Raw genomic sequence first — 144,179 nt, forward strand, 5'->3', positions numbered from 1 at the left:
CACACACACACACACACACACACACACACACATATATATATATATATATATATATATATATATATATATATATATATATATATATATATATATATATATATATATATATATATATATATATATATATATATATATATATATATATATACGCAATGCTTTTTTTCTGGAAGCCGGTGTGCAGGCTTTTCGTTGGACGGCCCGCCACGGTAGTTTAGCATTAGCGCTGAGGTGTAGCACTGCTAAGCTTGAATTCACGAGATCGATTCCCGCCCACTTCGGATGCAGTTCTATTGTGTTGAAACCAGATGATCATAATTAATCTGGTACCCCTCACTGCAGGTATTCCCTCAAAGTCACGTCGAGGTTTCGGCACTTAATACCCCTAAATTTACTTTCACTGTTGGTTGGATGCAACACCGACAAGCTGGGCTCGCGACACGTGGTGAAACGTGTACGTCATTGCGTCACGAGTTGAAGCTTTCTGCAGTATAGACCGCAGCGCCAGAGCCCACCCTGGTGACACAGGGTTCGCCATTGAGGGGGGCTGCAAGATTTACTGCACAGCCCCCACACTGTTTCTCCCGTACAAAACAAGCTTTGCAAGGGATGCAAAAATAAAATTAGAGCAATGACGTGCTTAGTACAATGTCCTGTCATTGGTAACAAGCTTTTTGAGACTAAAGGTGGCAAGGAAGCAATGTTTGGAATGCAGCATGAGCAGGCTCATCGACCACGACATCGTCAAAAACATGCTTGGCCATCACCCTACACTCTAAGCGTCTGAGTGAAGGTATCGAGTAGACTCGCCGCACCCTTTTTTGTGCGCGCGCCTTTGCGCGCTTGCACGTGGAACGTGAGCAGCCAAGTCGACGTGGCACGTGGAACTGGCACGTGCTGCGGGTCCAAGAGACGTAATGATGTGATCGAACGTGGTGTGTTTGACGAGCACAGCGTCTGCTTACCACACTCTCAGAGCCCATTGTGAGGCCACTAACATCGTGTCTGCTTCATCTGCGCGCTTGTTGTGTCGGCGGCCTCGAACGCACGTCGCCACCTCGTTCTACCTCGGTGGAACGAGGGCGATCGTTCGCCCTCTTTCGCCCAGCGGCTGCAATCTCCTTATGCGAAACGCGGCGGTGGCCTTGTCTCGAGGGTCCCTCTGTCACGAAACCCGACGACTGTGGTGTATCGCCGCACTGATAAGCGGCAGTCCTCGAACATACCAAGCGCGGATAAACACGCCACTTTTGCTTTCGATTTGCGAAATGCGAGAGCGTTCAGGTTCCGAAGCTGTCTGCGCATTTCGATAGAGGCGTCGAAGTGTGTGAAGTCACCCAAAATCTGGCGACTGTGTATGTGCCGCAATAGGCCCATGTGCTCAGATTTGGGTGCACGTTAAAGAACCCCAGGTGGTCTAAATTTCCGGAGCCCTCCACTATGGCGTCTCTCATAATCAAATGGTGGTTTTGGGACGATAAACCCCACATATCAATCAATCAATCAATCAATCAATCAATCAATCAATCAATCAATCAATCAATGTGTCGCGAGTGCCTCTGAAAATGTTTACACGGCGTGTGCACAGGTCAATTAGTTGAGTTATTCTTCCTTTGTGAAAAAAAAAAGGGGGCGGGGGCTGAGGGTGGCAAGATATATAAGCCATCCCGCTGTAACACTTCTTTAAAAGTCTGGTGAGCAGCTCACACCCTCATATAGCAATGAATTTCCCGCGGCAAACTCAGAAGTTATATATTACTGAGGCAAGAAAGCGTACTTTACAGAAAAATATAAAGCTATGTATCTTCAACAGATATTATATTGGTACTTTAATCATTGAGACGTGATTGTTTGATGATAGAAACGCAGAATTTCATACCTGCAACTGATCGCATTGGTTTCGTAGTGTTACATCGACTCTTCTAGTTTCGCGGGAATTATTTTTATTAATATGTCATAACAGTGGCGTAATTAAGACGGTTCAACAGTGATGTAGTTAGTCTTCTTCCGAGGTTGAATAAAACTCACCGTTTCTACTATATGACGGTTTTGTTCCATTCTATCTGTTTTGCTGCGGAGAAGTTGAGCTCCATATTACCTCCACAACTCCATAGCGATAAGTTATGCAGCGAAAAAAATAATAATGAATGGTACCGTAAATGAACAATCAGCAAGAAGGAAAAAAAACACAAAAAACACACAATAGTACACTAAAACCAGTTGAAACAACATGCCAATGGACAGTTTGCTTGCAGCAATTCACACTGTCATAAAGCGTTCACATGCACACTTTTTTTATTTCTACACTCAGTATATGCACTAACACGTAATTTCATATATCTCAACCCCTAGCTGCACATCACACGCGCTTATCCAGTCCGGTCTCCACTAAGAAGTCTGTCAGGAAAATGTTTGCCTTTTTCTGAAGATGGATCTCAGGCCACGGTCCGAGTAATTTCTTCAATGTGAGGGGCCGTCTGTGCAAACTTGTTAGTTTCTTCTCTTACTTTTTCTCTTTAATTTGACACTTTACGCATTCGAAAATAGTATGGCAAACATTTTTATCTGCATTACCATATAGTGGCATTTCAGTTGAACTGATGTATTTTGTGCAGGAAGCTGTTTGTGCATGCTACTTTCAGTAGAAGTGGGCGGATTAACGTGTCCAAGTGTCGTGAGAAATCTGTCGCTAAAATTTTCTGTCTTGGTGAAGTTTACACCCTCCCGGCGACCCCTACTTCCCCACTCCAGTGCACTGTAGCAAACCGGATGCTACTATCTGGTTTACATCACGGTCTCCCTCTTCCTCTCTCGCTGTTTATAGTGAAAAAAAAAAATCTAGTTTTTGGAGATAGTGCTTGTGCAAACATGTGAATTAGTAGCATAAACTGATAGTTTGCATAAAGAAATACAGAGCAATTGAAAAGCGCTTTTTGGAGGCATCACAAGCTGTACATTGCGTGCATTCAGTTTCTTTTTTTCTTTTTGCAGTGCAGCGAATTTCCGCGCACTTGACGCACACGTGCGGCACCAGGATAGAAAACAATATATACAGCATTATACAAAACAATGGAAATACAGCGCGACGCATGGCGAGTATACAAAACAGTACACTATAAGTTCAGTTCTGTCTGCATAGTAGAGAGGGCATATTTATTTATTTATTTATTTATTTATTCATTTATTTATTTATTTATAATGTAAGTTTTAACAGGTTCTTACAGGAGTGGGTACAAAAGGATACAGATTGGTTACTACGTGTGGGCACATCTACCGAAGAACAAAATGATTAATAGTAACAAAAGGTAACAAAATCAAAACAAGAAAGGATAACTACACAGACGACTAGATTAGACTACATATTGCTAAATAAAAAAAACGAAAAACACAGCAGAGACTAACAGGGGAGAGCACACATTAGAAAACTCTACGAATGAAAACTGCGGATGGCATAGAATCAAAGATGTACATTCCACAAGGCGCCGTTATGTACGACGTCGCTACTTACTGATCGAAATATATTTCAAGATCAGTAACCCATGAGTAAACAGATTCTGAGGACACTATACCACGTGGCAGGTTATTGCATAGTTCAATGACCTATGGAAAGTAGGAATACATAAATGTATTGTAGCGGGAGATAAAAGGCCTGATACTCTTGTCGTGGTTTGCTCTTGCTGAGTGCTGATATGGTGGTTTTAAGTACCCGTGCTTGTTTATATTAATGTCGTCGTGATAAAACAGATAAAGAAAATTTAAGGTAGCAATGCGACGCCGGATTACCAAAGTCTGAATGTTTGTGCGGTTATGCTAGCACCACGTGAATATTTAGAATACACAAATCGATGTGCTTCATTTTGAATTACTTCCAGTTGGTTGATTGATTTGTGGGGTTTAACGTCCCAAAACCACCATATGATTATGAGAGACGCCGTAGTGGAGGGCACCGGAAATTTCAACCACATGGGGTTCTTTAACGTGCACACAAATCTGAGCACACGGGCCTACATTTCCGCATCCATCGGAAATGCAGCCGCCGCAGCCGGGATTCGATCCCGCGACCTGCGGGTCAGCAGCCGAGTACCTTAGCCACTAGACCAACGCGGCGGGGCCACAAATCAATAATAGTAAAGGGAAAGTGGAATCCAGAACTGTAATATATAATCCAGTTACTGTCCGTAATATCCACGATGGGGTCGCTGACTATATATAGTACAAATGATTTGTGCTTGTACTTAGTTTTGAAATCGTAGTTGCAACCTACACGCATATGTTTCTATGTATATACCGTGACAGACAGAGAGAGTCGATGGAAAAGCTGTATGTCCGAAGGTGTTGCGCCTAATAATAACCCAGGATTGCATGCATAGAAGAATTTTACTGTCATATATTAATTTCATAAATATCACAAAAAGTCAGGACCCCTCAAATGATTGTCTTTTTCGAAAACTTTGGAGCCGAGAACGCTTGTAACAAGTGCAACTGCAGTAGAAAAATAGTTTTCTTAATGCAGGTAGCCCACATGTCACCACTGAATTGAAAAAAAAAAAGATAGATAATCTGTATACTGACACAAACCCGCACTTGTTCAAGGCATTTCAGTAAACGTGGGCCGCGAAGCCTAAAGAAATCCCAAGAAAACAATGAAAGGCGCTAGCCTGAACTCGACTTGTGCAGCGTATTGACTGTAATCTAACTTGATCAGATCAAAGTGTGTGTGTTTGTTTATACAAAGTACGAGTTAATGTTATCAGTTATAACAAATATTTGAATAACTAAAATATTCATTCAAAAGCCAACACTTTTTGCGGCGTATAGTTTCAGAAATATCCAAGTGAGTTATTTCCGTTGACTGTGATTAGTCAACGAAAATAGCTCCCCTGAATATTTCTGTGCGATTGCACTAAACTATATTGTGTATTTGCCAGCTAGAAAGCCTAGTCACACCAGGAAAATGGTGGCGTGCATGATGTTCGGCTCACAGGTAGCCGCGTTTGAATATCTATAGAGCTCCACCCACAGCCGTCCCTGTTCTTCCCAAATAGAGTTGCATAGATGTCTTATCCAAGCACGCTCCTTTATTTTCTTGACGTCAAGCACGTTTTACACGATTCAAGTGAGTGATTTTATTATGAAAATGTTTGGGCCACTGGTTTTTGATCCAAAGCGTTAAATTCCAAATCTCAACAAATATTTTGAGATCACTGCTTAGCCAGACGTAGTGCTTTGAGAAAAGATGCGTTCGTAATATGCATAGCATCTACATTAACAGAGAAAAAGTACTTACGGTTACAACAAGAATCACCTATAGCATCACCCTATATAGACTGCATAGATGAGTGGCAGGCACGCTGCAGTTATGGGGGTGGAAGAGATAGAGAGATGAAGAGCAAGGCCGGGAGGTTTACCAGATATTACCGTCCAGTTTGGTATACCCAGCACTGGGGTGAGGAAATAGGGACAAGAAAGAGGGTTTAGAGCTTGTAATTATTCTTAGGTTGTAACTGACTACGGTTTTCCCCACATTGTGCACCCCACGTGATCCACCAAGTGTCGAGAGAGAGAGAGAATGCGGTGGTTTCAACCAGAATTTTCTTCTTTACACTTGAAGCGAACCTTTTTTCTGTGCTGCCTTTCTGTATTCGCTTCAGATAGATCGCAATATGGCGTTCGTCGTGATTATCGGGTTGCACTGCTACGTTCGAGCACGCGGGTTCGACTCCTGGCTGAAACGACTGCATTTTAATGTGGGCGAAATGCAAGAACATCTGTGTACCGCATTTATTCAAATATTGGTCAACCTTGTTATCTTTTTTCTGTTAGCAAATGTCATACATAATTGGATATCGATCCATATTCGTCATCAAATATAGCAAAAGTACCCAGATAACAGAGTTGCGCTATCGCGCCCTCCCGTTCTTGAAGCATGCGACAACTACAAGGGTGCGTTAAATATTCATAATTGCTGTAAATTTAGACAACACAAATTCAAAATGAAAGTTGTATTACGAAATATAATAAACACGAAGATCCCCGTGAATGCTGCCGAGTATATACACTTCCACAGTGACCCACTCCGCCGAAATAGCTTGTCGACAGCTACATCATTGGAAATGAGAACGGTGCCATCCATAGAACAGCGATCACTGTGTGTCAGTTGTTTGTTACCAACACTTAATAAAATACAAATCTCAAAGGCCATTCTTTTGCTCACGGGAATCTGACGCGTCATGGGCTTTGCGCGTAAATAAAGGTTCAATTTTTTTCGCTTCTCAGAAAATATAGGTAGACCTGTACTCGAATAATCTTTTTTTTTTCTCTCCAGGCACATATTAAGGCAACCTATATTCGTTCTTGACCTTGTATTCAAGTAAATAAGACACTTAATGGTGCACTTTAAAGAACACCAGGAGTCCAAATTCTTCATGGCATACCACACATTGCGGCAAGATCATATTGGGGGACTTTAGCACGCAAAGTTAAATTCCAAGATGGACGTTGGATCTCCATTCTTTTTATCACCACAAGTACTTGAATAGTGGGCCATTGTCCTTGGTTTTGTTTTTCGGCGCGATTTTCAAGAAGTACCATTTGTCGGACTCACGTACGATGCAAAAAGACGGTATCCTTGAATTTTAACTGTGTTGTCCATGAATTCTGCCCGCGACTGTCCTCTCGGGGGCGGCATCAAAATGAAGTGTCGATGTCGCTGTCTTCGAAATTTTTGTCGCTATGCGTTTCGAGGTCGCCGACACAGGCCACGCTTTTCTAACACTTCAATTCTTATTCATGCCTGCACGAAGTCATTCGACGCGCGAAGCCCCAATAGTAACATCTGTCGCATCGCACAATCCCGCTTTGTAAAACAGTTCCTTGACTATGAGGTTGCTGCTTGCTAAGTGAAGCTACTTCACTCACTGTGTGCGCCCTTGCGTACCAGAAGCATTCTCCGCTCTTTAGCAAGTGGTTCAAGTTATAAGGAATTAGCGCAGCGTGCAAGAGCGATACGATGTTTCATCAACCCAGCCGTCACAATGCTCGCTTGAGCTAACTTCATAATGAATAACTCTCCATATTTTAGTTACGAGAATAACTCACATATACCTAACGTGTAACTTAATGGTTGATACGCAAAACCTTCAATTTCGAAGTTGTACAATTAATTCAGAATCATGCAAATGAATTCTTTCTGTGGAAGTGTACTTGCGACTGAGCTTACCTGCTCTGGTAGCTGACTAGGCGAGTTGCTGCGCTGCACACTGAGCTCGAGGGTCAGATTATCGCCCACGTCGGCCGCATTTCGATGAAGGCGAAGGTGGCTTGGCTCGGCTGCATTTTCTGTTAGAGTGAGGTTAAAGGACCCCTGACAGCGAAAGTTTTGTTTGCGAGTTTTTTTGTTTTGCAATAATTTGTAGCTTTCCGTCTGGTGATGCCAAAATTATATCGTATATGCTTTAACACATCGCATGCGTCAGTTTGAAACACCCGCCTAAATGGACTGATGGATAGGTGTATCCGACTGTGTCCTTTAGATCGGGCGGTGGCTAATGCCACCTAGCCATATTTAAGTACTACCACTATGCGTGTAAAAATTAAATTTCACTCGCGTCTTAATTGTAGCCACCAACCCGGTAGCCACATCCTGGTTATTTCTACCCGTTTAAAGTATATATTGCCTTCACTGTCCCTAAACCCCAATGCTTTGAAAACTTGCTCGCCATCATTTTGGATTATAAAGGGGAGTCATTTACAGAGCATTATCAAATATCCAGCCGTTTCCTCCTCTTCTCCAAACGCACTGCATAACGTGCCTGTGCCTTCGTATTTGACTTGGTACGTCTTGGTCCCCAATACTCTTGTTCTGGCCTCGAACAGCGAAGAACTACCCCGAGAATTATCGTAGATCTTTTCTTTTCCGATGTTTCCTTTTGGTTTGGCATTAGGTTGTTGTCTAAATACTTGCTTGACAATTTTCGAGTTCGCTTCCTCCATTTAGTATCAACATTCTTGATGTACAAGTAGCTGAAAACATTCCTAGCCCAACGCTTCTCTCCCACTTTCCAAACTCGCTCCTCAAATTCTATCTTGCATGCTAGCTTCCCTGCACTCGAACGATGTCCATCCCATGTCACCTTGTATCCCTCATTTGGGGTATTCTCGTGTGCTCCCAAAGCACGTCTACCTATGCCACGTTGTTTGATTTACAATCTCGCTTGAACCTCTGATTTCATTCACAAGACCGCATTGCCGAACGTCAAACTCGGGACCATGACACCTTTCCAAATCCCTCTCGCAACGTCATATCTGTTGTAGTTCAACAGTGCCGTATTTTTCATTACAGCTGCATTCCTGTTACCCTTAGTCATTGTACGTATATTACGTGCTCCCTTAGGTTTATAGCCTCGTTATTTATCCATGTGCCCACATATTTGTATTTTTTCACTATTTCTAGCGTGACTTCCAATATCTTATGCTAACTGCCTTTGTTATCATTAAAAATAATGATTGCCGATTTTTTCATACTGAACTTCAAATTCAACTTATGTCCCTCATTACCGCAGATGTCTATCAATCCCTGCAGGTTTTCCTCGTTGTTGGCTATTAATACCATGTCATCTGCATACATCAATGCTGGTAATGACTGTTCAACGTACCCGTTTTCCTTGCTTAGCAAAAGAGAGGCTGAAGCCGAGTCGACTCCGCTCAAATTTGGCTTCTAGTCCCTGTAGGTACAGCATAAATAACAAAGGTGACAAGAGACATCCCTGTCGAAGCTCGCGTTATATATATATAGGTTCGGGCACCTGTTCTTACTATTTTATAACTACCTTGTTACTTTTATAGATATCCTTTAGAAGAATAGTTGTTCCATCTTCCACATCTAGTGTGTCCAGTATTCCCCACAAGTCTTCTTGAATCACACTATCGTAAGCTCCCTTGATATCTAGAAATGCCAGCCACGGGGGCCTGTGTTCTTTCTCCGCTATTTCAATACACTGCATCAATGAAAACAGATTGTCCTCCAACCTCCTTCGTTTACGGAACCCATATTGTAGTTCTCCCATCACCCCCTCATTCTCCACCCATGTCTGTAGTCTTTACTTCCCTATCTGCATCACCAGCCTGTACACTACTGATGTCACTGTTATAGGACGGTAGTTGTTTACATCAGCTTTGTCCCCCTTTCCTTTATAGATCATGCTCATCCTGTTTAGTTTCCACCTATTGGGGGCTTCACTATCCATTATTGCTTTGCTCGCTGCTTCCCAACGTTCGCTTAGAGTTTGGTTCTAGTTCCTTTATTAGCATAATTGGGATGCCGTCGGCACCTGTTGATGTGCTATTAGGAACCCTTTTCTCTGCCCTTTCAAACTCTCATTGTCCCAGTGGAGCCACTGAACTAATTGGTCCATCTTTATCTGGTATGGTGCATGCAGCACTTTCCTGGTGTTAAAATTTTTCCCCTTCTAGTCTAACCCCCTTCTAGTCATCCCCTTCTAGTCTAACCCCTTGAACTGTAGTTATAAACCTGTGTTCCATGCTTATCTTATTACAAAGAGAATCGAGATGGTTCCAAAACTTTGCAGCTGCCCTTCTTTTTGTTTACTTCCACCATCCACTGGGTCCCCTTTCTTCTAATTTTTTCACTTTAGCATATCTGTGTTCCCTGGAGGCTTCCCGACATCTTACTATGGCTCTCTTAACTTTCTCATTCCACCAGCTTTTGGGTTTTTGTCTCCTTTTCACGGTTGATTTGACTCGTACCTAAGCAAGCTCTCAACTCCAACACTTTGAGTTAGATTTGTGTACGTCCACTCTGTTTTAGTATCCTCGGTGATTATTTTCTCAGTCTCTGTTGCTATTTCTATTTACCTTTCTGAATAAATAATACCATTTAGTCACTCATAAAGCCTTCTTCCCATTATCATTTCTCTTCCAAAGCTCAACTTGACACGTTTGTGATCACTACATACTGTAACAAACTAACACGCCACAGTGGAGCAGCACCTGGGACCGTTTTCAAATAGGACCCGCGAGCTAGAATGAAACAATGTGGGTGCTTTGAGTGCGTCTACCTCGAAGAAAAAAATAAAAGTATTCCTGGCGTAAGCAGCCGAAACCACGGTGTGCAAAACCACATTGCGAGCAGCCCGACAACAGAGCAGGAAGGGTCAAAGAACACCTACCACTTGAAGGGTGACGGACAATAGTCCTCACCGGGTGCCTGTGCGCGCCTCGCAAATGTTGACCCTGCAGCGTCACAGGGGAAGTCCCTGTCTACGTGAAACCACAGAAAATGTCGATTGCACCTGAATACTCGGAAGAGCACGCACCCTTACTTCAAAACTAAACTAACAGATCGTCTAGGCTATGCTCACCACTAATAATCGGTCAGATGTGGCCCCCCATGCTGGGCTATCAAACGACAAAAGCATCTCGAGTTGCCAAATTTGGTGTCAGGGGTCCTTTAACTAGTTGCTAAAATCCTCCCCATCCCGCTTTTCAGTTCTCTTCACCTCACCGGCTTAGCTTTATGGCGCCATGGTCTGTTTCCTTTCTTCGTCCCGTCATGTTAGTGCTGTTTTCCAGTGGAGCCATTATGCTTTTCATAGTGCCCTAACATGTTAAAAAAAAACTACCATCACGATGAATAGCCTCTTTAGTACCTTTAAAGCATGTGCAGAGAAAGAAGGCCAGTGCTCTTTTTCTCTTCGTCTTCTTTTTCATGGTGTAATGAGCTACCAGTATGAAAGGGGCAGAGAAAAAAAAAAAAACTAACGCTGCAGTCTTATCAGCTCTTCATCGTCTGCTGCCCCGGCGCGGTGGTGTAGTGGCTAAGGTACTCAGCTGCTGGCCCACAGGTCGGGGGATCGAATCCCAGTTGCTTTTTCAATGGAGGCGAAAATACTGCAGGCTGGTGTGCTCAGATTTGGGTTTAAGAACCCCAGGTGATCGAAATTTCCGGAGCCCTCCACTAACAGCGTCTCTCATAGCAGTCTTATCAGCTCTTCATCGTCTGCTGCCCCGGCGCGGTGGTGTAGTGGCTAAGGTACTCAGCTGCTGGCCCACAGGTTGGGGGATCGAATCCCAGCTGCTTTTTCAATGGAGGCGAAAATACTGCAGGCTGGTGTGCTCAGATTTGGGTTAAAGAACCCCAGGTGATCGAAATTTCCGGAGCCCTCCACTAACGGCGTCTCTCATAGCAGTCTTATCAGCTCTTCATCGTCTGCTACCCCGGCGCTGTGGTGTAGTGGCTAAGGTACTCAGCTGCTGGCCCACAGGTCGGGGGATCGAATCTCAGCTGCTTTTTCAATGGAGGCGAAAATACTGCAGGCTGGTGTGCTCAGATTTGGGTTAAAGAACCCCAGGTGATCGAAATTTCTGGAGCCCTCCACTAACGGCGTCTCTCATAGTTATATGGTGGTTTTGGGTCGTTAAACCCCACATACTTCGATGTCAATCGTCTTCGCTAAGTGTTCTAGACGGTTATGTACTAGACGGTTATAGACGGTTATATACTAAACAGTGTTTTTGATGGTTATATACTAGTCCACTGTAGCATTGGTCTGCTTCGCTCAAGCTCCCCAAACACCTGCAAGCGGCACGCGCTCTCATGGTATGCATGCAGTAACTTGCATGGCAAACATAACAAGTACAGATAAAAAACAAAAAAGGAGAAATAGAAAGAAAGAAAGGGAACAAAGAGAAAACCAGTGGACAGAACTAAATGAGCAGAGAGAAAAAAAAGTTTGAAATAAACAGACAAAAATGAGATAGAAGCAAAAAAAAGTGCACGACAGAATGAGAAAGAGAAGAAATAAGTAAGTCAAGGAGACAAAAAGAAGTGCAGACATTTGTGGGCTACTGCATACGTGTGGCTTCATTAGTTCCTCTTGATTGCACCCGTTTTCACTTAGAGAAGCCGGGCCGGTGTGTTAATCATGAAGATAAAAAATCCTTCAAAGCCATTTTCGTGCTGTCGCTATTATAAATGCACAAACACAAGCCAAAGTTTGACGATTCCTGTTATCCAACAGCATGAACGAAGACACTAATAGTTGAGGCTTGGCATACGATTAGTAGTGATGCTGGAGCGAGCCGTTGATTAACCTGCATAAATAAATGAATTGTCTACGCAGTTATCTCTCACGCAACATATGCATGCCCTAAGAGGTGCGCTGCATGCCTAAGCATACCTAAGCTTTGTGTCTACCTTCGTTTCCGACACTGCGTGCACTTTCATTTGATAGAAGACGTTTGTTTCGTCATGTTCTCTGCCACTGTATCCATGTTTGCACTCTAATCACACATCCTCCACTCTGATCACACGCTCTTCAGGTTTTGGAATGCTGTTTAGCTCGAGTGCAAGATAGGACTGGAATTCCATGGCACCGTGCCGTTACCTTTTACACTCGCGTGTTTCGTTCTGCTTAATAACATTCTTTCTAGCTGCACCTGACATCCTGTCAGTGTAAGTAGTCGTCATGCGAGTGGCGTGTGACATGCGATCGCGAGGCTCTTGGCTTCACGCATGAATACGCCAGAGTAACGAAGCGTCGAACGTTTCTACCAAGGCTAATCATCCTCGTGTAATAGAATCTTTACTGAATTTACAGCACTCGACAAGAGCATTTGTTCACTATTTTATCAATCGGTTAACCTCGGCCATTGGTCTACCTTGGTATCCTTCAGCAACTGAATTCACTTAATAGCCGTTGCTTTGGTCTTGTCGCCAGCCATATTTTTGAAGGGTGTTTTTAATATTTGTTACCTAAGATAAAATGCATGCAATGAGTAAATTTGCGATATTTAAGCAGAAAACTGTGCAAAATGAGTAATAATGGTCACTTATAAATTGTATTCTTCAAAATCACTCAGTAATGAATTGACCAAAATTCCGTTCGAAAACTTATGAAAAAATTACATGATTAAAGTGCGGTAAACATGATGACTTAGCATTGCGGCACCATGGAATAAAGTTGCAGACCTCAGTCATTTCTTCGTCAAGTCGATATAGATTTCCCACTTTCATCATTGTGATGACACTGAATAACATTATACAAACGTGATTTGTTTTACGCGATATTGCCAGAATTTCCAGAAGTGTGCATCTTTCATGGAAATTGTTGGTAGTCTGTTCCTAGTCGAAAACAGTAGAAAATAGTGACAATTGTTTTACAATGCAGCAGCACTTGAGCGATATTATAGGTCAAGCTGTTGCCTGGCCACAGCAGCCATACTTCAATGTAAAATGCTTGGCCACTGAAGATCCGGTAGCAGAGGCCAACGTTTCTAGATAGGCAGAGGCACATGTGCACCCCCACTCTTCCCCGCACCAGTGCACAACTCTTGCAACACAAAAAAAAGCTATGCGATATTCAGAGGTCACTACCTGATTGGCTCAATATATATTTTTTGTTTACTTTTATGACGCTTCCCGATTCCATATATAAAAAACTGTACCGCAAATACACGGTCAAGTGCTTTATAACAGTTCAATATTTAATTGTTGCAAAAGAATCTTGTATTGCACAGGAGCATCACGAGTTTTGTCATTTTCAAGTATTACTTTTATATAGGAGCAATGATACATAGCACTTGCAACTAAACAAGCCTAAGCACAAATGACATTCGTACATTAGCAAGGAACTTCAGCACCGTGATGGCCTTTTGGTCTTGGCCTTGTCATCTACCACCTCTGGCAGCTCAAACCTTCTGTATGCCAGTGTTGTGCTGCTTCTATACTTTTATGAAATGGTATAATAACAGTTATGGCCAGAAAACACACAATTTAGCTATTAACAACAGAACGGTGGCAGGCTAAGGGTCGATTTCAATCACCCTGGGGTTCTCATGGAAATGTAGTGTAAAACTACTATTTTTTCATACTTTAGGCTTATTAAAATGTAGCTACTAAGGGCAATTATTCCAGCTCTTGACTTTGCATTACAAAGTTTGATTTACATTACACCCGAGTCTTTCGAAGAAGTGTTGAAAGATTGATGCGTTTGTGAAAAATAGACACTGCAATTACATATGTACACTTTATTTATATATGCATTTCCATATAGCAATATGAGAAACATGTCTGGATATCATGCCAGTACACATTCCAAAAGAAGGAAATACACTGTTCCCTTTTGAATGATGATCCCCGTGTGTACAAAATGGTCACTGTATTCAATTCTGTACTTTAAGCATATAAGAAATAACTGTAAACCGCATTTGTAGAAATCAGGCTCTCATACCTCCTTGCCAGCTTTTCGAATACCCAAGGCTGGAAAATGGTGGGAATACTTGGGCAAGTTTTGGCATTGTTCAGCCAACTTATATTGTAAAAATTACACGAGAAAACATACAAAGTTTTTCCAGTGCAGCAAAATGTGCTTTCACAGCATTCAGGCACATGACCTTTAGTTAAAAGGCAGTGAGTCCAGTAGGGTACGATAAACAGCTGGTCAGGTCGCATTGATCCTGATTGTTCATCTTCCAAGGACGGGAAAGACGTGTCAAACAGCAGTGGCGAAGAGATGGGGCTGCCAAGCTACCAGATGCGAAAAAGTATCGCTTTCGACAAAGGCAAGGAGAACAGGAGACACATAAATGCAGAGTTTACAGGAAAAATAATGTGGTCCGTGACAATATCTATTTCAATCTTGTTGGAAAACTGACCCAAAACATATATTTGTCCCAACACCAGTTTCTGACTCGCAGTTCTCACAGTTTGCTTCAACAGCATGCATGCTTGTAACCTTAACAGAACAATGGTTGTCATTACTGTTTCTTTTGTTAGAGTAGCCAACACATTGGATCATCAAGCAACAACACTATAAGATTATCTGACAACTGAACAGTAACGGTCTATGTACATCTAACAGGCCTGCTTTCAGCTAGGTATAGCATATCTGATCACAAGAAATTCACAGCTAGACATATGTTGCAGCTTGAGTATATGAACAGAAATGCAGCAGTATTGAGCAATTCATACAGACAGACTACACAATAATTTAGATATTGTCTACAGTACTCTAGTACTCAACAATGATAGTAATTAACAGTCAAACAAATTTGTTTTCATGACAAACATCCAACTACACATACCTCTATAGCCTGTGCTCTGTCTTGCGTCCGTGGTAAGCAAAAAAAGCGACTTGCCACATTCTTGTAAAACATGCCGCATATGAAATAGAATTACTGTAACAACCAGAGTAAAATATTTGACAATAGTAATGAAACTTATTTTTGTACATGCTATACCAAGTTTGCTTGCTATTTAGCATAAAATATCAGACCAGCTAATCAAATTTGATAGCTTCAGTTCAAGGACATGCAAAGAAAAAACATAACATCTTCAGGTAAGAAGACTAAACAACTAATAAACACATTCCATCCGTGGATTAGTGTCAACAAAATACCTATACTTTGTTCTGAAGTTCAGCAAAGTATATGTCTTGTATGATCATGACTAACTCAATGTAGTGTGAGCAGATTTTTTTGTCAGTTGCATGAAAATACAGTTGTTCCCACGTTTTTTATTCCAGGCCACTGATATAAGTACAGAACTTCACAGAAACTTATGACGCTTACTTCCATTACTGAGAACTTCGTCAATCACTAAATCAAACCTATGTTGCTGTCCATAGCAGCCGTGCTTCTATAAAACAAAAACGGGCTGTCAATTAAGTGGCATTTATTGGTTCTAAGTCACAGCCAATTATTTTGGAAGAAAACGGGGGAATAGGTTTTTTTGGTACACAGCATGCCTCCCATTGTTGTAAAAACATTGGAAATGGAATGGTGTGTATCAGGTGGCACACAGTTTCATGCAGATATAACACAGATTGATTAATAAAACAAAAAGATCTGAGAGCAGTGCCCACAACAAATGTACAGGGGACAGGCGACTGTTAGCTAACGGCACTCCTCAGCCGAGCCCTCACGTGAAGAGTCCCTGTCATCCTCTGCAATGCAGGGTACTGGTGGCTGGGCCTCTGATTTGGCCACAAATGTGGTCCACTCATTGGTACGAGCATCGAGAAACTCGACAGTATTGAGGAAGGCCTTGCCATTGAAGCCACCCACAGCAAAAAGCCGGCTGCCAACAACAGCAACGCCCACATTGGCACGGCAGCTGGTCAATGAGGGGCCAGGGCTCCAACTGTTGGTCTGCGCATCATATACTTCAACACTGCAGAGGGAGCGTACACCGTCATGGCCTCCAACTGCGTAAAGCTTCCCTGCAGGAACAAGGAAGAATATGCATAATCCTGCCATATCATAATAACGAGAAATGCAATAAAACTTTAATAAAAAATAAAGGCTGACTGGTACAGTAAAAACGAGAAAAGTGGCTACTGTACCACCCACACAGACCCACACCACCCACGTTTTTTTAATTCATTAAAAAATGAATTCAAAAAATTACTATGCATTGCATAAAAAAATCAGTTAAATAGTGCATGAAATGCCACATTGGAAGAGCGTTTGAGCAAACAACAATACAGTACTCTGAAAAAGTATCCTGTTCCACTGAATATACTCCCAAGACACGTTTTCCTTTGAAATATAAAAAAAGCAAGTTCATATGATGAAGGCAGCAAAAGAGAGGGCGTGGGTGAGATGATCAAGTCAGACAGGAGACTGCTATGGCACTGACTTTTTTTAACTTCACCTGGACATTTGAAAGCAGCACAAAATTTCTACAGTTTGGTGCTATATAAGAGAAGCATGTCGTACACACCAACTTGATTCAGCAGTGCCTATTTCATCTGATACCAATGAGATGCTTAAAGGGATGAGTGTTCCATGAAAGTTGAATAGTGTGCTTTTAAGAAGATCACGCGATATCGCTTTGATTTGGTGCGACCTGCTTATGAGTGCTCTAGCGCACTGGAATAGGGCAGTGTGTCATCAAACACTGAAAATGTGTCTCTTTTTGTGATGATGGCCAACTGTACTTTCTTTGAGAGCAAAGAGACTAGATTTTTTTGCCAAGTATTTGAAATACTCATACTAAGATACTTTGAAATGTACTTACATTCAAGCAAAAATAGTAGGGGTGTGCAAATACTTGAAATTTTGAATATTTTAGCTATTCGATTCAATTTGCACAGAATTTTTACCATTAGAACTTCAAACACTGTCAAGAAAGCGACCCCTTAAGATTTTTATTATGCTTCACCTCATCACTCTCGCATTGCGGCAAAGCTGTTTTTCAAAATCCCCTATGGTGACGCAGTCAATGCCCGATTGAAAGTGGCGCCTTCAGATTTTCAATATGCTTCACTTTATTACACTCTCATAGTGCAGCAATGCAGCCTTTCAGACTCGTTTATGGTCGCATATGTATTGACTTGCAAGAACACTGGTTCCAACATGGAGATGATATAGTATATGGCAGAAGTGAGGGCTCAATTAATGCTGCTTCTGTTATGAAATTTGGACAGGAAGTCCGGAAAATCAGATGCCAAAGGTTTTTAGCATCCATAATTTCATATGTTCTTATATACTAACGTCTACAAGACAAATTTGCAATTCTGGACACGAAGGGATAACTCCCTTGTCCACCACATCAGTTGGGCTTCCATATAAGTTGAAAGAGGAGAGGCTGAGCAAATAGCGTCTTTGCCTTTCACATGTAAAGTGTTGTCGGCAACACTTTGGTCCCACCAAATCATGTGCATAAATAACATTCGGCCCCTGCGTTACCCAATTCTTGATAAGACAACTATGACACACCACCCTGCTAACGTTTCATCAACCTAGCCAAAGGAAACACTTTCATGTTGCTATCTCATAAGAATATGCTTAGGAATGCTTTCCCACTTTTGTTTTCTGCAATTTCACTTCGAAGTATGAAAAAAAAAAACATTATAGAAGCATTCTAAATACATTCAATTCGATTCACACTCAAACATCAATATTAAAATTTGCTTTTCACCTCAAATGTTTCTATTCGCACAGCTGTAGAAATTAGTCTTCAAGTATTTTTGAAATACTCGAGCTAAACAGCATTTAAGGGACACTAAAGAGAAAAACTCTTTCATGACACCCACAAGTACCGCACTTGCGGCAAAAAGATGCTTCGTAAGTGTGAAAATGTGCAAAAAGAAAATGCAGGTGGTGACGCTACCATGAAGACTCTGCATCAGTCCCAGTGACAAATTTCGATGGTGTCGACTAGAGCTTACATAGTTACGTACACACAAAAAAATGAAATGTTATGCTCAGTATGAGCTACAACACTACAACATAGCCAAGTGCACTTCAAGGTCAGTCATGGCATATTTTTGAGTTATTGGTAGAGAGTTTGGCTGTTCCGGCGAATGCGCATCGCTCCCTCATGTTCGCTTTCACCCCCAGAGCTATCATTTTTGAAGTTGATATCACTAAAGGGTGAAACGAGGCCCAGCATGAAAGCAAGTGGAGGCGATGTTCGCTTGCAGGAACAGAAAAACCCTCCCCGATGATTTAAAAACATGTCACAATCTCTGTCACCATACAGTGCTTTTCACCACACACTCCCATGGTGTCGCTCATATTGAGTGCGATAGTACTACATTGTCTTCTGAGAGAGCCTGAGACTTAACATACCAAACTTCAAAAAATTTTGTTGAGCCACTGTGGCCAAAATACGAAAAATGCATTTTGAAATCTGCAACATCTCGCGCAGATATTCGCACAGACCAAACCTGCAACATCTTGCGTAGATATCTCGCGCAGACCAAACCTGCGACCTTCAAACAACACGTCCGATGCATCACAAACTTAGCTACAGCAGTGGTTATCCCCCGTCCACTTTATGCAGTATATACTTCAAACATCGAAATTGCTAAATTTTCTTCACATTCAAATCAAAATTACTACATAATTTAACTTCCAGTAAAATGCAAGCGATAACCTATAAAATATGTCAACTTTTAAAACTTTCTATACTTAGAGCATATAAGCCAGGATAATATGCTTTCAAACTTGAAAAATTATGAATCGGTGCAAGTGTAATATGTTCATTTATTTTTATAGTGAAGCAGAGCAAATTTTCCCTGAAAAGGTGTTCTCACGGCTTAGCACCCCTACACAGCAGTGAAACACCTTTTACAGAAGGTTACATGCAGATCATTAACATTAATTCGTTCATTTCGAACACTTCGAAATTTTCAACGATTCAAAATCGAAGTTAATTCGCTGATGGTAATATTCATTTCAAAATTCACACAAGCCTAAGAAACTTCAATGCTGGGCTGTTCCAGAAGATTTCAATTTATCTCCCTACAGCTGTTTTTTTTTTTTCTAAGGCTTTACTAGCCCAACAAATTTTTGCAACAGCAATGAGTGACTATTACCAATACCTGAGAGCCCTATACACCTCTACCTACTAGAAAACCCACAAATATATCTAAAAGTATAAATGCACAGAAGGCTTCATACCATTGTACTCCACCACACCACAGCCTCTCCTGGCACTCTGCAGAGATGCCACCTCTGTCCAAGTGTTGGTTATTGGGTTATACTTTTCCACCGACGCCACACATGTCCAGGAGTCACAGCCACCAACAGCATAAACCTCTCGATTCAAGCAAGCCACCCCTGCTTGGTAGCGTCCTGAAAAATGCAAGTATGCATACACCATTTGAATAGTGTTTTTATGCATGAAATACACACATATACGCTCACACATAGACACACCTGGTAAAGAAACTTGTGCATGATACAAGGTAATATTTAGCAACAGTGAAAAGCAAAAAAAAAAAATTCATTGCAGTACCATAAACACAAGGCAAACAAAGCAAGATCAAGTATTTAATATGAGTCTGCACTTTAATCATTGCCGTTTTTGGTAGTGCTGCCTTGTAACAGCTCCTTGTCCGAGAACATTTCCCAGAGTGATTTTCTGTGCTGAACTGCCTTGTATATTCGAAATACGTACTTCGTTTTTTAAAGTGTGACACACATAATGTTCTCATCCATGCATTCACAATTATTTTCCACAACATGGCTTGCATGCACACTGGCATCCTTTACAAAAAAAAAAAAAAAAACATGCAATCCCATGGCCTGCACTTTGCGGTGGCTGCCAACAGCTCCATCAACTGAGAGCTGAAATAAGCATGTGGGTGATTCCACTTAAGATCAAACATAGTAGGGCTTGTCGACCTCTTAAATTTCTTTCAACATTTTATATATTGTTGTATATTGTTGCCCGATGAGTGCAAACAAGAGATATGCAATTGTTTTTGCTGTAAAAAATTGTTTTCAAGCACAGTAAATCAATAAGGATGGAGAGGTGGAGTGCCATGCTTACCTACTCTGCTGTTTGTTTTTTTTTCGAATTTGGCGATGAATTACACAAAATATTTTAAAGCTAGATACCTCACATTTGTTTAGCTAAATACCGTATTCACTCGCGTAATCCTCGCACTCGCATAATTCTCGCACCCCCCACATCGCCCAACAAAAATATGATTTTTTTTTCATCGAGTAATTATCGCACCCCTGAAAATTGCCACAATAATGTCGTCTGCTCGTTCCAGCCGTTGATGATGATATTGCACACCATCTGGCACCATCTCAAACATCAAGCGTACTATTATTGTACGGAGATTCAATCCAAGCCAAACCAAGCCAAGCCAAAGCAGCAAGTGCGCGTTTTGTATGTTGTGTCGGTAATCTTGTGACGTTATGGGGCGATACTAAAGTTACACGGCTGCTTTCAAGTTGAAAGTGATAGATCATGCACTAAACAACGGCAACAGGGCCGCCGGTAGGCTTTTTGGAGTCGACGAGTTTTGTGTACGCTACTGGTGACGGCAGCTGAAAGCCGCCAAGACACATTGGGCCTGCCGTGTGCTTAAGACTGGGATTGATGGGAAACTTTATTTATTCAGAAGGAAACTGCGGACGATTCTGTTAAACAGCCATCAGCCCAATACTGTCATCCCACGCTCACCTTTTGAGAGCTGCTGTTGAGCGACGAGCGCTACCGCTACGCCCGCAACGCCCACAAGCTTTGCGTATGGCATTTTAATTCTCGACTATTTGATTTGCACTTTTTGTGTCTCAAATAAATTCTGCCTTGTGTTCAACCTCTGCTTTTATTGCTTAGGTAAATTTTAATTAGTACTTCTCAAAGCTTGCTGTTAGTTGCTGGTGCGAGAATACCAATTCGCGGCCACGTTTCCTTTTTCGCTCGGTACGTTTTCGTGGAAAGTTTTCCCCGCGTATTCCTCGCACCCCCCAACTTTGCATTCATTTTCTGCCACAAAAAGTGCGAGGATTATGCGAGTAAATACGGTATAGGCATACTTGCACTTATGTTCAGTTATATTTCGTTTCTCAGCATAGTGTACGTTTTTAATAAAAATTCTCGAATTTGACCTAAAAGACATTTCTTTTTGCCAAGTTTGCACATGCCTTTATTTCAAAACGGACAACGACAGAGTGGTAAAAATTCTACATTACTTTCTCAGCATGCTTATATATGAAACTGCCAAAGCTTATTATTAATCCTTTTCAATGAAAAAGATATAATCACGCTAACTGCAAAAAAAGAGCATGCCAGAAAAACTGACGATAAAAAAAAAAAACATTTTTGATATTTTTTTTATACTTTTCCACTTATTCTCCTCCACATCAGCTTTCACAATCAATAAAAACAAGTTGCATAATATGATATCACTTGCAGTTATGGGTTGTCGAAAAATGCCCTCGCGCAAGGATAGACGATTGTAGATGAGACTTCCTCCCTGCTAAGTATGAAATGCAGGCCTATATTTCAGTTTCTTAAGAGGCAAGCAGCACTGAAATAGCTGTCGACTGCACTGAAAACGTTAATTTCGAAATGATTTGGTAACGGGTAGCCGCCCTCAGTGCAGTCGAGAGCTATTTCAGTGTACTTGGTCAATCATCTATCCCCCCCCCCCCCCCCTTTATGGTTTCATAACTCATCATTCTACATATACACTTTGAAAAATATTTATACATACAAAAAAAATACTGTCAAAATATTTGGCCCTAACAAACTGTGTCAAGACAAATTGCTAGTTTTATGCTCTAACATATACAAACTACAAGTGGGTGACGTGCTCATTTGTATAGATATTTTTAAAGTACAGTACACTCAGTAAATGGAACCTGAAGGAACCGGGAAATTATGTTCTATTTAACAGGAGTTCCGTTTATTGAAAGGTGAACATGAGTGCAGAATACAAGCCAGAAACCAAGCATTGCAGAGGCAATAGTTCCGTTTAAGCAGAAGTTCCATTTAACCGATTCCGTTTACTGAGAGTCTACTGTAACTTTAAAGACTATCATAACTTCCAGAACTTTTGAACTACCTTACAAAAAGTTTTTTTTAATAACAGTGTCATTATCAAGATGAAGCACTTGAAATGTTAATAAGGCCACTTGAGGCCTCAACAAAGGAACATGACTGTCCTGCAAAATGACAATAGTGTACATCTAAAGGCCCCCACAAGAAAAATAAAATAAAAATGTGGCTCACCTAGCAGCATAGGAGCAGCACTGCTCCAAGTTTTGGTGAGAGGATCAAAGATATCACAGCATGACAGGCCACGCTTGCCATTCCAGCCACCGACCACAAAGACCTTGTTGTCCAGGTTACAGACGCCTGCAGAAAGCAGGGAGTGCAGCTAAGCCACTCTGCCACAACGCTACCCCAACAACCAGCGAGAGTGAGTGCTGAAGGGATGAGTCAGACCGCCATCACGCTCGCTGAAGACAGCCATGGCCCCCTTTTTTTTCTTCACTCACACACTCATTCACACCAGGAAATGTTGCTTCGTAGTCGGCAACGTCCTAGGATAAGAATAAGGAACGATGTCGGCGAACCTGGACAAACAGGCCTCAGAACTACCAGACAAAGAAAAGTCACTAGTGAACAGCCAGAATTGATATTACAAAACACACACACACACACACATACGCACACAAAATGAAACATGTGCAGTACTATATTTAAAATGATAAAAGAATTTGTGGCTGGACGCATGTGCTGATTACCTATTGGGAAGAGCTTGACGAAAGAAAACAGTGACAGACGGCTGCAACAATATTAACACTTTAAGAAGCATGCATAAACTACCTTGTTTAACTGATAAAGAAAATGTTTGAGTGAAGCCCACAAGACGAAGCAGTCAAATGTGACAGAGGAAAGAAGACACTGAACTTGTCCAGTAGTATGATAATACATGTAACAGGAATAAAAAAAGGGATACTGAATTTGCAAGCATCCCTGCAATTTGAGCAGTTGCACCATGCAAGTGTGCAGAGAATATAAGCACTAACTGGAGGCACTGTTAGGACACCACTTGTTTTTTGCGGAACAAAAGCAGCAAGCAAAACCTTCAGAAGTGCTGGAATTCTTCGTACTCCAGTGCAAGGAACAGAACAAAAAGTGGGAGCAGGTAACGAAGAAAAGATGGAGGGGAGAGGACAAGTTTGGAGGGGGAAGAGGAAGGCGAGAACGAGAAAAGTTTTCTCAGTACAAACATGCTAAAATATAGAAAATAATAAGGCCATAGAAAAGATGAGTAGAAGCAAAGAAAAAAAAGCTGCAGGTTGTGTTGCAGTTGTCTCGTAGGGTAGTAGTGTGGATCTTGTTTGCAGCTGAGGGGGCAGAAGAGCTGGCTCAGCAGAGAAGCCTGCAACTGCAATCCAACGATCTATGGAAGGTAAACGATGCTCGCCACTTGCTGGTCATCTCTACGTGCTTCTTTTTTGCTTGGTACCCTGGATTCCCACACTGTTGGCTTCACAAGTCCTCACCTGCACTGCCTCTATTTTGTATGCACTGCTTTGTTGTGCAGAATGTTTGCACTGCTGTGTTTTTTTAGACAGTTTCATGATCTCTTGCTGTGGCGGGAGGCAGAACTAGGAGTGTGGAGGATGCTGGCTGATTCGACCTGAAAGCACAGCAAAAATGGAAACGGAGCATTACGTGCTTTTACTGCACTGAGCCACAGGGCCCAAAAGTTCTCTTGGCTGGCATTCTTCTGCCCTCCAACTGAGATGCACAGACATGCGCACAAACACACACATACTTAAAGACAAAGCACACAACACTCCTCAACAGCCACCCACACAGACTTCACTAGCAACGAAACAGCATAGAGAGAGAATGAGAGAGGAGATGAAGATAAAGCCAAGAAGAACAATGCCCGTTGTAGTCCTGCAAAAAGAGACCCCCATGAATATACGCGAAGAACAACGCCACAACTCCAATTAATTTAAATATCAAATGAGACGCACTCCACCCAAGTTTTTACCATTTCTCACAATCTGACAACCTTAAAAATGTCAAATGTGCTTTCTACAACAGTGAATATCAATCAAAGCAAGTAACAAAAAATACAGATTGTACATATAAATTCATCAAACCAGAAAATGCTTTTGTTTAACACTGTTTGTCTACAGATAGTCCAAGAAAATACACCTTGTAAGGTTTGCTTTATGCATTCACTTGCACACTTGCAGTCCAACGGAAAGTTAACCAGAATCCCTAGTTCGAATAACATTTACTCAAGTAATCTGTTGCCCTGAACAGCCAGATAGCAAGACAAGAAAGCTAACCAGAATCCCTAGTTCCAATATCATTTACTTAAGTAATCTGTTGCCCTGAACAGCCAGCCAGCCAGACAAACACCCAGCAACTCTCTTCAGAGGCATGCAAGCCTCCTCTACCCATGTGCACCAGCACTGTGCATGTGCAGAGAAAGTGTGCAAATCATATACACGAGGCAGAGCCCTACAACGTTATCCTCACAGATTTACTTGAAATTAATATTGGAATTTTTCAAAGAAACTCTTACGCTGCCTTCCAATCATCTTTGTTGCTGGAATATAATCCCACCATGGTGAGTTCTCAAACTTAAACCAAGCATTTTCCTAAGCTTCAACATTAAGAAAATAGCCAACTAATCTGATGATATACACTCTTAAACAAAAAAAGGGCACCTATAAAAAAAGCGGTCTTTGTGCCATGCAACAATAATAGTCATCTGTCCAGCATGCTTTCCTTGTGTTATTGCTGCCTGCTCAATACTTGTCTGTCACAAACAGAGTGTAGCTGTCAGTGTGACATGGGACTTTTGAAAAAAAAGTAGTGGGCACAGTTTCAGAGGAAGGAAACAAAGCAAATGCAAGTATAAGCCAGGTGATTAAAGCCGGGTGATTATCACAGTGGCAGGAATTGATTGATTTGTTGGGTTTAACGTCCCAAAACCACCATATGATTATGAGAGACGCACACACACAGTGGCAGAAAGATGCCCAATGTAGTACTCCTGGTTGGCTAAGAGTGTAGTACCAGAAATTTGCTAGGGCTGATTTTCAAATAATATAACAAGATAGCATTAAATGCTAGACAAGCACACTATAGTTCATTTTTACTGCTAATTGAAGTTGAAAACATTGCTCAACATCAATACAATGCCACATTTTTTTTATTTGACTACTAAATTTAGAGAATGTAGCTTCACACATTTCATTTCACACAATACATAAGGCTCACATTTAGAATATTTAAGAAAAACAGAAGCTCAGGGGAAAATAGATGCTTCTGCCAATCCAATGTCATTCACTGTTCGAAGACTTCTCATCACTTTGTTCTTGAAATTATATGTAGATTTTGCAGGCTAAAAAAATGTTCTTGGAACAGCTCGACTCTTACACTACAAAATGAAAATGTTTTCACAATCTGAAGAAATATGACATCTGGTTATGCGAATATGAAATCCGGCTTTGGATTGGCCGCCTAGTTCGATGACTCACTCAGCAGGTGCGGACGGACGGACAGACCGATAAAACCCTCCGAAGCTTCGCCCCACTCATCATCATTCACTCTGTGGATATGCTACGATTTTTTTCCCAAAGCAGTTGCAAATACTGGCATGGCTCTGCAGCAGAATGCTCGACTGGCATGCCGAATGTCTAGGTTCAATTTCCGCTCAAATCCCAATTTTTATTATCTTTTTTTTTTTGCATCCAGAGATATTGTTCATCCACAGACACAGCCACCTATGCTGACGCTAAATATTCTACATGAGCTATGCCATAGTCTTAATATGCCAAAGCAGAGAGGCGATATTGGAGATGCCAACTGCGACAATGTCACACAGTGTGATCACTTGACCATGTGTTCGTGTTTGGCAAATCTAATTTTGAGGACATGCCACGCAAATCTTATTACGTGGACAAAATAAAATTTGGGAATTGCCCAGGTTAATTTTGAACATGGGTACACGCATTTCTGTATCGGACAAAGTTGCGTTTTTTGGTCTGGGCAGGTCAGTTTTGAATGACACTGAAATGTGACGTCATCACTTGATCACACCAGTGAAACTGCATTTCCACTTCATGGGTCACAGAATGCTTTTGGATCAATACTAGAGACTTTGTACTATGCTTAGGTGCCATGAAAAGCAGTCTTGTCATCCCCCAGCAAGCAGATATGATAATCACTTGCTGCAATTGTTGTGTGTGCATGTCAGACCTCCAAATGTGTGGCGATGTGGAGCATCCCAAACAACCTGAATGTTTATGGACAGCTTCACGCATACCTAACCCAGACGTTACAACCAACAAAAATAAAAAAGGCCCAAGGCCAGGACACGCTGTGAAATAACTTTCAAGCATGACAGTGCCCTTTCTGCACCTCACAATGCCACTTCCAGTGTGCTTATGGCAATGAAAGGAGAGAGAAAGCTATTGGAGCATGCAACAAGCACCTGCAAATCCATTTATATTTAAAGGATCCTGAAACCTTCCCAGTAAAAGATTAATACAGCAGTTTAGTATAATGGTTATGTCACTATTGTGAGTGGCGTATGTGTTTCAAAGTATCAATTACATGTACTGGAAGAATTTTCGTAGCACATTCTAATCAATTATTTATTTTAAGAACAGTCATGACAAAGAGGCCAGGTAATACAATGAAGCATGTTAGCAGTGAAAACTATGCAGTGAAGCATACCACTCATGGTTCTTTATAGGAGAGTGGGAGACAATGACGCTTCAAGAATGCAAAGTTTGGTCTGACATTTAGACTCTACAAGGAGGCATCAATGGAAAATAAATAAACACTCTGCATTGTACGCAGCCTTGAGGGAACAAAATTCTTAAATTACTGTTATTCATGACATTTGTACAGGATACTTCTTACGAGATGCAAATTTTTCACATCACATGAGTTAAGATTTTCGCCATATTTGTACCTCAAATTGTCAATATAATGAACTATTTTATGAGCAACTTTGAATAGACTTTTTTTTTTTCTTTAGGTTATTCTTATTTCTTACATTTACAACATAAAAAAAACCATACGACAGGAGGGATCTGCAAATAAATATACAATAAGTTTCGAGTTGGAAAATTTATTGATATATCAAAGGAAACCTTCCTATTTAATAACACAGTGCACAGCCATCAGCACACTTGAAACAAATGCTCCGCTGCATGGCACGGACCAGCTTGGAACATATGTAATGACAGCTGTGCAAAGTGCTCATCACTGTCTTTCAAATAACTTGGTATGTTCGTAATGGCTGACAATAGCTGGAATGAAATGATGTACGACAGCTCACACGCCTTTTGAGTCTGGCCTTAAACCTCAAAGAAAACCACATGAAACTACGGCCATGAGTGGAACGTGACAAAAAGGACCAGTCAAGTGAGCACACTCTCCACGTCAGTCAGACACAAGCGAAAGGCAAGTTGACCATGAGGTGCGCTCCATCTACTGGAAACATATTGAGATGTATTAACTTGGCAACAGTTCCCAACAAACTGTGGCACTGGCATCAGAGCAAGCTCGTCCAGGCCATGCTGTTGAGTCCTCGTGTTACGTGGGCTGACAGCTACAAAATACAGTACAGAGAAACACCACACCATCTTAGGGGACTTCATTACACAATTTATCAATGACAAAACTGAAATACTGGAAGCTTTCATGTGACTACCCTCATAGCTGCCACGAAAAAAAAAAATCTGGCTTTGGAAATAAGGAGCATCTTCAGATTTATTTCATATATAGTAGTGATCCTCATTTTGACCCTAACCTGGGCATATAAAATCGATAAAATCGTGAATGTAGACACATGTACAAGCCGCAATGTTGTGGCACCAACATGAGCCTTTTTGATCATGAAGGTACAAGATTAGTTATCGTTGCCTCGAAAAAAAGTGGTTAAAAAACAAACAAATATGCCATGCACGCTTGCCAACCAAGATGTACATGGGAAGTGCACAGAGCACTGCTTACAAAAAAAAAAAGAACCACAAATGTGAAATCAAACTATACTAAACTCGGAACTATAAAACACCATGGTTAGTTATGATTCGCACTGAAATTTTGACTAAAGTATTCAAAGTTCGTGACAACAAATACAGTTAATGTCCAATTGGCAGTGGCCCCTTCATATTTCTTTTTTTATTTATATGCTTCACCCTATCCCACTCTCGCATTTCCACAAAGCTGCCTTCAGACTGCTGCAGTAGCAAATGTATCGACTTGAGAAAACACCGATTCCAACATGGAGATGCACTGTGCTGTTACAGTGGCCCCTTCATATTTTTAATATGCTTTATCGCATCACACTGCTATTTCGACAAAACTGCCTTTAGGGGTCTGCTACGGCCGCAAACTGATTGACTCACAAAAGCAATCGTTCAAACCTACACGGCAGCAGTGGGGGCTTAAATTAATGCTGTTTTGGACCAAATAAGTTGGAAAAAATCTGCAGATTTTCAGCATTCGAAATTCCAGATGTTCTTATACATTGACATCTACAGGGTAGATTAGCAACTCCGCATTCGAAGGGAGCACGCCCTTCTCCACCAAATCAGTTGGGCCTACACAGAAATTAAAGGGAGGAGAGGTGGAGGAAACAGTCTTTTCCTGTCACATATAAAGTGTTGTCAACACCACATTGGTTGCACCAAATGATGTAAATAAATAACATTTGGTCTTTGCATTTCCTCATTCATGAAAAAAAAAACATCGAGACAACACAACCCCTAGAGCACATCACCTCCCAAGCCAAAAGAAACACTTCAATGATCCTATCTCATGAGAAAGTGCTTAAGGATACTCTGTGAACTTTATTCTGCAATTTCACTTTGAAGTATTCGAAAAATAATAAACAAGTACAGGGCAGACTATTTAAAACTTACACATGTCATGTTTGCTTGCAGTCCGGTCGGTGTACAATCTGCAAGATACCGTGAAGCTAAGGACACTACGATGAGCTCCAGACGAGAGTCCGCAGTCTCGAGGCATTGGGTATGGCTTAACCGCTTATATAGTGCAGAACCAGTTACAATGCGTTCTTTTTGGACTCCCGTTTTCTATTCCATAGAACTCATATACAGTCGACTCTCGTTAATTCAAACTCGAAGGGACCTCTAAGTTTTGTTTGAATTATCAGAAGTTCTTAGATTACTTTCGGTGAGGTGACACCACACATTATGATTACGCATTGATTTTATGACATTTAAATATTTTAAAGTGATTTAAAACCCTAATTGCATGCAAAAAATTGAAAGCAGAGGGGTAAAGTCCACAAGTTTATTGGCCAATTACTGCTGATCAGACCTTTTAAATAAATCGTGTACTGCCAACTGCTTCTTTGTTAGAGATATGTCCCTTCAGCACAAAGCTCTCTATACCAGTTGAGAAGCATCACGGTTTACCATGCGTGTGCTTCGTTTCGAACATTTGTTTACTGGCAAGGCCGTTTTCCGTGAACGGCTGAGGTGCAAATTTTTCTTTTTTTTAAGACTTATGGTTATATAAGCACGCGAATTTTTAAAGAGTAGTAGAAAAGCAGCAGATATTTTCTGGTATGGAACCACAAAAAGTATGAATTAACTGAATGATGGAATTTGAATTAAGAGGTTTTTAATTTTAAATACATTGAAAAAATAGAGGGCCAACCAAAATATTGAATTGGGTTTGAATTAACTGAAAGTATGAATTATCAGAGTTTGAACTATCGAGAGTCTACTGCACACCCATGCTGCTTATCATACAGTCCCCCAAAATAAAAGAGCGGTTTTAATGGGGTTACCGGAAAATCTTTGTGACAGATGCGGTAGCGAGTACGCGTCTGAAAGGAGGCGTGCTTGATTGATATGTGGGGTTTAACGTCCCAAAACGACCGTTTGATTATGAGAGACGCAAAGGAGGCCTGCTGGTTGCGCCGCTGGGAAGCGAGCGACGAGCTCGTTAGGGAGGAAGAGAGCACGCGGAGTGAACGAACAAAAGACAGCAGGAAGAAAAAGAAAAGGAAAAAAAGAGCCCGGCACTCTTCGCGGGCTCGCCGACTAAAGGAGGAGGGCAGTGGCTTCAGTGACGGATAAGCCTTTGCTTTGGCGCCGATGCTGCTACATTGTACGCGTTACTAGCGTGGTTCTGGCACGTGGTTCAACAGCTAAGACACGTGCGATTCCGCCCTCATCAAATGCGCTTAAAAGTTTCCTGTCGGCAAAAGCGCTGTCATTATCGAGCTTGCTACAGCCTACAAATACCGCGTTAGCTACCTTGTCCATAAACTTAAAATCTTTTACGACTCTGTAATGCGAACTTTTGCCTTTGTCGCCAGTGTGCGGTCTTACGCAAGCTTGGGGAGTTTTCGTCGTCCTCGATCTCTCGGCCGCTAATGCAAACGCAGGCTGTTCTTGGCTCAGTGCCTGACTGCGATCTTTTCGACGCCGAGTCTTCGTGTCTAACACAAACTTACCACAACAACCCTGAACAGCAGACTAGGCTTAATCGGCGTTGGTTGCGTCTCGGTAGCGATCACGTGCTAAGTTGCGGTTTGGCACAGAGTCAACGCAACTCTTTGCGGTCGCTCCACATGATGGGAAGGGATACATAACATTAATGAAAATGAGGGTAGTGCTTGTAGCGCTCCAATGGTGGTTCGCGATTCAATTGCCACGTCTTTGAAATCGGTAGCGCGTCCGTGAAATCGAATGGTTGACGTCTTTGAGCACTTAAAATTCCGGACGCGATGGAAAATAGTTTCTGTATAACGCGCATAATTGAAGTGGTCTGAGAAGTAGTCGACGAATTTTCACGACGGTGCTTTCTTTTGTAAGGCCCCCCTCTTTTTCGCGTTCATTTCGTTGGCAATGCGTGTCTTTGGAGGTTAAATTTTTTTTTTTAACATTCGAGAATTTAAATGGATTTAAGCACCATGCATCACATGCTTCGATTCTCGGACACGTGTAGTTGCATGCTAAACACATTTTGCGCAAGTGCGGCTCTTGAAAAATGTTTTGGTTATAGTAGTTGTTTTGGTTATAGTAGTGTTCCCGCGACTTACGTTATAAGCAATCTGTACTGTATTCTACAACTATTCAAAAAATATTCGAATCGCTTCACACCCAAAATTTTGCTATTCGTGCAGCTGTAATATTATGTAATATATATGTTGTATTAAACAACTGCTAAATAATTAACATAAAGGTTGTCACACATAAGGAACTAAGACGAAAATATGCTCCATACTAGTAAGCCCTCGTTTTAACATCACTAGTGTGACGAGTAGATGCAGAGGTGAGCAAATGCTGCATTGCTTCCTGCTTCATTATCTTCAATACTTCAGGTTATGCAATCCCGAAAACTAGGTGTATAGGCAGGCTGTCCAGTTGAAACCACCAACCATCTCTGCTTGCCCTCTGCTTGACTTAACACACACTGGCATTTTTCCATTATACATGGTCGCCTTGCATCTACACACATCTTTTTTTGTTGCTTTGTTCCAGGGTGGAAAGTAACAAGCAATCGATAGCCACAAAGCTGCTAAAGGCAAAGCTTTGCTCCTCGTCATGCAAGTAACCTTGATATGGTCATAATAAATGTGGGTTTTTAGGTCCCAAGACCAAGATATGATTATAAAAGGTGCCAGCCATAGTGGAGGGCTCCATAAATTTTGACCTTCTGGAGTTTTTTAATGTTCACTGTTGATCTGGTCATGAACAAGGTTAGATATGTTGCAAATGATATCGATCAGCCAGAAAAGGGACGATGTGAGGACTTGTTCTTGGAAAACCATGTGGTGAACTGTAAGTGTGCCACAGTGGAGCAGGTGGCGTTGCCAGCGTGTCACAGACTGACATTCCTTTCTCTCCCTCTGCATCGCCAACAAAGGCATGGAGAGGGAGAAGAAAGATGAACCGGTTCCAGAGTCTACTGCCTTGAACGAACAATAACATTATTTGATATCGAGACTCTCAGCAACACGCTTCGTCTCTACGTCACTTGCGCATACCAACAACCACGATCTAACTTTCCATGTACTCTCACTTTCCAAACATAGCCTTAGGCATTATGCATTGTTGTTCCTCCTGGTGCTGACTGCAATGATGTGCTACAAAGCTGTTGCACTTGCTCATAATTGCACCACTTAATAAAACAACAATGTTCCATCATTGGAAGAACTTTCATTAGCCAAAAGCTGGCAAGCTTTCGGTGATTTGTGATCAAAGAATAACAACTTGAGACAGATATGCAATGAAAAATAGAGGCCTGCCAATAGAAAATGAGAAGTGCAACAAAATCTATAGAAAATAGCAGTTTCTGCATTGTTGGTTGGAAGGCACCAAATGCAAGCACGCATGGCAAGCGAGGCAAGATTTTTCGGTGGTAGCAGAGTAATAGTGCTGAAGATGGATTTTCATGTTTTTGCACATAAATACATATAAAAAAGTTCAGAAACTCATTAAACTTTCAGATCAAGGTGTATGCAACATCCACATAGGGTGAGAGGGGCACATTATGCATCGCAATTTCAAGAAAGGTTCATGATGTATTACAACTTGCAAACATTGGTTACTATGTTTGCTCAATGCAAAAAAAAAAAGACTAAATGCAAGAAAACTTATTATAAGAAAATGTCCTGCAGAATTAGTTTGAAGAACCACAAGGTTAAAGAAAGTCCTGCATTTTGCTTCTTACCTACATATTATATTCCAGTATATACTGTAAACAAAACATGGCCTAAATGCAAGTTCAAGCAGTGTCATTAATTGGGGTCAATAAGTAGTGTACACACTGCTTATTCTTTCACTCGATTTTATTAGCCCCTGGTCCCCTTTTCCAGTTTAACAGAAAACAAAATGCATGCACCATTTGCACCTTAACCATTTTCTTCCTTTTTATGTTCCATTCTGTGCACCACCTCATCTCCTTTTTTTTATAAAACTGATTACACAAAGCCCCCATTATACCTGCCAAATTTAAGAATTCTGAACCGGGAGATTTTTGCAAGGGGGGGGGGGGGAGGGGCTGCATTGACTTATTTCCTCCACCCCCCCCTTTTTTTGCACCAAAAAAAGAACACTGAAAAAAAAAATAAAAAAAAAAAAAACCAGGAGAGCGGACGTCCACAAACATAGCTGTTGCCATCTCATAACTTGGAGAGGCCGAACCCATGAGGGTAGGGTTTCCCAACTACAGTCGAAACCTGCAATAACGAAACCTCGCGAGTACGAAATCCCCGCGGCAACGAAATATTTCCGGATCCCCGGCGAACGTTCATAGAAGCCCATGTATTACGTATCTCGCAGCAACGAAACGTTGCTGCGAGATACATTCGTCCTTTTGAAGCTTCGAGCATGCTGATCTCTGCCTTCGTTCAACAGTTTCGGTACTAAAGTTTATGCGACTCGCTGCGACGAGGAGATGTGTTTGGAACATCAAAATTTTGTCTCGTTAGACATACTTGAATTTGGCTGGGAATTTTCATGAACGCTGATCTGCCATTTTCGCATCGCTGAGATTCTACTGTACGATTAGATGAACGATTCCTAAATTTGTTTACAATAAAATGCAATGATGTTCGCAGAAAGAGTGGATCTGATTGGGCTGCATCTTATCAAAGCGGACAGATCACGCACAGAAATTTCTATTTTGGGAGATTTTCCTGACAACCGTACAAACGTACCGTATTTACACGATTGTAAGACGACCCTTTTTTTCAAATTTGACAATCCTATGTTGGGGGGTCGTCTTAGAATCGAAACCCATGTATTGTCATCTCGTATAGTTTCCCGCTCAACCCAAAGCGCATAGTTTTCCGCGTGCTTATACAAAAGCTTTTCTTTTTTTAGCATCTACTGCGCGCATTACGAGTGCCTTTATGATGAGCGCACAGCTCTTGAGGGAGAACCGGTAATTGATGGAAGAGCCGCCGTAGGGGGGTATTGGTAGTTGACGGAAGAGCTCCTCTTTGTGATACAATTTTCTAAGCGGGCGCGTCGCCGCGTGCTCCTGTCGCTTGTGTCCACGACCGGCTCTCTCGAGTCACTTCTGTCTGACATGAGTGCCGTGACATGAGGACGAAAGTTCGGAATCGGTGAATGTGTGGTGCGGAAGTGGCGGCTACAGCGCGAGAAAATTTTCTCGTGCGACTCCAAGCGCCGTGGCTTTCGCGGGCCAAAGTCTGGCCGCTTTCCGGAACTAGAGGCGAAGCTTGCGGCCTACGTGAGTTTTTTTTTTTTTTTTTTTTTGAGATGCGATTTTGGGGGGGTCGTCTTACATTCGAGTCATCTTACAATCGTGTAACTACGGTAAGAGCTAGAAGTAATCCCGGAAAATCCGGGAGACTTAGCAGGTATGCAACATGAACATTTTCTACATCAGTGAAAGTGGCATTCTCAAATTGTCTATTAAAAAGGCACTGACACAAAATTTCGCGGCCGAGATAGCCTGTGGGATCCATTCCCAAGAACATTCGTGGGGTTTCATTGTAGTGGGGTACGAGTATACACTCTAACCCCACTACAATGAAACTGAAGGGGCACGGAAAAAATTTCGTTGAAGCGAAAATTTTGTTGTAGTTTTTTGTGGTGCCAATGCGTGTTTTAGACTTTGTCAACATATTTTCAGGTTCTGAAATTGCATCGAAATGTTAAAGATTAGGTTTACTGTATAGCAATAAATGTATGAGCCTGGAATCGCATCGTGAAATTTCGTTGAAGCAGGAGGGGCAGAAGAAGTGTTCGTTGTGGCGATAATATTTATGCATTGACTACTATGGACTGCTGACGGGGAACTGTGAATTTTTCGTTGTAGCGAGAATTTCGTTGAAGCGACGTTCGTTGTAGCGAAGTTCGACTGAATCATCTGCAAAATATCAACAGCGAATATAGCTTGGAAGGTGGGAAGGTATTTTAAAAGAGTTTTGAAGTTTGCGTGAGCCCTTGACTCCATCGTGCCATTGACACAATCGAAGGGGACCCTTTGGGGACCCCCTAATACTTCCCTCGCGTCACCAGGCTGGATCCAACAAAACAAGTTATAATTACGTCATAGCCGCCATTTTTCTTTTGCCAAGTTTGTTCCAGCAGTATATATTTCTCGGCCGCTGGTTGTCGGTGTGTGGGCGTGGCGCATGCTTAGAAAATTTTGTGTTTGGTGACATTGTAGTCCAGTTTCCTATTCGAAAGTAATTTTTGATGCGGACTGAGCGAAAGCATGTCACAGTTCTGTGTTCTAACATAGTCAAGAGCTGCACATGCTGAATGGCGACAATGTCACCCAATTTTTGGAGCTCTCTCAAACCGAAACTGAAACAGACCGATAATGATTGGCCTGTAATAATCTGTGCTGCAGCAAACAATGTGTCGTGTCAAGCCCCAAGCAACACATTGCAGCAGAAAAACGCGAGGCCAAAGTTTTTGTGTCAGTACCCCTTTAATGTTTATTCTGTGGTTAAGACATTAATTGCTATGAACAACAGCACAAAGCACAACAGATGCTATAAAACTGGCATATGTTAACAAAACTAAAAGCAAAGGTAAGAAGAAGACTGCTTTTAAAACTTAAAATACCTGTGTAAGCTGCTGTACCCAATGAGACTCTGCACTGACATATATAGGCAGGGGCCATGTGGCCCGGTGAAAATGCCCTCAAACCTACCAGTATTGGAACGTGCAACAGGCATGGGAGGCAGTGCACTCCAGGTTGAACCATTGAACACCTCAGCGGATGCCAACTCCTTGGAGCCATCGCTGCCTCCTATCAGATAGACGAGGCCATGTAAAACGGTGGCGTCAACACGACCCCGTGGGGTCTGCATGGGGGCCAAGGTGCTCCAGCGATTTGTGGCAAGGTTGTAGGCCTCCACAGTGCGCAAGCACTCTCCACGATCATATCCACCTGAACATAATCAAACAGCAGAAAAGATGGTTACAGGTTTGTCTATAAGTATTCCATGATGGCAGATGAAAAAAGGATAAGCAGAGCTGCTCACATAACATGAGTGATGCTCAAACAGCAAACTACAAACAAGCTGAACAGTGAGCAATAAATATACCTGCAAATCTATTGCCAGGAAACAGCCTTTCAGCTCTTCACTATTCATGATGCACTCGATTCAGTTGGATTATAAAACAGACAATAGAGCTGGTCTCTTCCATAGACAAGTGTAATACCCGTGCCACACGGGCATAAAAAAATGACATTCGGTAGTGAAGGCATTCAGTTCCCGAATGACATTTTTTCGGCGGCACTGCTACACGTCCAAAGCGAATGACATTTGACTTGATGTCGATTGGAGCACTTTCTTCGTGAGCATTGGGTGAGTGGCAAAAAAATAAACAAGCGTTTACAAGCTTCATACACATCAGATAATAATTAAATGTATAAATAAGCATATTACGCTGCCGTTATATTTTGTTCGTTACTTTGTTTCACGACGTTGCAACCGACCGTGAAGCAAATTAAGCCAAAGCTAGTCAGATCCGTAGCGTAAAAAGAAAATGGTGCCTGTCGCATTTATTTTACAGCGTCTATCTACCAGCTGAAGATAAGTTTTTAAGCACTTGTTTAAGTGATTAGTGTAAACAAAACACGTGCGAAGCTTCCTTCCAATAGAATCAAATGTCATTTTTACAATTACTTCACCAGCTGTGCCGTCGAGAGTACACATTTCTCGGTCGAATGAGTTCTGGCGATGGCATTAGGTGACTGAGTTCTGGCGATGGCATTTGGGCGAATGCCATTTCATTCATCTGTGTGGCACCGCGCGAACGACATTCAATCTAAAGACATTAGGAGGTAAATGCCATTTTCTCTACCCATGTGGCCCGGATATAACATGGTCCTGCAGTGTCCATGCCATGAAGGCAACGTAAGAGCTTGCATTGTTCTCAGCACCCAACACTTAAGAGCACTGCACTCAAATGCAAAAAATGTTCATGCATTTAGATCTTTGGTTTTTGTCAAGCTCAAAAACTTGCCTTTCTTTTACTATATTTTATGTAATACTCAATTTGAGAGCTACTAAAGTTGGCTTTCAGCAATCAGACTTCGTAGCTTATTGCGGCTTGCAGTGCAGCTCTACATCTATCTATTCAATTGAATGGTTTAAGTACGTGGATCTGTTTGTGAGAATTATTACATATATAGAAAACACTACCATACTCTGCATCTGTGTTATTACAAAACAGGCCAGTTGTTTCATGCTCAGTGACGGAAGAGACATTTTGCTTTTTGGAGCAGGTTTTGAAGCAGGTTCTGGAGCAGAAAAAATTTTGCTTTGGGGCAGCCTTAAGTGCCTCGGAGCAGAAAAAAATGCTATAGCTTAGGGTTGCTATTGGTGTTTTCGGAGCAGATGCATGTTCCCAACGACTCCTGAAGTCTAAAACCTCACTTAAGCATCCAATTAATATCTATATTTATTATTAAACATGCTGTATGCTAGTATGCAGCGAGTATACAAGCAGTATAGTTGGCATAAACCATGTGGGGGGGGGGGGGGGGGGTCAAAAGAGTCCGGACTTTTCTTGTGTTCAGGTTGGGGAGGACACCCCTTGCAAGCGTCCCACTTGAGATTTTGCTTTAGCCCATGATATCATTGAGTTAACACTTGAAAATAGTGCAACCAAATTTTTAAAAGGCTTTTTATCTTTTACTGCATACCTGTGTTAAATGCCCCTCACCAGTGTGAACTATACAAATAGAAAAAAAGGTGAACAAAAGAGACTGAATGGAACAATGCTATTGCTCGAGCTCAGACCCCATGCTTGTTTTTTTTATAATTGTATTTGAAAGCACGATTTAATCCTTATATAAATAAAAATACAACCCATATTAAAACTTCAAATTGGACACCATGACTTGATATGTGTCACCCCTTGAGACTTTTCTGGATTTATGCCACTGAGTAGCATACTATGGTGATTGTGCGTACAGCTTGATTGATTGATATGTGGGGTTTAACGTCCCAAAACCACTATATGATTATGAGAGACGCCGTAGTGGAGGGCTCCGGAAATTTAGACCACCTGGGGTTCTTTAACATGCACCCAAATCTGAGTACACGGGCCTACAACATTTCCGCCTCCATCGGAAATGCAGCCGCCGCAGCCGGGATTCGAACCCGCGCCCTGAGTGTCAGCAGCCGAGTTGTGCGTACAGCTTACCTTTGGTTTTGCTTAGGCTCACGGGATGGTCTAATTGTTCAACTTGATTCAATCTTTTGAGTTTGCCAACACCATTTTGGAGCAGGTTTGGAGCAGTTACTAGCAAATATTGTACTTCGGAGCAGCATGGAGCAGCACTTCCATCACTACATGCTTAATGAACATGCCAAAGCCTCCTTCATAATTGTTCGTGGGTTTTGAAAGGTTCCCCCATGCTCAGAGATATACCTTCTTTAGTTGCGTATTGAACCCACTCACATAATAAACACATCCCCCACTTTGGCCCTCGAAAAAAAAAAAAAAAAAAAAACTTTTCAAGGTATCTATTCATTTCATACGAGAGCCAGTGTCATTGATGCTCGCAACATTAAATCAAGCCATTATATGACAACATAACAACGCAACAAAAGTCAAAACATAGTTAAGCAACCATGCTAAACAGTTGCGAGCAGCACTAGCGCGGACGACATTAATCAAAATTTGAAAGTCACGCCCTTTGCGGCAAAACACCATCTGCCAAATGCAGGAGAAACCTCTTTGCTGATAGTGCCACGCAAGCACAGCGGCACAAAAACAAAGCATGCGACCCAGAAACACGTCGCGTGCCCGCTATCTCTGAGGCCATGCAAAGCGCAACCACGGCGATGGCGCGTCGTGCACCCGCAACGTTTACCGCAACGTTCGTGTGCCACCATCCGACGCTGCGTTTTTGTTCTTGGGTTTGCCGTGAACTTTTTTAGGACATCTGCTGCGCAGGGGGCATTCGGCCGGTATGCTAGGTACGAACAGCATGGGCTGTAGCACGGGAACCAAGCGGCTGGACGACACTTCGGCGTCGATTCATGCGCTTTTGTTATGGGAGGAAACAAAAAGAGCTTCTGGCTACAAAAAAGATTTGCCACGCATTTCTCGAGCCAAAACAAGCAAAGCCATCCTGTGAAATTTTCACTGTTATAACTCCCGTGACTTCTTCTTCCGCGTAATGATGATGATGATTTGTGGTGTTTAACATCCCGCCGCGTAATGAACCCTTCTCTCAAACCTGCATTAACTTTCCCGAAAAAAAAAAAAAATGGTAGGTTCATTACACGAGTAAATACGGTAATATTGAAACACACTGGTCACAGTTGTGGGAACTTACCGCAAACAAGTAGCCTGCCCTGAAACTCTGCTGTTCCCATGCCGCATCGAGAACTCATCATGGGAGGCAGCGTGGTGTATCCAACCGTAGTGGTGCACACCTCAGGCGAGCTGTCGCCATTGTTGGCTGGACCGTTGAGTCTTTGCACCACTGACAGCACGATCATTGTGCCCGACACAACAGCCAGTCCCATTGTACTGTGGGCTGCACACACAAGGACAGACACCTTAAGCTGGAGAAAATGTACAAGTGTGCGCTTGCTGACACAATGCTAATGGCCTGTAGACAGGACTTGGACATGAGAAGATCCACACCGATGTAACAAATTTTCAATTTCCTAATCTGAATGCCACTGAACACCTGGGACAAGAAATTTTTGTCACGCAGCATTTATTAAAAGAGAGCCCTTGTTGAAAACAAGAAAGCATCACGGGACAGTTAATTTGAGTTAATCCTTTAATGTGCAATAGTACTACTGAGTAACGAAAAACAATCTTTAAACAATCTTTTGAGAAGAGGATAAAGCTCACTTCTAGACATCTCTTGCAAAGTTATAGAAATAACACTGTCTGTGCTGTGCTCATTGTGTCTCAGATATGGCCCAAAGTGCGACAGTGGCCAAATAGAACAGGAGAGTACTATAATAGAAAAAAGCTCATGAGTCACTGCAAGCAATGCTACAGTAACTAGATGTTTCAAACTACTGAACAGCATCTTAGCATTTCCAGGCCATAATGTAGCACACATGTATTTATGCCTCTATCAAACAGTGAGCCCAAGCACACTGCAGTTATTGTGATTACTCGGGTCACAAAAGGAAGTAATCTGCATTTGAAGCCTTGATAAAAATTATTGGTGCTAAAAGGCTTTCTGTAGAGATCACTTTCCCTAAAATTTACGGAAAGCTCTGCCCAACTTTGCATTCAACATTCACGATTTTCTTGAAGGTACAATCCATAGTAAAACAGCAATAATGAATCAGTGTCAGCATGACAGATGTGCTTGCAGTTATTCCGGGCCAGACCTGTAAATACTGACAGGGTTGCAAACTGCTCCAAACACGTAGGCAATGTTGGTAATATGAAACACTAACATTGGATTGTAGTAGAGATTAGTACATCATTGTCATGAAAAATTGAAACAGTGCAAATTATATCGCTAATGCTGCACAATGACGCAGGTGTCTTATAATACACATAGCCATTCCTCATTTACCTAGCTGGCTTACCTCCAGTGGATGTAGTTGCAATGATCTTCCAATCCCGATCTTCCTCGTCTGAAGAAGATCCACTAGAATCTGAGCGGGTGTAAAGGAACTGGCGCGGTTTTGCTGGTGTTGTGATGCCCGAGCGACCCTTAGTCTTGCTGCCCTTGGGCTGTGACAACCGACGAGAGAGGCGCTTGTAGTCTTGAACTAGCTCAGTGTCCTTTGCATCCCCAGCTTCAATGTCATTGCAGTCATGTAAGGTGCGGTCAAGGTTCAGGTAGAGCATGTGCACCTGGAAATAAATTGAGGTATATTATTAAAGAATGAAATCAGAAGCACATATTTATGCATTAATTATTGTGTTCAATTGAAAGAAGCAAAACTTGAGTTGACTAAGCACCCTTTGTACAATTATTGGTATGAGAAGCAGTTCTCATAGCAAGTTGTATATATGTTGTAAATACAGTGTGTAGGAAGCAAGGAAGATGTAGGACGACTTGAAGACTGCCTATGTGGCCGTTCTATTGTCTCACGCTTATTGAAAGTTTAAGCAGAGCGGTAGCAGCTGCAGGTGTCCAGACGACCAGTAGCATGAGCATGTTCTCTACTAGCTTGCCCCTCAAGCTTTCGGCATGAGCTGCGTGAGAGGCACGGCACGATGGCAGGAACATGATAACGTTGGTGATGGGCTATGATGATGACACTACAAGCGTACACAGGGTTTGTTCGTAAAGTATAAACACTGGGTCCCGTGAAAAGAATTTATTGATCCGATTAGTGTGTACGGTAAATGTTCTTTAATATAGTTTCCATACATTCAGCCAAACCGACTTTCATGCTGAAAAGACCCTCTGAAAGTCGGATGCATTAATCTCCTTCAAAGAGCCTGTGACAGCCCTTGATGGCAAGAGCACTGCTGACATGGTGACCTTTCAGGCTTCTCTTGAGCTTTTGGATACAGCCCTGATGAGAGCCTGGCACACTTCTTGAGGCTGTTTCTCAAGAGAAGCCTCAAAGATGTGCCAGACAGCTTCACGCTGACAGGTTATTACTATTAGCACCATTTGCTACAGCAAAAGAATCTGCAAAGGGTTCAACCATTTCAGAGCATCTGGCAGACTAACATTTATATGCCTTGGCTTTTCCAGGTTTTTCTGGCCTATTCCAGAGTATAGGCATAAATAAAGCAATTTTCCCTCATCTTGTCAAAATTTTTATAGAATATTCCAAAAGTCCAGTTTCAATTTTCTTTTTTGAGGTCCTCTAATTTTTTTTTATTGTGCTTCAAAATTTCTTGATCATTCCCAGTTGTCAGATATCATGTTTATACCAAGTCATGTTCACTGCTTTGTGTCTCTTCTTACTTCCCTCATGTCACGACACTGCAGTCAGTACAACAAGTTATGATGATGCCATAGCCGCCATTTTTCTCTTGCCGCGTTTGTTCCAGTAGTCTATACTTCTTGGCGGCTGGTCATGAATGTGTGGCTGCGGCGCATATGTTAAAAGTTTTGTGTTTGGTGACGCTGCAGTCCCATTCCCTATTCGAAAGGACTTCTTTATACGGACTGTGCAGAAGAACGTCACAGTTCCATGTCTTGACATGGCCAAGAGCTGGACACACTACAGGTGGTGATACGTACCGTATTTTTGCGTGTATAACCCGCACCAAAAAACCAAAAATTTCAGTGGCAAAGTGGAGGTGCGAATAATACGTGGGGTTTTTTCCATAGTGCTGCTTTACAGCAATGCGTGTTGTGCTGAGAAGCCCCTTAACAGTGTAGTGAAGGCTACGGAGGCGGTTTCCGCAAATTTGTGTTGCTCCGCAAGTAGCACGGCAGCTTGCGGCTGATTTTGGTTTCGCTTTCTTGCATCGTTGAAGCGTTTAGAAAAACATTTGGGGAGAGGCAATTCGATTTTTCAGTGTAAAATCTCACTGTCACACCACAAGTATATTTTTTGGACGTTCGCGGCCGCTCAGTGACCCTCCACATGTCCCTATGTCACGGACGCCATGTTTACTTTTGGAAAGGGCTTGCCGAAAAGGTAATGCTGTCTAAGAAAGTTCCATAATAAATAAAGTAAGTTCCATAATAAATAAAACAGTATTTATTTCAGCAAGGCAAATGAGATGTTATAGTGCCTATAGAGATATCGGTAAATTAATGTACTACTTTTTGACGCGGTTGCAGGCATGCATTTCGGTTCTGTTGTTTCCAGGGTGCTGTTACAGTGTACTAGAAGGGGTAGTGCTGTCAAGTTGTCACCGAGTGTGAGCGCTCTTTACCTCGCTGATACCGCTAGTTCTCCACATATCGACCCGTTCGCCAAGCCTAAGTCGATCTGTTCTGTCACCATGAGTAGCGTACGGCGGCAGGCCTTCACGGCACAGCAAAAGCTTAAGATAATCGTCGTCGCCGAGGAATTTAGAAATCGCGAAGCGGGAAGACGGCACGATGTGGACGAGCCCTGCGTGCGACTGTGGAAAAAGAAGAAAGACAGCCTACAAGCCGCGCACCGCGACCGTAGGTCATTTCGTGGCCCCAAGACCGGTGCCTACCCTGAGCTGGAGGCGGAGCTAGTAAAGTTCATCGAAGATGTGACAAGCAGGGATCATGCCGTATTGACCGAGATGGCCCAAGTGGAAGCGCGGCGACTTTCGAGGGAGCTAGGCCTACCTCACGAGTTCCGTGCGAGCCGCGGATGGCTGCACCGCTTTATGAAGCGGCAAGGGCTCTCAATCAGACGGCGGACTACAATATGTCAACGCTTGCCGGCTTCTTATAAGAAGCTGCTCAAGTACCAGAGATATGTAATTGGCCTGCAAAAGCAGCACAATTACATTTTCTCGCAAATCGGCAAGGCGGATGAAACTCCTGTTAATTTTGAAATGCCGTTGGACACAACGATTGAGAAGACGGGCAGCAGTTCGGTGAGCGTGCTGACCGGCGGGAACACGAAACTGCGCATCACAGTCTTGCTTTGTGCCCTCGCTGACGGCACGCAACTGCGACCGTACGTCATCTTGAAAAGGAAAACTCTACCAAAGGTTTATTTGCCTGCCGGTGTGGTGGTGCGCGCACACGAGAACGCGTGGATGAACAATGACTTGTTCGTAGACTGGATCAAGACGGTATGGAAGAAGAAACCCGGTGCGATGCTCACAAAGATGTCCATGCTCGTTCTTGACTCGTTCCGCGGCCACACAACTGAATAAGTGAAGGACCGCCTTTCACGCAACGGCACCGACTTAGTTGTTATACCCGGTGGAATGACGTCAATGTTGCAGCCTCTAGATGTGTTGCTTAACAAGCCCTTCAAAGCGCATGTCAAGCGCTATTAGGCCGAGTGGATGGCCGAAGCCTGCTACGACTTGACGCCGACAGGACGAGTCCGAAGGCCTGATATTGCCCTATTCTGTAAGTGGATTGTCGAGGCATGGAAGGCCATTCCAGGCGAGATGGTGCGAAAAAGTTTCAAGAAATGCTGCATCACAAACAACATGGATGGAACCGAAGATGACCTTGTGCATAATAGTGAGGACTGCGGCTCAAGTGATAGCTCTAGCGAGAGCAGCGACAGTGCGTGAATTGTGACTGGCCTTGCAGACAGCATATTCTGCTTGCTAAATAAAGCTTTTTCTGTCTACATATGTGCTATGTTGCTTGAGCAGTAGCTTTTGTACAGTCTTTCCTGTATATGAAATGTACAGGCAATACGCGAGGATCTTTTTTTCTTTCTCGGTGAGCTGAAAGGGGGGGTGCGGATTATATGCAGGGGCGGGTTATACAAGCAAAAATACGGTAGTTGCACCCAGCGGCTTGTCGTTTTTGAAGCTCCCTCAAACAGACACTGAAACTGGTTGACAATGAGGAGCCTGTAATTATTTACCTGCCGTGTGCTGCTGCAAATGGTGTACCGTATTATGACTGACAAACCCTCAGCAACACATTGCAGTAAAAAAAAAAGGGGGGGGGGGGGGGGAAGGCCAAAGTTTTTGTGTCAGTACCCTTTTAAGCTTTTTCTTTAATTTCAACGACCTGAAAGTTTTGATGCTGAATGTACATTCTCCTGGAGTATATTGGTGCCTCATACAAGATGTTGATCATGCATTTTACAAACTGTTTGTATGCTTGATGCTTGGTGGTGCATAAAAGCTTCTGGGCCTTCACAATTGATGTGCCTGTAAAATCTTCCCAGCTTGCTGGAGGCACCGTAAAGGAATTCAACTACAGATTTCTGGGCAATTTTGTTGATTCTGTGAAAAAGCAGTGTATGTGTGAACTAATGCTCTTCCTAGAACTTCCGTGTGATGCTTGTTTCTGGTGTGCCAGTGAAGCTGTAAGTGCAGCTTGTATGCCAGGCCATGAAGTGAATTCTAAGGACAACCGGCATTACATCTTCTTGCAATTTAATCACCGATACTCAACTCCACCTTGTGCTGGCATGACCGGGTGAAAAGATTCTTCAGTGAAGCGGTGCCTAAAGCGCTCTTGGCAAGTTCTACCCCTGTCAGACGGGGCCCCCCCGAAGACCGTTTAACTCCCTCGTCCTTACGACAACGACGATGCGGTCCGTGTCACATGGCCACCCTTACGCAAACGAAGGTAAACGGAGCATTTCGCAAAGGACGTTCAATGATCTGCCTTCACAGCGAAACGAAGTACTCTCGTCCCCAGCAGTCCAGAGGTCAGAGAAAAATTTCGAGCACTAAGTGGCCGCAGTGAAAGAATAATACATTTTGGCAATATTAAAAATTCCTTCGTTGTAGTGCCGTTTTCAGACTCATTCACAACACGTGTTTGTTTACATATATTTACGCCCGCAAGAGTTCACTTACCCTCAACAACGATGCCCTACACACTGTGCCTCCCGAGTCGGGCCGGCCGATGCCAGCCGATCAACGTCATTACCAGCGCAATATCGTACTACTTCCTCACGTCTTCCGATGTGTCACTCATGGCTGAAGAATACAAATTGTGCGCTCACGAGGCAAGGAAGCATAAGAACTTTCGTACTGGGCATGTACACGGGCAACAAAACAACTAAAAGCACAATGTGGCTAGCGTCACTTGCAGCATCGCTTCACTTAGCAACTGCGTTTTTCTTTGAAATTATTTTTAATGGTTTGTTAGTCGCATACTTACTTAATAGTGCTTTTTTGTAAAAACCGCATAACGAGAATTCACAAAAAAATCCGAGATGAAATTAGAATACTGTTCCGAAAATCAAACAGCGCCAGCTGAGCCCCCTCGCGGCAACTGTTACAACCTTGTCATTGCCGTTAGACACTGCCATAACTCCTTCTCCGTCAAACCCCCTAGGGGAGATTTACGTTGACGGTGTTCAACCGAGTTTGGTGGTGGCCGTGTGAAAGGGGTATTAGTGTCCTAATGAGAAATGGAAACGACCCTTTACTTGTGAATTGTCTTCTTGGATATGTTTTTCTCATTCACAAAATGTGTAACCAACCAGACCAAAGATGCACAATTATGCTCGCTGTGCTGATAACAAAAGGTACCCACTTACCTTCTCTGTGAGGGTCTCCATGAGAACACCCTCTTGGTCAAATGAAGAGCGCATCCAGTCAAGTACCATATGGCACAGGTGCTTATTGTTTGTAGCATCCATCTCGATGCTGCTATGCTGCACAAGTTCTACTTGGATATGAGGCAGGCTTTGCAGCTCCTTGCTCTTCACTACCTCGGCTATGTTCTCCCGCAGGTATGCATCCACTTCTGCGACTAGCTCCTGGTTCATTGACTCCACCAGGATGGCCCGCACTCCTGTGCATGATGCAACAAAAGTTCTACTATCCTATGAAGAAATGCATATGTGCGTACAGTGGGAAGAGGGGGGGGAAAGCACCTATGAGGTGTATTGGGCAACTACTTACTTGGTTAGCTTTCTTTAAAAGTGCTGCAAACAGCAGCACCAACCGCCATAACACTTACATAAAGATAGGAAAATGAGCTAACCTGCAGTGTTAGCTTAGCAGCTGAGGTGTCTACCTACTAATTTCGACGATGTGAGCTTGGTTCCTGGCCACAGTGACATTTTTATGGGGGTTAAATGCAAGAAAACCTGTCTACTACTTGTTAATTAGAACTAACAGACAATCAGGCCAAAGAAAGTATAGGAGATATTATAAGTAATTGTAAAGTAAATGTGAACCTTAAGAGACAAGAAAAGAGCAGAGTGGATTAGGGAACAAACAGGGGTTAAGGATATCACAGTTAAAATCAAGAAGAGGAAATGGACATGGGCCGGGCATGTAGCGCGTAGACAGGATAACCGCTGGTCATTAAGAGTAACTGACTGGATTCCCAGAGAAGGCAAGCGGGTTAGGGGGAGACAGAAGATTAGGTGGGCAGATGAGATTAAGAAGTTTGTGGGTATAAATTGGCAGCAGCAAGCACAGGACAGAGTGTCCTGCATTGGACGTAGTCAGGCTGATGATGATGATGAAATGTGAAAAAGAAACATGGACGAAAAGATAACTTGCCACCGGAAGGATCTGAACCTGTGACCTTTCAATAACGTGTCCGGTGCTCTACCACTGAGCTACGATACAGTCATCCCTCCCGTCCACTTTATAGGAGTATGTATGTGTATTTGAACGTAGGAGCATTTATCAGCGCCGCCTTTTGCCATTTCGGCGAGTGTGGAACACTCATTTTTGCCTGTTGGCGTTATGTTGAAGCACGTGATCTTATACGAGCTGGCAGCTGACCAACAATCCCTCGCATACTACCTGAGCGCACCAAGTCTGCCAGGATGAGACCCTCACTATGAATGAAGAAAAAAAGTGTAAATTGAAGGGCTCATTTTTTTTAACACAATATGAATTAGAACTAGCAGACAATGATGCCATGGAAAGTATAGGGCATGTTATTATAAGTAATGTTAAAGTAAATGTGAAGAGAGAAAAGTGGACAAAAACATAAGTTGCCCCCAGCAGGATCTGAAAAATAACTTGCACTTGCCAGTGGCAAGTCACCTTTTCGTCCAGTTTTATTTTTTCACATTTACTTTACAATTACTTTTAATAACATTCCCTAAACTTTCCTTGGTATCATTATCATTGTCTGTTACTCCTAACTAATATTGTGTCTAACAAAAAAGATGAACCCTTCAATTTACACTTCTACCCTTCTTTCCTTCGTGTGCTACTTATGAGCCGCACGTCACAGTACCCTAGGAGGTAAAAGTTAATCTGGAGCTGCCCACTATGGCATGCTTCAATCATATGAAGTTCTAGCATGTAAAACCATGGAAATTAGTAGCCGAAAATGGGCTAATCAACACCAATCTTGGAGTGTGCCACGTATCCCTGCAAATAAGTTGCCCCCAGCAGGATCTGAAAAATAACTTGCACTTGCCAGTGGCAAGTCACCTTTTCGTCCAGTTTTATTTTTTCACATTTACTTTACTATTACTTTTAATAACATTCCCTAAACTTTCCTTGGTATCATTATCATTGTCTGTTACTCCTAACTAATATTGTGTCTAACAAAAAAGATGAACCCTTCAATTTACACTTCTACCCTTCTTTCCTTCGTGCGCTACTTATGAGCCGCACGCCACAGTACCCTAGGAGGTAAAAGTTAATCTGGAGCTGCCCACTATGGCATGCTTCAATCATATGAAGTTCTAGCATGTAAAACCATGGAAATTAGTAGCAGAAAATGGGCTAATCAACGCCAATCTTGGAGTGTGCCACTTATCCCTGCAAAGGTTAGCAAACACATAGCTGTCTAAAGCATCTTACAAAGGGGTAACAGCAGGTTCCGACACATGCAAGCAGTGAATGTGCACAGATATGTGAAAAGAAGATAGTGGAAAGAATGTTGTTCCTCGAACTGAAGCGGACACAAAAATATAAAGCTTATATGCATGATTAAATTGCTTGCCCTGAAGTCCTTTTCCACCATTCTTTGGTGACTGTGACAAGGCCCTTAAGCGTCAACCAAGCTAACTGAATTCCACCCTAAAATACATTGAATAGTGTTAACTTACCTGTGCAGTTGTCAGGAGTCAGGTGTTCCACAAGATACTTCCCACAATATTTGGTCACTGGATGTACTTTCAGCTTTGCAGCTGCCAGGTACATGGCTTTCATTTTTGATTTGGGTACTTCCAGCCTGCATATCAAAACTATCTCTAAGGAAAAGCTGGCTCTAAAAGCGCAAACACCATACTTCAGCCAATCGCCCTGCAGGTATTATGAGTGCAGAGCACTGCTCGTATTAAACTGCAGTTTTCTTGTGCAATTATGACTTCAACCGTTCAAAGAACTGTAAAAGACATTCCCTTTATATATGAGACAATACCCAGTTCAATTAACCAGAAAATTAAAACTCTGAGTAGCTTTTTTTTTTTACTGATGCTTGAGTTATCTGTGATATGTACTAGAACAGAAAGTAACTAGCACAAGATATTTACCCTGGCTTGCTAGTAAGTTCTTTTTTACATTGCCTATGCTCTTGAGCTTTACCTTCACACACCGCATTGGCATTACAGTGAAATCTCATTAATTCGACCCCTCTTAATTTGAAATTTCAGTTAATTCGGCCACAGCGTCTGGTCCCGTCCAAAATGTAGATTGTTCTACGACTGAAAACTTCTATTATTTCAAACAAATTCGGCCACGCTTCAGTTAATTCAAATGCCCCGACCACGGTCTAGTCACGCCGGGGAAGCAGCAGCGGATTGTACCGGCCAAATTGACGGCGCACCTAAACAACTTTGGGATCGAATTGCGGCCTCTGAGATTAAAAACTTCGTCCATGGGTAGTACATCCTTTTGCACCCAGTAAAAAATTCTGCTGCTTCAGTTGCTAACATTGATGCATTGCTGTTATCAACCTCTGAGGAAGTCTTGTACGCCGTCGTAAGCACATTGACCTTCTGCGCAGTCTCTATAGCATTATGTGCTTAGAACAAACTTAAACAGTGATCGCGTAGCACCGAAACAGATGCACAGAACATTTTGGTGCTTCTGGCCATCATTCAAAGCAACCAAAAGCCAAAATTATTCTGACCAGACACGGAATGATTTACATTTATGGCAACCAGACACCGGACGCTGCGATTACTGCTGGACTGCAGAGACTTCTGAAAGAAACTAATAATGATGATAATGATGAGTTGCACTTTCGCTTTTGCAAATGCTGGATTGTTGGCACCACAATGTTACAAAGATTCTGGTGCTATTTTCCTATTTATTACATCACTTCCATGAGTTTAAAGCTCTGCTTATGAACAAGCAATTAAGAGTAGCAAAATAGTACGTTATGATGGTGGCCTTTATTATGGCCATGACTTCCATGGTCACTGCACAATAACAAGTAGCAGAACCTGAGACAACAATCACTCCTCTGTAATACAAACATAGTGTTTTAAGGACAGTAGTCTTTCTTGGGATACTTCAACACAAAAATTTTGGTCTTATTGTCATTCTGTTTGTAAATCAATTCAGCGACCTGGAGAAAATTTGACCCCTTGCTCAACACCCATCATTCTTGATCTGGTGTCTGTGTTCATACTTGTAAAAATTGTCAATCAAAAAAAGCAACTATTGCACTTATTTGAGGTGCATCATAACGTTAGGCAGTGTATCTTTTTATTTAGAAAATGCATAGATACGCAAACAAAAACTGCAGTGTTTATTACACTGCACTGACAATGCGACACTATGAATGAAAAAGCAGGCGTTTCCTGCACTTCGCTAAAAGGACACGGTGCTGCCACTTACAGTAAAAATTCCTACCAGATGGCCCCGTATCTCATGCAGCGTAGAATGCCTTAATGCACTAGTTCACTACCACTCGAGCGTTGAGGGACTCTAATGCAGCAGTTCCAGACTATCATCTTTTGACATCCTTTGCAGTGAAGCACGCATTTACGGGGCCTTTGTTTTTTCTTAGGAATTCTGTCGCACACAGTTTATCACACTCAAGAATCAAATATAGACCGAATGGTTCTAGAAGTGCATGTGAATTTTCGCACGATCTTGTTGGCAAAAATTCAAGAAAAAAAAAGAAGGTATATGCTTTCTACACAATAATACAGTACGATGCAAACTTGGTTATTTTTAGTTTTTGTGACTTCAAGCGTAAGAGCCAGGAAATTGCATTAAGCGGGAACGTATCGATGAGGTTCTACCGTACTTTGCTTTTGTGAGAAAGAATCCAATACTGTGTCATAAACATACTTTACAAAAAAATTAAGAACGGCACGCATCCATCCTTCAGTGAGAAATCATGTTCTTGAAAAAAAAAAAAGAAGCAGTGGCAGTATTTCCTTCACACAAAAAAGAAACAGTACATTACACTCTATACAAGCAAATTGCACTTCTACCATAGCAAAGCTGGCATTTTTTTCTCAACTACATGACACTACCAGAGGAAGACATTACACAGCATAACAAAAAATGAACTTGTGTTTATCTTTTTCAGTTGCAAGCTTACTTCAATGGCTGTAATTTATAGTGGTTTTTGATTGCACAAACATGATCATTAGTCACATGTTTAAAGGGACATAAATGTGAAACAATAAATCGAATCTATAAATTGAACTCCGAGATTTGTGAAGTCATTAATTTCACCACAGCAGGTTTATTAACACGGGAGAAAACGAAAGTGAAATTTCATTTTTTAATGTAATGCCGAAATCTCCGAGCATGACGTCACGAATTTCATAATGCATATTTCGTATTTTGGTGAAATCGGTTAAACAAAATTTTCCTAAACTTCATATGACCAAGCAAACGCAATCAAAATCTATGATGCAGGTGTCTGGTGTGGGAATTTCAAGGTGGTGTCACCACAGACATTATTTTTGCGAGTTTTCACACTTACGTTCTAACAGCAAGTGAGGTGATATTGGAATTTAAAAAGAGTAATTTACAAATACGAGAAAGATCATTTGTCGCTAGCAAATAAATGGCCTTCTGGTACAACTCTACACTCGCACTGCCCTGTCCATGGCAGTTGATTAAACGAATTGCTTGAAAAAATAAACAAGAACAAAATGAGTGTTTCAATGCCTCCTCAGCGAATACTTCTCCTTAACTGACATGCTTGATTGAACGCACCTGGATGTGTAGGCATAGTCCACGAGGCGTTCAAAAGCACTGATGTCAAAGTTTCCATTAATCTTGCATTGGTTCTGCAGTGTACCCTTGGTTTTCTGAGCCAGCAGCTCAAACAGGTAAGGGCTCACACTGGCTACTACAGCCCGATGAGCATAAATCTCGTGCATGTCCTGGCCCGAACCGACCTGCAGTGAAATTGGACCACATTTTTAAATTAGGTGGATCTAAATACTTCTGGTTACTTTTGCAACATTTATTCCATTATTACCTGATCATTTAATCCTATGTACTACACTATATGCAATGGCAATGAGTTAAGCCACTTGCATGGCTATGCAAGATAGACCTTGAATCTTTTGTACTATACTATATGTAATGGCAATGAGTTAAGCCACTTGCATGGCTATGCAAGATAAAGACCTTGAAGCTTTAGGAACCAATTCAGGGCTCTCACTCTCCCTCCCTCAACTTAAGAAGAATATTTAAATGCTGGAAATCAAAAATAAAATGCACGTGGCTTACTTAAAAAGTAAAATTTGCCACTTTTACCGTAAATAGCAACATAAAAATAAGCAAACGGCATCTATTCAGACCAATATTATACAAACAAGCTTTTTAAGGAAGATAAAAAAAATTTGGAGACAAATGTAGAAGTCAGAGTATCTGTATATCATGTACGACAAAAGACACTATTGTTAAAGATGTATATTAGAATGGCTAAAAAATACTTAAAAATACATTTCATTTGCATAAAACCTGAAGTACAACAGAACTGCTGTAAGCTAAGTACTGGAGGTGGAACAGTTTCTCAGATGAATGCCCAAACATGCTCCATTTCAACATGAACCTTTCATTTATCGTACTATAACAAGTGCTCACATCAATAACTCTCTCTCTCTATTTTAGATACACACACACACACACACACACACACACACACACACACACACACACACACACACACACACACACACACACACACACACACACACACACACATCAAGATAAACGAAAACGTATGTCTAATGTCAGACTGATAAACAGGCCTGAGTAAACATCATATGTTCATTAGTGCTACGAAACTACATACGATTGCAGGCGCTGTACCATGTACAATACAGCAATAAACTGTTTCCTCAAAGTCAACAGTGACTAGAGTAATAAGACACTCAACTCACACAAAGTAGTACATGCACCCTGCTAGTGCAAGTTGATAATTATCCACTTCAAAAATAATACCATATACACCAGTAGAATTATGCCCATGCAAATGAGTTGGAAACAAGTGATTCCTGAGTGGGGTGGGGTGAGAAAAAGCAATTCATTTTTTTATACTTGGGTTCTAAATCATTCACCATGTAGTGAGTACCATTAAACCTTTAAAAATTTGCTATGCTGTAACTCATTTGCAATACTCAAAATATGTGTGCCTAATGAGAGCTATTTGATGTTCCAACCAATATATAAGAATGCCTCATTGATTACAAGCAATTGAGATTTGTTCATTTGTCAATGCTTTTTGTAAAACGAAGCTATTGACATACATCATTGGAAAAAAAAGTTAGGTGCCATACAAAGACCGCAATGTCTGCACTTTTAACTTTCCATCATGAATCCCTACCAACTACTGAACATTTCAATCAGTCTGAGATACACAAACGAAAATAATTAATTGATTTGATTGACATGTGGAGCTTTAACGTCCCAAAACCCCCATATGAATATGGGAGATGCCGTAGTGGAGGGCTCTGGAAATTTCGACAACCTGAAGTTCTTTAACGTGCACCCAAATCTGAGCACACAAGCCTACAGCCATTTCGCCTCCATCGAAAATGCAGCCGCCACAGCCGGGATTCAATCCCCCGACCTGCGGGTCAGCAGCAGAGTACCTTAGCCACTAGATCACCGTGGCGGGGCAAACAAAAATTATTAGCTAATTAATAAACTTACATGCAAAACAACATCACAAAACTGCTTGTTCTTGCGCAGCTTGTTCAGATTCATAAGAACTTTGTTGAGGTGGGCCGAATCGTCGAAGACAAGCAGCTCTGCAGGCTTTGCAGGCTTCTGCTCATCCTCATCAAGAGTGTTGATCACGACAGTTGGATCCATTGTTCCCAAATTAGTTCCACTGAAGGCAAAGCCGCTACTAAGAGATTCCACGACTGGAGGCTGATGACCAGAGTCCTGGGTCAGAGGGCAAACAAAATGTCACCAAAAAGGGTACACCTTCTAGGTCAACAACACACAAATGATGCTTCACATTAATCACATAAATGCGAAACTGCATAAATTTCATAATATAACAATGTTTCTGGGCACGTGCCTGTACACAAGCATGAATAATTAAAAGGCAGACTGCAGCTACACTGCAGCTTTGGCAATAAACATTCACTTCTGCAGAAAAATGAGCTCAAAATCAAGCCCAGCCTATTATTTAAAGTATTTTGTTACGGTGCCATTTCTTATCGCGCTTTGTCAGCCCCCGCAGCGCTCTGCCTATCATTGATATTGGCTGGAGTAAGTGGTGAACGATAAGAAAAGGATCATAATCAAGTGAAGTGAATTCTTAAGCCCAATTGGCCAAGGTGATTATATAACGTAATTATCTGTACTAATTCCTTATTTCCAACGTTTACAGCGGCATTACCGCGTTAACGTAGCCACAAGGTTTGCCGGCGCAAATTTCCAGAATCGACTCTATTGGGCATCGTAAAGAACCTCCGAACAGCAGGCAGTATTTTTCTTGGCATGAGCAGACCCTGGTATGACGCGATGTCGCGCCGTATAAGTTGTCTCCCTCTGGCCTGGCTCGCTTAAGTGCACCCCTGGAGACGACGCAGACAAGCGCTTATCGCAGCAAGTGGACCCAACAAGAACCACGTTATCTGGTCGTCTGCCGCGGTCTACGCCTGAAAACACGTGATGTCCGCTACAGTAGCCTGAGCGATTAGATAGGCGCGGCACTCAGGCGCGCCAGCGCCGAGTCAACATCGAAACATGTGTCCCCGTCTCTCAAAACAATACTAGTTGAGTTTCACCTCGCGATTTCTCCACGAAGGGAAAACACTACTTCCACCACTATCGCCGCCATGCGAGAACCCGTAGCAACCGCCGCGCAGACTCTGGACAGGTGTTATGCAACGAAGCAGGCGCAAAATGTTCTTTATCGAGCACTAACACCGATCACACAGGGCACGGGAGACCGCGCGACCAAGCACTAACCTCGTCGCTCCGGGAAAGCAACGAACAGCCCTCGGGACCAAAGATAGCAGTGGCAATCCACGTAGACGCGCACGGGCTTTTGTCGCAGTTCGGACACCTGACCCTCGAGGAAGACGGCGGCAGCCGCTTACGCGGAGATCGCCACTCGAGCAGATTGTTACAGTTAAGATGCAATACACCGCTCTCGGTAGAGAGTCCAGGGAACGGGAGACGCATCTGGTGTAGTAGCTACATTCCCTACCACGCGCTCCCTTTTCGCAGCAGCAGAGCACACGTCTCGTGGAAACTTCCAGTGCGCCCCTAATTGTCTTTTATCGCGTTTGTTCGAGATGTGAAACCAGGGTCTTGCGAAGCGTCGATATACAAGTCGAGAGCCGCGCGATGGCAAAACAAACACTAGAAAGTAGGTCAAACATCTCAATATTGCACGCAACGCACGCGCGCCATCACGATCGACAAATTTACATCGACTGCCGAGTAAACCGCGTGCTGGCACAGCGACGAAGGGCGCTTCGTCACACTCCTGCCAGCTGCAGAAGGGCTGCAGAAGCGCACGACTACACAGCGCTGCTGTTTGTCCCTTCTCCTGTGTCCGCGCACTTGCGCGCTCTGTTGAAATGTGTTCAAGGGCCTTGTGTCCCCGACAGACCAGTGACACAAACGCGGGTCTCTCCCGCGTCTTTCGCAACATATCTCGTCTTGTCTCTTACCATAATTGCGGGAACATCCCCCCCCCCTTCTTCCTACGAGGGGACAACGCAAAGAAGATTCTCATTCCCGCCTTTCCAGAGAATCCGCCGTTGTGGCGGTGTTGCGCGCGCTGAACACGTGACAATTACAACTACGTAGGCCCCTATGAAGGTCGCCATAGCCGCCGCAAGGACAGGAACACCTGTTTACCGCCGCGAGCAGAGCGCGTCAGCGGCGCGGCAAGCGACCAGACACCTTCTCGCCGAGGACGCGGATTGATATGCATAGCGCTCGGATGAGTCGTCACAGGCGCGCTCTCGCTAACTGCGCAGCTGAACGGGTCTCTGCTGTACATATAGGCGACACGTGCCGCATATCGACCGCCGGGGCGACTTCCTAGTTCTCTTTTATTGCATTCGTCCAAAGCACGCCGCGCCACGCATGGAAACGCGCAATTACTCAAACGTACGCGAATCGTGCCCCTGACGCTGGTTACATGCTACGGTACTCGAATGAGCGCGCAAAGCGTTCGCTCAATCGGAATAAAACGCCAGCTTGATGATGCGCAAAACAGGTACGCGGAAGCACGCAACTAAACAATAAGTCTTGACGCGTAAAAGCTGACGGCAACGAGTTTACGATGGCACACTGAACTATCTCAGAAAATAAATTTTAGAGGCTGCAAGAGGTTGTACGGTTCAAATTAAGGGTAAGGTCACACGCTTTGCAGCAAAAGAGACGAGATAAAATCATCGCTAAAAGTTGAGAAAACACGAGACACACGAAAAGACCGAATATTTCCGCTGTTTTAGCAGGCACCGTTAACTTTCTCAAATGCGCTAACAACACGTACACTATGCAGTTGTACCGAATACAGTCACAGGTTGCTGGGAAATTCGAAGTTTTCTCAGACCGAGTAGTCTCCCAACTTCTGACGCCGAATGTACACTTTAGTACATGCTATATGGTAGGTACATAGTTGTAATTCTGACACTCTTATGTTTAATAGTATGCACTATCGGTGCAAAAGTGCCCTGGACACGAGATCTGCGAATAAGCCGAATTCTCGCTTGGCTTGACAACATAGCATTCAATTGCGATCGAGTTCGTGTATAGCTTTAGCAATCGACACAATTCTTCCGAAACTAGAATGGCCGTGCATTATACAGCATAAACTCACAACGGTCATCAAGCTCGTGTCCAGGATACTTTTGGTCTCAGGAGCATACGGTACCGCAAAGAATACACGCCAAAAAAATTGCAGTCGTAATTGAGACCACACAAATTACACAAACCTACCTCGGCACGCATAATTACCGAGTAAATATGCCACCGGTGCGTTTAACGATGGCCGGACCAATGCTCAGCGTAACGCACGCGCTCAGGATAAAAAGCAGATGAAAATTTTAAATGATCGTGGCCCATTCAGGAAACTTAAAACAAGAGTAGAGGTGCCACGAATGTAATTCTTTCAGCTCGTCTGCCAACACACTAGAAATAAAATTTGCTATGCGCATTAGCGAGACGCTTACGAAGGAGGCTCACACAACCGAAACTGTTGAATCTCGTGATTTGCGGTCACGTCACGGTAGCTCAGCCGCCGCAGATGGAAATGGCAAACATGCCACTTTGAACTGAGTTATTCTGCTTACAAGCTGAGAAACAATTAACCACGCTAAAAGCAAAGTGTATGTGCGTGCGTGTGGTGGGAGCATATGCAGTGGTCATCGGTTCGAGAGTATAAAAAAAAGTACCCACGTTTGCATACAATTAAGAGCTTGCTAGCTGAAAGCGGCGAGCAGGCGACCGATTTCAGCAAGCAAAAATTGGTCACCTGTTGCCAGTCGATGGCGCGTATGACTTGTTGCAGCTAATCCCTGCCCTTTCAGAACAAAGCTTTCGGTACCATTTATGCTACGAGAAAAAAACAAAACAAAAACAAGCAAGTCCGAATAAGGCCCGAAACAAGAGAGAGGCTAAGAGAAGCCGGCCGGCATGCACACTTGCCCAGGCTGTGACGCGAGGACGGACACTGCACTCGTCAGCTCGGCAGAGACGGACTCCCCTGCGGTGCCAGATAGAGGCAAGACGGGTCTCCTCTGGGCGGCCTTCCCGATGGCCCCTGCCACTACGTCGACAGTCGAGCGCAGATAAGCGCTGCTCCGCAATCGGAGACAAGCGGCCGGAGGCTCTCCGCCCGGCCTCTACCACCCTTCCCGGTTACGCAAGAGCGGCCCTCGCTGCGCGGCCCCACCAACAAGGTCGGAGAAGTAACCGCGCACCTGCTGCACCAGCAGTTCAAATCAATATACGTTTCACGCCTGACGATAAGCAACGCTCCCGAAGAACAAACGCACAACTCACGCTACGAACTCTGCCAACTAAACCGCAACCTGGGACACTCACTGCACATGCGCATGCCAGCTCAGACTAACTCAAGTTCGACTCAATACGGGGAAAAGCGACGGAAAGTGTTCATGCACCAAGGAAGGGCGCAAGATATGGATATCATGTGTGCGAATAACGAGCCTGCAGCACCTTTCAGTCCTGACGATGCTTTCGGCTGTTCCCTTTGTCACGGGCCATCGAAGTATCTGACCCAGAAAACTAAAGACCAACAATACAAATTAAAGAAAAGTTCGCTTGGTTTTTTTTACACCGCTATCGCATGCTTAAATGTTCTAGAACTCCACGTCACATGTCATTTCGCAATATTACATAAATGGTAACACCATGCGTGTGCAACAGGGCCCAGCAAAGTGAACTTTGCAAATTAAGCGATTAACACAGTTCACTGTCCCCAGGGACTGGACGACACGGGGCGCTCCCACCGAAAGCTTTATCCACAATGAGGCGCAAGATCGGACCAAACGATGACACACACACTGTTGTGCGCGATCAAAACCACAAAGCGCGCACTTTGCCTCCGCTCTGACCGTGGTGAAACTTGAACGGGGAAGCTGCAGGTATATAGACGGCGGCATGATCAATCCGCGAAGCGTCCGCCTGGCGATGCCACTCTCGCCTCAAGTCCAGGCGGGCCGCCACGAAGGGGGCAAAGACGCGCCGCCATGGGGGCCAGCACCCTCCGACGCAGGGGAGAGCGATCGATGCGCAACCAGCGGGCCCAGCGCGAAAACTTCGATCGGAAAAGTTTCGCCACCGGTGCTCATGAGCCTGCGTTTACGACCGTCGGGCGACGAGGAAGTGCGGAGCAGCAATCCCTTCTTCTGACTCCATTTCGCACGACGTCGGATCGCCTAATTATGACTCAAGTAGACTGCACCATGGTGTACTTCCCTTCCCTCACGATGATTCTCGACGGCCTACTTTATACCCCGCGTGGCCTGTTCACCTTTACTTCTTCATTAGAAGATTTGGCTATTCAAACCACTTCGCATAACATTTCATGCGTCATCGCTGGTTGCACGGTTCTTCGCTTTATTGAACAAACAATTCTTAGCTGCAATTAACAACCAATAACGAACTGTCATGATAATGCCGTACTATATTGAAATGTTCTTCGATAACATTTAATCGACTAACGTTCTCTTCAAATTGTTAAATAAATTTTTCCGTCGTTTGTTGGAAGCCCTTGGAATCCATTTAGCACTGCTGTGCCGGACATCATTCCCAAATGAAAGATAGCGAATTTTCGGTGTTGTGTTTTAAATGATTCCCAATGCAAGTGTGGCAAATGTATATTGGAAGTATACAGTGAAAAAAAAAAAAACAACTATATCTTGTTTTTGGGCACGTAATCGCGCATATGCTTAAAACCACGATACCACCCTCTTTTGGGATAAAATATTGCAGTTTCCATGCAGGCTTCCTTGATTGATATGTGGGGTTTAACGTCCCAAAACCACTATATGATTATGAGAGACGCCGTAGTGGAGGGCTCCGGAAATTTAGACCACCTGGGGTTCTTTAACGTGCACCCAAATCTGAGCACACGGGCCTACAACATTTCCGCCTCCATCGGAAATGCAGCCGCCGCAGCCGGGATTCGAACCCGCGCCCTGCGGGTCAGCAGCCGAGTACCTTAGCCACTAGACCACCGCGGCGGGGCTGCAGGCTTCCTTCATACAATACCTGCACAACCACTTATCTTCCATAACCTAATCAATAATAGCCCAATTAGTGGACTATGTAATGCATTTCTGAATACTGTTGTGAAAGCACTTCCTTGCTAGACGCCGATTCTCATTCGATATTTTTTTTTTTGGGGGGGGGGGGGATATTCTACACAATACGTTAATGGTCTCACGTTCTTATCAATCCTATGTAACTAGACGTTACGCAGTTACTTGGTGCACGGGGTTTATTACAAATTTCGTGTTCATGGGGTTGACAAGGGCGTTCTTTCTGACGCTCCAGGGAAGGCACGATGACCGACTATACATCTTCGAGCCGAAAATGTACAGAATACCCCAACGTTCCACGCAGTAGATTATTGATCTTCGCCTTGCAGCGCATTCGGCCAAAAAAGATACGCTGAAACATCCCATATTTTGCTGTACATCACACATAAAGAGAGGCGTTGCTCGCGAGGGGAGATCGAGGAATGTGATTATTACATACATGACTAAGGGCGTATGCTATTACATACGTTGTCTTTAGGCATAACTCTTTCCACAAGGCGCGCTAAACATCCGCAACAGCACAAGCGAGCCCAAATGAACATGACACTTGGCTGGTTTGTTGCTGGGTTTAACACCCAAAAGTGACTCGGGCTTTGAAAGACAACGCAGCGGAAGGTTCTGGATTACTTTGCCCACCTAAGAGCTGTTTAACGCGCACTGATGTCGCACAGTGCACGGAGCCTTGATTGATTGATTGATATGTGGGGTTTAACGTCCCAAAACCACTATTTGATTATGAGAGACGCCGTAGTGGAGGGCTCCGGAAATTTAGACCACCTGGAGTTATTTAACGTGCACCAAAATCTGAGTACACGGGCCTACAACATTTCCGCCTCCATCGGAAATGCAGCAGCACGGAGCCTTCATCGAAACGCTACGGCCGGGATGGAACCCACGGTTTTGGGGTCAGCAGCTGAGCGCTGTAACCCCACTACGCCACCGCTCCGAGCCTACGCATAGTAGGGAGGTTCATGCAGTGCGCAATGGCGCATCGCGCTAATAATCAGTACTCATATCCACCGTAGACACGAGCAATTAACACACACACACACACACACACACACACACACACACACACACACACACACACACACACACACACACACACACACACACACACACACACACACACACACACACACACCACTTATTAAAAATGCCAAGTGGGTCATTCCCGCCAAACGTCCCAGCCATTTTCGCGACCATCTCAAATGTATTCGAAAAAAAAAAAAAATCGTGCCGATTTACTGCAGTGACAACAGTGAACTGCTAGAATATTTCCGAGAGAAAAAAAAAATTGGTCATGTGGCCGCTTTCTGTACTTCCCGGAATGTCGTTTGGGTGTTGTTTGCGGAAAAAAAATTATTTTAAAAGTAGCGCTTCTTTTTTCTATACCGAATTCGATCCACATGTTAAGGAAAGGTGCTTGTGTAAGGTGTTTGAGTATATATTAGCGCAATTTTCTGGTACATAGACCTCCAAAAATTTAGTCACAATGTGTTATGTTTGCGTTTTTTTTTCTACTGCAATACTGCACTATGTATGAATATCTGAGTAGTGAATACTTACTTCACAAAAATTTTATTTTGAGGAAAAAATATTTTCAGACCTCTCCACATGGTAAACTTTCAAGAAAAATAACTATTTCGCAAAATAGTCATTTTTGTGCATATTGAGACACAATTTGCACCGTGTAGTGGTTCAATTAAAAATCACCTTTATACCTAAATCTAAAGCAAATTTCAAGGCGACAGCTGTTGTATGACCAAATCGGAAGATAGGCGCCAATGGGAAAGTTCAAAAATTTTGTCCTAAAAAAAATGTAACGATAAGATTTGCAATACGAAAAGAACTGTTTATTTGTTTTCGATTTAAGTATAATGGTTATTTTTAATTGGACCACCACATGGTGCAAATTGCGTGTCAATATGCACAAAAACGACAATTTTGCAAAATTTGTGATTTTTTTCTCGTAAAGTTTAGAAGATTGAGAGGTTTAAAAATATTTTTTCCTCAAAATATACCTTCTGTGGAGTAAGTATTCACTACTCAGATATACATACAAAGTGTTAATTGCAGTCGGAAAAATGCAAACATAACACAATTTGGCTAAATTCTTGGAGGCGTATGTACCAGAAAATTGCACTTGTATTACAGCCCTTCAAACACCTTACACAAGCACCTTCATTTAACATTTTAGCCAAATTTGGAATAGAAAAAACGAGCGGTACTTCTAAAATAAATTTTTCACAATGAACACCCAAACGACATTCCGGGAAGTTCAGAAGGCAGCCACGTAACCAAATTTTTTTTTTCTCTCGGAAATATTCTACCGGTTCTCCGTTTTCGATGCAGTAAATCAGCACAGTTTTTTTTTTTTCGAATACATTTGAGATGGTCGCCACAATGGCTAGGACGTTTGGCATGGAATGACCCCAGCGCAGAATATAAAGCGAGCTGAAGGTGGATGCATATTGAAGCAGATACTGAATTTCATTGGCAACTCGTGCCAAATTCGAAATACTTTATGACTGACTTTCGTCACTTGGCCAAGGAAGCTGCCGGGAGACAATGTCTCTCCGTTGGCCCCTCCTAGGTCTGCCGGAAATTAATAAAGTCTACATCTCTCTCTCTCGTCACTTGTGAGAACACAACGGTACAAATCATCAAGTCCCTTCCACATTGATCAAATTATCCACGTCCATTTCACTAAGTCCCGCACTTTTGTGTCACATGACTTTCGCTTGAAAGTAAACTAAAAAAAATCCGAAGCACCGTAATATAAGCGTAAGAGGTTTAATTCGGATATGATGGATGCCATGCGGCCCCAACAGGTTACCGAGCTAGGAGAAACACCCCCTGCAAACGGAACCAAGCACCTCCTTCCTTCCCTCGGCTACCGTCATACTTGCCTCCGAGGCCAGATGGCCGCCGACGGTGGCCTTGACCGTGCCCCGGCCGTCAGCCGTCGCGACGCATTCCGGGTGCGGCAGACGGGGATGCCCGCAAGCAGACTGCTCGGCCCGGAGAGCCTTCCGACAGCGGGTTGCCGCCGTCTGCCCTCATTTCGCAAGCGACGGCTTCCCTGGCTCAGGTCCCTGGACACCCAGGAGCTCGAACCTAGCGGCGCTAAACTGCAGCCACACTCAGAGCAACCTCTCTAAGCTGCGCAGCACACTAGGTGGTGGCGTGAGCACAGGAAGCCACGGCTGTCTTACGTCCGACTCGTGCGTGGTAAATCCCCACTGCCAGACAATGAGCAGCGCTAAGCACGGAGAGCCACTATTCGTCGGGGCCCCGGCTCTGCCTTATACAACGAAGCGTTCAGAATTGCGAAGCAGCCTGCGTGCCGGCACTCAGCCAACGCGAAAAATGTGGTAATCATTCCTCAATCATGTTCACGCGACGGACCAGTCAGGGGGCACGAAAGTTGACATTTCTCCTTGCCCCTGCTTCTTAGACCCGTATTCACAAACCAACCTAATCGTTACCTCAAGTTTTCCTTATCGGTTTTATGCCTTTATTGCGCTTAATGGGCAAAGTTGGCTAGTATTAATGAAGTAATCTTGGTATTACCTTCTACCCTGTTGCTATTTTTATGCCTTTATACCGCATGGAGAGAGTACACGAACTTGAGAAAAACCAGAGGTAAGGGCACAGTTGGTTTGTGAATACGGGTCTTACACTCGTACCTGGCAAAGCAGCAATTACAGTTCAAACACCTGAATGAGTCGGCTCATGAGGCGGCGCGCGACCTAACCTACCGGCGACCGCGCATTCCCAGGACAGCTTAGAGACTATACCAAAAATAAGGACACACTTTCGACATACAACGAGGCAACAAGTATTTTATCTCGCACGCAGAATTCACTCCCTTCCACATCCGCGGCTTAACAGCGCTCAGGCCCTAACAATCCGGCTTTTGCAAATACATGTCCCAACCAGTTACCGACACGTATACCGACAGCTCTTGTCCCTGATGCGAAGAAATATCCACGTTGGAGGAGATGCTCTGGCGAAGTGCCTGGTCATATTCTACAGTCAACAACAACTCGACCAGGTAGTATGCGGCCCTCCGTAGCCCCCTTCTGGCCGATCGACTCTGGGCTGTCCAGCAGGCCCACAACGCGGCCGAGAGGCCTGACCTTGCGGTCTCTGCGTAGGAACGGTCCGCTGAATGTTGAGACACGCTCTACGGGACATAAATAGTTTTCTATAACCGCGGAAAACCATCAATAGCTCATCATTCCTTCAACATCTCCGTGCTAAAAGCTCCATCCGTGTCATATTCATTAGTGAAGTCGAAAAATAGGTCCCAATTCACTACTTGACGCGCAAACTCAGTCACCTGTCTTCTACGATTAGCGTTAGACCACGCCCGCCCGTCAGCTTCAACCGGATACAGACGAAGAGATTCAGACAGCTGAAGTTGGCGTTCCTGCTAAAGCACATGACACAGGTTTACCGTAACACCATAACATATATGACCCATGCCCCTTTGCTGCCATTAATTCAAACCACGCTTCATTGTACAACGCTTTCGTGGCAGCGCATAAGCCTGGTGAACGTGTACTGAATACTGCATAGGCCGAGCCAAGAGTCTGTTGGCTGTCCCGCGTATACCGTGAGGCAACCATGCAAACGAACGGCTACGTTTCCGTCCTTGCAACGTGGCATCGAAGAGAGAGCAGCGCTAAGCACAATGACTGGATTCTAGCTTCAAGGAAGTTCCACCCACGGTGGGGTCCGTGCGCTGAAACAGGATGACAGCGACTTGCGATGAAATAGCTTAAAGAGGCTTTTCTTTTCTTTTTCGAAGTATGACCCAGGTAGAAATCGCCATGTTGTCACTCTTCATGGTTCTCGACAACACCATGCCTAAAGTTGCGCCACAACCCCAGCTAGTTCTGCCAGAACCGGAATCATGACGTCAATGAAGTCATTTACTTGCAAAGCGCGGCTCCCGAATGTCTCATGATCTTGTTGATAAATTTTGCAGTGATGACGAGCGATTCGCTGCAGGGCAAGACCCACGTATACGACCAAAGGAGGGTCATACCACTGTTACTGTGCGACTATGTATACAGCGATGAATTATGAGCATACTGATACGTCGTGGACGCAAAGAGACATCCGCCAAGGCCGCACACCTTGACAGCACATCCAGGTTGTGTCACTTAGCCTGATAAAGTTAAGATCCTTCAGAAAATTAAGTGGTTTCTTCTTGCAAAAAGATTCTGCGGGGGAGATTCGCTATTCGTAAGCTAAAGCGAAACGATTTTTTTTTGCCTGTTTAATTTGTGCATGCCGAGATCCACAATTCCGTGCGAGCACTTCACCGCGTCTAACACAGACTGCATACGCTCGCCCCTAAAGAGCAAGTAAATTTGGGCGCCATACGTACGCCCTATTCAGACTCGACTGTATATGAAAGTTTTTTTTTTTTTCGTGATGTAATTGTTGGTGAAGAAGTACCTATAGTTGATGCTTAATCAGTATTTTTAACCGCGTGCTTATGGTTTAGGCATTGCGCGTGCGCTAGAATTGTCGTTTAGTATTTTTACCAGCGAAAAATAAGGGCTCAAATAAATAGTAGAAACTGCGGCAGAGTTGCTTGTTTTCTTGCTACGAATGTGGCCGTTCTTTGCCTCTAAGTATACGCTTCTTTCTAAACAGCATGTCAAGACACGTTGATCATATTGGTATGTTCTCATGTACAGAAGCGAATGAACATGAATAATTAGAGGATTTTTAGGCTTCCGCAGCTGAAGCTTAGGGCGTAGGTCTGAAAGACGTGGCCCGCCCCGCACATGACAGACTATCCTCGTCTCACATATATTTACTTTTCTTAATATTTTCACGAGTTACACAAACGTATCTGGACTAAAGCATTTCCCCCTTGAGGTAACCCCTGCTGTAATCCTGTCTTAACGTGAAACAACTGCATATTCCAGTATAGGCGTCAAGATGAAAGTCATTTTGGATGACAATATCGATGTGCTGCTGCTGGAATATTGACACCGAATCCCCTTCAGAAATGACCAATGTACTATCAACAAGCTTGCGGGACGTTGGATCCACAACAAATGCGAATTTTTGCTATATCAGAACTTAATGCTTGTAATCAAGCTGGTGACTATAAGTCGTAATGCCAAGTGCAGTATGAAAGATTATTTCAAGATTACATTCCCAGACAAAGCGGGAATTTAACTTTATCGAACATATTGCGTCCTGCAAACTTAAGATGTTGGGAGTATGTAGTATGAAATGGTCTCTCAAATGGCAACGTTTGCCGACCTTTTGTACAACTACCCTCCCCATTTTTCCCTGCTGTCCAGGCCCTAGCGGGACTAAATTTCGTTACCGCGGCCCGCTAGATGAGGAGAGTCGGAGAGCCACAGCTCTTACGACTTTTAGCCGTTTAAGCGCATCATTCATTGAGCGACAATGAAAATGATGACCACAGTGACAAAGTTTCTCATACATATGGTCAACTAACATCGACTACCGTGTACTCAGATTTGGGTGCTAGTTAAAGAACCCCAGGTGGTCGAAATTTCCGGAGCCCTCCACTACGGCGTCTCTCATAATCATATGGTGGTTTTGGGACGTTAAACCCCACAAATCAATCAATCAATCAACTAACATCGACTACTCAATGTGAAGGTAGAGCACTATCTTCAATGCGCACATTCACGTGCTTGTCGACATGCCATATTGTGGTTGATTTCGAGGCCCGTTGTGCCTTAATTAGTGTGTGTGCGCGCGGTTGAGACAGAGAGAGAGAGAGATGAGGCCGTAATAACAGCAAGTAATAACGCTTTTAAGGATGTTATACGCGAGCACGTTCAGTCAGGCTCGTTCGCATGATGCGCAGAGCCGCGCCAAGATACGAAAACAAAAGGAGAGAGCGGTGCCGCTCCTTATATTGCCTGATGCCCTTCGATGTTTCCTTCTGCCGGTGACGTAATTGCATGCGAAACGAGGGGGATGAATCAATCTGACCGCGCAATCAAGGGGAGATGATGGTAGGCTATCCTTTTTAATTGTAATTGTTTCCAAAGCTGAGTTAGAGAGCCATCTCAAATTAGGTGGTGGTAGTGGTTAGAAGAGGAAGAAGGCACCTAATTTCTGCAGCCCGGTTGGGAGCACGGCGCAGTGCCTCAAATTAGATGGCAGAACGATGCTCACCTTTCACTTTGATTTCACCCTCTCGCCGCGCAACATCTGTACGACAAGGCTACTTTCCTTCTCCCCCCCTTCACACACAGATATCCACACTGCCTGCACTCGCCCTTCCATAAGATAGTACGGTACTGTTTCTGAAGCAGCGCAGCACAGCAGGTCACTTGTGACGCGAAGGTCGTTTACTCAAATGCACCTTAATCCATCTTCAACTTTGAAAATCAACAAGGTTATCACCGCTTTTGTTGTCTAGACAGCGACAGTACCACGCAGTTAGAAACATAAGGTATCAAAGTTTAGCTGTTGGGGCGACATGCGAAGCCAGTGGACGAAACGAGCCGAGTGGTTTTGCAGACTTCAAATCGAGAAAGTGTCCAACGTGAGTGCAGACCATGTGCCGCAGTCCCTTGGCACAGGCCCCAACCAACCTTTCAGGAAACAGGGCCACCTCTTCGAAGAAGCGGCAAAAAGGTTGCGCCAGAAACCGACGTGGAAACGACCCATCATGTCTTCCTTGTCCGCGCGCGTTTAACGTGTGACGCGCGCAAAAAAAAAAAAGAAAGACATGAGAATGGGGTTAAAAAGCACTTCTGGAATGCAAGGATTTCAAAATTGCATTTATGCGGAACGGCAAGCCCAAAGGTAATTGCCTATGTGTATCAGCACACACGGTCGGTGAGAACACAACTCGCGTTTCATTACTTAAGCATACGAAGCTGCAGCGCAACGTGCTATGTCGCGAAACGTGCCATCTGCCATAATACCCACATTGCGGAATCGAAGTGCGGTCTAAAGGCAGCGAATTCCAACAAGATACATTGCACAGCTTAGAATAGCACAGACGTCGGGAGACGCAGCAAGGCAGCGCGGTGAGAGTATAACGACCCATAGCAACAGGGTATAGGAAAAATTCTCGATCAAACCCGACAAACGTCCGACAAGGAAGGGCACTCGAGCTTTACTGCATGCGTCTCCCCATCCGCCTCTGGCGGAAATCAACTCGCCACGTTGTGCTTGCTGAAAAAAGCGCCACAGCCACGAAGCCGCCGCTGGTAGATCCGCATCAAGGAATAACGGTATACGCAATGACATCATATTACCTACACGTTCGCTGACGAACACAGAGGCACGAGAAAACGCGTTATACAGCGCATTCACTTGTCCTCGAGTCAATTTAAGCCTATAGAGCGAGTTAAAGCTCCCACATTTCAACAATGCAATCACCGCGCGAAGAGCGACAGGAAACACCGTCCCGTAAGAGACACGGTGTAAAGCAGCAGACGCCACGTATTGCACAGTGAAAAGACAGATGAACGGCTATACTTCCAGCAGCCAACCTCGGAGACGACGCTGCTCTGGAGGCACAAAACGGCTGGCCGCAAGGCTGTCAGGCCGAGAATAGTCCACCAAAAGTAAATGCGGAACGAGTGCACCCCAAAAGCAGCGACGAGCGTTGTCTTTTTCTCCGACTATGCACCGCCACCGTTATAACGAAGCCCCCCCCCCCTCCCCCATTTAAACATATATCACTGAGTAGTACTAAAAACTGGGCCGGTTGGTCCTGTTTACCTCAACCAGTTAAAAAAAAATTGCATGTGTATATACATATGGTTTGTACACGGGCGCACACACGAACTAGCGCACGAACATGCATAAAGTGACGGCTGTCGTATCAGTTTCCGGACTCACTATCAGTTTCCGGAAATGACAACCCTGTCGAAACACGGTACATCTCCAAACATTTGCCCAATGAAAGCCCACCGAAATAAAAAGAAAATCGCGTCTTTGTCGAGATCCCGACCTTTCGAACCGTCGGGACCGTTGTCTCCAATCACAAATGGTGCTAAACCGCATGAACGTCTAGAGTTACTGCACCGTTTTCCTTCATATATGCCGTAACTACACGAACTACCTACGTAATGCACGCACATCTCAGATTCACAACTACCGGGAATGCAGTATTAACCTTGTGGCCAAATATCGCTGCAACTGCGCCAGACGCGGAGCTGGATGGTTGCGTTTGCTCAATGCAAGCCCGGGACAAGCAATCAATGGACGTTGCTCCATCCTTTCAAGGAAACAACACGGCTTCAATCATCGTAGGTCGGACGACAACGCTCCAGCAGGAGACCAACCACCTGTGCCTCGAGGCAGACAGCTGCTAGCCGGTCGACACTGGTTCTTGCCGACCTATTTGTCGCGTCACTTAGAGCCGGTTCAACCACTGGGAAACACGCACAAATGAGGCACTGCTAAACACAGCGAAGCAGAGCAGCCACCGAACGTACAGAGAAAAACAAGTAATGAAGAAACAATACAGCGCATGGAGTAGCGCCTTGCGCCCCAGGGCATGCCCATCCGCCGACTTTCCTCTTGCTTCTGCGGCGAAAGAAGCGAGACAGATCGGTTGTTCCTGTGTCTAGCGAAGTCGTCGCCGAAGAAACTGAACGCTGATCGCCTTTCAACATTTCAAAGAGAACGCCTCAATGCGGTGGTTGTATGTGGTACCAAAAAAATAACATTGAAGACGCAGCGAGCAGAGCACAGCAAAAAAAAAAATTTTCATCAAGCGCCTTTACTATGAACGGAGTAACAATGGAAGAAATCAAAGCACGGCCACCACTTATCGCCACTACGGGTGTGGAGGTACGTGTATATCCTCTGTGACATGATCACTCGCAGAAAAAAAAGCGAAAAAAAAGTGTCTGCTTCACAAATCCGTATTACATCCGTATTACAAATAGTGGACCAGATTACAATGCACGACACAAGCGCAAACGAAGCGCTTCTGCCGTGTCGCTTATACTGTGTAACCCTGTATAAATGTGCACTGTTTCACTCCCCTTATGTACCAACAAGCCCAAGCTTATTTTATCGATATGTTTCATTGCGTTTCTTCCGAGTTTTTTTTTTTTCTCTTCTATGCTACTTGGCACGGGATAAAATTTTCTCGCTGCTAGTTCAATACATGCAGCCCCCCCCCCCCCCCCCCCCGCTCCCACACGTCTGAATGTTGCCGCCATAGCTCCCCGTTAGAATCTTCCTCCTCAGATGCATATATAGTGCTTACTATTGCCTACACACTCGAGCTTGAAGTGCAGTGCAAGCAGTTTGCCAGTATCCAGAGAGACAACTGAACTCTTGGCTCCATGTGTCTAATAAGTGAGCCGTACCATGCAAGCTAGCCCAAACATACTTGCAACATGTAATCCTTTATGCCGCTCGGAAAACTTTGCGAACACAAAATGGAAAAAGAGAAGAACGCTAGCGTTGCACTGAACGGTGACAGTGTTTTCAACTATCGAATCCATTTGATATCTTTGAGCTGCCCAGCCGTTTTGAGCTATCGAACCAATTTACGGCGATCGGCTAGGGCTAAATCTTCCCAGATCGATTAACTCACGATTTGCGGATTCCCAGTGAAGGCATGGAGAGAACGGTGAAAAAGGTTACAATGAGAAGACAGTGTACCTGACTTGATGCTCCCTACACTTCACTTTTTTCCCTCGTGACTGCAACGCATGGGGCCGTATCGGCAAAATTTAGCGGCCTCGTGGATGTAAATATACAGTTGAAACTCGACCTAACGAAGTGATAAGGACACTCGAATCGTTTCGTTAAATCGGGAAGTTCATTGAACCAAGTGAGGGATTTTTGGGTTCTTTGAAATATAATAAAATTGTAACGTCGCGAGAACGAAAAGCCACCCGGAAATCATTGTGGCCACCAACGTACACTCGTTCGCGTGTGAAAAGCCCACGAGGGCGGCCTAGATATGCATCTCCCCCCCCCCCCCCCCCCCCCAATGTCACGCGGACATACACCATGTCCGGCCAATGCAAGCCAGAACGGTTACGCAAGGCAATGACGGGCGAATGATATGCGCAGACCGAGACGAAAAAAGTTTCGAAGCGACGATTAGTGCTACGAAATCACGAAACCAACCACCGCAGCGCGCAGCACCATGGCATACGTATAACACCCCCGAACTGCTCGCTTGCTGGATTCCGTGCCGACCGGTTGTGCGCTCGCGATCTCCGGCGTCAGCGTAGCTCTGGCCGACTGGGCTCGCCCTACGTCACCCCCTGACGCCGACGACCTTCGACGACAGTGTAGCTCTGACCGACTGGACTTGCTCTACGCCATCTACCGACGCCGACAAGAGCTCTCGCAAGTGTGCCCCGTCCTCGGACTCCAGTGATCGTGCTTCCATCTTTCCTATCTCTTCTATTCCCTCAGTTTGTTGTCGCTCGCTCTGGCTTACCACCTCACGTCTCTTCCTCTTTTCTACACGTTTACTCCTACCCTTTTATCCCTCCTCACCCCCATCCCTTGTGAGCTACTGTTGAGGTGTCGCTCACTGAAGCAGACAGTTACGGGGCTCACTTTTCTCTTCCTTTCTCTCTTAAGAATCACTTCTCTCTCTATGCATGAACGCGGCGTGTAGCCTCGCGAAACTAAGTATATTTGGAGCCGTGAGCAGCTGGGGCGTAACTAGGGGGATGTTGAAGGCGTTCGGACACACCCCGACAACTTTTTGATGTTTTAACTTTTCGGGTGATGCTAAAGCATTTAGACGCCTTCACATCGACCACCAATTGCCAAAGTTAGCCCTTCTACACATGAACACCTATCGAACAAGGTTCCTATAGGTGCGACCCTGCCACCTCGACGTTTTTGATGCGGTAGCACTAGAACGCACACTCGAGGGAAAACGCTGCAAAAGTGGAAAAAAATCACACCGTTTTTTTACTCACTCATTTCAGGAAAAACTTTGTTTATATCATGTTTGGTTCCTAAGCTAGTTCTTTACTGTTAGTTGATAACACCAAGCCTTATCGGTATTTGCCAAGAAATCAAAATTTCTTCGTCAGATTGGGAACTTCGCAAAATCGGGTTTCTTTAGAGATCCGAGTTACAACTATGCTCGCTGAGATGCAAACATTGCGTCCCTAACTAGTCAATCTTGCACCAGGTTCAACAGAAGGCAAGCACCGACTAAAAACGACAAAATAACTCGCCACAAACGGCTGGCGCTTGTAATTACAGGCATTTACAACTTTCGACAGCAAGCCCCGCCGCGGTGGTCTAGTGGCTAAGGTACTCGGCTGCTGACCCGCAGGCCGCGGGTTCGATTCCCAGCTGCGGCGGCTGCATTTCCGATGGAGGCGGAAATGTTGGAGGCCCGTGTGCTCAGATTTGGGTGCACGTTAAAGAACCCCAGGTGGTCTAAATTTCCGGAGCCCTCCACTACGGCGTCTCTCATAATAAAATGGTGGTTTTGGGACGTTAAACCCCACAAATCAATCAACTTTCGACAGCAAATAAATAAATAAAAAATAAATAAATCGCAGCATGCTAGAAAATAGAATTTTGACCCTCGACCGCATAATGACCAGCAACATACAGACGCGCGGGCTAGGAGCTTTTTGTCGGCAAAACCGATCCGAGCTCGCGTTGTTTGTCATGCGTAGGGACACCGCTGCAACCTAGACGGGATTCCTGGAAGAGTGCAGAAGAAAGATTACGCGGCGGTAAGGCTGCAGAGTGGGGCAGCAGAGCCTGGGAAGCCGCGGGAGGCCCCGGCCAAACGAGGACGCCGGACTGACCACATACCGGTTTCGGCTGCTCTCCACCCAGCTCCCTAACGAGACTAGGGCCCCGAGCACACGGCTTCTCCGAATCTAGCTACGACGAGAGCTTGCCCACCCTCCTCCAGCGGCCTTGAGTGCGTTCCGAGAACAACGGGCGCGGATAACTATACGAGCGCCCAACAGGGCACCGCGGGACGTTCGAACCTGGGCCAAGACGCCAACCAAGCTGAAAATCAGAGCGACGCGACAGCCCGACCCAGAACTAAATATAGCCTCCAGGCGGGCAGACACTGCCGCCGCCTCGCTCATTCATGTCTGCTTGCATTTTTTTGTCGCTTTCTTTTTGGCCACTTCTAAGTGATGCACGCTGCTGGCCGTCTCACCGCGGACTCGGTGACGTCACCAACGCAGCCTGGCATGAACAGAGAAACGCAACACCAAAGACGCCCGCCCACTCGTATCGGGCACGTGCCGGTGATGGGTGGCTAGGTGCGACACCTTAGCCGAATCGACCGCAGTCGATAACATAGTCTTCCAGTGAAAAAAAAAAAAAAAACAGCGAAAACGGCAGTCACCGTTCACTTCAAACATTGACAGGCATTGCATTGGGGCGCTGTTTCGCGCAATCTTTTCACCATAACGCACAACCTACGTTACCGACTGGGGAACAAGCTTTTACGACCCGACAAGCCGGTACAGCGTGATCGAAAGCCGTCGTAGTGAGAGGAGACCCTTCAGGGCGATCATGCAGCCGTGTATTGTGCACGTCTTGGTCCCTTTTGCTGTATGTAAGCGCTACTCGACCAAATAGCTCAAGTCCAAATTTCAATTCATTGCGACTCACTTAACCCGCAATATACCGTTTGACAGAAAAGTAATGTCAATCATAACATTGGGAAACAAATGTAGGAGGGAGAAGTAAGCTTGAGGAGCCACGGTCGCTAGTTGTCTGCGACAACTTGGAGAGTAAGAACTATCTTATTAATGAAATTCATGACGATTGCCAATGCAAGTCGCAATGCAGCACTCGTTCGACAAATCCGATCTAGAAACATTTCCTACCAACACGGCCTTTCCTGACAAATGCTTCAAATCTCCCATGAAACGACATGAGAATTACAACAAAGTTGGAAAGACTATAGAGGCAGCCAACTAAATCTTAGATGGCAGGAAATGTCGAAATGACGCAATGAAAAAGCATAGTTAGCAGTGAGCTAAAACTCGCGGTACATGCAAATGAAGATAAGAGCCCGAGGCCGTTCGCACCTTGTTTTTATGTCTATATATACACATAGATGCGGGGAGAGGCTATCGATTGGGAAGTGTGTGTGCGTGTGTGTGTGTGTGTGCGTGTGTGTGTGTGTGTGTGTGTGTGCGTGTGTGCGTGCGTGTGTGTGTGCGTGTCAAGAGAGAGCGAGAGAGAAAACGAGAGGAGAGAGAGACCCGACTCAGCGACGAAACTTCTCATACTACGCAAAAGTTATCAGAACTCATCGCGAAACGCCTCAACATGGAGAAGAACAGTCTAAGGTGGTGCAGACAACGTATTTTCAGTTATGCGTCACCTTCCTAGCAGAGCGTGTGAACTATTTTAACGCTTGCTTCAACATTTTGGCATGTCCGAACGCATGCCATGGCCGATACCGTATCAACTGCGAAATGCCGCTGCGCAGTTTTTAGACTGCGGGATTCTTCCAAGCGCACCGAAAAAGAAAAAAAAAAAGAAAATAAACAACGTTAGGTTGATGTTATAGCGAGAACGCCAGCGATAAATACGATCGCTCCCCGCAGTCAACAAACGTGGGTTCAGTCTGCAAGTGGCCACCAACACGGTTTGTTTTGCCGACGGGCCAAGGCACAGAAGATGTGCGCCCGTCTTGGCATTCAACGCCGGCCAGCTGCTAGCACTCGGGCGGGAGTTTACCGCCTGCGTTGGCTGCCTCTCGGACCCTGAATTTAGGCAGCAGCATACAACTACGGCGTAGATATGGACAAACAAGAGGTCGGCCGAGACGTGTGCAACCTCAGTTGGTGCGTGCACACGCCCAAAAAACTACAATCGGAGGGTGCGCCAGTTCCGTGGTCACCATCGGTGGGCGGCCAACAGTCACAGCTTTGTTTAGGCAAAAAAGAGACGTACGCCAGGTATTCCTACTTTTGGTGATGAAGGTTGGGTGACCTCCTAAATCCGATCCAAGTTGACACACTGCTACGGAGGCCTACGTCGATGCAAGGTGATCTCAACCGGCGCCCGGAAAACCAGAAGAGCAGACTAATGCGGATTCACTTAAAAGACTTAGGAAAGGTCACGAGGGCGCTCTTGACGTTTTCGGACATCCGGCAGTTCTGCCGGCGGCACAAACGAACGCAATTGACTTGCTACTTTTCTAAGTACATCTGCATCATATCCTAACAAAAATGGATTTAGACAGTATACACGCCGAGCTGCGAATAAAACGACTTCAATGGGAGGAACGGCTGACGCGTAGTTCGTGGTGACGCCAATAAGACTCCTGCGTAATCCCAGGCCTCGGTTAAGCACGAGAATGAGTTTAACATTTGCAACAGATTTTTAGAGATAACCTAAATAGACACTTCTGTTTCCATCAACCACATTTGCTTAGTAAACAGTCAAACGATGGGCGCAGCCGATAACGCAAAGCACATACCTTGCATGCCTGCTCTGTCATCTAAGAAAAAGTGTCACAATAACTCTAAGAAAAAAAAACGGTACGATTTACATACTTTCTAAATTTGGGAGCTTGTGCTCACGTATACATTACTTGCAACCGAGAAATCACGTCACTGCGCGCAATAAATTAAGTCAATTCATATTAAGTGACAAGCAATTCAAGTTTCAGCTAGCGACATTCAGAAGAAAACATTAACACTTCAGTATGCACCTGCAAAATTGATGAATATTTCACTTTTTAAACGTGAAATTGAGCAACAACTTAACAGCTCCAATTCTAAAAATAAGTAATAAAATACATCCAAATTTCGTAAAATGAATCTGTTGGAACATGTAGCAACTCACTTAAACTACATAACTATACATCGGTTTTTCTGTAAAAGCTAATAGTGTGAAAAAATGTGATACGAATCCAGTGCATCGCAGAAGTTTTTCCTTCGGTTTCAACTTGATTTCTGTTTTCATTGATATGGGAGGTTTAACGTCCCAAAACCATCATATGATTATGAGAGACGCCGTAGTGGGGGGCTCCGGAAATTTCGACCACCTGGGGTTCTTTAACGTGCACCCAAACCCGAGCACACGGGCCTACAACATTTCCGCCTCCATCGGAAATGTAGCCACCGCAGCCGGGATTGGATCCCGCGACCTGCGGGTCAGCAGCCGAGTACCTTATCCAATAGACCACCGCGGCGGGGCTTGATTTGCTGTTTAAGTTCACAGTAATAAAAGTGCATCAATGGGCGGGATACGGCGCATAACGAGGAACTTTTCCTCAAGGCCAGCTCAAAGTTTTCTTTTCAAACATTTGCGTAACTCAGAAAGGCTGTAACTTTAATAGTGGACTATTATCAACGGCTCAGTGCAGAGCTCGAGTTTAACTTAGTCCCTCTGGGATGCTCTACGCGCACCTCAATCACCACGCACGAACATTCATTTACTTGTTTTCCGCCACAAAAAAATAAAGCGGCAACCACAGTACGAAACCGAACTCACGGCCAGCAAAACAACGTCATAATCACTGAAGACACTGCGACTAGTTGTGACCTCAGCATTTATTGATATGCGGGGTTTGACGTCCCAAAACCACCATATGATTATGAGATACGCCGTAGTGGAGGGCTCCGGAAATTTAGACCACCTGGGGTTCTTTAACGCGCACCCAATTCTGAGCACACACCCACAGGGCCTACAGCATTTTCGCCTCCATCGAAAATGCAGCCGCCGCAGCAGGGATTCGATCTCACGATTCGCGGGTGAGCAGCCGAGTACCTTGGCCACTAGACCAGCACGGCGGGGCGTGACCTCAACATTGGCCGGACTTACAACACGCGCGCCCGTTACGTGAAACACAAGCGACAGTTATAGTTATTCGGCTGCATATTTGTCTAAACCGCGCTGCTGTGCGTTCTACCGATATACGCGACTGATATTCCCTGCAGACGGGCACACCAGGCGAAACGACCACTACGTTTCGTGGCTGCGTACGTCCCATTCCATTCCACACGCAGACATAGTGAGAGCGCACTTCTCGGGCGTCTTCAAAAGTCTGTACCGCTAATGCAACGCATCGCAACCAACAGCGGGAAGGTCAAAGCTGACACGCGCTGCGTTCAAACTGCCGCTGGTTCGGCGGAAGATGTCTGAGATACAAACGTGCATGGCGTGACCCAGACTGCACACCTCGATAACGTCAGGTAGGTGCGCGAACAAGCAGCTCTCAAGGCCGTCTAGGTGCACAACACTTGGAGTGCGTAAAAACGTCGCCGAAGGCTCGTGCAATCAAACTCGGATCCCAACGACGGAGATAACCGACGAGAAGCCCCGCGAGGGAGCCGCTCATCGCACGGAAGTGAAAAAAAAAAAAATGCGTCTGATTTCGAAGTTAGCAACAGTAGGCGAGTGCGGAATTAGGCAAATAAACAGGCCAGCTTCAGAGCACGTGCGTACGTTAAGAGTACAGCAGATGAAATGCTTATCAGTGGAAACGTCACAGATATTGCCACCACGCTGCTAAGGTCTATAGTGACAAAACAAACAATTGCTCTTTTCTTATTTTAAATTGAAGTTATGCGCGGCCTCGTTTCCCAACGCCTTAGCAACAAAAACAGATCGAATCGGGAATTTGAATGGAGTCCGAGCATATTCAGCTCTTTACGCACCGTATGACACCCTGGCAAGTGACAAAGTTTGCTCGGTACAAGCCGCGAAAGAACTTCGCTCGTTCAGTTGCAATCGAGACTCGAGAAACATTTTTTAGCCGCGCTTCCTACACAGCCCGAACGCCACCACATCCGAATAATGAGGTCGTAAACGGTGCTACAGAAAGGAACCGGATAAACTTGCAACGTCTACATTATCCAGATCCAGGCTTCACTTCTGCCCTTACTGCATATTCACGCCCACTTGGCATGCCAGTTTTCTACTTGACTGATTCTTCCTTTCTTCAGCTCCTCACACGTCCTAGTTGACGACGCCTTCTACACTGAATGAACAATGACCAAGTAACCGGAATGCTATAGGATAGGTGTGCTTACCTTACAGCACTGCCCTCTTCCCCCCCCCCCCCCCGTCTGCACACTGCATGAATGTTTATTGTGACTGTTTGTTTCCGAAATAAGCTTGAAAAAAAAAACATTTTCAATAAGCGATTGTCTGTGAATATAAATGCGTGAAGGGCTCCAGAGGACACTGAAATAACAGAACAGCCCTTTCCGATTAAAGGGACCCTGCGACACAAATTATATGTTTTCATCGCTTCTTGAACTGTGGAACCCACCGATATCGTTGCACGAGTAGCAATGCCAAAAAACAAAGGTGTAATAATTTCATTTCTACCGAGAAATCGGTGTTTTCGGACTGCAAGGCGACACATGGCAGCTTCCCCTGCGGGAGTGACGACATAGGCCGCATGTAATATTCATACGGTTCCAGATAAGCCACACTACTGGGCACTAAAAATTATGAAAGCACCCTTTATACTTCCCGAGATACAAAAATATTTCCGTTTTGAAATATGGAAGTATGAAAACATTTGTAAAACGATGCACAACATTGAAAAACGAGGCTAGTCGTCTGGTATGTCTTTGTAAGAGGAGCACCACGATTTGAAACTGCCTTTGACGTGAGTGGGAGAGTGAAATGTTAAAGGCGTTTTTTTTTTTCCTCGTCTGTTGGGGTTTTGAAGTTTGGAGGTTAATAATTTCCGTAACAGTGTACCAATTTCGATAGTTGTTTTTGCATTAATCTCGCAATTTGGCACTGCACAAACTCCAGTGTCGCAGAATACAGTTGAAAAAGCATCTGCAGGGCCACCTTAATAGATTCGTGTCAGGGCTGGGCATATATCCCGATACCATCTTAAAGATACTTTTTAATATCTCGTTTTGTGTATCACATTTCAGAAGTGTATTTGTATCACAGTAGTGAAATACTTTTAAGATGTAACGATTACATCACCATACTGTGCAAGATAGTGTATCTCGTTGCTTTTTGTTGGTTTGTTTGTGGGAATAGGCTGCCCTGTTTCCTAAAGAGCAAAGGAAGACTTTTGTGCTCTAGCAAAGGATCTCTTGCAAAGCAATACAGATCTCTTGTCTAGAATAAGTGCATGCCTTTTGCTAATCACTGTTGTTCACGATATGCTTGACTTGAAAGCTTCAATGGCCTAAAACATTAATCACAATAGTATACTGCACCTATTAAACATCTTTGCCAAGATTCAACATTCTAAATATAAATAAGTTTTCAGTACTTCTATTTTTCTACTTGTATTCCTGTATCTGTATTCTGGAATACTTCTTCGTATGTTAGCTAAAGTACTTCCGCAATATCTCGTTACGTCAGAGAAATGTATCTCAGTATCTGCATTTTGGGCTTCCAGTGCATGTATTTCGATATCTGTATTTCTGAATACGTTTCCAAATATTTTTGCCCAGCCCTAAGTGTGAAGTTAGTAAAAGTTACAAGGTAAGCAGCTTAATAGTAACCTGTTACTGTTAATAAGTAATTTGAGTAGATAGTGAAGTCTAAAAACATTTAGGTGCATGAGGAAGTACTTTGGCTGTTTTATTGATCTCAAGATGTTCAATTCAGATTACACTAATCAGACTGTGGTCTTGACAAGTAGAACCAAGAACGTCTGTTCAATTTTGAGGCAGTGAGAAACTACTTTACAGGTACGGCAAATGGTAATTGTAATTATGCTGGTCTCGCTGCTCACATTAGACGGGTCAAAGCGTCGCTATCCAGCCAGTTAACGGTCGAACACGGTCGAACATGCACCCAAATCTGAGTACACGGGCCTACAACATTTCCGCCTCCATCGGAAATGCAGCCGCCACAGCCGGGATTTGAACCCGCGACCTGCGGGTCAGCAGCCGAGTACCTTAGCCACTAGACCACCGTGGCGGGGCGTATGTGCATGTAGCTGTGTTCCATCCAGCACTACAAGTAATCCGAAGGTGCAAGCTGGGAGATGGAAACACCAACATGGCTCACATATTCCTGGTACTTTTCAACGTCTTCAACGGCCACAAACAAGCATAAGAAACAATCAATAAATAAAAAACTACAAATCATAAACTATACTCGGTTATAGCTTATGAAAAAATGTAAGCTCCACACACAGCTGTCACTGTCCCACCCAGGCAGAGTTTGCGTAAATGTCTTACTGAATAGGAGTTCATCATCAAGACAGGAGTGCAACAGCCGAAATACAATTTGGAGCAGGTTACGGGGAAAAAAAACGTGCATTTTTATCATGAAATACGAAATTGTGAGGTTTTTAGAGGCCTAGAGTTGGGGAAGAGTTAGGAATAAGAGTTAATGGAGAGTACCTTAGTAACCTGCACTTTGCCGATGACATTGCATTGCCAAGTACCTCAGGGGACGAATTGAAACTTATGAATACAGAGTTAGACAAGGAGAGCAGAAAGGTAGATCTTAAAATTAATCTGCAGAAAACGAAAGTAATGTACAACCTCTGAAGAGAACAGCGCTTTGAGATACTAGGTAACAGTGCACTTGAAGTTGTAAAAGACTACGTCTACTTAGGACTGGTAATAACCGCAGAGCCAAACCACGAGATTGAAGCAACTAGATGAATAAGAATGGGGTGGAGCGCATTCGGAAAGCACTCTCAAATCATGACTGGTAGATTGCCACTATCCCTCAAGGGAAAGGTATAAAATGGCTGCATATTGCTGGTACTTATGGAGCAGAAACATGGAGACTTACAAAGAGGGTTCAGCTTAAATCGAGGACGATGCAGCGAGCGGTGGAAAGGAAAATGATAGGTATAACCTTGAGAGACAAGAAGAGGAAATAGACATGGGCCAGGCATGTAGCGCGTAGGCAGGATAACCGCTGGGCATTAAGGGTAAATGATTGGATTCCCAGAGAAGGCAAGCGGGTTAGGGGGAGACAGAAAGTTGGGCAGATGAAATTAGGAAGTTTAGGGGTATAAGGTGGCAGCAGCAAGCACAGGACCGAGTTGACTGGCGGAACATGGGAGAGGCCTTTGTCCTGCAGTGGACGTAGCCAGGCTGACGATGATGATGAAAAAGTAAGGTTTACAATTGTAAAATATATGTATACACCATTCACTATCACCTAAATTGCGCAGTGTGAAATCAGCACTGCCATTTCAATGAAAGTAGTATTTTGAACCACCCTGCTGAGAAAAGCAGAAATCTCATACAATGCTTCAAATGATTGCCAGAAGCTTATTTAGACATCAGTATTATACTGGTTAATTGACGTATGCATGTGGGAGATAGTGGTGAGATACTGCACCAGGGTGGCCAATCCTTCTCTGGTGAGGGAGTGCGTTACCGGCGGTGGTTACCGGTGAGGCCGCATCCCAGGCCTTTTAATGCAGTTCCATCACCACGCCGATTTTTGTTTTTTAGTCCAGTCGGGAACTGTGCGGCACCGGTCTTGCCCATACTTAGCTACGGAGCGGAAACCTGGAGAGTTACAAAGAGGGTTCAGCTTAAATTGAGGACGACGCAGTGAGCGATGGAAAGAAAAATGGTAGGTGTAACCTTAAGATACAAGAAGAGAGCAGAGTGGATTAGAGAACAAACGGGGGTTAAGGATATCATTGTTGAAATCAAGAAGAGAAAATGGACATGGGCCGGGCATGTAGCACGTAGACAGGATAACCGCTGGTCATTAAGAGTAACAAACTGGATTCCCAGAGAAGGCAAGCGAGTTAAGGGGAGACGGAAGGTTAGGTGGGCAGATGAGATTAAGAAGTTTGCGGGTATAAATTGGCAGCAGCAAGCACAGGACCGGGTTAACTGGCGGAACATGGGAGAGGCCTTTGTCCTGCAGTGGACGTAGTCAGGCTGATGATAATTATTATACTGGTACTCGGGATTGTGCGGTGTACCAATGCATGTGTAAGTGAGCAAAATATGCAGTGTCCCACTAGCGCTTACAGCCCCTTATAAATCTCAATACGCTTTTCCAGAGGGCACCAGTGTACTGCAGATAAGGTGGCTCAAGCAGCATTAGATCAAAGCCAAGAAATTTTATGACCGCTACACCACCACCCTACTTCCCACCCCCCCCTTTTTTTTACCGTAGGGTTAGGTGCCACTTCGCTTCCTTACAAGGTGCGCACCTTTGGCCCAGCAACGGTTTTGGATATCTATCCCCAAGACCGTGATGAGCAACTTCAAGACAAAAATGTTTTATGTGCCACTGCTAAGGCAATGAACGTGATCGCTGGCAACACCAGCGTTCGCAGCACGTCAAGAGTGTTCGCACGAGAAAAACGTGGCATTCCCTACCAGCTTTAGTCCTTAACAAGCCATTGCCACATTCTCAGGCTAGAAAATTTACATTTCCCGCGAAGCGTTGGTGGCAACAGCAACATATTTTTCTTTTGAAGTGTCGTCGTCTCGCCAATAGGTATCTGCTGCGGTCAGCAGACCAATGGGCACGCAGCGTTGTTACTTTATCATCGATCGCGTCTCAGGAGCATAGGGCGGGTGGCTAGAATATTTTAAGTATATTCTAGGCACTATAGTTCGGGTCTGCACGCTTTGACTGATGGCCCAAGCTGCAGGTGGCCGCCATGGCCTGCATTTCTTGCCGAAATTGGCACACCTGAAAAAAAAATTGAGGCTTGCTGGGCATTTCGGCACAGCTCGGCACAACAATCGGGAATTGTATTAAATTGGCGCAGCTGTTGTACCCCTGTATTTACTGGACATCAGGCAGTTTTCACGGATTTCAAGCGTATCACTTGTCCATACATGCTTGTATTTATTTCGCTAGTTTTCAATAAAAAATGTTACTTCTTGGCAAATTTTATCAAAAATCGCACCTTCACGGCTCTGCGTAATGTAGTGCTTTAACAAGAAACAACAAACTTTTAATTTATAATATACGTAGTACTTGCAGTACCAGAGAAAATATGCTTATTGTTGGAACAGAAACAGGGTGTCTGCCAATTTTCCCGATTCCCCGACTTTTCCCGGTTTTCCATGATGGTTAAAAGCAAATTCCAGGACAGTCACATCTGCTTGGAAAACTGTGCACTGGAAACAAACCTTGGAGTGGTAAAAAAAAATAAGGTGCCGATATAAAATAAGTAAACATGTTTACCATATGTGCTCAGAATGTTCTCAGCATGTGCAGTAAATAGGTAAAAAAAATTATATCAGGCCAAAAGAAAACCTCTGACACAGGAAGTGAGCAAGTTGGCTGTTTAATGTTTCGAAGAACCAGTAAGCAAACACGCAAGTTCAAATTAACTACTGCAGACGCAAGTTTAAGGGAGCCCGTGATGGAGCAACAACAAAGCCAAGTCTGCTAGGAAACTTGAAGCCTGATTACACATGATCGCTGCGTCTCAGCGCATGGCTTTTTGATGCTGTGCTATGCCCTCTCTTTTTATATAAATAGAGGGCATGTGTCTAAGCAGCACTGCTCCCCTGAGGAAGCAGTGCTGCTTCAATTGATAAGACGAGTTTAATGTCCCAAAACCTCCATATGAATATGAGAGACGCCGTAGTGCAGAACGCTGAAAATTTTGACCACCTGGGGTTCTTTAACGTGCACCCAAATCTGAGTACACGGGCCTACAGCATTTTTGCCTCTCTCAAAAATGCAGCCACAGCAGCCAAAATTTGATCCCGCAACCTACAGGTAAGCAGCTGAGTATCTTAACCACTAGACCACTGCGGCGAGGCAGCAGTGCCGCATCAATAAGCTGAACAGGCTGTAAGTCGCACATGAGGTCAGACTTTTTAGAAGGGCTGCCATCTCATGCCATCAGTTTAAACGAAGGACGTGGGAGCCCGCGACCGATTCTGCCACTGGAGTAAATGCCCAGACCGCTGAGGATGTGGATTGAATGAGATCAACCTGGACTACTGTATTTACTGAAGTGATTTGACTATTCAGAATGTGGATTAGATTTTATCTGATGCACCCTGGATTGCTGCACTTACTACCCAAACTGCGTATTGCATATTTTGACAACAACTAATGACAATGCCACAAATACGAAGCCGTACTGCAATTTTTTTTTACAAGTAGATGCATGTTGGCATTTTATTTTGCTGGGCTCTTATGCTTGGAGAGTGAAAAAAGTCTTCGGATGCCTGCAATAAAAGCTGGGGGTAGCGTATAAAGCGCTGACGTTTGAATATGTGGTGGCAAGAAGGAATCTGCCAGGTTGCAACAGCTTCCTCGATTCTATAGATCAATCACAAATGCCAGCATGTTATCTTCGTATACGTACTTTTATATGGACGTGACACTAAAAAATAATCATAAATTTAATACCACCATCTCAAGAAACACAAATGAGAACTTTACCTGAAGTTACCCAATGCTACCTTTGAAACGAGAGCTACCAACAATGATTGTTTATCTAAGGATGTTTGCCGTTGCTTCGCCAATAATAAAAATAGCAGTACTACTAACATTAAAAGGCATGACATAGCTCAGCAAGCCTCTGCTGATAGTTCTGGCCTAACCCGAGCCAGGCCAAAATCGTGGCCAAGACAAACATGCTGTTACGACCGGCCCTAGAGAACCAAGCAAGAAGAGTTTGGGGGAGAACCGGTTCTTGACCGACGGGGTCGTCCACCCCCACCTCCCCATTCAGGCTCCTCCTCTCACCGGGAGAACTCCGGAATCTGCTGTGCGTTCGTGACCATGTTTGGTAACATTTTAGGGCGCCGTGACCATATATGGACATCGTGTTAGGTTGTGCCACTCCATGTGTTGTGAGAGGTGTTTCCCCCTCCCTCGTGGCCGAGGTGCCGGGGACACCGTATTGGCCGACGATGCGGACAAGGCGCCCAGTGTCAACAACGTGGCGCTATAAAATGCTGAAGACGTTTTGTATCACGCTCACTCTTCTCTCTTTGGGTCAGTTGACCACTTCTCCACATGTAAATAAATCTCTGTTGTTCGTTCGGGCGCTTCTTCTCGCTGAGTTGTTGGGACTTCAGGTCCTGCTAGTCTCGTTTTCGGTAGCTGGCCCCGTCGCAGGATCCATCGTCCAACAATTCAGCGAGAAGAAGCGCCCGAACGAACAACAGAGATTTATTTGCATGTGGAGAAGTGGTCAACTGACCCAAAGAGAGAAGAGTGAGCGTGATACAAAACGTCTTCGGCATTTTATAGCGCCACGTTGTTGACACTGGGCGCCTTGTCCGCATCGTCAGCCAATACGGTGTCCCCGAACCGACTGCCGGCGCTGATCTCTCCGGACAGTGGCTGCAAACCTCAGCCCATCGAGATCTTCACCCCCCCGCGCGAGAGACTGTTACGACCGGCCCTAGGGAACCAAGCAAGAAGAGTTTGGGGGAGAACCAGTTCTTGACCGACGGGGTTGTCCACCCCCACCTCCCCATTCAGGCTCCTCCTCTCACCGGGAGAACTCCGGAATCTGCTGTGCGTTCGTGACCATGTTTGGTAACATTTTAGGGCGCCGTGACCATATATGGACATCGTGTTAGGTTGTGCCACTCCATGTGTTGTGAGAGGTGTTTCCCCCTCTCTCGTGGCTGAGGTGCCGGGGACACCGTATTGGCTGACGATGCGGACAAGGCGCCCAGTGTCAACAACGTGGCGCTATGAAATGCCGAAGACGTTTTGTATCACGCTCACTCTTCTCTCTTTGGGTCAGTTGACCACTTCTCCACATGTAAATAAATCTCTGTTGTTCGTTCGGGCGCTTCTTCTCGCTGAATTGTTGGACGATGGATCCTGCGACGGGGCCAGCTACCGAAAACGAGACCGGCAGGACCCGGAGTCCCAACAATGCACAAATTTACCAACCAGTGAGTAATGTTGTGGTTCGAAAGTCAGATATGCTGTGTGATATGTCAAAATAGTGTATGTACCAACACGGAAGCTGAGGAATACTTTAGTCAACATGAAAGACAAGTTGCTGAGCAGAAATATTACCAGTCTTGTGTATGCTATAGGCTGCCACAATAGGGACAACCAGTACATTGGTGAGACCGGCGATTTCAAGAAAAGGGTTAAACGACACGAATATGACATCGCAAAATGATGCATAGACTTGAATGCCCTCGCTAAACATGTGAAATCTACAAGCAACCAAATGGACTGGTCAAGTGCATGTGTCTAAGCCAAAGAAAAGGTTGCGCCATGCCTGCACTGCAAGTCCCTGCACATACAGATTACTGAACATACGCTAAACAGGAGGGATAAGACACTTTTGACAATGTACTCTCAGTGCTTACGTCACATACCTAGGCTTACCTAGTTACGCTGTGCCTTTCCTAAGGCTTTTATTACAGCGAAAGCTGTTATGAGATTACAGCTCGGGTCTCGCGCAGCGCCGTAATTGTACACCACCGCCACCTCTACTGTTATGTTTAGACGCAACTGAAGGCACCACTTGTTACGCCCACACTTACTTTGACCTTCACTATAGTTACATCCAGCCATAAGTATAGCCAACACTAGCGCTACGTTTAGGCGAAACTACAACCACCGCTAGCGTTTAGAGTAGAGTTACATCCACCACGGTGCAATTCTTCATTCGTTGCTATGTCCTATTCACAGAGGAAAATAACCAATTCCTGCTTGCCTCTATAATTTCTTTAAGTGCTTCATTCGACGTAATTTAAGAATGGTATCGCATACATTGGTGAAGTCGCACCCAGCCACGGTACTGTAATGTTCAGCGCTGCTGCTTTCTGAATTAACCCATTAAATCCCGACAGAGTCTTTCAATTTATGAAGGTTCTTAAAACTGTGCCAGAATGACGCAAATATGCTTTGAGATAGCTTAGGGTACCCCTTACAGACACCATGTGACAGGAGTTTTCAATGTTTATTAGAAAGCTGCTAAAACAGTTGTCAAATAGCAGTTTATGTTTTGACGGGTCGGCGTAAAACGCTCCTTTGTGTGAACCGATTTCTTTCTTGTATTACTTTCTGCAATAGGGTGATGCAGATGTCCTAGTTTTGTACCTGTACTATGCAATCTCCGGTGAAAATTTCAAATAGATTAACCGATGTTTTGCTTGCGAACTAGCGTATTAGTTCATGTGTTTGCATATGATCACGCCAGGCCTCTGGGCTTCATAATTTGGTTAAGTTCGTTACTTCATTTTATGCCCCTTGTAGGGCGATTCCACTACGTTCAAGTGCCAATTTATTGTATACACAACGTAAATAAAATAGGCAAAAAACATAAAGAGGGTAATGGATATGTGTCGGCCATCTACAGTGAGCTCAGAGGCTAACACCTACTTACACGAAGATTTCACATTTGAGAATTCCGGCAGTCTCATAGACAACCTAAGTACGGCATATTATAACTGCTGGTGTTTAACGTCCCAAAACTACAATATGATTATGAAGGCCAAAGTAGTTCTGCTGTTCTGTTCACGTAAATAGCAGTCAACTTAAGTAGTAGGCAGCTTAGAGCAGGTGCTAAGACAGTGCTTGCTGACGGCCATCGCATTGGTGGATACGACTGTCATGAAGATGAAGCAGAGAACGAAAGACGAGGTGATTGATCATCAAGTATCTGACTGGGTGTTGGAAATATAACGCTTGAGGTGAAGCTGTCCTCAATTGCGAAGAAGATCCTAATGACTCACCCTGATGCTGTTACCCAATGTAAGTGCTTTACTGGAGGCACTGACAAAATGGATGCAAATGTAAGTGCCTACCAGGCTGCAGCTTCTTACAAGAAATGATTGCAAGCGATATTCACTTATCAGCATAGTCATAAGGAACGTGTGGTGCCAATTCACTGCACATGATTCGCAGAGAGTCAACTCCCTCAAAGCTGCCTGCATGAAAAAATTGGATAAGAAGCCAAAAGGAATAGGGCATCGAGGAATGTTGATGCTCTATTATGATTGAAAAAGCAGATCACTTTGTTGGAACTCTGCCTAACAGCAAAAGGCACAGGTTCCCTGGGGACCATTGCAACAGCACGGTGCCCACATAGTGTAGTACATGTGCATTGATTGCTTGCTTTATAACATTTCAAAATTAGTCCCCAATAAATTCAGAATCATATTTCCCATGATGCGTCAAGGCCTGAAATAAAATTTGCCACTGTCATTTTTGCTGTAGCCTTGGGCCCAGCATGGCCATATCGTCAATATTTTGTGAACAATGAGCTTCTTCACGATATAATTTTCATTGTGATCTATACAGACGACATGATAAAAAGTCGCATCCCTTTTCACAAGACTCAAAAAAAAAAAATGAATCTGGGCCAAAATGGGTCAAGCGATCATACGTATCAGTTTCACCCAGTTAACCAGTATTGCTTGTGTGTTCAAACATGCATAATTTGTATTGCCGGACTCTTTGTGTATCAGCAGCTCTGTTGAGACAGAGCAGCGGACCCACTTTTAGATGTTAATTTTAGCCTCTGCTGGAGCCACTCTGTCAGCAGCCACCATTTTCGGTGCTGCCTTTTCATTAGCTTCCTTGAAGACTAAAGGCAAATCGCATGCGTCAACTGAAAGCGAAAAATTCTCTCGCAACTTTCGATAAGGGCCAAACCTCATAAGCGCGAAAATGCACGCGACAGCGACGAGCGACGAAACAGGGCGTTCGCGCGAGTGTCGCGTGCTCGTTTTCGCGCGATCGCTCGGTTCTCCAGATTTGGAAACCGTCGCTCATCGCCCGGAAGTGCTGGGCTCAAGCAGCCAATAGCGAAATACCGGAAAAGACAAAGACTACATAGGTGCACGTGACCCTGCCCGAGTCACGTATGCGCAACAAGAAATAACGCAATGTTTATTACGCATGTGCATATAAAAAGAGCTGCAAGGCAATAATAAACACTTTCCGTTTCATTACACAACAATATATCTTATTTTTAAATTGCATACCGCTCGCTACGCGGTTTTCTTGGTGCGAGTAGACGGCCTCATGCCAGCAACAGTGGAATTCGCTCGCCGAAGCCGTCGCGTGAATGAGGTTTGCCTGCGCTAGCGACTGATCGCGCGAGGCCGATCTACGTCGCGTCGCTCGTCGCTGTCGCGTGCATTTTCGCGCTTATGAGGTTTGGCCCTAATTGTCGGGGGTTTAACGTTCCAAAACCACTCAATGATTATGAGAGACGCAGTAGTGGAGGCTCCGAAATTTCGACCATTTGTGGTTATTTAACATGCACCTAAATGCTAAGCAAACGGGCCGCCAACATTTTCGCCTCAATCGAAAAAGCCGCCGCCGGGATTCGATCCCGCGACCTGCGGGTCAGCAGCAGAGTGCCTAAGCCACTAGACCACCGTGACGGGTCGCGATTTTCGGTAGTGCCTTTTACTCATGTTATCAGTTCCAACAGTACAATCAGGTGTACTTAAAATTAATTCACTCACGGAAAGCTTACGCTGCGAATAAATTCGACGCACTAACGAAAAAAGGAAAGCCTGACGTGGCCGACGAAGTTACATGCGGATTCGTCGCCGCGGTAACAAAAAAGGTTGTATGCAGCAAGAGTATATGCGACAATTAATTATAGAAAGCCCAGAGCCCCAGGAGGGAAAATTGATCTTGATACATAATGGCGCTTTCGACCGCGAGAAAACGAAAGGAAGATGGGCGTCCCATCTTCGTAGTCGTGTACATCACCAAAACAGCAAAACAACAGAGTCGAGTGGGCAGCACTGCTATGACATTTCAGCGAGAAACGACACGCATGAGCAATCGTTACACAAGGAGCACAACAGACCTTGATGGGGGATGGCTTGTCGGACAGCAGCCGTCATAAGAACACGTGCATGCCTTGCAGCGAAGTGACTCGGCAGGAGGTGTTCGGAAATGGTGGCAGCCTAGCCTGATGACCGCGAACAGATTCTCGCCTCTTAACTGCACAGATGAAAATTAAACACTATAAAATCAGTTCAAAGCGACGTAGATGTCATAAGCGGCTTTTTCCGACTTAATGTTCACGCAAAAAAAAAAAATATCAAATGCACTGCTAAACCTAACCCGGCACGCGCCACAGGCGGCTTCCACCCTCACGAGCGAGAACAGGACGTGCGGGAGCGCGAGGCAAATCATGCTACTAGCCCTATGCTGATATTCATCGGCAACGCGAAGCGTTACAAATAGTCCACCCCAATCTACTGAAAACAATTCAAGATGGTACCACCTAGTTCACGAATGCGAACATGTCCGTTTCGGTGCAAAAATCGCGTAACACGCCGGTAGCTTACCTGCGAGGATGACTTTACAGCCACACGATGGCACAGGCTCCGGGCAAAGGCTGTCTACAAAAGAGATGTTATATTCACTCGATTCCTACGCTTGGACGAAACGCAGTTGTTTCACCAGCACCACCAGCCGCAGTGAGAATTCGCGAAGCGCATGGAGACGAAGGGACATTAGAAAGCGCGAGCCACGGGAGCGTGAGCAAAGGAGCTGGCCGCGCTGGCTTATCCTAACAACACAGTGACGTCACATAGCAACCAATCAGGAAGCATTGTAGGTACGAGCTCTTCCGCGCGAATATAGCGCCTTGGGATATTCTAGGCGAATCTGGCTGGCCAGAGAACACCCAGGAGAACACCCATGTCTGACTTATTCGATGTCGCCGTGGCCTAAATGCAATTGCTGTATTAACGACAATAAATGATCTACGCCATTTTCACACGTGTTGAGCGTTTTCAGGAATGCATTAGTTGATATTATCCGGTTATTCTTGTCATATGAAACCGAATTCTCATGGAATGAGTAGCGACATCTCCCGTAGCCATATCGACGCTCTAGTTCACAGCAATACCGTACACAAGAGACTGTACAGAAGACCAACTACCCCGGTTAGCATTTCACTTTCAGCGCTTCTCATAAAACTGGTAGCGTTAATACAGAATACAAAATGTGTTATGATCTTGAAAACGAATGTAAAAAAAACTGGCATTTAAAATCCATAATAAAGAAGTGCCGCCACCTATGAGTTGCTGTGATAAACGCCTTTTAGTTCGTCCGTCAAGTTGTTGGTAGATGGCACTACCAACGCAACAACCTTGGACATGACTTTGGAGCGATGGATATTTAGTTTACGCCTACGCACATGCAAATTGCCTATTTCTGACACCAAGCTAAGTGACCGGGCACTGCACTCACTTTTACAGCGGGCAGCACTAACACAAAAATGACTTAGCGGCGACGCGACGTAGCTTGAAAAGAGAAGAAAATTCGTGCAATAGCGAATCTCAAAAAACTTTTTACTGAATGACACAATTTTGTACATCGCGGACAGAAACACATTCACTTAACATGGCTTACGTAATGCCACAGTAACATTATATTTTTACGTTCTTCAGGTCCAAGGAAACACTGAATTGCGCATCGTCCAACAGAGCAGAAGATTCAGAGCACGCTGCTCATGAAGTCGCAGTAGTTACAAAGGCACAGTAAGGCAGGTTCAGATGCTGCGATCATTGAAAAAGTTGGAGACGATGGGCAACGTGACGAATGAGACTCAATAACGCGCTCGACACACAGCCGGACTTCTGTCAAAGACAGTGCAGTATGGATCATTAGTCCGCAAGCACAAGTTATGCGGCCTTCTTTCTTGTCCAAATCGTTTCTGAGGCAGACGGGACATACCACAACATCACTGCTCCACATGTGTACAGCAGCATCCACTTCCTGACTTTGCAATGCCAGCACGCTTTCGTACTGCTTCCAAATGTTGTATTCCTCCTCCAGCAACGCAGCAAAAGTCTCTTCCATTAGCAGTTCGTTCAATTCAGTTTCGTCCCAGGGTACTTCAGCAGTCGCACTTTCTTGACTCCTGGCTATAGAGTTCGCAGACGACGCACCTCGAAATATGTCCAGCTCCTGCCGAACAACTTCTGTAACCGAGCGACGGAGCTGTTGCTCGCTGTGACATGCATCCCCGGTACTTCTGAAGGAGTCGAACAAGGCTTGCCTTCCTTTTCGAAGCCTCTCCCTGCACTGGTTTCGATACGTTTCTTTCCAAGGCGGTGTTTTGGACTTGTAAAGAATCTGGTGCCGCGACAACACCGACGCACAAGGAGACGCCATAATGCCTTATTGATTCGTAAATACCACGCAGGAATGTGGTAAATACGCACACGCTTGGCCACGGAGGCGTTGGCTTGGCGCGCTTGACTAGACTGCTCGACTGCAATTGGATCGCATGCAGGCCACTAAAATTAATTCATGTATTTGTGACAACGTTCTGATTGTATTTTAATTTAAAAATAAGTTGAAAATTATTGTTTATTTTATTATAAATAACTTTATATAAATATACGTGAAAGTTTTCTGGAAGAATTTAGGCAGGTTTTGGGCTAGCAGACGCCGAAAAGGTAAGATACGCGCTCGGCGCCACCTTTGTGAGGACACTAGGTGTTCTGTGAGGACACGACAGATTGCAATGTGGGCGCTTGAGGACGGCGCCTTCGCTTGTCATTACGCATTGCGTTATGTTCTAAAACCTGTTCCGCCTTGCGAGATGAAGTGTTTACGAGTGGCGGCGAGTGTTTGAAGCTACTGTTCATCGCTTTTGTTATGTTTCCCGCGAAGCTTATTCCTCATGTGAACAACGCGGTGAACTGCAGACTGCGTCGTGCACATGCCTCAAAAGTTATGTACTACACGTTTGCACACACGCATAGAGATAACTTTGGAGTTATTATTATTATTTTTTTTTCGTAGTAGTCGAGACCTTGGTAGTCGTTTGTGGAGCCGTTCCTGCTTTCTGTGCACTTAGCGAAGACGATTGGGGTCGAACTAGCTCGCTTCGTCGTATGTTTGGCGTATGTTTGTGTGCGTGAACCTCTTAAAACCTCTGTCCTGACTTCTCGATTGATCTTCGAAGGTGATAGAAGGCCCTAGATCGCGACTGTTGGTGATGCTCGCTGGTCGCGAGCGGCGTAACGGACCCACTTCAATTTATTCGCAACTTTGTAGTTGTTTTGTGCTTTCACCGCCTAGAGGAAGCGCTAGTGCAAGTCCAACATGGCTGTGGTTTGGGGGATCGCGCAGCCGGCAGCCGCCGCCGGTGTGCCCGTCACTTCGAACTGCGTAGTATTTTCAGCTGCAGCCACCGTGTTGTCAAGGCTTTGCTGAGAAGGTCACTGACTCTAGCATGTGTTATATTCGACACGGCGTGTTGAGAAACGCGTATGCGGCGTATATTGAAGGAAAAGAAGTTTTGAGTGCTGGGCACGTCGTCTGCTGCGGTGTGAAGGAATGCACGTACGTAGAGCTTTGTGAACGCTGCTCGTTCACATGCAAGCTGTTACTGTACACATACCGAACGCGAAACTACGTATGTACACATGACGTCCTCATGCGTCCTGCGGGACACAAATGTTTCGTCCGTCGTCACAAGCAAGAACACTGCACAACCTTCAATGATTTGCAAGGCGTTCGTCATGGCTCTGCTTTGTTTTTGTACCCAAACGCAATTTCGCTGAACACTTCAAATACATAAGCCGCGTCACCCACTACACGACACATCCTAATTTAGGTACTCGTTCTACGCACTGTTGAGGCCCCTTGGCTAACAGAAGGTGTTGCAAACGTTGAACACTGTGTAACTAACAACGGGGCACAGAGAACGGATATTGTCCACCACGGTTCAGTACGAGACTTACCGAGGCGCACCAGCTACACTGCACAACACGTAACCATAGCAACGCCGCCATTAGGTTCAGCTTAAACTTTCCTAATTTAGAAAACTTTATGGCAGGCATAAAGTTGTTTCTTTCCTTCATGCTCTATGGCTTCCAGCGGCAGTGAATAAGGCCGCCCTGACATCATTCCCTGCACACTTTCACGTAGCGCAGCGGCTAGGCAAGCCCTCTCCTCTCATTCTTCCCTCAATGCAGGGCTCACTTTTCTCTTCCTTTCTGCTCTCAAAAACTACCCCCTCCCTCCCCCCGAGCACAGCCCTCCTGCCTGCCGCATCAGTAGCCACACAGTCGTTTGCTCCACCAGGCAGCTTTGGTGTCGGAGTAGTCGCTCAACTGAAACCCGCTCAATGGGACTAAAAGAAATTTCATCTTTACAGGCAAGTAAGAAAAGTCGCAGTACCAAATGGCAGTTTTCCTGATAAAAGATCAGGTTACATATCCAAAGCGGCTAATAATCAACAAATTTTTAATTAAAGAAGCCATTACGTTTTGAAAAAAGTGCGTGCAAGTTAGGTGTGTAACGGGTGCATGCTTGACGGCCGCATTTTTGTAGGTTGGCCGGCGACGTGTACACTCCACAAGCATTTAACGATTAGGTTTAGTTGCCATTGCTACGGCCTCATCAAGTGTGATGCCCAAGGGACGGCTTTCAGCTCTCCCATAGTAGAGTACCGAGTACTCTAAATCATTATTCACTATTTCTAAACATGAGCATCGGGACGACACACTGCGGTCCCGTAAACGAGTACGAAGTACTCGAAATCATAGAGAAATAAAACAAAAGGTTAAGAGTGGACACTCCCGTAGACGCCAGCGGCCCAATCGACCCTAGCACACCTGGTGGTTGGTGAGAGCAAGTGGCGTGCGCTTCCTGTTTCGGTTTAACTGGCGCAAATTCTGAATTACTTTGCGTAACCGACGTTTGGCTATGACGAAAGTTCATGATTTCAGACCACTTTTCATCGCCCAAATGGATAGTTTTTGTAGGTCGTTTTGATTTATCGATTCCCTGTTTTGTTTAGTGGTTCGTGCGAATTGGTCGTGACGCAATTTTTATTTCGATTAGGTGATAATAAAAAGAGATGCAGGTAATAATTCACTACGGTTTTATTCATCGCGCTTGTGTTTTTCTTTTGGAACAAGTGATCAATGTATATATCAGTCAAAGAGACAGAGTATCCACAATGTTATATTCAAAGGCAAGGTAGAGTCTGAGAATATAAAAAGCACAATATGACAAAGGTAGACAACAAATGCATCTCGCCTTACAAATAAATTGTAACAAATACAGAGAGAACACAGACAATGCACACATCGCTAGAGTTGGCAGAAGCCGAGAAGCTGGTGAAGTATGACACACCGGGCCAGTGGGTAAGTAAGGATCTATGGCAAAAACACAGCACACAATGCTGATGAAGAAGGAAGAAGTGACATATACAGAGTCAATTGGCAGAGGTCTAGAAATTAGATTTTCTTCGATTATGGCTTTCAACTGGCAAAAGTCTAGCATAAGCACTGACTTCGAAAACGTAACGCTGTCTGAAGCACCAAAAGTCATTTGAGATCTACCATCGTCAGCTCCTGGTCCAGATGGAATCACAGTTCCTATGATTAAAATTTTATTCAAGCTATCCCCCGGCGACGTCCTCAATCTTATAAACTACTCTTTAAAGAATGCCTGGATACCATATGACTGGAAAATATCTAAGGTAATCCCATTAATAAAAAAGCAAGGATTAGGTTTTACCATAGAAAATATCAGACCCATCTCGCTAACTTCGAACATGGTGAAACTCATAGAGAGGGTTCTAAAGGGCCGAATAAACTCTTGAATGACGAATAAGGTCATATTAAAGCCAAATCAAATTGGTTTTCGTTGTGAATGCTCAATTTGGTGCGCCCATGCGGATTTAGAGAGTCGAATACAGCTTGCTCGTAAAAGGAAACAGTACGCCGCATTAGTAACTCTCGACATAGCTAAAGCGTACGACAGTGTCGAGCACTCTATTCTACTGACCACCTTGCAGAGTCTAAAGTTTCCACAGTATATTACTGAGTGGATAGCAGAATTCCTAAAATCAAGGGAATTGTATTGCGTGAAGGATGGCTGTTGTTCGCATAAACTCAAACAGAAACGTGGTGTTCCCCAAGGGTCCGTCCTATCTCCAGCATTATTCAATATACTGATGAGCTCTATTCCAATTGTTCAGGATGTCAGTGTCTACATTTATGCAGATGATATCGCGTTCTTCGCTGCAGAGAGCGACATTCACTCACTACATAAAAAACTGCAAAGATATATTAATACACTAGAAATTTGGTTGCAATCCATTTCATTGTCATTGAACATCAGTAAAAGTGCGCTCTTGGTGTTTCCAATAGCAGATACAGTTTCAATTTCTGTATTGTATAATCGGGAACCTATTCCACAAGTTGATTCAGTCAAGTACTTAGGAATGATTTATAATGAAAAGCTAAATTGGAGCCCACACATTGAATATATAACTGTAAAGGCACGACGGGCGTTAGGTTTATTACGCAGGTTAAGCAACAGAAAATACGGGCTGCGCAGACACACGATGTTAATGATATATAAAATGTATGTGCGACCAATATTGGAATTTGGGTGTGTATTATTCTCGGGGGCCACTGGTTATAAAATTAAACCGCTAGTAATGTTAGAGCGAGAAGCCCTGCGAATATACCTGGGACTTCCCAGGTTCGTGGCGAATAATGTATTGTATCAAGAAGCACGATTGCTAACACTCCTCTGTCGATTCCGCATTCTAAAGGTTCAAACCTTCTTAAACTTCTACAAAGTACCGGCGCGAAGATCAGAGTACGCATTTATCAGCGACCCTGACTCTTTCTTGCACATTGGCCTCGATTTTATACCCCTCAGATAATTTTCGTTAAAAAAAAAACTAGATTGCATAAATGTAGACATTAGAACAGTAATTGAAACCTAATTCCTCAACCATCAACATTAGAATAGAGTAAAGCCAAGTTGCAATCTCTTAGATTTTTGACCACTACATTAAACGATTACTTGGTACATGCAGAAACAAAAAATGTAATAGCTACAGATGCTTCTGTCAACAATGAAAAGGCAGGCGTAGGAATTGCGTCCGATTTCCTCGGCTGGTCTTTTTCAGTAAGGCTTCCAGATTTCACTCCTATAATTGAAGCCGAGCTAGTAGCTATTATTTTAGCTCTTCGTAAAATTCCTACGACCGAGACCAGTGCAATCATCCTAACAGACTCACTTTCGGTGTGTGCAGCTCTGACAACCTCTGAACAATCTCGTGCCCTAGCAGCGTTCCACACATTAGCACCGCCGCATTTAAAACTCCTCAAATTAGTGTGGGTCCCAGGTCACTGCGGATTACAATTAAATGAATTGGCAGATGCTTTGGCACGAGCATCACTCGATGGACCAGTAATTTCAGTACTTCCCGAGTTAGAATACTTATCAGGGGTTAGATATAGGAAATTCGCTATTTTTACAGATAGTTTAGAAAATATCACACAATGGACAGATTATCAGCACCTCAAATTTCCATGGAAAGCCCAGTGGAGTCCGTCAAAAAAACTTGAAATTATAATCTCCAGATTCCGGTGCCGTGTCCCCCCATTAAATTTTTATTTACACAGAGCTGGTCTGACACTTTCCCCCCTTTGTCCGTTCTGCGAACGATCAGAAACTATTGAACATTATTTTGGCTCATGTCGTAACTAAGCATTAATTAGGAAAAGACTTTTAGATATTCCATTTGCGAAGCTAGGTTTAAATTTAACCACAAAAAATGTTCTATCTTTTGGTGGCTCTGTTTTGGGAAATTTCCACAGAGATGCATTCGATGCGGTGTGTAATTTCATTCAAGACTCTAAACGTTTGTCAACATAAAGCCCACGTTAACAGATACCCCCCCTCCCCCCCCCCCCCAAAAAAAAAACTGGTCGAAAAGTAATTTTCAATTCTGGATAAATCCGTGACATACCAAATTAATCGTGTTCGGCAAAACCAGCTGTCTGGTCGGCTCCTAAAATCAAGTTGTAGCTATTAGTGTACACTTTGCTGTTGATTCTTTTTTCTCACTATCTAAATCTTTGGTTTCTTTTTTTTTAACTTACTGTCGTCACTATACAACTCCCTCAACCCCCCCCCCTTTTTTTTTTCGTTGTAAGCAATACTGCAGTTATCGTCCATATGAGACTATATGTTCTCTTGGCCAATCCTCCAGAGTGGGTAAGAGCCATGGATTAGAGGATACAAACAAACAAACAAACAGCAATGAAGTCGCGAATCACGCCTGGGGTTAACCGAAATAATGCATAGAAAAAAAGAGCGCACAGAAACCACGCGACACAATATAGCAGAAAGGCAAAGGTGCAGTGTGCTGGCTGTGCTTAAGAACAGCTAGCCCAAAATGAAAAAAAGCAGACTTGATGCCTGCTTGTCCTCAGAAAGGTAGGGCTTTGCAGCTTGCTCACTACGTGAAAGACAAACTTTATGCTACAACACTGACAGGTCTTGTGGCTCTTCTTATGCGTCGCCTCCATCAAAAACTTAAGATCCCAAGTGATTTGCGTCTGGGTGTTGCTGTGACGCTTGCGAGCTAAAATAGATTGTAGTCATCACTTATCCAGAATTGTGGACCTTAATTGGTGCTACGAGAGCGGTATTACAGGGCTAATAAATAGCAGAAGGAAACCACTCTGGCTCATTATTTTTCACAAAGGCTCTACACCGTACGTTATCACTCACAAGCTATATAAAAATAAAATGGCAGCGTCCGCAGCCCCATCAAATGCTACAAGTTTGGGTATTCTTTTGAAAATTTTGATGGGCGAGATGAGGAGGTTGATGAGAAGCTAAAATACGAAAAGCGTGATAACGTGAACCGTGCCCACTTCATACTGTGTTCCTTACCCGCTCGAAGACATTTCAACAAGCGGTTTTGTTATCGATATATTACTTGAGCTGGAGAGATAAAGCATACACAGTGACCAAGCGACCCACATTAAGTGTACAGTTCACCCGCATTTGCTACAAAAATACAGACAGGATACCCAACATTCTTTTTAAGGTTATGCAAATCACTTCGAGCGAATACACAGTGTCCCTACTCCTCATAGCGGGTAACCAAAACAATGTATGCAACGAAGGAGTGGTTAGTCCAGTTGAACTGAATATAAGCATATAAGACTATAATGAAGTCTGCTGTAACGAAGTAATAACATAACAAAGCTATTGCAGGATTCAGCTCAACTCGAATACTTTAGTGTAAACTCGCCGCTAATTGCTAACCTTTGAACTTGTCAAGCTGTATGCCTGAGACTGAAGACTGGAACCTAACCCTATCTAAGTTTCAGTTCACAAAACGCACATGCCAACATAAACGAACCCGGCAAAACATTTTCAGAAACTTCGCGTGACACCCAGCAGAGCAGAAATGAAAATCGCCAACACTTGACAGATGGTGATACAAAACATCGCACACTTTCAGGTGATGTGCAGTGGCCTCAATCATGGCAAGAAAGTGAGATTCAAGTTGTTGTACGTATGCAAAAGCTGCTTCTGATGGCACAGTGAGATTCCCAAAAAGTTTGCTGGGGACGTGGTATGCTTTGAGCATTGTGAAATACTGGTGGGTCCGCTGTGCTGCTACTTTGGCTTGCAGATGTTTAATGGTTTGCTTGTACTTCATTGATGGAGACATTGTCGCTGGCACACAGGAACGCACTGCAATAAACAAAAAATGGATGTAAAAGCGAAGATCAACTAATCCCATACGAGCACTTTCCTCGCTCTTTCAGACCTAAGGTGCACAACTTTCTGTGGTGCAAAGTTTTCGATTCCACTACCTAAAAACAAACCATTCACAATGTTGACATTGCGCAGAAAAAAAAAATAAAAATCACTGAGAGCCCACCCTAAGTGCACACGTAGTGTCCTTTTGAGGATAGTTTCCTCAGAATGTCCTAAACATAAAATAGCACATTAAAAACAGCTGCAATAAAAGCATAGTCACCATTTTCTCTAGGGCACTCAGGCGTGGAGCTGTTGGCGGAGACGTCTTCTGGAGGGTCTTGTGAAGCTTGTTCAGTGCCTCGGACAGTGCTGTCGGAACAATCTTGCGAGTGGCCTGCGGAAGTCTCTATATCAATCCACTCTGGTTTTGAAGTGAACATACAACTTACCGGTCACACAAGTTCCTTTTGTGAGAGCTGAACGACTGGTTAAGGTTTTCTCCGGCAAGACGAAGTCAGCAGAAATTCTTTCACCAGCTACATGGGAGCTGCCACCTGCAGAGGTTTGGTCAACAGTCAATTTGGGCAAAAAAAGAAATTGCGACACTGAACGCACCCTGCTCATCAGGGCACCTCAATGTGTGGGAGCCGCTTTTTGAAGCCTCTACCGCAGGTCCTGAAGAAATGAAATTATGACAATGTGTCAGTAAGAGGCTTAAAATACACAAACTGAAGCTCATACACACCTTGCAGTGCAGCTTTTTCAGTCATGTCACAGTCACTATTTGAAGCGACGCTCAGAGAACGTGCATATATGTGCAGTTGGTACAAGTTACAAAGCTTGTAGCATGGGGAACTTAAACAGCTCTTTCAAATGCATAAATTGGTCGAACGTGGAAGAAAAAGAAGGCACCAACTAGGAAACAAGTAATTTGTGATTTTTGGAATTATCAACAGTGCCAGCTTTTACCGATGAAAGGTATATGTACATGTGCGCTCAGGCTTGAAGATAACGTGAAATAGCCCTTTAAAGTCTTTCAAAACAAGTTGCGCAGGTCAAGAGCATCAAAAAACGACAGAAATGTAAAGCTGCTATTAGGAAGGTAATAGCCCACAATTCACAAAATTTAAGACTTTCCAAGTGTTACTTCTATAGTGAGGCTTCTCCATCGGCTACAAAGATCTTCGTGGTTAACTGTCGCCCCTGATTCAATACAAGTGGCTGCTATTGCACATATTTGAGTTTCAGTCAATCACTTACATGGTGCAGCTGGTTGCACACTGGGAACAGCCATTCTTGTAAGCCTTGTGTGCCCAGGGTCCGTGAAACTTTGAGCAGTAAAATGGTCGCTACAAACCCTGTACGTTGCGTACAATAGGCTGGCCGGCTTACTCAGGAGATCATCGCGTCCAGCATACTGCATCCATGCTTTCATCCTGCATTGGCAATGAACTATCAGATGAAAGGGGAAGTGCTTGAATAGCGATTTTTTATTGTTACCCTCACTGAGCAAGTACGAACAGTAAGCCTAAAGACATGCAAACCATACAAAAGCTTTAACACACCTGCCGTCCCGTGGTATGCGGAAGAAACTCGTCCCAGGCTTTTTGTGGGTTCTGCCATTGTTGAAGCACCACGATACACAGCAGTAGCTGCCGTAGCTTGGACCGCCGGACGGCATGGCATCGGCGTGGTCTGAAAATGTTAGTAAGTGGATGCTTCGCTGTCAAATTACGAAAAAGATATGTGCACGTCATAAGTGTACCAACAAACCCCTTTGAATGATTAGCTAATCGATGCACAATACAAAACCAGTGATACATCTCTGACCCATAAAACTCTGACTTAAAAAGATATACGTCAAGACCAAGTACAAAGATCTTCAGAAGTTTCCAGGCCGCTATCTCTTGTAATGCAATGGTATCGCGGCCTGAGAACTTTAGAACACCTTCCTACGTACGCAGTATTGGGAAGAAAAATCGTAGTTGAAATTTGTGCGGTAAAATTATATTGGAAACGTCAAAAAATTTGTGAGCAGCTTGCACTAGTGGCACAAGGCTAGCGAAGAAACGAAGATGATGGCCACTTGGCTAGTCCAGATTTGCCTCCGGCACACCAAGAATTATTCGTGTTCCGAGCCTTCGGGAAACGCATCGTGAAGCATGCGAGGCCCAGCGAACGCTTTTCAATATTTTGCACCGAGCCACCGAGCCTATGACCTAGCTGCCCAGCTATGCTCAGCGCACAGACGCTCGCGCCCGTGGCAGACGCAGCACGCGTCGCCTCGGCTTGACGCCGTGCCGCCTTTGCTATACTGCATACGTTGCACAATGTTCCCGTCTAGCCGCCGCATAGAGCCACAAACTTTCTTTTTAGCGAACCTCCCAGTCCTTACAAGCTTCAGAAAAAGGTTACAACTGCGTGAATGAGACGCCACGTAAGAAACGAACTCGCACACACGAAGCGCAACGTGTGTGCATCTTTCTATGTTTGTTGCATGGTGTCTTATTCGCCTGTGCGAAACCGTTTTCTGAAAAAAAATGACCCAACAAGCCCAACAACATGTCATTCAACAAGCTTCGCTTGAAAACGTGCCTCACCTGTTATCTCACGCATGAAAACGCCGACGCAGCCGACGTTGACGAAAGCGACGAAAGCTTCTCGCTGTCAGTCATGCATGGGCATGGAGGAAGGAAAAAGGTAAGGAGAGGGCATGCCCAGCCGGCGCAGGGCGTAAAAAGTGTGGCGGAAATGACATCATGGCGGCCATATTCAGACGGCGCAATGGCGGCGTTGTTATGGTTACGTGTTGCGCAGTGGAGCTGGTCTAGCAGTGAGCGGCCGCGGCTGGCGGCGGAATGTGTGCCTCCCCAGGTCTCGTGCTGAGCTGTGGCGGACAATATCTGTGCTCTGCGCCGCGTTATTGGTTACGCAGTGTTCTCCTGGCTGTTACATTACTCTTAGCAACGTTTACAAATCCCTTTGTCCATCACGGGGTTTCAACAGTGCGTAGAACAAGTGCATATCCATGTGTCGTGCGGCGAATGACGCGGATGAAGCAGTTAATGTTCAGCGAAATGGCGTTGGGCACCATGACGAAGCTGAATGACGACGAACGCCTTGCAGGTCAGTGACGGTTGAGCAGTGCTCCTGCTTGTGACAACGGACAACGCTGTTGAGCCCAGCAAGACGCCGTGAGGACCATGTGCACATACGTAGTTTCGTGTTGTGTGTGTACAGTAACAACTTGCATGTGCGTATTAAAACACCTTTTCTGTTCCGCTTGGTACACTCTCCACCAGCACTGCATGTAATCTCAACGTAACAGCAACCACGTTCAACTGTCACTAGCACCGTGCTCAGTCACCACGGTCGCAGTATGCTGACGCCGGTGATTTTCACGCGGAACACGGACACAGTGGCAGGACGCTGCGTCGGCCGCGTGGCGGAATGCAACCGTAGAAGGCGCACGACCGATCATGTTGTCTGTACAGTTGCTGAATTAATGACGTGAAAGCACTCGCCGTTGTCAGTGCATCTAGCGCGCGTTCTCTCGTAGTTGCTTCGTTGTCGGCGAGCTGTTACTCCCTGTTATTACTCGGACGAAGCGATTTCGTTGAAGCTGTCCCGCTGGCTCTGAGTGATGAGCTCAGTTCCATTAGTTTCGGATCGTCACGACACACGCGCTGCGCAGCCCACGTGCTTTCCGAGCCGGAGAGGGAGTCGCGCCTTCTGCTTCGCATTCATATGTAAACAAGAGAGGAGAATTTGCCTACTCAATATGGCCGACTTCCGGCTTCATCGCGGCTTCACAACGAGTGACGTCAGGGCCTCTCCTTACCTTTTCTAGAGTGCCTAGAATATTTCTCCTAGTGTCGTGAACGGGCCGGCCGAGGGGAAATGGTATGCAATACAGCCGCCAGGTGGCAGTACCGCTCTCTGGCGCGCTGCTTTTTCGGCAAGCTGGGGAGGCAGCAAGCCGGAGACGCTTTGTGTTGAAATTGCAGTGGTGGTTTCATGGCTTAGCACGCGATCGCCTTGTTATCCTGCGTTTTCCATGCAGACTGTAAATAAAGCGTGGGAATTTGAACGAAATGTATGCGAGCTCTCTGCCTTGTTGAGATTTTGTGTCCTGCCGTGCCGCCTCTTCATAGATTGGCCGCTCGCGCGTTACCAATGCTACTTTTTAAATTGCGGTAATTAAGGGGTGGCCAACCGGGGGCTCCCAGCGGTACGACTGTTCAACACAAAAAATCACATATTTCTCTCCTCATCCGCGACCACCATTCCCTCCCGTAGGCTGCTGTCGCGACTTTGTTGTCATGTGCAGAATCGCAGGCACTGTACAAACCCTCTCCTCGCAACTTTTTATATATACAATGTATTATGGACACTTACTTTCCCTGCACTCGGTGGCAGGCCTGGACGCACCCACGTTCAAGGGTCATTATCTCTTCGATTGGCCCTTCACGCCTCGAAGTAATCAGAAAAATAAATAATGCCAAAGCAATGACAGTGCGCCAGACGAAACCACTGGCGAACAGGACCCCCTGCGAATGAGTTACCAGCAGTAAGGAAAAACAAACCAATACAAAATGTCAATTTACAATATCAACATTTATTGCAGAAGTCAGTGCCAAGAATTTCTTTACATTTTTCACTTTGGCAGCTCCGAACTCGTAACAGATTCACAATGCCAGATTTCTTAATTACAAAAGCCCCTGTACCAGGAACTTATTTACATTTTTTTACATGAACAGCACTGAACACCTTACTGACACCGCCGCATTTTCAAGAGCTTTTGCTTCTCTCGCTTAGAGGACAGGCTCTTATTTGTTGCTTTCGTGAAGAAGTACAGTCTGGTGAGTGCGTAAAACTTAATAATCGCTGTAGTGAGCTTAGGACCGTGCTCAATGCAGCCAACTTTTTCAAGTTCATGACCCTGAAGAAAAAGCAAGAAGCTAACCAAGCTTTCGGCATGAAGCTTGTTCCGGCTGAAAAACACAGTGAAAGCATTTTCAAGCTTTGTGATGAGCTTTTCAAGAGCGTCTGATGGGTAGAGCAGGCCCCCATGGTTGAACTGATTCGTCAGCGTGGCATTGCAGTTCGATTCTGCTTGCAGAGGCATAATGCAGAGACAAGATGCACAATCGGGGCATGGAAAATTTTTTCAGAGATTTGCGCACAACATAGCCAGCTATATAGAAAATTAGCTGGCTATCGCTCTTTTCTTCTACCATGCCATCATGGTCAAGCAGGGAGGCATGCCTTTCCAGCACTTCTTCAGTGCCTGCGGACATGCTCGTAAAGCTGTGGACTTTTCATTCGCATAAGAATGCACTCCAATATCCACAGTTTGTCATACGACATGTCTCTGGTCGACTTCCGAGTGGCTGCCTGAAAGCAGGTTTTGACAGCAATACGCTGCTTCACTGGCAGACCACTCAACTTTTTTTCTAAAGCAGCCCTGGCAATTTCCATTGTTGACTGCCCGTAGCTCTTCAATGCTCCTTTGCGCCTTAGCCAGCTTCTTCCCGGCCCGGAACAACTGCTCAGACTTCCTAAAAATGCGCTGCTTGAATGTGCCTCTGCGTTTCTTCTTCAGTGTGTTCCGCTGATTTTGAATCAGTCTCCTCAGGTACTTGCACCTCAAGCAAGCTTTCCCATCCTGCATAGTAACCAAGCACTTGGGCGAAAAACATCCGCTTCCGAAACGGACGCACTTAGTGCCAGCGGCAGGCTCAATTTCGCAGCCGCAACAAAGAAGCAGATTGTCGGCCCTTTTCAGCGAAGCGAGTGCGTCAGTTTCGGTGCTGACATAGTGCTCTTCCACATTTATGCCGCGGCAGTAAGTACTGCAAAGGTACCCATCTGCAGCACCTACTTCCTTGCTTGACGAAAACACTACGTGTTTCAACACGCACACGTCACCCGGCACTGTATTGTAGTGCCATGCGAAGCACAATGCTTCTGGGTTACTGGGCAAGCAAATTTTGCTGCAAAATGCCGACGGCGGTGTTATGCTGTGAAACGGGTGCGGCGCCTGTGCTGTTTCCTCGCCAGCGGCAGCATCGTCACAGGCCTGGGAAGTCGTGTGTTCATTCGGCTCTTTACGCTTAGCAGGCGGAGCTGTGCAGTCAGCAATATTCCTCTCTTTTCTTTTTCGAGGCACTGGTTTAGTCAGGTAAGCGGGGCCATCCGGGAAAATGGTAGGAACGGCATCCGGCGTTAGCGATGGTCGTTCATGGTCGAATTCGACGTCCTCACCGTTGATGACATGCTTGAAAGTTCTTTGGATGTAGCGATCATCAAAATGACGAGAACACACTACACAAGTTTCGTCTAGAACTTTGTCACCTCTTTTGATGTTTCGCGCCCATTCTTGAAGACGAACAGGATCTGCCAGGGCCCTGAACAGAGACACCTTCTCCTTGAAAGACTTGTACCCGCCTTTGCACAAAGGCCCAAAGCACGTTCTTCCTTTTTTTTTCAGGCATAGTCACACACAATCGCTGCACGAGAATTCACGGCACATATTCGAAACGTAGCGAGAACAGGCTTCACCACACAGACAAGTCGCCACCCGACACAACGTTGAAAGGCCCGGCCGGCACGCAAACTGACGCGCCAGTTGCAAGTAGCGCCCCCTAACGCTGAATCCAAATCAATTTCCCAGTCGCCGATGGGGAAGGCGCCTGTTCATGACACTAGGAGAATATTCTAGGCACTCTACCTTTTCCTTCCTCCGTGTGCATGGGCTTGTCGCTGGGTGGATGGTGTTTATGACAGTACGGCTGAAGAAAAATAATCGCGTAAGGTGTGTTGAATAAATCGTTTTTATGTATAAAGAACATACCAGATTTGGGCGTGTAATAATTATTTTGTGCAAATAATTCTGTTTGATTGATTATAAGTATTTTTTTTTGCGCTTGCGCCCTCTGACCTTTGGTGAAAGCACTAGTTCGTTACGTAGTCGTGACGCACTTTTTGAGGCTAGGTTTCACGGAGTGTCCTCTCTTGTCTTTTTCTTTCTCTATGTCGAAATTGCTGAACACGTTTTCGAACCGCATCAGCAGGCTTGGTTTATTCCTGGAAGAGAATTTCAGTCTATCTTTTGTTACGCTTGGCACAATTGTGTACACGTTCGCAAAATGAGCTCGGGGATTCTTAGATTCACTTGACCAATAAAAGGCGTTCGATCACCTTGAACATAGCGTCGTATACAGCGTAATGACTGCGTTTGGCTTCTCCAATAACTTTGTTGAGCTTCTCAGACACGCATACTGCAATATACACAGCACGCTGTTTCTTGATGTTTTAGAGAGTGCTCCATTTCCTGTTATCCGTGGTGTTCGCCACGGTTGTCCTCTATCCCCTGTAGTTTTTGTGCTCAGCCTCGAGCCATTCCTACGCTCGCTACTTGCTGATCCACACGTTCAGGGCCTTCCACTACCAGGTAGTGGCACCGTGAATGTGACAGCATTTGCTGATGACATCACGTTTTATTTGAAGAATGAGGGCAGTTCATCCCGTAGCCTACGACTTTTTGCTGAGTATAGAACTATTTTAGGTGCTCCGTTAAAATTTTCAAAATGTCGGTATTCGTTCATTGGTTCCCCAGACATAAGTCATTCTATTTTTCCCTTTAAAAAAAAGTGACTCCATTCCCATTCGGGGGCTTGATTATACTTGCTACGGCATATCAGCCTCCCTGTGGGTTTCAGTAGTCGAGGATGTATAACGAACCACCCGGGGAGCACAAGAGTACCGATTCCACAGCACAGATGTTTTGCGTCCGTGCATGGCACATATCTCATGTTGTATACATCCCCATTACGAAGAACTAAGTCGTTACAATCCCTCCTTGGCTCATTTTTCTGGTCAGGTGGAACAGAGCTCGTTTGCCGAGCAGCACTTCGGCAACCGCGCAATTGCGGTGGATTCGCAATACCATCCGTGCCTGTTCCCTGCCGGCTGCTTGCCCTGCGATTCTTACTTCGATTGTTACATGGCGATCAGTGTCCCGCGCGTGGTGTTGCCTGTTTCTTAGGCACCTAGGTACGCTATTTCCTACCGGATTCACGGCTTAATTCTGCAACACAAGCCCTTCGCGTGCCTGCATTTTACTTCACGGCAGTAGCATTTTATCGCCAGGCGAAGCAGGCTTGTCCCGATGTGGATATTCTACAGAAAGCTGTATTGTAAATACAACAACGGCCATTCTGCTCTCTATGGTTTCTCCAGCCCGTCTAGCACGATTGAGACATTTCTCGTGGAACGCGATATGGCATCTTTTTTCCCTAGTCATCTCAACGACTTCATGTGCACGGGGTCTCGGATAGAGAGCACTCCCAACATGTGACAAACTGGAAAAGTGGGCTACGGTCCCATTTTCTACTTGTCCCGTCCTAACTATTCGTTACAGGAGTCTAACCAGCACGTGCTGCAGCAATGTGTCATTGCAAAGGTGTTTTGGAAGGCCGTTAACACTGGTTTCCTTGGCCTAGGTGTTAATCGATTCGTCACATCTAGTCGCTGCTCACGTAGTCGCTTTGTACGCCTTTTAATTGATGCGGAGCTTTTTGTTTGTGGCGTAATAGGTGCGAAGCTGTTGCAGTAGGTCATCGTCGTCGTACTCTCTTTCCGATTGTGGAGCGATATATACTCCGAATTTTGATCGTTTATATCGGAGGAATCGTTCTTACTTTGGGCGTAATATTTTTCTGCAATGGCCGTGCATGTAATCTGTATATTTTAATAATTCTATGTGCTCTTGTATGGCCCGGTTGCGTGTGGGCTCTTGTACATATGCACTCTATTCTAACACTGTAAATATGTATACTACATGCATTTTGATGCTTGTTGTAGATATTCTGTCCATATATATTCCTGTGCATTTAGCATATTGTGATTATTGTATGTATGTTAGTCATTAGAAACATGTGTTAGGGACACCCTACCGACTGGGTCATTTTTGTGTTAAGGTGTCCTGTATGTTGAGCTTAGTCCTTTGTTAGCTTTTGTTACATTGACACTGGTTCCATGGGTTTGTAGCATCCTGAAATGGGATAATTTTTTTCTAAACACAAATTACGCAGATGGCGGGCACACGTTTGATGGCCGCATTTTTCTACATTTGCCGGCGCCGGGTGCCTTCGCTACACCGTGCATGTCGGCTTGTTTAATCAGAGCATAGGCACAACTTTTGGCTCTCCCGCAGTGGAGAACGCTGTGTTCTGAATCGTGGAACACTGTTAAATGCAAATGGCTTCTTTGCGTACTGCAGGCACTTTGAGTGTATTTACATATCGCACTGTTTAGCCGCTTACGTCTCAGCATAGGTTGGCGAACTCACTCATGAGTCGACTCACTCGGACGCAGATCAAGCCCTGAGTCTGAGTGAATCAGGTTGTGTAATATTTTGGTGAGTTTGAGTCCGAGTGAGTAGGATTGAAAATATATTTGTGAGTGCGAGTCGGGGTGAGTTCACCTAAGGAAAACTTTGGCGAGTCTGAGTCCGAGCGAGTCCAAAGTGTTAGATATATTTCTTGAGTGAGCCTGAGGGAGTTTCACTTATGTTTGCCGACTTTTTTATCTATCTAATCATCTTCAGCATTACTATATGAGCCTTACCCGGATTCATGTTTATACTCAAGTCTACCCACAAGTATTTCAAAACAGTTTGGTTCATGCACCTTTCCAATATATTTTATTCATTGGAGGCGTGATTTACATAGGATGGTGCCTTGCACGCCCCCTCCACTGACTCTTCCGGGAAGTTCTTGATAAACATATTTTATGCGGCTATCCTTTTCAATAAAAATCTGCTTGCTGGTTTGCAACAACTCATAAAGAGTATTTAGAAGTACTTATCAAAAGGCGCCAAGTAGAGCACCGATTACGTGTGATATTGGTGTTAAAGGGCATTGACACCATGATAGAAAAGGCTAATCTATGACTTATGGACTCATGAGTCGTCTCCCTCGGACTCACTCAGATCAAGCCGTGAGTCTGAGTGAGAGCGGGTGAGTACAATTTTGGCGAGCTTGAGTCCGAGTGAGTTGACGAAGAATGTTTTCGTGAGTGTGGGTCCAATTGAGTGAGTCCGACACAGGAAAATTTTGGTGAGTCTGAGTCTGAGTGAGTCCTATGTTTCAAGAGTGAGTCTAAGTGAGCTTCTACAAATTTGCCGACCTAAGCGAAGTGCCCTCGTGATCACCCTATTAACTTGGCGTAAAAAAAAAACTATCACAGCATATCCACGGACTGAATGATGAGGAGTGGGACGAAGCTGCCGTCAGTCTGTCCGCGCTTCCATCCATCCGATCGTTCTTGCTTCCGTTTGTCCGTGCGTCTGTCCCGACTTTCGTTCGTCCATACGTGTATCCGTCCATCTATCCGTCCATTCGTGCGTCCGTCCGTCCGTGCATCTGTCTGTCTGTCCGTCCATCTTGTGAACACTCCAAGTAACACCATCTGGCATCTTTTCATCATGCATTCATCATACAGAACTTCCACCATCCAGCTGACATTCCAAGGACTAAACGAGAGGTGGCTATCTACTACTACTATGACGACTACTACTACTGCTACCACTACATATACATATACATCGCGGACGCACGACCCACAGAATAAGGAGCTTTGCTACTAAAAAAATGACAACATCCACGGAGTTAATGATGATGAGCGGGCGAAGCGTCCATCCGTCCGTCTGCCTGTCTGTCTGTGAATATTCTGTGCTGGCTACGCACAGGGATGGACTCTCCTAGGCCAAAAGGAGCTTCGTCTCTATAATTGGTATAGAAGGGTAAGATTTACTCATAGCGAAACAAACTTACGGAAAGAGTGGACATTCCCGTAGGGCTCTGCGGCCGAGCTACTGCACTGTTTTGAGCGCCACGAGTGGCTGGTCAGACTGATGATGTCTTCAGCATAATAACATGAACCAAGAAAAAAGTAGTTTCCAATTCTGGAATTTCAACTCGTACCCTCATGCTCTGAAAGCGAATGTTCTTACCACTGGGCTACTCACCCATGTGCATGTGCGTCTAAACCACATGAGTGAGTTCCCTTGGTCCAAAACAAATGCAAAAGACAAGACTTCTTAGTCAGAGCATCCTGATTTTTCTGGTCACATTAAACGTCCTTAGCAAAACACGATGTAACGCCGACATAGAGAATTGCACAAAGCAATAAAATTTTTCTTCGAAGAAATTTTGATACAAAACTTGGGTCTCAGTGGTCTTCTTGTGGCGGCTATCATATGTATTGGCTAAAGAGTAAAAGCAAGCATGGTTCTGCCATCTAGCAGTTGCTTATATCCTTCCTTGTTCGGCTATGGAAATGCTTCAGTGCCCACTCTTTACGAAAGTATATTGCTCCGTGTCGATTGCTCCGTGTCGATTTGCTCCGTGCCGATTTACGAATATGGCTCGCTGGGCATGACATGAATATGTCACAATACCACCATGTACGTCAGCAAACCCTTTTCACCGGAAATGCGTCGCACATACCCGAATACCACGGTGGGATATATACCCAGGAATGGCGAGAACAGACATGGGTAATTTTAACACGAGAACATTAATAAAAAGCCGACATCGGCAGCAACGACCCGACAAACGCAATTAATAAAATGTTACACCATCCCCCGCTAAAACTAACCATGCGTAGATGCGAAGAAGAGGGTGCTAATACTTATGGCTAGTTCACACTCAGCATTCCGGCTGCTGAAAGACTCGCTTGCTGGATTTCGGGCCGACCTGTCGTGCGCTCCGCGCGCTTGCGACCTCCGGCGTCAGCGTGGCTCTGGCCGACTGGGCTCACCCTACGTCACCTCCTGCCGCCGACGACCTTCCACCTCCGACGACAGTGCAGCTCTGACTTACTGGACTTGCTCTACGCCATCCACCGACGCCGAAAGGAGCTCTCGCAGGTGCACCCCGTCCTCGGACTCCAGTGACCGTGCTCCCATCTTTCCTATCTCTTCTATCCCCTCATCTTGTCGTCGCTCGCTCTGGCTCACCACCTCACGTCTCTTCCTCTCTTCTCCTTCTTCGGCTTTCCTACATCTTTACTCCTATCCTTTTTATCCCTCCTCACCCCCATCCCTCGTGAGCTACTGTGGCGGTGTCGCTCACTGAAGCAGACAATAACGGGGCTCACTTTTCTCTTCTTTTCTCTTTCTGAGAATCACTTCTCGGCTGCTGAAAGCGCGCCGAATCTGATTCGGCGCCGGCGAAACCCACTGAAAGGGGCAATTTCCGCGCTGATTGCTCTCAGACCGATTTTTGTGGCGCCTCCTGCCGGATTGGTTCGCCACGAACCAATAGGAGCGCTAGCCGAGGAACTTGAAAAAAAAATTATGGCGGCCAAGTCCGACTCGCTCGTCATGTCACAGTCAGTTATTGATTGATATGTGGGGTTTAACGTCCCAAAACCACCACATGATTATGAGAGACGCCGTAGTGGAGGGCTCCAGAAATTTCGAGCACCTGGGGTTCTTTAACGTGCACCCAAATCTGAAATCACGGGCCTACACCATTTCCGCCTCCACCGGAAATGCAGCCGCCGCAGCCGGGATTTAAACCCGCGACCTGCGGGTCAGCAACCGAGTACCTTAGCCACTAGACCACCGCGGCGGGGCACAGTACGTGCGCACGTGCGCTCAATGAGTTGGTGCGCAACCACCCCGTCCTATAAGACAAACGCCACCCGAGGCACAAGGACAGCTGGTTAAAGGACGACTTGTGGAATAAAATAGGAAACGAGCTCAGATTGACTGGTAAGTATACGAGTTCATGTGCCTGTGTTTCTTTGCTCGTTCGAGAACACCTTGTGATGCAGTTGCTTTTCACGCAAAGAGCATTGAGACGCGCAAAAAAAATGGCCCTGTATCTGCAGGTTACACTGCAAATGTCGTCGAAAGACGAAGTCTTGCGTCTGGAGAATGTGAACAAAGCGTTTATTTGACGTTCTGCGCAAGAAAACCGGCGAATGGTATTCCGGAGGCACTGCGTTAGGCCGCGTTCACACTGAGCATTCCGGCCGCCGAAAGTGCTCCGAATCCGGTTCGGCGGCGGCGAGATCCACCGAAAGGGCCCTCTTCGCGCCGATCGCTCTCGGACCGATTATTTTTGCGGCGTCTGCCGCCGAATCGGTCACCGCGGACCAATAGGAGCGCTAGTCAAGGAATTTCGAAAAATGGCGGCCAAGCCCTACTCACTTATTATGCCACAGTGCACGTTACTGAATGTTAAAATTAACGGGAGTTTAACCTACTCTGTGCCTACTTCGCCTCCGTATTTCGTGAAAGAGGTGACCGAGCTTGCTGTTGGCGTGACCGAGCATGTTGCGGTCTTGCAGAGCAAAACAAACCCACCAACGCTGCTGGCGTCGGTGGTTTTTCGGCTCTTCGTGCATTACAAGACAGCCACTTGCCAGCAAAGTAAGCAGTACTGTCTTTTCTTGCTTCTTGCGTACGAGAATCGTCGAAGTATACACCACCGCATAGCGTAGTGGCGTTTGCGAGCCGCGACAACAACCGAGTGACGGCGCATCCATCCCGCGTTCGCCCCGTAGTAGATGGCATATTCGGCGGCGCGGGACGCGTCCAGTGCGAACGACGCTGCGTTTCGGCGGCAGGGGAATTTCGGTCGCTGTAGAAAGCGGATGTTTCAGTGTGAACTAGGCATTAGAGTGCCTCGAGAGTGCAGCAGAGGCGAATGAGCGCATCAAGTCACGTCACACGTGAGACATGAGCGCTATCTGGCAGCTATCTTGGAAAATGAAGCGCGCGCGCCCTGCGCGCCCGTCTCGGAGGTGATAAGGTGTAGAACGCAAGGCGACGGCTAGGTGCCACCACCGTGTCGTCTTAGCAAAGCGTTGGAAACACTTGCCTTTTTTCTTGCAAGCGTTGCATTGTCAGCGCAACGTGATAAACGCTACGGTCCTTAGAATTACTTAGGCATGCCTTTCCTAGTAACTGATTGATTGATATGTGGGGTTTAACGTGCCAAAACCACCATATGATTATGAGAGACGCCGTAGTGGGTGCCGGAACCTTTTCTAGTAAGATACACACATACAGAATATTGACGTGTTGTTATGGTGCCTCAGATATGCGCAATAATTCCTTTTTAATTGACAATCGCGCAAGTATGAACGCTGAATTTTGAGCAATATTGGTGGGTGCTGCGGATGGGGTTGGCCGTTCGGAGTATCGTTTGGCCGCTTTGATGTCGTTTAGCGTACTGTTAAGGGCACACAAACAAACTAATGAACAGACAGACAGACAGACAGACAGACAGACAGACCAAAATTTTTGCGTCGAAGGTCCCCAAGAAAGAATATCGTCCTTAAAAGATATAACTCTACATCAGGAGCACTGAAGTTGCAAGTCGCCGGCAAATCCGCGCTGGTCTAGTGGCTAAGGTACTCGGCTGCCGACCCGTAGGTCGTGGGATCGAATTCGGGCTGCGGCGGCTGCATTTTTGATGGAGGTGAAAATGCCGTAGGCTCATGTGCTCACATATGGGTGCACGCTAAAGAACCCCGGGTGGTCGAAATTTCCGGAGCCCTCCACTACGGCGTCTCTCATAATCATATGGTGATTTTGGAACGTTAAACCCCACATACGGAGTGGTTCTTAAGAGAAAGGAAGAGAAAAGTGAGCCCCGTTATTGTCTGCTTCAGTGAGCGACACCGCCACAGAGCTCACAAAGGGATGGGGGTAAGGAGGGATAAAAGGGTAGAGGTAATGGTATAGGATAGAGGAAGAAGAAGCAACAACAAACTGAGGGGATAGGAGAGACAGGAAAGATGGAAGAACGGTCACTGGAGTCCGAGGACGGGGTACACTTGCGAGAGATGTTGTCGGCGTCTGTAGATGGCGTAGAGCAGGTCCAGTAGGTCAGAGCTGCGCTGTCACCGAAGACCGCCGGCGACAGGAGGTTACGTAGGAGCAGCCCAGTCGGCCAGAGCTACGATGACGCCGAAGGTCGCGAGCGCGCGGAGCGCGCGGGCGCACAACCGGTCGGCACGAAATCCAGGGAGCGTCCAAAAAAAACCCCACATACAAATATAAACGAAATCCGAGGAACAGCGCATCCATCTCGTGCTCACCCCGTAGTTGATTATTCACTCAGCAGATGGCGCGCTATGGCTATTCAAAAAATTCGGCGGTGCGGTGCGCGTCAAGTGCGAACGACACTGCGTTTCGGCGACAGAACAATTTCGCTCACTGCAGAAAGCGGATACTTCAGTGAGAAATTCGGATTACATTGGCGGTGGCGTTGACGCTGGCGCTCATCGCGGCGTTGCGTAAGAGAGAAACCTGGGGAGGCGAAAAGCACGCAGTGATGGACCGGTGTTTCCTACTGGAACATGCCAATCACTGCTAATGGGCAATGAGAGAAAAAAGAGGCCGGTTGGACAGAAGAGACGCTCAGTATGCTTTTAGTTAACGCGCATAAGGCATATTTTAATGCGAACTTTGGTGACATTGTTCACAAATTTTATGGCTTCTTGTATAGCAACAAGTTCTGCAGCTGTTGAAGATGACCTATGATCTAATTTGTACTGTCGGGAAATACTGAGTTGAGGGATCACGAAGGCTGCAGCTGAGGCGGATGAAGTTACGGATCCATCGATGTAAATGTGCCCAGAGTCGCTGTATTTGTGAACGACCAAGCACCGCGTAAATGGACGACTCTGATTCAAAATCAGTGCTTCAAGCTATCCATTCTTGCTCAAGAAGAGGCCAATTTTACGAGTTAACGTTAGGAATTGTCCAAGCATTTGACCTAACACACAGGAGCGGTCACTTGATTACACTCCAATGAATTCCTGGACATTGCGGCCTGGTTGGCAATGAAACAGCCGATAGCGAAGCAAGAGCGGCAATATACAACGCTCCTATGTACGTCAAAGTACCGTACTCGCGAAGTGACGTCAACACATTGTTGAGATCACTCATGCGCGAATGCGCTGCCACTTACTGGTCGCTACCAGATCACCGGAACAAGCGCCTGCGGGAAACAGACCCCGGTATGATTTTTCGTCTTCCAGATAAAATCAGCCGAAGACATGCTAATATACTACACTGAATTCGCCTGGGCGTCGCCTTCACTCGCCACTACACCCACCTAATCGGCTGTGCGGACAGCCCGAATTGTGAACGCTGCCAAGTGCTCGAAACGATAGCTCACATATTTTGTGACTGTGCATTATACGTGGCGCAAAGAAAAATGCTAACTGCAACGTTGGCAAGCATTGGACGAACACCATTAAGTGAAAGCCACATATTGTCAGCAATGAACGACCAAATAGTGTCAAAAACTACTACAAAGGCTGTTCTAAACTTCATAAAAAGCACTGGACTAGAAACTAGACTGTAGGGTACTATGCTAAGTGGCTACGGTACATACGCACCACCTCTTCTTGTCTCAATCATCACCCTTCATCCCTCTTTCCTTCCCCTTTCTCTTATCCCCTGTGTAGAGTTGCAGGCAAGAGCGAACTAGCTCAGGCCGACCTCTCTGCCTTCTAATAAATTCTCACTCTCTCTCACTCTTGGTGACTTTGAGCCTATCCACTTATTTATCTATATAGAAGCCAACGACTTTTAGGTCTCCTGGCCATTTCGATGATGGATTTTATACCAAATTTTTATGGCATAACATGACTGTATGACGAGAATAAGTGACTAGTTATAACATTAAAATCATGGTATGTCTGTCATGAATGTCATCATTTACATGTCATGATTTTGCTGCTCTTGCGGTGGTTTCGTACGACAAAATTTGAAGCAAAAGTTGAGGTGAAAACGTTGTTCACATAATACAGGGCAGCTTTCTAGGTGCAGCGGCGCAGTGGTGCACAGTCTTTACGTGCGCGCATCTCCGTTTTGTTGGGTGGTGTCAATTTCGATCATATTTGCTTACAAACGACTAAAATGGCAGCCATATCTGACAGGCCACCATGCATGCACCAGAGAGCACAGAACGTTGGCCCAATGTTGGGGATAGATTGGCAGTTAATGCCCCAAGACTGGCCCAGGTAGACAACGTACCGCCAATAATGGCTGCGCCAGCCGAATACAACGGCAATGTTGGATCAGCATTGACAATGTTCCGCCAATAATAGCTGTGCCAGTCTTATAGAACGGTGATGTTGTACCAGCATTCAGAACTTTCCGCCAATATTGGCCGTGCAAGTGCATAAGAACGGCCACATTGGACCGAGTTGTACAAGCATCAGCCATAATGTGTGCGGAGCCATGCAATTAGGTTAGCATTATGGGCCCGTCGTTCGAACGTTATTGCCGGCTTAAGAGACAACTTCGTTGGCATAACATTGGACCAGTATGAGCTAATTTCTGCGTCTGTTGCTTTTGGCGTTGTTCTGGTCCAACTCACGTGTAGATTTTTCAAGTTCGAGAGGGTAGTATGCTAGGCGCATGAGTAATATATTTTTGTCATTAAATCAAGCACAACTAGTTGTATAGATGATTGTTGATTGAAGTCGCACAAGGTAGACTGTTTTACTGATAAACATTTATCGAGTTTGTCGCCTGTCAGACGTCTGATGCGGCGCTTTCCCCGATGGAAATCGTGCAGATCTGTGCATGAAGAAGCAACCGCGGATGCCACAGCCGTACGCGACCCACTTCGACGTCATCCGGCGCGCACGCCCCGCCGCAGTGGTCTAGTGGCTAAGGTACTCGGCTGCTGACCCACAGGTCGCGGGTTCAAATCCCGGCTGTGGCGGCTGCATTTCCGATGGAGGCGGGAATGCTGTAGGCCCGTGTGCTTAGATTTGGGTGCACGTTAAAGAACCCCAGGTGGTCGAAATTTCCGGAGCCCTCCACTACGGCGTGTCTCATAATCAAATAGTGGTTTTGGGACGTCAAACCTCATATATCAATGAATCAATCAAATCAATCAATCACCCGGCGTGTGCGCGCGCCGGCGTTCGTGTTGTCGCATCACGCCAGCGATGCCACGCCAAACGCTTTGGACTTCGCGGACATCGGAGGCAAAGCGTATCGTATCGTGTGTCCTGCTGTGCTATCACCGCGACCGATTTGCTTTTTTTCACGTTCACAGCGCTGTACCAGTTAACTGCACACAATCGCTTGACTTGTGGGAACTGGGGGTTATCAGTTGTGTTACGGTGATTAAATCGTAAAACACACGCATTTGCCGTAATCTGACACACGCATCGACGCTCGCATCCTGTATCGCAACTACCTCACGAATTACCTACGACACTGCAGCGAACGGTTGGTAAAGTGTGGTGGAGTGCGTGGGCGTCGGGCACCTTGTCTCCGTGGGTCGTCGCGAGTTACAATTTTGTTGTGGAACGTTCTTCTGTTGATTATATATATATATATATATATATATATATATATATATATATATATATATATATATATATATATATATATATACACATTTCCCTACTGTAGCAAAAACATCAGCTAGCTTACGCAGTACGTACACCTAATGAACCCGCAGTACGACGCGCAAAAAAAAAAACGTTTCCGCGAGTTCATATGTGCTGATTCATAGAACACATAACACGTAGGCTAAATCGTTTATAAACAACAAACATGCACGCTTACGGCTTCGTGCTGTTTTATCAAATACAGAACAACATACCTTTCTCTGCCCCCCTCCCTCCTGCCTTTTTTTTTAAGTCTGGGGAAAGAAGGAAGTGCTCTGCACAGATCTGGCAAGCTGGTTCCTGTAAAGTAGAGAGTTTTATTTCACACTCGGTGTCCTTTATTAATTTTCCAGTTAGTGGGGTGGCTAAGGCCAGCTGGCTGTCTTTCGAGAAATCAATGGACGTACACGTTACAAACCGGAAAATGTGTCAAAAATTGCTGTACTCTCCAGAACATGAGGAGGATCATTTGACAGCAGGTGTCAGGACTGGTTCTCAAAACTGAAAGGCAATGCTACGAGTGAGTGTATGTTTGTGCTACTGAAGACTGTTGCATGTGCTGTCAGCAGCTATGCATTTTTTGTATATTTGGCATGTGAGATCTTTAAATTTCTTTCTCACAGTGTTTCTCAATCTACCTCAGTAATATTTTTATGATTTCCTTTCTCCAGACTCAGTGCAGAAGAGCAAGCAGGATTGTTGTGATCAGAGAAAAACTAGTTCATTTGTCTTAATTATCAGATACTCTGTGTGCGATTTTGTGGTGTATGTGTCTTCAGGACGTACTATAATCAGTGGGAGAGTCAAACAGAACTAAAAAAAAAGCATAATTGAACGGCTCAGTTGGCCAAAGTAGCTGGTGCATATCACTCTTCTCGTATTTTATATCTTTGTGACTTATACTGCTCTACACACATGAAGTTCTCATTGGTTTTTATATTCATGTGGTATATGAACATGTTTCCTCAAGACTTTTCAAACTGAAACAACCCTTTTCATTTTTAGTTTGACCTGCAGATCAAGATATTAAGCATATCTGTATTAGTAATCGCTGAAATTGTCAGGTCCACCAGAGAGGCAGTTTAATTGATGAGCCACTGAAGGCACAAAAGTGCAAGATGGGTCGTCATCATCATCATTATCAGCCTGTCTAATCCACTGCAGGACAAAAGCCTCTCCCATGTTACGCCAGTCAACTCGGTCCTGTGCTTTCTGCTGCCAATTTATACCCGCCAACTTCTTAATCTCATCTCTCCACCTAACATTCTGTCTCCCCCTAACCCACTTGTTATCTCTGGGAATCCAACCATTTACCCTTAATGACCAGCGGTTATCCTGCCTACGCACTACCTGTCTGGCCCATGTCCATTTCCTCTTGTCTCTTGAGGTTACGCCTACCGTTTTTCTTTCCATTGCTCGCTGCGTCATCCTCAATTAAGGCTGAACCCTCTTTGTAAGTCTCCAGGTTTCTGCTCCATAGCTAAGCACCGGTAAGATGGAGCTTTTATATACCTTCCTCTTGAGGGATAGTGGCAATCTACCTGTCATAATTTCAGAGTGCTTGCCAAATGTGCTCCACCAAATTCTTATTCTTCTAGTTACTTCAATCTCGTGGTTCGGCTCCGCGGTTATTACCTGTCTTAAGTAGACATAGTCTTTACAACTTGAAGTGCACTATTACCTATCTCGAAACGCTGCTCTCTTCCGAGATTGTTGTACATTACTTTTGATTTCTGCAGATTAATTTTAACGCCCACCTTTCTGCTCTAGTTGTTGAACTCCATAATCATGAGTTGCAATTCGTCCCCTGAGTTACTCAGCAATGCAATGTCATCGGCGAAGCGCAGGTTACTAAGCTACCCTCCATTAACTTTTATCCCTAACTGTTCCCCTTCTAAGCCTCTGAAAACCTCCTGTAAGCACGTGGTGAATAGCATTGGGTAGATTGTATCCCTCTGCCTTACACCCTTCTTGATTGGTATTCTGTTGCTTTCTTTATGAAGCAATATGGTAGCAGTTGATCCTCTGCAGATTTCTTCCAGGATGTTTATATATACTTCATTGACGCCCTGACTCCGCAGTGTCTGCATGACTGCTGATATTTCTACTGAATCAAACTCCTTCTCGTAATCTATGAAGGCTATGTATAGTGGTTGGTTATATTCTGAGCATTTCTCTATTACCTGATTGATAGCATGATTGTGGTCGATTGTTGAGTAGCCTGTTCGAAATCCTGCTTGTTCCTTTGTTTGATTGAATTCTAATGTTTTCTTTACTCTATTAGCAATTACCTTTGTAAATAGCTTGTATACTACAGAGAGCAAGCTGATCGGCCTGTAATTCTTCAAGTCCTTGTCATCTCTTTTCTTATGTATTAAGATGATGTTAGCGTTCTTCCAAGACTCTGGTACTCTTCCCGTCAGAAGACAACTCGTAAACAGGGTGGCTAGTTTTTCTCCATCTTTCAGCAGATCTGATGTTAGCTGGTCCTCACCAGCAGCTTCACCTCTTTGCATGCTCTCCAAGGCTTTTCTGACTTCATCTATCATTACTGGTGGGGTGTTATCTGGGTTACTGCTATTTCGTATAGTATTAAGGTCGGGGTTGTCCCGGCTACTGTACAGGTCTCTGTAAAACTCCTCCACTATTTTAGCTATCCTATCCATATTGGTAGTAATTTTGCCTTCTTTGTCCCTTAGTGCATACATCAGGTTCCTGCCTATACCAAGTTTCCTCTTCACAGCTTTGACGCTTCCTCCATTTTTCAGAGCGTGTTCAATTCTCTCCATGTTATACCTTCTTACATCGGACACCTTATGCTTATTAATCAACTTAGAAAGCTCTGCCAGTTCTATTTTTTCTGTTGAACTAGAGACTTTCATGCTTTGACGCTTTTCAATGAAGTTCTTCGTTTCCTGGGACAGCTTGCCAGTGTCCTGTCTAAGGACCGTACCTCCAACTCCTACTGCACACTCCGTAATGATACTCGTCAGATTATCATTCATTGCGTCAACGCTAAGGCTGGTTTCCTCAATAAGAGCCGAGTACCTGTTCTGAAGTGAGGCTCTGAATTCATCTACTTTCCCTCTGAGTGCTAGCTCATTGATCGGCTTCTTGCGTATCAGTTTCTGTCGTTCCTTCTTCAAGTCTAGGCGAATTCGAGACCGTTCCATTCTATGGTCACTGCATCGTACCTTGCCAAGCCCTTCCACATCCTGCACGATGCCTGGGTGTGCATTCATTATAAAGTCTATTTCGTTCTCATTTTCGCCATTAGGGCTCCTCCATGTCCACTTACGGTTTCCTCGTTTTCGGTAGAAGGTATTCAAAATCAGTTAATTATTGCGTTCTGCGAATTCTACTAGTAGCTCTATTCTGACATTTCTAGTGCCGGTGCCATGATCTATCACTGCCTGGTCTCCAGCCTGCGTTTCCCCTACCTTTGCATTAAAGTCTCCAATTGGTATAGTATACCGCGTTTTTACCTTACTAATTGGCGATTCCGCGTCTTCATTGAAGCTTTCAACTGAAGCGTCATCATGGCTGGATGTACGTGCGTAAGCCTTTACCACCTTCATCTTGTATCTATTATTGAGTTTAATTACGATACCTTCCACCCTTTCATTAATGCTATAGTATTCATCTATCTTGCCAGCTATGTTTCTGTGAATAAGAAACCCCACTCCCAGTTCTCTTCAGTCTGCCAAGCCCCGATAGCAAAGGATGTGCCCATTCTGTAGCACGTATAGGCCTCATCTGTCCTCCTAACTCACTGAGCCCTATTATATCTCACTTAACACCTTCTAGCTCCTCGAATAGTACAGCTAGACTTCCCTCACTAGATAAGGTTCTAGCGTTAAACGTTGCCAAGTTCAGGTTCCAATGGCGGCCTGTCTGGATCCAGAGATTCTTAGCACCCTCTGCTGCGTTGCAGATCTGACCGCCACCGTGGTCAGTTGCTTCGCAGCTGCTGGGTACTGAGGACCGTGAGTGATTTGACGTATGCATGTGGAATGTAGTGGCCAGATACTGCACCAGGATGGTCAATCCTTCTCTGGTGAGGGAGTGCGCCACCGGTGGTGGTCACCGGTGAGGCCGCACCCCAGGCCTCTTAATGCAGTTCCATCGCCACGCGGATTTCTTTATCCGGTTGGGAACTGCGCGGCACCGGGATTCGAACCACGGACCTCTTGCATGCAAGGCGGATGCTCTAACCACTACGCCATCGCCGCAAGATGGGTGCTTCATAGTTAATGCAGTAACGTAGCCAAGGAATGGGACACTGGGCAAATGACCCACCCTTGAAATTTTCAGCAATGGGATACCGAGAACCAAATAACACATACTCGACTTGCCTGCACTGAAGACCAAGGATGCCATCCCCCTATCCCTCCACCTCACAAAGTCCCGTATATATCACAGGTTGTAAGTCCATGGCCCATGCTCAAGCATTTTGTAAAGGTTTATGCGAACTTATGTTTTCATACGGGAACATTTTTCTAAGAGAAACAAATATAACCCTTTAGCATCAGTGGCTACATTTGTGAACGCAATGGACCATATGCGAAATTGCTTTGTGCTCTGGCAACTCTGTGCATTTTGACCCCGCCGCCATTTTAATTTGGGCGAGCGGTCGACGGCAACGCGTTCGCTGGTACGGCCGTACGACTCCTGAACACTTGCTTCAGTGCGCTGAGCTACTGCGATGGCCACAGCAAGACGTTTCCCAGTGCCCGAACATGTGATCTGGACAAACTGTTTAGGAATCTTGCCACATCTTGCCACTTGTATGTCATTGAATCTGTCGGAAAGTGTTGGAAGGATACCTGCAAGATATAAGCAAACAAACATTCAGTGCGACATCATGAGCTAGGTTTGTCTTAGCTGTTGAAACGATTGTTGTTTACGAACACAGGCACTATCACAAATTCATCTCACAGGGAATAGAGGTCACACTTATATGTGCATGGCAGGACTAATGTCACTTGTAATGTGACCCCTTCCCCCTCAGTTTTTTCTATGCACGCTCCCGTATCCTAGCAGCTTTTCCTAGATATGGCCCTTCACAGCAAGCCTTAAGAGGCATTAGTCACCTTGGACACTCGGGAGAATTTAAATCAGTTATTTTTTTTTATATCTAAGTAGCTTCAAAGGTTTCTTGAAGCTGCGAGTGTAAGACAGCCAAAATGCTGAATCCCATACAACTAAGTTATGGCTGTCTCCACAGCTGTATGTTTTATAATGCAACATGAAACATTTTTCAAGTGAGGTGAGTTGCAACACACACAAAAAAAAAACAGCTGCAACGCAACTGAGCCAAGGAGACTAAAATGCAGAGAATTAATCCCATCTTACGAATAAATAGGACTGCCGCGCTCTGAACTCATGCAGAACGTCATTCAGTCAAGCCCTGGCGATATTCATGGTGCCAGTTTTCAAAAGCTACGGCAGCGCGCCCCGCTATCTTTTCGATTTTATTTCATTGGTAAAGGAAAATTACTGAAAGAGGCCCCAGTGGAAAAGTTGCGTCCGCGCACGTTGGGGGAAGTGAACGTAAGTGCCTGAGCAGATACTTTTCTGTTCCAAAGTGGGCATAGCCCTGATCTTCCGAATGACTGTTTCATTACTGCGCGGTGACCGTACTTGCGGACACAACGGAGCTTAAACGCGGACAAGCAACCGAGCTGCCTTTCTAGGATGCGTGTACGGCATGTTACTCGGAGTGGCGGAAGCTCTGCACGTATCTGTGCGCAATCACCTTCAAAAATAACATTTCTACGTCCTCTACCTACATGGTGTAATCTCGTCACAAAAAATCTCGTCCTAACTGTTCGGTTCTGTCACACTAGTTACCCCACCAGCAGTGGCGGACTCTCTATTCGACTGCAGGGAATCACCGGGGCTCTTCGATTTACATCTCAGACTCACCGCGGATAGTCCGCGGGTAGTCCGAGGCTTCCCCGAAGTCATAAGAAAATTTGACTGCCGCACAGCTTCTCAGCGAGTTCGAGACGGTAAATCGAAGAGCATCACTGTCGTGTAGAGGCCCGACGTAGTGAAAACACCTAGCCGCAAAGCTGACAAACCTATAAAAACACGGCCCGTCCGCGTAACACAGAAAAATGGTTAGTCCTGCATTGCTCTCGTGCAGCGCGCGCACCGCGGAGATACATGCATACTAGACTGTGCCCATAAAGCTTGTGCACGCCATACCCTGTTTTGCGTTCAAATGATCGCTGGAAAATCGTAATTCATGCCTCATACCTTGCTCCTATCGCTGTCTGTGACTCCGAGCTGCTTGCACAGCGGCACACAGCAGTGTACTGGCATTTCGCTAGCAAAAAAATCTGACTGCGACAGTTGAAGCATTGAAACGCGTACGTTTGCCTGTGGGTCGCCCGCGCGTAGTGGTCAAGCCTCGCCAGCATCAAAATGGCGGATATGGTGCCTGCTGCGTTCACTAGATGGCGCTGTTAACTTGAGGCCAGACTAGAGTAAAATACATAGTTCGTTAGATGAATTGAACCTTCTCCCCAGTCAGTATATCCTGACTTCATCTCAGTCTGCTGCGCACAACCATAGCCGATCACTCTAGTGAAGGAACTGTTATATTTGATGGGTTGGTCAAATCGTGTTCCAAAACCAACGTCAAGTGTTACTTTTCTTCTCCTGAAATAATGCAATGAAACACTAATTGCACACACATTAGGAGCTTATGATTTCATTCTTGTTACATCAAACTAAATATACCTCACAGCAGAATGATGAAGTAATTAATTTCATAGAAATTGTAATGGCTTGCTGAATCTCACATAAAAAACACATCATTTTCTTCCTTGGAATGTAATATTGAGTGCCTTGTGCTTGTGCTATCTGAATTTGCCACATCTGTTGACAGTGCATCATAATTCCCACCTGAATGGGCTATATTCTTAGCAAGTATTGATAGTACTCTTCGCACGTGATTTGCAGTTAACTACAAGGAGAGGCTTTGCCTGTCGAGTTAGTAATACATACTCAGGACATCACCACTGCAAAGATACCGCAGCCGCAAACAAGAAAGGGCACACCTGTAGTGATTAGTCCACACTTTTCATGTTTTCTGCTGTGCCAATAAGGCTGGCTGAGTGAGCACTGCATCCAGTACCAGGAGGCTGCAGCGACAAACTTCTACTTACAAAACACTGACCAGCTGAGAGGAGAAGTACTGACATGCCAACCATCTAAAACAGAATGCCGCAGAAAGGAGTGACGATTACTTTTACAGTCCATAAAAACAAGCTAGGAGTTGAAAGTTGTAACGTTGCTGATCTTCCAGCCAACTAAAATAAGGGTACACTGAGAAAAGATACTGAGGATACGCCATCAGCAAATGACAAAACAAGAACCGACGGAGGTTTGTCTTCATCACATGAACAGCCTTCAACTGATAAGGCGAGTAAGTAACTGACAAACAATGAGTGCACGAGAAAGAGCTGTCACACATGGTCGTCAGCAGTCAAATGACACAGGCTGAAATCAGGGGTGGTGCCAGGTTTGGCACAGGGAGGCTGGAGGCTCCCCCCTCCCCCAATTTTTGCCTGACCCCCATGTTGGGTTATGACTATGTGTTACGACTATGTTCCCAAGCGAAAACATACTCGTAACACAATGGCCAAGTTCCTCGCCTCTCTGCTCCTTCTGAAGGACCTCGCTTATCGTGGGTGCACCGCTGGTATAGACCAATCTAGGCACCGACCCTGGCTAAAATACAATAAGAACAACAGAACACTCAAAGCAACTGTTACCACCATACTTTGACTTCTTGCATTGTGTGTAAATTAATATAGCGAGAAGTATGTGGAACACCAAATAAAAGCACCACAATCAACACCTGCTAGTACCTGCTTTCATAATAGTACATATATAGTGCTGAAGAAGCATGCAAAAAGCAATCCTACGAAGCGAAATATTATAAAGCAACTGGAGGCTGTGTGGTTCGACTGAGACAACACCCCAACAAAAAGATAAGCCTTTCAGTCATGTTAGCAGTTCATGCACAGCACCGAAAAGTCATGAAAACCTACCTTCAATGCCTTTCTTGCACAAGAACGTTAAAATGAATACACACTGAAATCCATTACTCAAATCCGGCTCTTATGCACCGATGGAAGATACTTCGACCTGGATTCCTGAGAATGGCTTCAGTACAACTCTTGAACATACCCTAAAAAGTGCTGACTGCAAATGGACGAGAAATGAAGGCAGGCTACAATGCGACACAATGAACACGTCAACGACGAACCATGAACTTATGCTAGAGGGGATGCCGCAAGAAATCTTGAACATTGGCTCCAACTCAATGTTCCCAACCGAAATCTAGACCTCACAAACACGATAAGATTGTTCCGAATGCCTGCTGCCCATCGCCATGATGGGAAACAGGGGCATATACACATACCCAACTCATCTTTACGTGGTTAAAATGCTCTTGCTTCCAGGTTTATAGAACCCGTCTCACCGAATTTCTCTCTAATAAGCTCACCACCTTCATCGTTGCTGGGAGTGTGTTCAAATTAAGACTGCGTGGCAACAGAGTTATATTTGAAGTCTTTGTACTGCAAAATAAAACAAAAACAAAACCTGAAGAAATGATTTTTTTTCACCCTGTCTCGTTTTGTCCCACACAAAGTCTTGTTTTGCCCCACAGGTTGGGGCAAATTGGGAAACCCGGAGCATATTTTATTTATTTCTAAGTAACAATTTGAACTCTGGCATTATGGTAGCATTTATGTGGCACATACCTTGTACCCAAATAAAAATTTCTGCATTGATGTTTGATTGTAAAAGCGAAATTTTTAAAAATTTTGTCGCATTTTACCCCACCCTATCCATGGAATCAGGGATAATCGCTTTGGTTTTGCAACCCTCTTTTTTGACATACTCTATGCTTCCAAGCAGTACACTATTTAGTGGCACCCATAACGAGTGATGCTCTTTGCTATCTTCCAGACCACGATATGAAATATTTTCCCTAATATAGCATTTAATATACACGCACCTTCAATACAGCGCTGCCTGGATCCTGCATGGAGAGGGAACGCATTGTCAGCTTGTTTGCAAAATGACAAAGAGGCCAAGTGGATGCACCGTCGCATTCTTGTCGGGTTATGCTTTTTACTGTCCATCAGCGAGAACGGCACTTCCTGTTGAGCTTACATCTCGCTCTCCAAAACCACGAGATGCCGAACCAGGAATCGCGGATAAACTATCTATACTCTGTTTCAAAAGTTCCCTTCAGCACTGTTGAGGCCGCAGGGCCCCTCAGCCAATAAGAAGGGCTATGAGCCCCTCCACATGTATTCATTCGCACCATGTCGTCTGCTCACTGCTTTCACGGCGTCTGCTCGCCGAATTGTACACACTCATTGCAGATAAGGCTGCTTTTTAACTTAAAGATACAGTAAAAGTGCGAAACGAGCAGTCACTCCAACAGCTTGAAGCGTGGATTTCTTGCTCTGCTGAAGATCGGTAGACGCTCATGCCGGCGTGTAACTTCACTTTTGTAGCTGTTTCTTTCCGACGCTTTTCCTGGCTCTCGCAGAACTGCTTCTCTGTCAACGCAGTCGTTCGCGTCTCTCGCTGCAATGCTTCTTTTCTCTTTTTTTTTGTTTTCACCGAAGGAGGATCCGACGCGCACAAAACGCAGTGCCATGCTGCATGTCCGTTCCAGATGCCACGTTCTTGGTCTAGCTAGTGACGCAGCCGAAGCACTGCCTCGGCACGTTAGTCTGGATGGAGGCGTGTGTTGTATAGAGGAAATTATTAAAAATACGTGTTTTTTAGGGTCTTCAACAGGTTCCCCAACCCCCTCCATGAAAAAAAAAATCTCTGGCTACAAGCCTGTGGTGTCGATGTAGTTAACCTTATATAAGTAGCACGATGAACGACGGAAGCATTGCGCATGCGCGTGTATTGAGGACGCGGTATCGTGCCACACTCGTCGAGCGCCGTTGCTAAGCAGGGAAGTGTGGTGTTCACTCGACAGGCTCTCACATAATCGCCATAGTCCCTGTGACATTTTTATTTCTATCTTCCTCCCACCCCGTTCTTTTCATCGCCATCCTTCGCACCCGCTCGTTTTTTCCCCTTCTAGTTTTCGGCGCTCGGTCATTTTCGCCGTACGTCATTCCCCATTCAAGCCGCCACCACAACGCGAGGTCTCGCAAGCGCGAACTTCCAAATGGACTTTAGAGCGGCCAACTTCTCAATCCCACGCGACGCTTCCCCTTCCCGGCCGCACGTGTCTCTCCTTCGCAGCCTCGGACATAATCCCCGCTCTTTTCTTTTTATTCCCCTCGCTATTATCATCCCTCCCCAACGCGTCAATATACTTCATCGCTTTCTTCATTCTGACGCGCGTGCTCGGGCGCCCCACATATTCCCCACGGTGACGGAAATCCATAACCATGACGCGCTTCCAAACTCTAAAGAGCACTTCCACGCCCTTCCCGTCCCGGGCTGCTGGTCGTCTTCTCTCACCTTCTCCGGTGCCTGCCTCCTCGGCTTCTGCCGGGCTCCCAGCCAAGCTTTGGCTAGCAGCAGAGGCCGGTGCCCCGTTTTGGAGAAGACCGCTTTTTCATCCCGGCATTCCAATCATGGCCCGCGCCGGACCCTTGGCGGCGGCAGCCAGCTCCGCTTGCCGCACCGGCGCCGTCTGAGGCGAGCGTGCCAGACCAATTCACCGCGCGGTCATTCCCCGGGGCTTTCGCTTCAATATCTCAGGAGCGTCGCCCGGACAAAACAATTCGCTTTTCAGTTTACCTGTTGGCGCGCAGACGTTGTTTTCAGGTATAAGCGTTACACAATCTGTTTCAAATCTCCTATTTTAAAGTAGTCTCCTGTGGTTTCCTTCTTCCACTTCTTGATCGCATACACTTCGCACAATAATGCACCTGCAAAGTCGTGAACCAACCTGATTTTGTTTATTTTATCTCGCTTTTGGCCAAACCTCTGTCGTTTTCATGGCGCCCGAGGGAGTTGAGTTTTGTGGTTGGCTGTTATTTGGCAACTCTCCAACGTTTCCTTCTCTTATTTTTTACTTTAAACCCTTCCCTTTCTTTAGGTTCTTTAACAGCTTTTCACGCAAGGTGAAGTACTGCACGGGCTCCATCGCAATTTTCCTCTGGCTAAGAGTGTCAGTAAAAAGAAGGGAGTTTTAGTGCGTAAACGCAAAGCTTTGCGTTAGCGCTTGTTGCCACTACGCATGCCTCGTGCACTACCCTGTTGCGGGTCCCCCACGGAATAGCGGACGACGGCAACAACTGCTATCTCTGCGCACACTATTCTAGAATTGCCTATTAAGGAAACAACTTTTGTGAAGGCATATTTTTATCACAATATTGATGCCTTTTGCCACTTCATAAAAGTTATAATTCTATCATCGATGCGATTGCTGGTGCCGGTCACATCATCATAGCAGACTTACAAGCTGCTTGCGGCACTCTTGTGAATTGGTACCTGCGTGTTCAGAATAGCTTGCCGTATCTGGCATTTTGCTTCAAGCCGTTACAAAGATTTCCCTTAATTCATCTGACCGAGGCTGAAGGCTGGGATGACAGAAAAACCTGCGAAAGTAGCTAAATATAGTGCACAGGCAGCCTCAACTATTTCGAATCATAAGCTGCAGGATCGAGTACTCGAACAGGCCATGCCACCTGATGATTTCGGGCAGAGAGCAAATATTTTTAATATAGAAACGAAAGTATCAGTGGGTTTTCTAGGAACCTGAATGGATCTCTGTGGTGGCCTGTCTCATGGGGCATCTTCTATCATTTCTTTGGAATGCAGGAAGTGCATAATGATTGGCAAGGGGGAATACTTTTGCGGATATTTTCACTGGGAATAATTTGGCGTTGATACCACTAATCTGCCTTCACATACGCTCACATCTCATCCTTTTTTTTTCTGTAGATTGGAGTGTTGTTTCGGAGAAAGCGCGCAAAGGTGGTCCAGTTCCAACTTTCTCCCCTCTTTTCTCCCAGTGACGGCTACCAAAAAGAGAAATAGATAAGAATATAATGTTTGATGCAGGTAAACGAAAGGTCGGCCTGCGGAGCAAACCTGATACTCCTTACAGGCGTGAAGTAAAAAAAAAAACGCCAGGCCTGCACGGAATGTGCAGCACAGTCACAGCGAAAGGCACAAGAGCGGCATTTAAGGGTCTTTTCTAAACACTCATTAGATAACTGCTGCAAGCACACTTGCTTGATACCCACTACGGCAATAAAAATAAAAAGAATTGTGTAGTTGGCTGGCATTCGCTATGCTATTTTTCGTCATTCTTCTGAGAAGCGTGGTATCCGCTAAACACTTGCAAGGGATTTTGTGCCAATTGTTCATGCAGTGGCTGACGGCGATGAGGAATTATGGCTGAAGTGGTTATGCGCCACAGTTAATGGGGGAACAAGAACAAGCTTTTGTAATGGGTTCGAGCACTGGACGGCCCACTCGTTGCGCTATTCGCATTGTGCGACGACTGGTTGTTCTTTCGCTGTTTTAAAACGCTTTGTAAGTTGCCGTGATTGCTTTCCCAACATCAAGCCTGCTAAGGCAAGTTTGCCAACAAGTCCCAAGCGCTGGCGTATATAACGTAGTGGTAGACAACTAGGCTGTGACCCAGCGGACCCGGTTTTGAGCCTCATTGTGTCATTGGTGCTAGGTTTTTTAAAGACGATAGTCTTTCTTGGGGACATTCGACGCAAAAATTTTGGTCTGTCTGTCTGTCTGTCTGTCTGTCTGTCTGTCTGTCTGTCTGTCTGTCTGTCTGTCTGTCTGTCTGTCCGTCTGTCTGTCTGTGTATGTTCTGTACATTTGTCTGGTTGTCCACTCTTACGGTGGTGCCACCTACCCGTCGCCTGGCGTTCTACAGCTTATCACATCTGAGACGGACGCGCACGGCCACGCGCTTTGTTTTCCAAAAGAAACTGCCAGATGGCGCTCATGTCTCACGTGTGACGCGACTTGATGCGCTCGTTCGCCTCCGCTGCACGCTCGAGGCACTCTATCGCAGCGCCTCCGGAATACCATTCACCGATTTTCTTGCGCACAACATCAAATAAATGTTTTCTTCAATCTCTCCACACGCAAGACTATCCTAGTTCGACGACATTTGCAGATTGCATGCAGATACGGGGCCAAATTTTTTTTTCTAAATTCGCGCGAAGTGGTTACGGACACCGGTGGCAGCGGCGAAGGCGGCACCGGACAACTGTGCATGACCCGAGTTGTGATCTCATAACAGCTTCCGCTGTAAGAGGACCAGTAGAACTAGTAGAACTAGTCAACTAGTGCAACAGTAGAACGTAGAATGAAATACGTGCCGAATGGTTGTGCGTTCACTACATGGCTAAAACGTATTTCAGCGAAAGCAGTTATGAGATCACAATTCGGGTCACGCGCAGTTGCATATTGTCCGCCGCCGCCTCCCCCGCTGCCACCGGTGTCCGTAACCACTTCGCGCGAATTTAGAAAAAATAAAATAAAACCCTGCATTAATGACACAGCGGGGCTTGAACCCGGGTCCGCTGGGTGCCAGCCCAATATTCCACCACTGAATTACGCCCGTGCTTGTAACTTCTTTAAAACTTGCTTTAGGGAGGCATGACCTAGCAAGCACCAATGGTACAGTGGGGCTCGAATCCGGGCCCACTGGATACCAGCCCAGTATTCTACCACTGAGCTACTCCGGTGCTAGTGACTTGTCAAACTTGCCTTAGGCAGGCTTGATGTCGGGAAAGCAATCGCGTTAATACGACTCATAAAGCGTTTTACAACAGCGAAAGAACAACCAGTCGTCGCACAATGTGATTAGCGTAACGAATGGGCCGTCCAATGCTCCAAACCATTAAAAAAAGCTTATTCTTGTTTCCCTATTAACTGTGGCGCATACTGGCTTGCTTGCTTGTTCCTTTCTTTTGTGGCTCTCACCTACTAAGGGGGATTGGCCAAGAAGCCGGTGGTTAATGCAAGTAAATACCTATAGATTTTCTAGATAAGGGGAATATGATTACTGTGTTTTGACTGTGAAATTAATTTGGCGCAATGTCAGAAAAAAAGAAAAAAAGGGGGGGGGAGAAATAATAGAATTTGTTGAATATCTGTGGTGGAATCGTTATATGAAATTCTCCTGAAAGTTGAATCATTGCAGTGTATCAGCTAAATAATAAGTGGTAGTGTGACTAGTAAAATTCGAGAGCTGATCGCTGACTCAGCAAGGTAATCTTCTTGTGTTATATATGAATTCGCAGAGAGCCCCGCAGATGTTCCTCTCGCTGTGTCCCAATGAAGTGGCCCCAAAAGACAAAATATTGGGAGTATTAAGTGATATTCCTAATTTTCTGAATAAAATTTCGAAGCAGTTTTTTCTTTGATTTTTGAATCGGTGACATGTGATAAGAAAATGGTCGATATGTTCAGGTTCGTTACAGCTTGAGCACAGAGGGGATAGCACCAGACCGGACCTGTTTAAGTAGAAATTAAGAGGTGGTACACGGCAACGTAATTTTGTTACCAAGACTTCCAATTTACGCGTGGGACACCATTTATTATTCCATGTGAAGTTCAGGTGCGAGAAATCTGGATTCTGTATCATGGTTTTTGATGAGTCTTCAAGAAGGGAAAGTTTTCTAAACCTCGCTGCTGTTACATAAGCTGTAGGAGGCATGATTGGCACAATCGGAAGATCAAGAGATGTTCGCGCAAGTTTGTCAGCCATCTCGTTTATAAAGATACTACGATGGCCTGGCACCCATATCATTCGCACTAGACGAATGTTTGCTGGGATTAATGATTTAAAAGTCTCTAGTACTGCTGATGTCGACGACGATGATAAGAATGAACACACGGAATACGAGTCAGTCACTATCACAGCTGTCGAATGAGTCGCAGGAAGTTTACGAATAGCTAGTATAACGGCCATTAATTCCGCTTCAAATATTGGTGTATAATCTGGGAGGCGTAATGAAAATGACCAGAATAATGAGAGAGAAAAAATACCCTCACCTGCCTTCTCGCCACTCATAGATGCATCCGTTGCAATTACCGTATTAGTACCTAATTCAGACAGGTGTTGTTCTAATAAACCAATCAAATATTTATAGGGCAAGTGTTAAGCGTTCATGGGGAAGATATCGTCAAATTCTATTTGCACTTGGCTGATTGGTTTGACAGATGGTGTGATCTCGAATATATTAACATTTAAAGCATCTAGAAGTGTTTGAACAAATAGCACTTGGGGTTTATATACACGGGACCAATGCTCATTGAAAAAGACACCAGGCTCGGCAAAGAATACAAATTGTCGCCTTCTTAAAGTGGATTCAGAAAATTTTAAATAGGTTTTTACTGTTAAAATACGAAATCTGCAAGCAAGGGTGGGTATCCGAGCTTCTTGATACAAAACATTGTTAGCTGTGAATTTTGGCACACCTAAACAACTACGTAGGGCTTCCCGCTCTAAGAGAATGAGGGGGTTTATTTTGTATGCTGGTCCACCAGAGAATAGTACACATCCGAATTCAAGAATCGGACGAACGTACATGCGATAAATCATGATCAGCGTATCTCTGCGAAGACCGGAACGGAGGCGGCCAAGCCTACCTATCGTTCCAACAGCGCGTGTAGCCTTAATTTTAATATATTCAATGTGGTCACGCCAGCTGAGTTTTTGATCGTACAGTACGCTCAGATATTTAATACAATTAACCTGGGGTATTATTTCTTGATGGTACTGAAGAGAAATAGTAACTGGTGCGTCCAACGGAAAAACTATTATAACACTTTTAGTTACGTTCAGGTTCATATGAATTTTCTGAAACCAGGTTTCCAATGTTGCCAAATAACACTGTAAAGTCGAATGTAGTGAATAAATATCGTTGTCAGATGCAAAGAACGCGATATCATCTGCATATACATATACGTGTACCTTATCACTCTGTGGTATTGAACTTAACAAAATGTTAAATAGCACAGGTGATAGAACAGAGCCTTGAGGAACACCTCTCGTTTGGCTATACTTCGGCGTGGAAACACCTTGTTGGAAGCAATAAAATTTTCTGTCTTTTAAAAATTCGTATATCCAATTTGTCATGTACTGCGGGAACGTAAGCTCTTTTAGGACATTGATAAGAATAGCATGTTCAACACTGTCATATGCCTTGGCTAAATCAAGGGTTACTAGGGCCGCATATTGTCGTCTGTGCCGAGCAAGCTTTATACGAGCCTCTAAATCAACATGTGCCCACCATATAGAGTAACCTGGTCTAAATCCAATCTGGCACGCACTGAGTATCGCATTATCTATTATGAACTTCGTAACTCTAATGTAAAGTATTCTTTCTATTACCTTAACTACGTGTGATGATAAAGCGATTGGCCTAATGTTATCCATCTGCATTCCTAGTCCCTGTTTTTTAAGAAGCGGTATTATTTTTGCAAGTCTCCAGTCAGGAGGTATCCAGCTATTTTCAAGTGATTAGTTGATAACCTTAAGGAGGTCTTCAGTAGAGATGTCGAATAATATTTTTAACATTTCTGAAGTGACGCCATCTGGTCCAGGACCTGTGTTTGGCAGAATACGAACGACGTGCGCAAGTTCATCCCTACTTACTTCAATCAAATCATTTCCGAATGACGGTTTTGCACACTTTATTTTGATTTGTGATGTAAATCTCTTCTCCAAATGTATTGCAATTTCCGTTAATGTATCTTCCAAATCAGTTGGAGAAAAAATAACTGAGTCAATATTTACGTGTGCTGTAATAGCTTTACGATTACGGAGAAATCTGAATAGAGCTTTCTTGTTGCCACTCTTGGATAAGTAGCTGTACCGTTTTTCTTCATAATCGTCTTTCGATAATGAAACTGTTCTCCTAAAGGTAGCTTTAGCAAATAAATAATTTCTCCAATTAGTCGGACATTAGTTGGTGAGGAGTTCTTTCCATGCAGCGTTGCGGCGTCTATAATCTCTGGCGCAATCCGCATTCCACCAGGCAGATATGAATTTTCCCTTTGTGGAAGATATAGTGAACTGTGATTTTTTAATTGTACACTTTAGGGTGGAACAAAGGCTCATAGCTTTCATATTTGCTTCCATATTGGGCAAGGAAGACAGAGTCGACTGTAAGTTCTTTTTAAATTTAGAGTAGTTTACAAAACTTTGCACCTGGCGATCTACCGTCACTAAAGGAATGCTGACTTCAAATACCAGGGGGCAGTGATCACTACTTGTAGCAGTATCAAGAACAGTCCAAGACGGTATTGTCACACTTGAGCTAGCAAATGTCAAATCTAAGACGGACCTCGAATTACATCGAACGAATGTCGGAACTCTGGAGTTCCAACAAATAAGGTTATTCCGATTAGTCCAGTCCCACAACCGTTTTCCTGAGGAATCAGTGCGGAATCCCCATGAAACGTGATGGGAATTGAAGTCTCCCGCAAATAGCATACTGTTTCTGCAAAAACTCGCAGTCACGTCAAGGGCTCTTTCATCTTTTATTCCAGCCGGAAAGTAGTTGTTACACTATAGATAGTGGCGCGCATCCGGGAAAGTGAATTTCCAGAACCAATACTTCATAATCGCGTGATATTTGTTGGTAAACTAAGTGTGCTTTATGACAAATTTTGGGTGAAATGAAAAACATTAATCCTCCACCACGTGAGTCTTGGTCCAGTCGAAAGCACTGATAGTCTTCTAGATCGAAGTTTTGATCAGCAGACAGCCAAGTTTCTTGTAAAATTATGACGTCTGGAGATTATTGAGAAATTAGGTATAATAAGTCTGTAGTTGCAGAGAGAATTGAACGGCAGTTCCACTGAAGTACTCTAAGGTACCCTATGATTATAAGCAAGCAGCAGCAACTGCTTGATCTAAGATACTATCTTTTAAGAAGTCCGCTTTAGTCCTAGGTTCCTTCACACTGTTTTTTGTTTTTGGATGAGAAGAATTATTAAGTTTGCTAGTGGGTGATCTGGTGCGTTTCAAAAGGCGGGCATCCATATCTACATACCGATTAATTATTGATTCTGAATCAGATATACCTTCCTGCTCAGTTGTGTTAGGACTGGAAAGCATTGCCTCATTATCGATAGAGACATCTGACTGATGTTCGGCAGGTTTACTAATTGAGGCACTAGGAGGTTGGATACGCTTAGTTATTCGATCAGATGCACCCGACATCTGTGAATCCATAATACTATTGAGTGAGTCGGACAGATTGAGTAAAAATTTTTCTAATACTTTTTCTACGGCCTTTTCTACCATAGCAGAAATGGATTGAGAAAGTGATGCATCCATAGAAAGAGGTGGACGAGCTGCTATACCGGCATAACCCTGACTCCTGCTTTGAATTTCTGCAATTGCTTCTCTACGAGAGCATCGTCTCCTTTCAATGATTTCAATCACCTGAAGTTCCTTTGATCTTGCAGGGCAGTTAGGATCGTCTGCAGCGTGAGTTGCCTTGCACAAACAGCATGTCTTATTGTCCGATTGACACTCAGCAGTACTATGACCAGCCCCGTATATGGCTCCACATATGCGGCATCGAGTCTCCGATCGACAACCTTTAGTACTGTGTCCAAAGCGCCAACATTTAGCACATTGCAGCGGACGGGGAGCCAAAGCTTCGACCTTATAGATAAGCGGCCATGCCTTGATCTCCGAAGGGCGATCTGTTCCAGCGAATGTGGCAATTACAGTTTCAGTGAGAACTTTCTGTTGGTTTTCCTGTTTGGTACAGCGGTAAACAGAAATAACACCTGCTGGGGAAAAGATGTCCAAGACTTCTGCTGGGCTTAGACTTGCGTCTACCCCCTGAACCAATCCTTTGCAGCAAGCTAGATGAGGTGGGATAAAAGAGCTCACCGGATGTGATGCAAAAGTAGTGCACTTCAGAAGGTCTTTGATGCAGGCCTTGTCTGGTGAGCAGCATAGTATCCCCCCGCGTCCAAACTGACGAACCTCTGTTATCAGTAGAGAGTGGGGAGTGATCGCACGAAGTTCCGTTTGGATTGTCTTGGGGTTTTTCATGCGGATGAACCCACCGGTGGTCGGCACCAAAGTGACAGGAACGCTACGGGTTCCATTGCGGAGAAACAACTCCAGAGGAAGATCTTGAGGGGGAACAGAGGCTGACCAGAGGGCAGGCCTCTGGCCCGGAGAAGAAACAGACATGAAATAAGAAGTTACACTTATCAATGCACTAAAACAGTTGCGGAACAAGAGGTAGATCTAATAAAATAAAATAAAATAAAATAAAAGTAACCGCCGGCTACTTGACCGCCACCCTGGGGATGGAACAAGGAACGCAGGCGCAGGCACGAACCAACCTCAAAGCTCCCACTTCAGCCATAATTCCTCGTCGTCGTCAGCCACTGCATGGACAATTGGCACAAAATTTTTAGCAAGTGTTTAGCGGATACCAGGCTTCTCAGAAGAATGACAAAAAGTAGCATAGCGAATGGCGGCCTACTGCCCAAAAGTTTATTATTAATGCCCTAGTGGGTACCAAGCAAGTGTGCTTGCAGTAGTTACCCAATGAGTGTTTTGAAAAGGCTCTGAAAGGCCGCTCTTCTAGCTTTCGCTGCGACTGTGCTGCGCCCCGCCGCGGTGGTCTAGTGGCTAAGGTGCTCGACTGCTGACCCGCAAGTCGCGGGTTCAAATCCCGGCTGCGGCGGCTGCATTTCCGATGGAGGCGGAAATGTTGTAGGCCCGTGTGCTCAGATTTGGGTGCACGTTAAAGAACCCCAGGTGGTCGAAATTTCCGGAGCCCTCCACTACGGCATCTCTCTTAATCATATGGTGGTTTTGGGACGTTAAACCCCATATATCAATCAATCAATCAATCAATCAAAGCGACTGTGCTGCGCCTGCCGCGCCGGCCTGGCGTCTTTTAGAGAACTCCTTTAAGCGTTATGCTGTAAGAACAATATTTTTACCAAGCTTCAAATTCTGCAACAAATTTTTGTATGCTACGCCTTAAGCCATAATCTCAGAATCCATGGATACTTTTGGTGTACTGTAATGCCGTCTCCTGTCCTCTGACACGTTTATAGCGTAGCACAGCTGAAGTGCGCGTCAAAAGATAAGCATGTTCTTTTGAATTATGGGTATACATTCAGAAACCTGGATAGACAAACGTGAAACTTCATTCGTTGTCGATAACAGGGCGTGTTTTTTAGCATTATCTGAGACGAAAGGTTCGAAGACGACGGAAGAAAACGGGTGATACATACACGCACAGGGCGCGTATGTACTAAATGAATGATAAAGGCAGGCCTTAGTAGAGAAGACGTTTCATTTTCAACTTACTGTTTTCAGCTGGACTGTCTTTGTTTCTATACTTTGTGGGCCTGTTGGCAAGGCATCTTTGTGTAATATTGTAGCGCATATAAACAGAGGCACAAAGAAGGCAAAACAACAGAGCAGCGCTATGTGCTCCCATGCCACGCGTGTGTGCCTGTTTACATGCGCTGAAATATGAACGCTACAGAGTTAAAGAGCTTGTTGCACAGACATTTTTATCAGAGTGATTGGTTGTGGGTGAAGAATCAGTGTTGCCCGTGATCGGAAATTTGAGGTAGATGCATATAAACAAATTACTAAATAAATACTGGGTAGTGTGTTTGTTTTTTTACTAGAAAATACATAGATACGTACTTCTAAAAGAGCTTGGTGTTTCTGACGCTGCGCTGAAAATGCGACGCTATGCCAGAAAAAGTGAATGTTTCTTACGTTGTGCTAAATATGTGATGCTATGCACGAAAAAGCGCTCTGCAGACGATATGCTATTGGCCTGTTGCTTGGAACTGAGGACGGGTCCTTGCCTTGTTTGAAAACAGGAATAACTATGGCTTCTTTCCAGGTCAAGGGCACCTCGCGAGAAAACCATACAGCATTATACAGGCATAGAAGGGCTTTTTGGGTTTCGATGGGCAGGTGTTTCAGCATTTCGTACGACACATGGGCGGAGCCTGGGGCAGACTTATTGCAGCAGTTTAGTGAGGGCTGTAGCTCACAGAAAGGTGCATTGTATGCCTCATGGGTTGTGGATTTGCGCTGTAGGTTCTCTTTTTCTATTCTGACTTTGTATCGTTGAAACCCTGTGGTATAGTGTGACGAGCTGGAGACCTCCTCGAATTGTGCGGTGATGGAGTTCGCCTTGTCTTCCAAGCTGTCGCCCTGCGTGTTTACAAGTGGGAGTGAATGAGGTCGTCTTCCTGCTACATTACCGCAACCATGATCCAAACTTTAGCTTCATCTGTATAAGAATTAATGCCTGTTAAAAATTTCTGCCAGCACTCCCACCTAGCCTGTTGGCGCACAATTCTACCTTTAGACTTAATCGTCTTGAAACTATATGTTGGTGAGTCCCGAAGCAACTTCCACGCTTTGTTTTGTCTTTTATGTGCATCTCGACACGCACTGTTCGACCAAGGAACGCGACGTTTTGCGCCGAGTGCCGTTTGTGGGATATACTTTGTTGCAACGTCAATTAGAAAAGCTGTAAGGTAGTCTACAGCTGCATCTACGCTTAAGCCACACATATCAGACTAACTTAAGTTGCTAGCGTTTGGAAACTTTTCCCAGTCTGTCAATGTGCCATCTGGGAGCCTGTGAAAAACTTGTTCATCAATTGTTGTACTCAAAATCAAAGGAAAATGGTCACTTCTGTATGGATTATTTATGACTTTCCATGTGAGTTAAGGTAGGAGCGATGGAGAGACAATGCTGATGTCTATCGATGAGTAGGTGCTGCTAGCGAGGCTATAGTATGCTGGGTCTTTTCGATTTAGGAGACACGCACCAGAAGAGAAAAGGAAGTGTTCAATTAGGCGACCTCGCGCATCACTGCGAGAGTCACCCCGTAACTACTATGAGCATTAAAGTCCCCTAGGACAAGATATGGTTCTGAATGTTCATCAATTAGTGACTGGAATTCATGTCTGTTCACTTGATGATGTGGAGGTATGTAAATATTGCAAATTGTTACCAGTTTTTTGAAAATGACAGCTCGAACAGCTGCTGCTTCAAGAGATGTTTGAAGTGGTAAATGTGTGCAGGCTGTTCCTCGACTAACTATTATGGCAACACCACCGGATGAGGCGGCAGCATCATCTCGGTCTTTTCGAAAGATAACGTAATTGCGTAGAAAGTTAGTGTGTTTTGATTTCAAGTGTGTTTCTTGCACACACAGCACACTTGTTGTGTGTTTGTGTAAGAGCTCCTAGATATCGTCGATGTTTCTCAGCAGTCCTTTGACGTTCGACTGTAGTATTTGTGTCATTTTCATGTTGTGTGGTGTTGTGTGTACAAAAGTGTTGCCTTAGGTTACAGGGCCTTTTGGGGGCCCTGTATTTCGGGTTTTTTCTTTCTTGGCGCACTCCAAAGAGTTGTGCCTATCCTTCGGCGTCTGAGGCGCCGGAGGAATTGTACTTGTGTACATCACCTCTTGTGAGGTCATTCGGCAGGCACGTTCACAGAACTTTCGGACCTAGCTGCGCTTGCAGTGGTCCGACGTTCAGCAGACACGGGGGTCTGCCGACCCTGTTTGTCAGGTGGCGGAGCAGTACAGGCTGCTCCAGCCGGGGGCGCTGGTGGCAAAACTGCGGCCACACTCTTTGTGACATTCGCGGTTGCAGAAACATGTGGCGCGGCTCCCCGGCGCGTCACATCTGCAAAGGAGGGATAAGAGGGGTTGCGCAGTGGAAAACGTTTACGTGCCCCTTAGAATGACAGATTTAATTTGACCTTGAGTTCGACTATTCGTTTCTCTTTTTTCCATGTGTGGCATGATTGTGAGTAGGCAGGGTAGTTTCCTTCCCAGTTCGAACAATGAGTTGCTTCTGAGGTGCAGTCGTCGGATATGCATGTGTTGAATGGATGCACACTTTGCGCAAGTTGTGCGCCTTCTGCAACTCTGTGATCCATGCCGAAAACGTTGACACTTCAAACGTTGACGAGGATTGGGGATGTATGGTTTTACATGGAGCTTACAGTAGCTCCATGGTTTCAATTGATTCTGGTAAGTAACTAGTACAGAAAGTGATGATTATATGTTTGGTGGGTGTTTCTTTCTTGTCTCGTCATATAATAATTTTGTGTACTTTGACTACATTCTGGTGTTGCCAGCCTTTCAAAAGTTCACTTTCTGAGAGTTGACGAAGATCATCATCACAAATGACGCCGCGGACTGTGTTCATGGATCTATGCGGGCCTACTGATACTGGGACCAGTGGGACGTCCCCGAATGCTACAAGTTTTGAGAGATTGTCATACTGAAGCTTGTCGCGGACCCCCAGAAGAAGGTCGCCGCTTTTCATCTTGGTGACATTATATCCTGGGCCAATTGCTTCCGTGAGGGTTTTCGATACAAGAAAAGGTGAAATTGATCGGACTGTCTTATTTTCTTTCTGGCTGTGTACTACATGATACTTGGGGAAGGATTGTTTTGGTTTGAAAAGTGAAACCTGTTCTTCGGCGCGCCACCTTTTCGGGTGGTGATCAGGGAGTGGGGGAACAAGTGTGCCATGCATGGAATATAATGTTCGGCGGCGATGGTGGCCACCCACCACCGAGCCCAACAGGAGGACGCTGCAAGGCAGAACACTCGAAGACGCCAGCCATGCATCGCCGCTATAACCATGTATAACTACCCATGTTTGAGCAATTGCACAGGGTTAAACCTAGCCGCCAGGAAATTTCGAAGTAAGTAGAAAAGAGAAAATGACATGATATATTTAAAGAGGAGAAAATACGAAGACGTAGGGACAGAGAGAGAGGAAAAGGTGACTGCCGATTTCCCCTGGGTGGGTGAGCCCAGGGGTGCCGTCTACGTGAAGCCGGGGCCAAAGGGGTGTGTTGCCTCTGCGAGGGGGCCTTAAAGGTCCAATCACCGGCGTCGGCTCAACCCCCAGGATCCCCTTTTCCCCGGACATGGCTCAGCCACGCACGGCTAGAAGTGAGAGAGGTCGAAACCCCCATTAGCTCGGGTCCATGGTGTAGCTACACACCAAATGCCTGCTTTCACACTACTTTACTATAATACTATACTATACTATACTATACTATACACGATGATTCTATATGCTTTTACTCTCCCCTATTCTCCACACTGTTCCTCAACCTCACCTCCCATTTCCACCCCTTTGCTATACTATATATACTACACATGTCTATGCTATGTTTCACTCTTTTATCTCTTCATCACCCTCCTTCCCTAGGCCGCACACTATACTCATCTCCTTTGAGTTCGGGCTCCACTATGAAACGCTGGCGTTAGGAAATACAGCCGCTCCAAGAAAAGAAGTGGTTTTCTTGCAGTCGTCCCTTCGCTTTGAAAGGCCCGCAGATAGAAGGGCATACGAGCCCTTTGGTGGTCGGCCGTGACAGCGCGCGCTCCAAAGCTCGCGATCGCGCTCTCGTGATGGAAGTTCGCATTTGCTGCTCGAGCAATGCGGCCCGCCTCCTTCCTCAGCGTCCATGCTCCTTCGCCCGAGTAACAATAGAACGCGCGTTTCCTCTCTGCTTGAGAAGCGAGCAACAGCACGCCTCGCACGTGGGGTTGGGCTATCGCATGGATTCTCCGTGATTTGGATATGCATGGGCGACTAGTTTCATCTCTGCTTCAGCCGCGTTCGTCGGTACCGCTCGCATACTTTTACTCCCACGAGTAGAACACGAAGCGTGGGGAGATGTTATAGATGTGGATATTATAGAAACATGACGGCGACGACAAAAACCTTTAAAGAGTGTTCATATAATTTCTGCTGTAAAAAATTGTGATGTCAATGAATTCAAACTTCTCCTAGAATGATATATATATATATATATATATATATATATATATATATATATATATATATATATATATGTGTGTGTGTGTGTGTGTGTGTGTGTGTGTGTGTGTGTGTGTGTGTGTGTGTGACGTATCAAGTGATGGTTAGTAGAGGTAGAGAAGGAAGAAGTGCAGAATAGAATAAACATGGAGTGTGAGCCAGGCCACGTCGCCCATCCATCGTAGCGTCACACAAGTCGACAGGATGAAGACCTCACAACCACTTCATCGCCCGGTCATCATCATCGAAGACCTCAGTGAGACGCAGTGACCGAACGCGGGTCACCAAGACCACCAAGCATCATGACAGCAGCATCAGACGACCTTGACATCCCTAAGTACACCGGATCAGCGGACGATGGACCCGTACAAGACTGGTTCGACGTGTTCGAGCTCCACGCTACCGCTGCATCTTGGTCTGAACGGGAGATGATCATAAACTTCACTGATTACATCTCAGGTGAGGCATTCAAGTTTTACCTCACCCACATCTTCGAGAACGAAGAGTCTTGGCAAAAGATAAAAGAAGAAATGATCATCTGGTTTCAAGACTATAATCAAGATTCGGTTACAACCAGCCAAATCGATGCATTCAAATTCAGTAATCACAGTCATACGCAGCCTTCACGCATTCGAGCACAGAGCAGAAGTTTACAATTCTCGTCAGGCGAAGTCAGTCATCTGCTCATAGAAAAACATCCCAGCAGTTTTTCTGCAAGGCCCAACCTTCCACCTGGTTTCGCATCTGCACAAATATCGCCAACGCTAACCTCTTCCATGCAATACACAAATCAAGATAATATTCAAGCACCCAATGTACTTGACTCTTCATCTTGCTTACGTAAGCCACCACCTGGTTTTGAGCCAAGTAGCTCGTCTGGTGCTCGTTACTCTCATCGCACCCCTAGAGATATCGCCGCATACACAACAGACCACCTGAAATATCGGCCAAATAACTTGTCAAGCCACTGCCATTCCGAAAGCGGTTGTACTGCAGGAACGCTTGGCTCAATTCTCCCGCAAAGAAACAAACATACGGAATCGGAACCACGTCAAGCCATGTTTGCGGTGATGTCATCCTCAGGAACCAGAACAACCGAAAGTCGAAGCAGTACGGAGTCACCACTGTATGCAAGTCTCGCCGATAAAAACGAAAATGTATCTACTGCTTTCCTTGACACAAATCATGCTTGCTTCCCACTCGTAAATAATGCTGGAACTACCGACAGCGTCTCCTTATTCAACGACGATGACCACCCGCAATTTTCTCGACACCATCACCAAATCAAGAAAAGACGACGACGAATGAAAACTTCAACGGAAGCACGCTCACAACTTGAACAACTTAAAAAATTAAGAAGTTTGATCCAAGGGCCATTTCAAGAAAAAAGACGTTTCCGGATGAAGGAACATCGCCACAGACGCTTTCTGCGCCAGCGGTTACACAGACGACAGCACCTCGGAAAATGCCCATTGATACGCGGAGCAACTTCTTGCACGCCGCCAGCACACAGGCATTTAGCCG

At 44.9% G+C, this 144,179-nt stretch overlaps 3 protein-coding genes across 12 annotated transcripts; all 3 read right to left on the reverse strand.

Moving 5' to 3' along the window:
• Window positions 1-14,028: 14,028 nt before the first annotated feature.
• LOC119187785 (influenza virus NS1A-binding protein homolog) lies at window positions 14,029-90,326 on the reverse strand. Of its 8 annotated transcripts, XM_037435865.2 has the most exons (12): window positions 90,119-90,326; window positions 89,632-89,768; window positions 53,842-54,078; window positions 51,892-52,076; window positions 48,813-48,937; window positions 46,323-46,579; window positions 40,815-41,085; window positions 39,587-39,790; window positions 35,939-36,178; window positions 22,499-22,624; window positions 19,426-19,599; window positions 14,029-16,235 (listed from the first exon to the last, which is right to left on the reverse strand). In XM_037435865.2, exons 3-12 carry the CDS (start codon window positions 54,001-54,003, stop codon window positions 15,910-15,912), a joined length of 2,070 nt encoding a protein of 689 aa, XP_037291762.1. In that variant the 5' UTR covers window positions 54,004-54,078; window positions 89,632-89,768; window positions 90,119-90,326; the 3' UTR covers window positions 14,029-15,909. The 8 variants fall into 8 exon arrangements, with proteins under 8 accessions (XP_037291762.1, XP_075734926.1, XP_075734929.1 ...); XM_075878811.1 differs by lacking the exons at window positions 89,632-89,768; window positions 90,119-90,326 and adding an exon at window positions 58,743-58,834; XM_075878814.1 differs by lacking the exons at window positions 89,632-89,768; window positions 90,119-90,326 and adding an exon at window positions 57,818-57,946 and having other exon boundaries at window positions 53,842-54,082.
• A 782-nt stretch (window positions 90,327-91,108) lies between these two features.
• Window positions 91,109-92,060, reverse strand: LOC119187765 (RPA-interacting protein A). The gene has a single exon (XM_037435842.2). The coding sequence runs from the start codon at window positions 91,953-91,955 to the stop codon at window positions 91,275-91,277; it is 681 nt and encodes a 226-aa protein (XP_037291739.1). The 5' UTR covers window positions 91,956-92,060; the 3' UTR covers window positions 91,109-91,274.
• A 5,462-nt stretch (window positions 92,061-97,522) lies between these two features.
• On the reverse strand, window positions 97,523-102,037 carry LOC142776018 (uncharacterized). Of its 3 annotated transcripts, XR_012887233.1 has the most exons (7): window positions 101,930-102,037; window positions 100,895-101,024; window positions 100,590-100,765; window positions 99,945-100,004; window positions 99,779-99,883; window positions 99,610-99,723; window positions 99,247-99,320 (listed from the first exon to the last, which is right to left on the reverse strand). XR_012887233.1 is itself a non-coding variant. In XM_075878815.1 (6 exons), the coding sequence occupies exons 1-6, from the start codon at window positions 101,943-101,945 to the stop codon at window positions 98,947-98,949; spliced, it is 915 nt and encodes a 304-aa protein (XP_075734930.1). In that variant the 5' UTR covers window positions 101,946-102,036; the 3' UTR covers window positions 97,523-98,946. The 3 variants fall into 3 exon arrangements, 1 of the variants encoding a protein (XP_075734930.1); XM_075878815.1 differs by lacking the exon at window positions 99,945-100,004 and having other exon boundaries at window positions 97,523-99,320; window positions 101,930-102,036; XR_012887232.1 differs by lacking the exon at window positions 99,945-100,004 and having other exon boundaries at window positions 99,610-99,883.
• Between the last annotated feature and the right edge of the window lie 42,142 nt (window positions 102,038-144,179).

Source organism: Rhipicephalus microplus, chromosome X (genome assembly GCF_043290135.1).
Source record: "Rhipicephalus microplus isolate Deutch F79 chromosome X, USDA_Rmic, whole genome shotgun sequence".
Taxonomy (NCBI): domain Eukaryota; kingdom Metazoa; phylum Arthropoda; class Arachnida; order Ixodida; family Ixodidae; genus Rhipicephalus; species Rhipicephalus microplus.

Excerpts from the sequence above, each read along its gene's own strand:
- LOC119187785 (XM_037435864.2), bottom strand. The coding sequence starts at position 55,332 with ATGCGTCTCCCGTTCCCTGGACTCTCTACCGAGAGCGGTGTATTGCAT. Across the intron at positions 39,791-40,814 it reads TGCAACTACATCCACTGGAG|CCCACAGTACAATGGGACTG; the intron begins GTAAGCCAGCTA and ends TTGTGTGTGCAG. Across the intron at positions 22,625-35,938 it reads TGTTGCACGTTCCAATACTG|GCGTCTGTAACCTGGACAAC; the intron begins GTAGGTTTGAGG and ends TGCTTTCTGCAG.
- LOC119187765 (XM_037435842.2), bottom strand. The coding sequence starts at position 91,955 with ATGGCGTCTCCTTGTGCGTCGGTGTTGTCGCGGCACCAGATTCTTTAC.
- LOC142776018 (XM_075878815.1), bottom strand. Across the intron at positions 100,766-100,894 it reads CGCATACCACGGGACGGCAG|GATGAAAGCATGGATGCAGT; the intron begins GTGTGTTAAAGC and ends TTGCCAATGCAG. Across the intron at positions 99,724-99,778 it reads AAAAGGAACTTGTGTGACCG|GCCACTCGCAAGATTGTTCC; the intron begins GTAAGTTGTATG and ends AGACTTCCGCAG.